Source organism: Pituophis catenifer, unplaced genomic scaffold (genome assembly GCF_029215685.1).
Source record: "Pituophis catenifer annectens isolate HBS135680 unplaced genomic scaffold, rPitCat1.0.hap2 SCAF_10, whole genome shotgun sequence".
In the NCBI taxonomy this organism is placed as follows: domain Eukaryota; kingdom Metazoa; phylum Chordata; class Lepidosauria; order Squamata; family Colubridae; genus Pituophis; species Pituophis catenifer.
The window spans coordinates 23,267,498-23,411,676 of NW_027256890.1; the positions used below are offsets into that span (position 1 = coordinate 23,267,498).

The 144,179-nt window shown below is 45.9% G+C and overlaps 1 protein-coding gene across 1 annotated transcript; it reads left to right on the top strand.

Annotated features, from left to right (window-relative positions):
* The first annotated feature begins 857 nt into the window (after positions 1-857).
* On the top strand, positions 858-61,877 carry RASGRP2 (RAS guanyl releasing protein 2). The gene is made up of 17 exons (XM_070951553.1): positions 858-941; positions 22,219-22,361; positions 25,141-25,243; positions 26,004-26,066; positions 27,953-28,084; positions 29,308-29,458; positions 30,455-30,628; positions 36,434-36,550; positions 38,235-38,516; positions 40,782-40,859; positions 41,730-41,852; positions 42,954-43,069; positions 50,120-50,261; positions 51,782-51,818; positions 53,263-53,421; positions 58,433-58,533; positions 61,629-61,877. Exons 2-16 carry the CDS (start codon positions 22,289-22,291, stop codon positions 58,489-58,491), a joined length of 1,809 nt encoding a protein of 602 aa, XP_070807654.1. The 5' UTR covers positions 858-941; positions 22,219-22,288; the 3' UTR covers positions 58,492-58,533; positions 61,629-61,877.
* The last annotated feature ends 82,302 nt before the right edge of the window (positions 61,878-144,179 follow it).

Consider the following 144,179-nt stretch of genomic DNA (forward strand, 5'->3'; position numbering starts at 1 on the left):
ACCTACCTTTTCTTAACCGGGATTCAAGGGTGAGGGGTTGGGCTAGATGACCTCCAAGGTCCCTTCCATTTCTGTTCATCTGTTAAAGCAACTGTTGCACGACTCGGAACACACCGCCAGCTTCCCAAACTGCTGCTGGCTGTGGGATTCCTTCCACGCGTAGGAGGGGGGGGATCCCTGGTGGGGGCGCGGAGCGGTCCCCTCCCTCCCTCCTTCCCCTCCCTTGTTCTATCGCGGCGGCTCCCTTCCGCGGAGAAGAGGGAGCGCTCTGCGTACGCCCAGAGGCACTCTCGTTCCGGAGGGAGAAAGGAGGCGTGAGGCTCAGGAGCGGGGAAGTGGATGGGTGGGGGGGTGTCTGACGGTGCTGCTCTCCCACCCACCCACCGCAGCGCCCCCTCCTCTCCCCTCCACCTCTCTCCCTCTTTCCTTCCCGTCCCTTATTCTATCGCGGCGGCTGCAGCCTGCTCCCTTGCGCGGAGAAGAGGGAGCGCTCTGCGTACGCCCAGAGGCACTCTCGTTCCGGAGGCAGAAAGGAGGCGTGAGGCTCAGGAGCGGGGAAATGGATGGGTGGGGGGGTGTCTGACGGTGTTGCTCTCCCACCCACCCAGCCCCGCGCCCCCTCCTCTCCCCTCTCCCTCCCTCCCTCCGCTAAAGGGGTCCCGCCTCCCTTCCTTGCGCACTGCGCTCCTCTCCGCTCGGTTTCTCCAAACCCGACTGGGCGACGGGCGGCGACTCAAGGCCAAGCCGGGGGCGGGCGAGGGAGGCGAGGCGAGGCGGGGACGCGCTTGGGATCGCCCCCTCCTCTCCTTCTCCGCCCCCCCACCCCACCTTCCTCCTGCCTCCGCGGGCGAGCCGAGGCTGCTGCGCGTCCCGGGCTCCGCTGCAACCCGGGGCGGAAAGGACAGCCAGCCGGGCGCGCAAGGCGAGCCGCCCCGTCCCCGGTGAGTGAGCGGAGAAAGAGGGAAAGGGGCGCTGGGGAGGGGAGGGCGAGGGTGCTTCTGAGCGTGAACAGAGTGCCCGGAGGGCGAGGCGGACGGGATGGGGAGGGGATCGGACCCCCCTCGCCGCTTGGAAGGCGCAGGAGAGGATAGCTGCAAGCGAGAGGGAGTCTCACCGGGGAAGCGAGCCTCTGGGCATGCACAGAGTGCGCTCCCGGGGTGAGGGGATGCATGCCTCCTCGCTAAAGCGCAGCCCGCCGGGGCTTTGCGGGGAAGGGCTCGAGTCCCTCCGCTTCTCCGGTCCTTCCCCGGATCGGAGGAAGAAAAAACTTAAGTTCGGCTTTTCAGGCTGACGCCGCGGGTTCCTCGCTTTGCCCCGCGCAACGTTTCGGGAAGGATTTCGGGATCGCGACCTGCCGCTTGTCCTCCTTTGCAAGCGACCCAGCCCGATGGAGAAGATGCTTCCTCCGGTTGTTGGCCCTGGCCTGAACCCGAGTTGACCCGTCTTCGCCTTCCCACGACCTCCGCGAAAGCGGGTTGAGCTTTTGAACGGAGCTTTTTCCAGGATCGGGGACTCAGCCCCGCTGCTTGCTTGGCCTCTTGGCTGACCTGGGTTGGGTCGTTGTGCGAAAGCGCGCACCGGCCGCCGGGGTCTTTGCGGGCATCCTCCGCTTTGGAGCTCAAATGCAAGAGGCCACCACGCAAAAAATAATAATAAAATAAAATAAAATCCAAGCCCCAAATACAAGCCCAGGCTGGATTGAGCGTGTCCTGACGTGCAAAATGGGTTAAAAAAAATAAATAATTCTCTTTCACCCCCTTTTTCCTCTCTTTCAAACCCCCCCCCCCAAAATCTCAGCAGCCGCACATTTTTCTAGCCATGTGGGTGGGTGTGAAAGGAAGCAGGGTATTTTCCAAAGGGCTTTTGTTAAAAGAGAAAAAGTGTGGGGGGGAGAGATTTCTTAACCATCCAACCTGTCAGGTTGCTCCTGATGGCTGTCTGTCAAAAGACCCAGATGTGCTTCTCTACAAAAACTGGAAAAAAAAACTAAAAACCCAAAAACCCTGATTTGGGCGTTGGGGATTCTCCAATCCTCCTCCTTTCCCGGATTGTGAATGTTAAAAATGTGTGTGGCTTTTGGGGAACGATGTGCCAGGGAGAAGCTGGGGTGCGCACACAACTGGGGGGGGATCCTTTGGCGGTGTGTGTGTGTGTGTGTGTGTGTGTGTGTGTGTATGGCCAGAGACTTTGTGTGCAATGCAGCGTGGAGCCCGGTGTATAAAATGACTGCATCTGTGTGCCATGCGCCTGGAGGAAGAATGCGTCTCGAGGGAGCCCTGGTGGCCCAGTGGGAAGTAGCTTGGAAGCAGACAAACTGAGATTGCTGGTTTCTTTTTTTTAAAAAAAATTAAAAACTGGGCAACGAAGAGCGTCTCTGCTCCCCACCCTGTTCGGTGTGTCCATGCGTCCTCTTGGGGTTTTTTTTAATTTTATTTATTTTGGGGCAGGGAGCAGCTGCCTGCGTTGATAAATGTTGATGCCACACAATCTGTCGACAACTGGGTGTGTGCGCGCCCGCAAGCACACGCACAGAGGTCTGTGTGGGGAAGTCCTGCTTTGCAATGTGGCAGCTGAAAAAGGCCGCTCTTTTGCAACCGAGGGGGTCTTGGGTGGGAAGGAAAAAGGTTGGGCGTTTAATTTGAGGTGCATCCGTTGCAAGGTGGGTCTGCGCGGGTGAGTTTGTGTACACATGCGTGCAAAGGGAAGGTGATTTTGCAGGACCTGGTGTCGTATGGAGCAGGAGTCCTGGGTGTTATCGGCTTCTCTGCTAGCAGTTGTGAGCCCCCGAAGCGACACACAACACACAGGCAGGCCTAAAAATAACTCTCTTGCTAACCCACTATTTCCGAGCACAAAGGCCTGCTTTAAAAGATTAATAATAATCTTTCTCCGCCATACAATTCTTGCGTGGGGCTGGAGTGGGACGGGAGCAGATCAGAGTTGGAACAAACCCACATTTGGCCTGGATCTCTTTCCTGCCCTTGTGGGAGGGGTGGGTTTATCATGACACCAGAAACCTTCTGAGCCTTTGGCCAAAGCGAGTTGTGTGTAGGGGTCCTGTAGGACAGGGGTCTCCAACCTTGGCAACTTTAAGCCTGGAGGACTTCAACTCCCAGAATTCCCCAGCCAGCTTTGCTTCTGGGAGTTGAAGTCCGCCAGGCTTAAAGCTTGGCTGGCTGGGGAATTCTGGGAGTTGAAGTCCGCCAGGCTTAAAGCTTCGCTGGCTGGGGAATTCTGGGAGTTGAAGTCCGCCAGGCTTAAAGCTTGGCTGGCTGGGGAATTCTGGGAGTTGAAGTCCGCCAGGCTTAAAGCTTGGCTGGCTGGGGAATTCTGGGAGTTGAAGTCCGCCAGGCTTAAAGTTGCCAAGGTTGGAGACCCCTGCTGTAGCAGGCAGTTCCAAAGACTCATTTGCTGTTGGGACTGGTAAATGAATGGTTCGTGCGACTCCAAAATGTCCTCTACTTACAACTAACTGGAATAACGAGATTACTTTACGACTAACTGGATTCACTAAATGATGCTTCTCTCGACTTGCTTGGTCCTCACAACAACCCTGTAGAGTAGGCTAAGCAGCATAGCTCCCTGGCTAAAGGGGAGTAGGAGTTTCTCAGTCCTTTCTCCAGGCTGGTGGAGATGCATGTTCGGACAGCGATTCTCACATGTTCCTGCATGTGTAGTCCTCGGGTTATGGCCACAGCCTGAGACCACAATTTCGGCTGCTAAGCAAGACAAGTTGTTCAGTGAGTTTTGTCCCCATTTTTACGACCTTTCTTACCACAGATATTAAATGAGTCGCTGCAGTTTTAACGTTAGTTACGCGGTTGTTAAGTTGAATCTGGCTCGGCAGAAGGTTTACAAAACATGACCTGGGGACCCTGCGACTGTCGTAAATATGAATCTGCAGCCGAGTGTCTGAAATTTTGATCACCTGACCGAGGGGCAGGCTGCAACAGTTGTAAAGTGTGAAAAATGGTCATCACGGTTGCTTTTTTTTAAGTGCCGTTGTAACTGAACGGTCACTAAACGAATGGTTGTAAGTCAAGACGATCTGTATTTAGAGGATAGAGCCCAAGCGAAGTTGCAAAGGAAATGGCAACGTTTCTTGGGAATCAGGCTGTTGCTGTACTCAGTGCCAGACATAAGGTGCCCACTCAACCCTTCTGAGCATTTGATTTCCATAAATTGATCTCTATCAGGTTCCCCACTTTTGGGGGGCATTTTCTTCTTTTTCCCTTTGCTTTCATCCCTCCCTCCCTCCCACCTTTCTCCTTCCTTCCCTCCTTCTTTCTTTTCCCTTTTCCCCATCCTTCCTTCCTTCTCTCCCTCCCTACCTCCTTCTTTCCTTCTCTTTTCCCCCATCCTTCCTTCCTTCCTTCCCTCTCTCCCACCCTTCCCTCTCCTTCCTCCCTCCCACCTTTCTCCTTCCTTCCCTTCTTCTTTCTTCCCCTTTTCCCCCATCTTCCTTCCTTCTCTCCCTATCTACCTCCTTCTTTCCTTCTCTTTTCCCCCATCCTTCTTTCCTTCCTTCCTTCCCTCTCTCCCTCCTTCCCTCTCCTTCCTTCCTCCCACCTTTCTCCTTCCTTCCCTCCTTCTTTCCTTCCCCCTTTCCCCATCCTTCCTTCCTTCTCTCCCTCCCTACCTCCTTCTTTCCTTCTCTTTTCCCCATCCTTCTTTTCCCCCTTCCTTCCCTCTCTCCCTCCTTCCCTCTCCTTCTTCCCTCCCACCTTTCTCCTTCCTTCCCTCCTTCTTTCCTTCCCCTTTTCCCCATCCTTCCTTCCTTCTCTCCCTCCCTACCTCCTTCTTTCCTTCTCTTTTCCCCATCCTTCTTTCCTTCCTTCCACTCTCCCTCCTTCCCCCTCCTCCCTCCCTCCCACCTTTCTCCTTCCTTCCTTCCCTCCTTCTTTCCTTCCCCTTTTCCCCAACCTCCCTTCCTTGCTTCCCTCCCTCTCTCCTTTCCTCCTTCCTCCTTTAAGACTACCCGTGTTTCCTCCAAAATAAGACCCTGTCTTATATTTTTTTGAACCTCAAAATAAGCGCTTGGCCTTATTTTCGGGGAGGTCTTATTATTTTGGGGGAGCATGGAGCAAGATGGGGCTCCTCTTGCCGTCTTACCTGATTTCCAGCTCTGCGTTTAAATATTTTCGGGGAGGGCTTATTTTTGGGGGAGGGCTTATTTCAGCGCATGCACTCAAAAGCCCGATTGGGCTTATTATCAGGGGAGGTCTTATTTTCGGGGAAATGGGGTTATTTCTATCTGTTAACTCAGCAAAGCTGCGTTCTAATTTATCGCCTTTCCCCGGACACCTTTGGTTTCCATCTCTGTTGTTGGGTGAAACTTGGTGATGATGGCTTGACTGCTTAGCTGGGGCAACTAAGAGAATTAACTACAGTTTTACACCTGAAACTTAATTTTGATCTTGGTTTGTCATTTTGTTTGTTCTGGCTCTGAATGCAAAGTAAAATGCAGTGAGTTTGATTCGTTTAGGATTCGGGAGAACGCCGACATTCAGTAGGCAGTGAGTTCCCCTGGATCTCGTCATTTGACTTTCCCAACTCGTACATCGGGGGGACTCAATGGAGACCCAGATATCTGGACTGCAACTTCCATAACGGAAGCCCTGCAGGGGATGCTTGGAGATGTAGTCCAATGCATTTGGTGTGGGATTCAGCGGGCAGACAGAGACCAGAGACGAGCAAAAATCTGGGTGCAAAACATTTTGTAAAAGTTTTGGTGGGATTTCTTAGGATTTCCCCAATGTATTTTTCTCTTTTCAACATGTGGCATGTGACCTTACAGATACTCTTCCATTTACCGACAGTCCATTTAGCGACTCTTTGTAGTTACAATGGTAGTGAAAAAAGTGGCTCGTGACCGTTTTTCGCACATCTGCTGTAGCATCCCCATGGTCACGTGATAAAAATTCGGATGCTCAGGATTGGGTTCATAGTTATGCAATGTCCTGGGGTCATGTTTTTGCGACCTTCTGGCCAGCAAAGGTCAACGGCAAGCCAGAATTCATCTAACAATCGTGTGACTCACTTAACGACTGCGGTCGTAAGAAAAGTCATAAAATGGGGCAAAACCCCCCACTTAGCAGCTGTCTTGCTTAGCAATGAAAATGTTGGGTTCAAGAACTACCTGTATTTGGAAGCTTGGAAGCTGTGCAGAGTGGCCTTAAATTCATCCCTTGAGTGGGAGCCGCAAACAAAATTCACTCTCCCCACTGAATTGATCCAGGAGCTGATTTGATCTCTGATTTGATGTTCTTAACTTTTACTCCTTGGTTTCGCTTTAAAACTGTGACCGTTGGATGTTGCATTTCCAAAGTCTGATGGGTGTGAAGTGGCAAAGAAGCTGACAAGTTTATGAGTGGCCCAGGCCAATGGTGAAATCCAAATTTTTTTAAACTACTGGATCTGTGGGCGGTGGTGTGGCTTGGTGGGTGTGGCTTGGTGGGCGTTGCAGGGGAAGGATAATGCAAAATCTCCATTCCCACCCCACTCTTGGGGGAAGGATACTGCAAAAATCTCCATTCCAGGAGATTTTGCACTATCCTTGCCCTGGAGTGGGGAGGGAATGGGGATTTTTTCAGTATCCTTCCCCCTGGAGTGGGGTGGGAATGGGGATTTTGCAGTATCCTTCCCCCTGGAGTGGGGTGGGAATGGGGATTTTGCAGTATCCCTTCCCCCAGAGTGGGGTGGGAATGGGGATTTTGCAGTATCCTCCCCCTTGAGTGGGGTGGAAATGGGGATTTTGCAGTATCCTTCCTCTGGAATGGGGTGGGAATGGGGATTTTGCAGTATCCTTCCCCCTGGAGTGGGGTGGGAATGGGGATTTTGCAGTATCCTCTCCCTTGAGTGGGGTGGAAATGGGGATTTTGCAGTATCCTTCCTCTGGAATGGGGTGGGAATGGGGATTTTGCAGTATCCTTCCCCCTGGAGTGGGGTGGGAATGGGGATTTTATTTATTTATTTATTTATTTATTTATTTATTTACTTACTTACTTACTTACTTACTTACTTATTTATTTATTTATTTATTTATTTATTTATTTATTTATTTATTTATTTATTTATTTATTATATTTCTATACCGCCTTTCTCCCGTAGGACTCAAGGCGGTGTACAGTCAAGAAAAATATAGACACACAAACATCATAAAATTGCTAATTAAAATTATTACTTAGTTTGGTCAATTAAATAAAACCCAGAATTAGATAACATTTAAAAAATTCATTCACATGTTCATATGTTTAGCCCCGCTTGTTGGAACATGAGGGTCTTGAGGGCACGGCGGAAAGCACGAAGGTTGGGGTATTTTGCAGTATCCTTCCCCTGCCACGCCCACCAAGCCACACCACACCACACCCACCAAGCCACGCCCCACAGAACCGGTAGTAAAAAAAATGTGAATTTCACCACTGTCCTACATCTTGTGTGAAGGCAGCTCCCGTGTTCCCAGTTTGAGATAAATGCTCTGATTCCCTTTAATTTCAACCACGGGGTATATGCGCATCCCCTGTGTGCTGCAGTTTCTTCCTAGGAGCTGAACTCCTTTTGCCAAATGAAGGAAGAAGGAGAGGGTTTGGGCCTGGGAGCTCTGGCCAGGCAGCTTTATGTTAGCCCACCCCCACCCCCGAGGCGGGCTGCTGGACATGTCCCATCGGTCAATCCTGCGTCATGTGCTGGCAAAGCCCCCGGATTTTAGTGCGTCTTTCAGCATTCCACAACTGCTTCGGGATGGAGGTGGGGTGGGGGGCGCATGGGTGCGCAGGGAAAAAAGGGAGAAAGCTTCTCCGGTGTGCACACACGCGTGTGTGACTTTGCACCAGGGTTCTCCAAGGACACTGGAGCAGCCTTACATGTAGGAGGACGCGTGAGCCGGCTGGCACAAGGCCAGGGGAGGAAAAAAAACACAAAACCCCGCTTTGCTGCTTGTAGCCCTTTGTTCCCAAAGGCTGGAAATTTCATCCTGCATCTTGCAGGGAATGCAAAAGCTGTTGTGCGTGGAGATGCTCCATTCACGCTGTGGGGGGTTTGAAAAGGTGCAGGGGGGCTCAAGACAGCACAGTTGCCGCCTTTTAAGAAAGGGGGTCAGATAGTGGTGGGGGGGAAGTACATTTATCTGGGGACGCATGTTCAGAGATGTTTCTCTAATCCCAGTTGTCTTGGGCAAGGCGGCAGCTTTCCAAGGCAAATACCCTGCTGAAGAAATCGGCCGCCACGTTTGATTTTTATTCTTTTATTTCTCCTTCTCAAATAAAGAGGACGCCCGTTTTAGGAAGGCGGGCTATATTGTGATTGCTAATCATGTTTATTATAACACCAAAGAAGGAGAGGAATCCGGGGCCATCCTAACGCTCGTCGGCAGCCCAGTTGCCAACCGGAGAGGATGCTGAGGCAGCCAGCTGCCTGACCCAAAAACACATTTTTCTGAGGCTTAAAAAGGCAGGAATAATTACATTGTCTACTGCATTATTAATGCCGGAGTCTGGTCCTTCGGCGTTTCGGCTTGGAGCGGGAAGAAAATGCAGCAATATTTGCTGCGTTAGGCCAGGCAAGTTAACAAAGCAAGACGGTGACTTCCGTCCGGCTTAACTACAAAGCCCATGGTCCCAAACTACAGGTATGCTCCACTTAACAATAGTTTAGGAAGCGTTCAAAGTTACAACAGCACTGAGAAAAGGGATTTACGACCGTTTTTTCACAGTTGCGGCCTTTGTAGCATCCCCATGGCCACGGGATCAAAATTCAAGATTTTTGGCAACTGACTCATACTTACAACCGTTGCCATCACATGATTCCCTTTTGCGACCTTCTTGACAAGCAAAGTCAATAGGGGAGATCCAGATCCACTTTACAACCGGGTGACTGATTTATCAACTGCAAGCGATTCATTTAACAACGGTGGCAAAGAAAGAATCGGGAAAACGGGGCTAAAACGGGGCAAATGTCTCGGTGAGCGACAGAAATTCGGTGCTTCTATTGTGGCCATAAGCCGAGGACTTACCTGTGTACAGGTAATTCTGAGCAGAGGTGAGGAATTTTTGGAGAGCCATCGCTTTCCCCACTCCTTACCACTTTTAAACAATTTCTGGAAGCACCAGCATGCTTGCTTCCATACTCCTCAAGCCACCAGCAGGGCATGATGGGCATTGTAGTCCCACTCTACCTTCAGGAGGGCACCAGAGCTGGAAAAAACAGATCTTTAACAGGAAGGGCCAAGTTTGAGCCCAGTCCAAAACTTCCAGAGGTGCCTACTCTCTCTGCTGCATCTTAATGAGGAAAAAAAAAAACCGCTCTCTGCACATGCTCAGAGACCGCTCGCTGGTTCCTGAACTTTAGCCAGGGGATGTTTCCAGAATGAAGGCCTCATTCCCAAAGCTTGCAAAATTGCAGATGACATAGTAGGCCAATATCCTGTTACAAACAACCCCGTTTCTTACATCCGGTCATTAAAAAAATGTTGTGCATTTGTCCCCCGTGACTTAGGAGAGCTGTTCTTGTTTTTTGAGATTTGCAGCTGCACAGATGCAAAAAGGAAACTTGCTGGGGACTGTCCGGCCTCCGCTTCCCAGAGTGACCAGGGATTTGGGGAAGCTTGCAAAGCGGGACCTGAAACTTCAGTCATTTTGGTCAAAAATAAATAAATAAATAAATTTCAGGATCAAGTTTTTGCAAGATCACTAGAAAGTTTGCAAAAAAATAAAAAAGGGTTTGCAATTGTTTAGTTTATTGTCATTGCACATGTACAACGAAATTAAATGCTGTCTTCAGTGTACATTATAATGGTGGGTTTCACATTTTTTTACTACCGGTTCTGTGGGTGTGGCTTGGTGGGCGTGGCTTAGTGGGCATGGCAGGGGAAGGATACTGCAAAATCCCCATTCCTTCTCCAATCAGCTGGGACTCGGGAGGCAGAGAATAGATGGGGGCGGGGCCAGTCAGAATTTTTACTACCGGTTCTCCAAACTACTCAAAATTTCTGCTACCGGTTCTCCAGAACTGGTCAGAACTTGCTGAAACCCACCTCTGCATTATAACTATAAAAATAAAAACACAAACATACATCCTTTACAGGGGTGGGTTCTAAAATTTTAAAATTCTAAAAGTACATGCCAGTTTCCAAGCACCCAAATCTGGATCACCTGACTACGGGGATGCTGTAGCCGTCCGTAAGTGCGAGGACCAGTCATAAGTGGCCTTTTTCAGTGCCGTTGTAACTTCAAATGGTCACTAAATGAATGGTTGTAAGTCGAGGACTACCTGTACAGACATCTCTTTAAGATTGGTTGGCTGGTCGGTTTTACACCTGGTACCAAACTTTAAACACGGTTTAGCAAAACAGCAAAGCTGTCCGAATTCACAACAGCCGGTGAATTGTGTGAACGTTAATGTTGGTGAAAAGGAAACACACAAATTGTTTGAAAGGCACAGAAAACGACAACTTGAACACAGAAGAGCAAAACAAGTCCTCGACATACGACCACAATTGAGCCCAGGAGTTCCTTTGCTCATCAAGACAGTTGTTAAGTGAGTTTTACCCCATTTTACGGCCTTTCTTGACACCGTGGTTAAGTGAATCACTCCAGTTGTTCAGTAGGTCACAGGGTTGTTAAGTGAATCTGGCTTCCCACGTGAACTTTGCTTGACAGATGTTCGCAATGACCGCGGGACACTACAACCGTCATAAATAGGAGTCAAGCATTTAAATTAGGATCACATGACCATGAGATTGCTGTAATGGTCATTAAGTGTGAAAAATGGTCATGTCACTTTTTTAAAGTGCCGTCGTAACTTTGAACAAATGTTTGCAAGTCTAGAGCTACCATTTTTCAGGATACGTCCCAAATCACTGTGAATCCACTTGGTTTTGAGGCTGCAATATTTTCCTTCTTTCTTTTTCATGTTTTAGAAATTATGTCGATGTCAGCAAGGAAAGAATTGAAATCTGCTAACGCTGCATGCCTTTGCTTATGGAGGCTGTCCCTAATTTTTCTTTTTTCTTTTTTGCTTTCAAATGAAACCAAAAAATGGTGTATCATTTATTCCTGATTTATGCAATTCTGCTCCAGGCTTTGTCCAGTAATCAGTTTTTTTCATGCGATCTTTCTATAAGCAACCTGGAATATGCGTTTCTTTCCTAAATATCCAGGTGGATTGGGACTGGAATTCAGAGATAGCACAAAATAGGTTTTCCTCTAAAAGAAATCTTTTCTTAACTCCCAAAGAGAAATACGCATCTAAATCCATTTTTTTTTCCCAAACAATGCCCGTTTCATTTGCAAATGTATTTTTGGTGGGTTTTGTCTGAGTTGACTTCTGCGTAAGCATTTTTGGGGAAGTGCAAAATCTGCACCTTTGAGCAATCAGGAAAAAATAAATAAAATTGAATAGGCAGGTCAGAGCTTACAAAAACTATTTTCTAAAAGGTATTTTTAGCTTTGGAGGAAGTAATAATTTCATAAACCCGAGGGCAGAGTTTTAACTGAACAGTTGACAGGTTCAGCCACCCAAATGTTCCTTGCCTTCCTAAATACAGGTAAAATAGAATAGAATACCCTGTTTCCCCCAAAATAAGACCTCCCCTGATAATAAGCCCAATTGGGCTTTAGAGCGCATGGCAATAAGGCCAAGCGCTTATTTCAGGGTTCAAAAAAAATATAAGACAGGGTCTTATTTTCAGGGAAACACGGTAACAGAGTTGGAAGGGATCTTAGAGGTCTTGTAGTTTAACCCCAATTTTGAAACCAAAATTTCTCTTGCTAAGCAAGACAGTTGTCAAGTGAATTTTGCCTCATTTTACGACCTGTCTTGCCACTGTGGTTAAGTGAATCGCTGCAGTTATTAAGTGAGTCACCCAGTTGTTAAGTGAATCTGGCTCCCCCTTCTTCCCCCATTGACTTTGCTTGTCAGAAGGCCGCAAAAGCGGATCGTGTAATTCCGGGACACTGCAAGGGTCATAAATACATGCCAGTTGCCAAGTGTCCAAATTTTAATCACATAACCATGGGAATCCTGCATTAGCCGTAAAGTGTGAAAAACGGTCATAAGTCACTTTTTTTCAGTGCCGTTGTAACTTGGAACGGTCACCAACTATTGTACGTCAAGGACAAGCTGCATTAAATCACAAAGTTTCCCATGAGCTAAGCTGGACCCTTGGCAACAGATACAGGTAGTCCTTGACTTATGACCCCTTCGACTGTTCAAAGTTACAACAGACACCCCCGCCCCCAAAAAAATCTACTTAGGACCCTATTTTGAAGTTATGACATCTGGTCTCATTTTGGGGGCTTGGGCAGGCAGCTCCCCTGTACAGCCATTTGCAATGTGCCATAGTCACATGACCATGTTTTTTTTAACCTTTTTTGTTGTTTACTTACCATTTCCAGCAAAAAACACCCAATGGATAAAATTGGTTCGTTTAATGACCATCATTCACTTACTGATCACTGCAAAAAAAAAAAAATCATAAAATTGGATCAAATCCAGTGATGGGTTTCCCTTACCTTTACTACCGGTTCGATCGCGCGAAGCAAAAGAAGCTTCTGCGCATGTACAGCAGTGGTGGGTTCCTCCCGGTTCGGCCCAGTTCGGCCGAGCCGGTAGCAGTGACACCACCGAACCAGTTCTCTTTGTCTCTGCAAGCCTGGTAGACCAGTACCTCTGCTAAATCCTAAAGAATTGTCACATGATCATCAAGCCACACCCACAAAATAAGCCACGCCCACGTAACAAGTAGTAAAAAATTTTAGAACCCACCCCTGACGCGCAGGGCGTATTTGATGACTTCTGGGTGGATAGGCAGAGCCTCCCGCCTCCACTACTACCGGTTCTCCCAAACCGGTGCGAACCGGGACCAACCCACCACTGATCAGATCATGTGTTGATCAGCTTGTGATGGTAACTCCTGGCCTAATTATGGTTGTAAGTCGAGGATTATCTGTATTGCCTTTTTCAGGGACATTTTTTGTTTTTTTTTCATTTCCCAAGTAGCTTTCCATTCCCCGGGATTTCTTAGTGGTCTCCCATCCAAGGGCTAAACAGCTGCAAATCTGCTTAGCTAATTCCTGGCAGAAGGAATGCTGGGAATGATTGGACCAGTTGGTTGGGAAAGGAGCACGCTGGGGAAGACCGCCTTCGATCAGAACAGGGAACGAATGAACGCCCCAACTGTTGTTGTTGTTTAACTTTGTGCAAGGGAAGTGTGTCCTGTCGCAGCGAGTTTCTGCACACAGGAAACGTTTCCTAAGCAAGGGCTGCAAGATTTGTAGGTGCGGCTCTGAACAATTGCAATTTGTTTTTGCACGACACTTTTCTGACACTCTTGAGGGGCCTCACCCTGAAGCAACGCAGGTGCAAACAGGAGAGCAGAGATGGGTTTCAGCAGGTTCTGACCAGTTCTGGAGAACCGGTAGCGGAAATTTTGAGTAGTTCGGAGAACCGGTAGGAAAAATTCTGACTGGCCCCGTCCCCATCTATTCTCTGCCTCCCGAGAGCCAGCTGATTGGGAGGGAATGGGGATTTTGCAACATCCTTCTCCCAGGAGTAGGGTGGGAATGGGGATTTTGCAGTATCCTTCCCCCCAGGAGTGGAGTGGGAATGGGGATTTTGCAGTATCCTTCCCCTGGAGTGGGGTGGGAATGGAGATTTTGCAGTATCCTTCCCCTGGAGTGGGGAGGGAATGAGGATTTTACAGTATCCTTCCCCTGGAGTCAGGTGGGAATGGAGATTTTACAGTATCTTTTCCCTGGAGTTGGTGGGAATGGAGATTTTACAGTATGCTTCCCCTGGAGTTGGGTGGGAATGGAGATTTTACAGTATTCTTCCCCTGAATTGGGGAGGGAATAGAGATTTTACAGTATCCTTTCCCTGGAGTCGGGTGGGAATGGAGATTTTACAGTATCTTTCCCCTGGATTGGGGAGGGAATGGAGATTTTACAGTATCCTTCCCCTGGAGTCAGGTGGGAATGGAGATTTTACAGTATCCTTCCCCTGGATTGGGGAGGGAATGGAGATTTTACAGTATCCTCCCCTGCCACACCCACCAAGCCATGCCACGCCCACCACGCCACATCCACAGAACCGGTAGTAAACATTTTTGAAACCCACCACTGCAGGAGAGGTTTCCTTCCAGAAATGACACCTTGAGCTCGTCCCAAGAACACGTCCTCCCCAAAAGGATTCCAACACACAACCCAAATTTACACCTCTCTCCTAAGTTTTCTGTGTGTTTATCCTCTGGCGTTTGCTAAAGGATCACCCATTAATGGATGGCTAATCAGGCTTTCCATAATTAATTCAGCTTCAAAGGTCCTTTCACAGTCGGCGGGCGGCGAGAAGTCGGGGTTTATGGAGAAAATTGACGCTGGGGGTGGAGGCTTGGCTACTTTGCCACCAAGAGGGCATTTTTAATCCAGTTTTGTCTTCTTTTCTCGGCCCAAGGTCTAAAGCACCCTCTCTGGCATAGAGGGTGGGAGCTCGCTTTCCCCCAGCCGGTGATGGACTTCATCTCCCATCATCCCCAGTGCATCGTCTTAAAGAAGACAGTTCTAAGAGGGAGCAGCAGGGTGTTTGCAATGTGGAGTGCCTGGCATCAGTGGGGGCGGGGGGCACTCACAAAATGGCTGTGCCCTTTACAAAACAGAATCATAATTAAAATTAATTCTGAAAATGTTGTGGGAAGATTATGCACCGCTGGCGCTAAACCCTGCTTGGATTAGTGTAGATAAATCATAATTGTTCTTCCAGATCTCAGGGAGAGTGTATGCCGGTGCAATAATTTTATTTTATAGCACTTTATAGGTGATTGCATATTCATCCAGAATGTTCAGGCAAGGTTTGGCATTTTTGTCCGTCTATCAAATCCTTGCTCAGGATCTGGGATAGCCAGAGGTTGTTTGATGGTTGCTACAGTATTGATTGATTGATTGATTGATTGATTGATTGATTCGATTTATATGCCGCCCTTTCTCCGGAGAACTCAGGGCAGCTTACAATGCTTTTTAAGCAATAGCCTTCATACTTTTGTATATACCTGCTTAGTAGGGCTTTCGGCCCCCCCTAAGCGGTGTTATTTTTTATACAAAGTCAGCTTATTGCCCCCACAATCCGGGTCCTCATTTTACCTACCTCGAAAGGATGGAAGGCTGAGTCAACCTTGAGCCTGGTGAGATTTGAACTTGCAGTAATTGCAGGCAGCTGGTGTTACTTAACAGTGCTTTAGTGTGCTGCGCCACCAAGGCTCTCAAGTACAGCTTAGAATCATAGAGTGATAGAATCGTAGGGCTGGAAGGGACATTGGAGGTCTTCTATTCCAACCCCCTGCCCAAGGCGGGAGACCCTATACCCGTGATGGTGAACCTATGGCACGTGTGCCACAGGTGGCACGCGTAGACATAATGGTGGGCATGCAAGCATTGCCCTGGTTCGGCTGATTTTCGGGCCTTCCGGGCCCACCAAAAGTTGGCAAACCGGCCATTTCCAGCCTCCGGAGGGCTTCCGGGGGAGAGGGGAAGGCCATTCTCACCCTCCCCGGCTCCAAAAAAGCCTCTGGAGCCTGGGGAGGATGAAAAACGAGCCTACCGGGCCCACCGGGCCAACACATGCCAAAAGCGGGGGTCGTGTGGGGGGGGTCATGCATGCATGCACACGCCGGTCAGCTGATTTTTGGGCCTTCTGGGCTCACTGGAAGTCGGGAAACAGGCTGTTTCTGGCCTCCAGGGGGAGGGGGGAGGCCATTTTTGCCCTCCCCAGGCTCCTAGAAAGCTTCTGGAGCCTGGGGAGAGCGAAAAAACAGGCCTTCTGGGCCCACGGTGCCGTCGCGTGCCAAAAGTGGGGGGAGTGTGGGGGGCGGGGCACATAGAATTATGGGTGTGGGCACGTTTGCATGTGACACCCCTGCTCCCCCAGCTTTTGGCCCAGGTTAGGCATCACTGCAATATATATAAAGCAGAAAGCCAAAGTGATTTTGCCATTACATTTCTATTTGCAGATCTTTGCATTTTGCAAGATTTTCTCCGGTTCTTTCTCTTCTATTCTTGCTGTCTCCAGGAACTGCCACACCCACTATCCAGACTGGGGTTTTTTGTTGTTGTGTGTCTTTCTTATCAACAGTTCTTAAGTTATGCTTCTCCGTTGCAATCAGCCAGATGTTTAGACTGGATTTGGCATGTTCATCCACTGATCAAGGACCTGTTGTTATTATTACATTTGTTACGGCCGCCCACTCCAAAGACTTAAAACCGTTCTGGTGTAAAAATTTTCACTGAAGTAAATATCATTTACCAAACAAAGATTTGAACATTTCTCCTCATTTCTGTTGTCTAGGAATAACTATAAATCTGTCTGGGTCTCCGGAAGACACTCTGGGGAATAAAAATGAAGCCGAGCTGAGCTTTTCCTGTAAGCTGATTTCTAAAATAAAATCATACAGGGAGTTGCAACTTACGACCACGATTGGGCCCCAAAATTCTGTTCTTAAGCGAGACGTTTGTTAAGTGAATTTTGCCCCGTTTTGCAACCTTTGTTGCCTCACTTGTTAAGTGAAGCATTGCAGTTGATAACCAAGTAACCCAGTTGTTAAGTGAATCTGGCTTCCCCGTTGACCTGAATTTTGATCACGTGACAAATGGGGATGCTGAAATGGTCGTAACTCTGAAAAAAACGGTCCTGACCTGAATCCCCTTTTTTCAGTGCCGTTGTAACTTTGAATGGTCACTAAACGAACTGTTGTAAGTCAAGGACTACCCATATTTTTAAAAATTCAAAGTCAGGGGCGGCCAGGAAGCTGTGTTGTGGTTCGCCAGCAGCCTGCAGAGCTGGCAGCGGAGTTGGACAGTGAGGAGGCTGAGGAAGAACATGGGCCAGTCCTAGAGGCTGGGGAAGGCCCAGATGAGGGCTCTGCGTTGGAGGCAGAGATGGGGCCAGGGCCATCGGGGAGTGATACGCGGACTCTGGAGCCTCCAGAGGCAGACAGCAGAGAGGCAGAGAAACAGGAGGAGCCTATTCCTACTGTATGTATGAGAAGAGCTGCCAGAAGGCAAGAGCAGCTAAAGCAAAAAGGACGACTCGGGAGTAAGGCTGGAAGATGATTGGCCCCTCCCATAAGGCTTAAAAGACCAGCAACGGCTCTTGGGCTCTTTGTGGGAAAGCAACATTGATAGGTTGGTTTCTTGTCTTGCTGCATTCATTACTTGTCGGCGTCTTCTGCTTCTGAACCTTTGCCAAGAAAAGCCTTTGGCAGGTTGCCTAATTAGACCAAGGTTGGTGATAAGGCTGAAGGATTGTGTTATGAAGAATTTGTTTGGAATTGGTTCGGACTACGCTGAGAATGAGTTAATTCTCAGCTGTTCTTAATATAGTCTGTTTGTTTCGAACCGTTTGCGTCTGATAATACCTACTCGGGCCTGGGTCACAACAAGCTGAGGACTCCCCATGTCGTTTGAATGGCAATATCCTTCAGAGAAAATGTCAAGGAACCGTAGCCAGCTAGTGTTACCCCTCTCATGCTGATTGCGTTGGCACAAAGTGTTGACGATGTGTGAAGCAGCTGCTTTCCTCTTAAACAGCATCTCCGCGCAATATAGCAAGTGAAGTCACAGTGACTTTGAAGTCTCCTTTTAAGTCCTGCACTCAAGGATGAATCCTAGGGGCTCTGGAGCAGAAAAAGAAACTTATTGGGAATCTTTCCTCTTTTAAGTTTATTACTCAGGGGTTCAATTCCTCCATGTCATCTATGTCAATTTTTGCAACAGGTTAAACCTGGGTTCACAAACCCGATGCTCAAATAAGCATCTTCTTCTGCTTTAAAGGGCATGGGATGGTTCACCAAACGGATTAGAAAAAGAGCCAAGCCAAAGTCGTGACATCACATTTCAATCCTATTCTAACTTGCTGGGTCAATCCAGCCACAAGAAGTCGGAATAACAGAGTTGGAAGGGATTCTGGAGGTCTTCTAGTTCAAACTAGGGGAGTGAAATTCAGCAGGTTCTGTCAGGTTCTGGAGAACCGGTAGCAGAAATTTTGAGCAGTTCGGAGAACTGGTAGCAGAAAGTTTGAGTAGTTTGGAGAACCGATAGTGAAAAGTTTGAGTAGTTCGGAGGACTGTTAGTGGAAATTTTGAGCAGTTCGGAGAACCGGTAGCAGAAATTTTGAGTAGTTCAGAGAACCAGTAGCGGAAATTTTGAGCAGTTTGGAGAACCGGTAGTGGAAATTTTGAGTAGTTTGGAGAATCAGTAGCGGACATTTTGAGCAGTTCGGAGAACCGATAGTGGAAAGTTTGAGTAGTTCGGAGAACTGTTAGTGGAAATTTTGAGTAGTTCGGAGAACTGGTAGCAGAAATTTTGAGTAGTTCAGAGAACCAGTAGCAGAAATTTTGAGTAGTTCTGAGAACCGGTAGTGGAAATTTTGAGTAGTTTGGAGAACCGGCAAATACCACCTCTTGACTGGCTCCAGAGTGGAGTGGGAATGGAGATTTTACAATACCCTTCCCCCAGGAGTGGGGAGGGAATGCGGAATTTGCAGTATCCTTCCCCTGCCACGCCCACCAAGCCACGCCCATCAAACCACACCACGCCCACCAAGCCACGCCCACAGAACCAGTAGTAAAAAAAAAATTGAATTTCACCACTGGTTCAAACCCCTACCTAAGCAGGAGACCCTATACCATTCCAGATAAGTGGCTGTCCAGGCTTTTCTTAAAAGCCTCCCGTGATGGATCCACCCACAATTTCTTGGGGGAAGTTGTTCCATTTTTAATTGTTCTCACTGTCGGGAAATTTCTCCTTAGTTCTAGGTTGCTTCTCTTCTAGTTTAGTTTCCGTCCATTGTTTCTTGTCCTGCTTTCTGGTGCTTTGGAGAATAGCTTGACTCCCTCTTCTTGGTGGCAACCCCTCAAATACTGGAAGATGCTATCACGTCACCCCTGGTCCTTCTCTTCATTAAACTAGACATATGCAGTTCCTGCAACCGTTCTTTGTATGTTTTAGCCTTCAACCCCCTCCCCCCCCCCCACAAATCATCTTTGTTGCTCTTCTCTGCACTCTTTCCAGAGTCTTGATTCTATCCCTTCGTTAATGCAGCCTAATAGGATTGCATTGGCTTTTTTGACTGCTGCTGAACATTGTTGGCTCATATTTAAATGATTGTCCATTGGATTGCAAGATCCTTCTCACAGTTCCTGGCATTAAGCCAGTGGTGAAATTCAAATTTTTTTACTACCGGTTCGGTGGGCGTGGCTTGGTGGGCATGGTGTGGCTTGGTGGGCGTGGCAGGGGAAGGATACTGCAAAATCCCCATTCCCTCCCCACTCCTGGGGGAAGGATATTGCAAAATCTCCATTCCCACCCAACTCTGGGACCAGCCAGAGGTGATATCTGCTGGTTCTCTGAACAATTCAAAATTTCCACTACCGGTTCTCCAGAACTTGTCAGAACTTGCTGGATTTCACTCCTGCATTCAGTCAAGTTTCATGTAGCCTATATCTATAACGTTGGTTTTTCTTCCCAATGTGTAAAACTTTACTTTTCTCTACACTGAATTTCATTTTCTTAGATAGGACCTCGTGGAACTGGAGAACTTGACGGCAGACAGAAATTGCCCAGAAATGGTCAAAAATTGCAAAGAATATAGCTTAGTAGATGCTTTTCCAAAAAATCTCTTGTTGGCTTGCCTAATAGCCAAATGATCATCCGGCATTTAAATGCAAATAAAAATAGATCAAAGTCCTGCAGAAAAAAATAAAATAAAATAAAACGCAGCTGCAGCTTAAAATAAAAGCCCCAAAACTTGATAGAAAAGAGTGGGAATGATACACATTTTTTGCAGACCTTTAAAATAGTAAGTCTGAATGGTTTCCAGTGGCACACAGGCCCATGTTTACTCATGGTCTTGATGGTAGTCCCGAGAGTTGAGTTTACAGGGCGGCATTTAAAAATTAGCAGGTGGATGTTGCAGTTATACATCTGCAGTTTTTTGCACTAAGGGTGATCGACAAACTGTCAGCTAAGATTTACTCCTCCCGCCTGTCTCAATCAATGGCAGAAAGGGAAAAAGCTGTTTCCGTGGTCGGTTCTTGCTTGTTTCACTCTAATTCGTGAAAAGACAATTTGATGAAATCAGAGGTAGTGTCAGGTATGCCTCCTTTCAGTACTCAAGAAAGAGAAACCCCGACTCCATTTTCATGGAGGAAGGTACTTTTACTGAGTATGAACTGAATGCAACCAAAGAAAAGCAAAGTCTGAGGCAATAGGCGCGAAAATCACATATGGAAAGCATCCTTAAAACTCTCCCCCTAAGGGTCCAGTCAGGATTATCCAATCCATATCCCCCCAAGGGATCATGTGGGGTGCAACTTCCGATGGCTCCATCCTTCTGGTATGCCAGGATCAGGGATGGGTTCTAACCGGCTTTACTACCGGTTCTCTTTGTGCGCGCGCTTCGCGCGTGATCGCACACTTTGCAAGCGCATTGCAAATCTGCCCAGCTGAGGTGCGACAATCCGCTCTGCCGCACCTCTCAGCTGGGCGAAAAAAGAAGAAATATAAGGTCGGAATAATGTAAGGGCGGGCGGGAGGGCCCAGCTCCCGAAGAAAGAGAACCGGTTCGGTGACGTAATAGCATCACCGCTACCAGCTCGGCCGAACCGGGCCGAACCAGGAGCAACCCACCACTGGCCAGGATGGTTCATCTTGACTGGTTATCAGCGCGCCTCCCAGCTGCAAAGAAACGCTGAGGAAAACTTCCTCCAATTCACTCCACCAGCTCACTTCCCCCCTCCCAAATATCCAGAAAGCTCCCCCCTCCCCCCGTTACAATGGCAGCCAAGCAAGCAAGTAATATAAAGGCGGACGCTGACAGGTAGCTTTGTTGCTGGACGTATTTTTCATTGGGCAACAAGTTTTCTTAGTGGCCTACAACTTCTATGATATTCAGTCCCAGGATAATTGCCTGTTTTTCAGAGTTACGACCGTTGCAGCATCCCTACGGCCACGGGATCAAAATTCAGGTGCTTGGCAACTGCTTCGTAATGACCGTTTGTGACCGTTTCTGTGTCCTGCCTTCTGACAAGTAAAGTCAATGGGGGAGCCAGATTCACTTTAACTATTAGTGCCACTTTAAAATTAGTGCTACTAATTTATCCACTGCATCGATTCACTTAACAACTGGGGCAAGAAAGGTCGTTAAATGGGGGCAAAGCTGACTTCACAAATGTCTCACTTAACGACGTAAATTTTGGGCTCGGCTGTGGTTGGAAGTCAAGGACTACCTGTATTAGAAATGCATGCAAAAATCCACAACAAAAATCATTCTAAACTGAAACCCCATACATAATTTGAAGAGAATAAAATTATGAAAAAAAAAGAAAAGAATGCCACCATTTACTAAGCTCACTGCAGCAGAATAAACTTAGCACAAAATTGCAAAAGACATACTGTGCCTCTGATATCAGAGCGCGAGACTAAAATTGGAGAACATGCTGCGGTGTCAAAACTGATGAGATATATATCTCGATAATGGAAGTTTAACTCGATTCAAGCAGGAATGGCTCCCTCACATGCAATATATATATCACGGGGAAAAGGGAGATTTAGACATCTGGAATATCGTTTTGAGGGCTCAGCTAGAAAGTAGCATCTCTTACTAATGCACGATGCAAAGTTCAAATATCTAAACAGTGCCCAGCCATTCCGGGTGACAGATGGAAGAGAAATAGAGATTCTATCATGTAAGCTTCTTGGATGAGAAGCGAAACGTCTTCAAAGAAAAACCAGAAAGTCCAGTTGCCTCTTGAAAAAAAAAACATCTTTGGGACTATCTGTAGTGGTGATACTTTTATTCCTTTTATTCCTTTTTTTTTTTTTTGATTTGATTTATATGCCGCCCTTCTCCGGAGACTCAGGGCGGTTTACAATGCGTTAAGCAATAGCCTTCATTCTTTTGTATATTTATACAAAGTCAGTTTATTGCCCCCACAATCTGGGTCTTCATTTTGCCTACCTTAGAAAGGATGGAAGGCTGAGTCAACCTTGAGCCTGGTGAAATTTGAACTTGCAGTAATTACAGGCAGCTGGTGTTAATAATAGTGCTTTAGTCTGCTGCGCTACCAGGACTCTTGAATCAGATTTCACTTTTAAATGTTCCATCTCCTCTCCCTGCTCTTTCTGATCCCCCGAAACTAACACGAACGTTTGGATTTGTTTTTAAAATCATTTTTAGGTGCCGCGCAATTTGCCAACAGAGGTTGCAGCCTGGGGTTGACTTTGAGTGGCAAGATCCAACAGTCAAAATGTCTGCAACGCTCGACTTGGAAAAAGGATGCACGGTGGATGAGCTGCTTCATGGATGCATTGAAGCCTTCGGTAAGGATTTAATTTAATTTAATTTAATTTAATTTCGAATTTATATACCGCCCTTCTCCCTGAGGACTCAGGGCGGTGTACAGCCAAGATAAAAAACATAGAATACAAATATTAAAACATTTAAAAATATATATAAAATTTGGCCCAAAAAATTAAAAATCACAGACTAATTAAAAGAATTTAAAAATTTTAAAAATTTCTTCTTAAGCCAACCCGGCTTGCTGAAAAAGATAGGTTTTCAGGGAACGACGGAAGGCATTGAGGTCCTGGATTCTTCTTATCTCCGGGGGCAACTGATTCCAGAGGGTGGGAGCCCCCACAGAGAAAGCCCTCCCCCTGGGGGCCACCAGCCTACATTGTTTGGCTGATGGCACCCTGAGGAGGCCCTCTCTGTGGGAGCGCACGGGTCGATGGGAGGTCATCGGTAGCAGCAGGCGGTCTCGGAGATAGCTAGGCCCTATGCCATGGAGCGCTTTAAAGGTGATAACCAACACCTTGAAGCGCACCCGGAAGACCACCGGGAGCCAGTGCAGCTCGCGCAGGAGTGGTGTTACATGGGAGCGCCATGTTGCTCCCATCACTACCCGCGCTGCTGCATTCTGGACCAGCTGGAGCCTCCGGGTGCTCTTCAAGGGGAGCCCCATGTAGAGAGCGTTACAGTAGTCAAGGCGAGAGGTGACGAGGGCGTGAGTGACTGTGCACAGGGAATCCCGATCAAGAAAGGGCCGCAACTGGCGAATCAGGCGAACCTGATAAAAGGTCCCCCTGGTAACAGCCGTCAGATGTTCCTCCAAAGACAGCTGCCTATCCAGGAGGACTCCCAGATTGCGAGCCCTTTCAGTGGGGGCCAAAGACTCGCCCCCAATAGTCAGTGATGGAGTCAACTGACTATATCGGGATGCCGGGAGCCACAGCCACTCAGTCTTGGAAGGGTTGAGCCTGAGCCTGTTCCTCCCCATCCAGATCCGCACAGCCTCCAGGCACTGGGACATCACTTCAAGGGCATCGTTGGGGTGGCCTGGGGTGGAGATGTACAGCTGGGTGTCATCAGCGTACTGGTGGTATCTCACCCCAAAGCCACGGATGATCTCGCCCAGTGGCTTCACATAAATGTTGAACAGAAGGGGCGAGAGGACCGATCCCTGCGGCACTCCACAAATGAGAGGCCTCGAGGTCGACCTCTGCCCCCCTGCCAACACAAACTGCGACCGGTCGGAGAGAAAGGAGGAGAACCACCGTAACACGGTGCCTCCCACCCCCAACTCTTCCAGCCGGTGCAGCATGATACCATGGTCGATGGTATCAAAAGCCGCTGAGAGATCTAATAGGACCAGAACAGAGGAATAACCCCTGTCCCGAGCCCTCCAGAGATCATCAACCAACGCGACCAATGCCGTTTCCGTGCTGTGCCCAGACCTGAAACCCGACTGGAACGGATCCAGATAGGATGTTTCCTCCAGGAATTGTGGAAACTGTTGCGCGACCACACTCTCAACAACCTTCGCAATGAAGCGAAGGTTGGAGACAGGACGATAGTTAGCCAATATTGCTGGATCCAGGGACGGCTTCTTGAGGAGAGGCCTCACCACCGCCTCTTTCAGGGCAGCGGGGAAGTGACCCTCACTCAAGGAAGCATTAATGACGCCCTGGAGCCAGCCTCGTGTAACCTCCCGGGAAGCCAGTACCAACCAGGAGGGACACGGGTCCAGTAAACATGTGGCCGCACTAAGTCTCCCCAAAATCCTGTCCACATCATCGGGAGGCAGCTGTCTTAAGGACGTCATTGCAGGCATGATGCAATGTCGTTTTATATTATTGTATTTATTATTCTATTCTATTCTATTCTATTCTATTCTATTCTATTATTCTATTCGTATTTTATTTTATTTTATTTTATTTTATTTTATTTTATTCTATTATTCTATTCTATTCTATTCTAATTCTATTCTATTATTCTATTCTTATTCTATTCTTATTCTATTCTATTATTCTATTCTATTCTATATTATTCTATTCTTATTCTATTCTATTCTATTAATATTCTATTCTATTCTTATTCTATTTTATTATTCTTTTCTTATTCTATTTTATTATTCTATTCTATTCTATTCTATTTTATTTTATTCTATTCTATTATTCTATTCTATTCTATTCTATTCTATTCTATTCTATTCTATTCTATTCTATTCTATTCTATTCTACTGTACTCTACTCTACTCTACTCTACTCTACTCTACTCTACAGGTAGTCCTCAATTTACGACAACAATCGAGCCCAACATTTCCATTGCTAAGCAAGTCAGCTGTTAAGTGAATTTTGCCACTATTTTACAACCTTTCTTGCCAGAGTTGTTTAGTGAACCACTGCAGTTGTTAAGTGAATGGGACTTCCCCATTGAGTTTTGCTGGTCAAAAGGTTGCAAAAAGGGATCACGTGACCCCAGGACAATGAAGCCGTCATAAATCTGAGCCAGTTGCCAAGGGTCTGAATTTCAATCCCGCGACGATGGGGTACTGCAACGGTTGTAAGTGAAGAGAAATGATCATAAGTTCACTTTTTTCCCCCAGTGCCGTTGTATCTTCCGACGGTCAGTAAACAAATGATTGTAAGGCGATGACTATCTGTAACTTTGAAGCCTCCTCAGAAGAAGGAGCACTTAAAAGAAATGGGTGGAAGAGAGTGCAAGAGAGGCAGACTATGAGAAATTGTGTTTTAAATCTGATGGGCCTGCATTCATCTGAGCTTATGTTGCTCCCCATTTTTATTTTTATTTTTGCAGACAATGAGGGCAAGGTCCGGGACCCCCAGCTGGTCCGCATGTTTCTCATGATGCATCCGTGGTACATCCCGTCTTCCGAGCTGGCTGCGAAACTGCTTCAAATATATCCTTTGGACTGGCACCCAGTTCTGTTCCTCCAGTTTCTACTGTGTTTCTTAAATGAACCTAGCCAGGGGTGGGCTTCAAAAATTTTAGCAAGGGGTTCTCTGCCTGGTTGCTGGGTTGGTGTGGCCATGGTGGGTGTGGCCTAGTTGGCCTCCTGCACCATGGCGGGGGTGTGTGTGCGTTTTTGCCCTCCCCAGGCTCCAGAGGCTTTTCTTGAGCCTCCAGGAGGGCGAAAACAGCCTCTGGAGGCTGGAAATGGGCTTGTTTCTGGCCTTCCCGAACTTCTGGTAGGCTCGTTTTTCATCCTTCCCGAGCCTCCCTTCGCACCCTGCACTTACCTGCATCCAAAATGGGCCACGTGGGGACTCCTGGAAGGGGTGGGGTGGAGTGGGCGTGGCCAGCCAGGAGTGGGATTTGAGGGTTCTCCAAACTGCACAGAATCTTAGCTAGAGGTTCTCCCGAACCCCTGCGAACCCCCAGCAGCCCACCCCTGAATTTAGCTTAGTTTCTCAACCTTGATCTTTCTAAGATGTGTGCATTTCAGTTACTAGAAGTCTCCTAACCAGCATGGTTGGCTGAGGAATTCTGGGAGTTGAAGTCCACATATCTTAGCGGGAAAAGTTGGACAACACTGTTAACTTCAAACGCTTACTAAATAAACTGCTGTAAGTCGAGGACTATCTGTACACGTTAAGTGATGCAGAGCAATATATATTTCCTGTTATCCCTTTTATTTGCTCCTTAATTCTGTCCTGAACTTATCAAGAGTCTCGCGGATCAGAAAACAGCTCCTTGCCAGTTAAGACGTGCCATCTAATCCGGTGAGTGGCTGGGAATGGTTGAACCTGGTTCTCGTGAGAAGCAGGATGGATAGCTAGCTGTACAACTTTGACGGGAGTGCTGTTTTTTTGGCTACTGATCCATGTTGCTCCCAACATGGCCAATTTAACTTCTTGAGCGAAGTTGCTCTAGAACAGGGGTGTCAAACTCGATTTCATTGGAGGTCACATCAGGGTTGTGTTTGACTTTGGGGGCTGGGTGGGTGTGGCCAGTTTGGCCCAAGCGGTGGGCTGGTCTTTTGCTGTTTTTAGGGTGGCCTTGTGGGTCAGATCTAAGCACCCTGCAGGCCGGATCCGGCCCCCAAACCTTGAGTTTGACACCCCTGTTCTAGAGCAAGGGCCTCCAAACTTGGCAACTTTAAGACTTGCCGACTTCAACTCCTAGCATGGCTCGCTAGGGAATTCTGGGAGTTAAAGTCCACAAGTCTTAAACTTGCTAACTTTGGGGACTCCTATTCGAGAGTGTTGGCCCCATAATGGAAAAAAGACCCCTTTTTAGTCCTCAGCTCCCCATTTTCTTATGGAATTGAAGTACCGTCAACTGTTGTTCCAAGAAAGATTGACTTGATGGGGTTAAAATAGGAAGGGGGTCAACAATTGAAAAAAGATGTTGAGATTTTAGAAAGAGTGCAGAGAAGAGCAACGAAGATGATTAGGGGATTGAAGGCTAAAACATACGAAGAACAGTTGCAGGAACTGGGTATGTCTAATTTAATGAAAAGGAGGACTAGGAGTGACATGATATGCAGTCTTCCAATATCTCAGGGGCTGCCACAAAGAAGAGGGAGTCAAGCTATTCTCCAAAGCACCTGAGGGCAGGACAAGAAGCAACGGAGGGAAACTAATCAAGGAGAGAAACAACATAGAACTAAGGAGAAATTTCTGAGGACAGTTAACCAGTGGAACAACTTGCCTCCAGAAGTTGTGAATGCTCCATCACGGGAGGTTTTTAAGAAGAGACTGGACAGCCACTTGTCTGGAATGGCATAGGGCCTCCTGCTCAAGCAGGGGGTTGGACTAGAAGACCTCCAAGGTCCCTTCCAATTTTATTATTCTGTGTCCTAATCCTGGAGAACACTGAATGCCATATTGGGCTTTGTACATCAACAAATGTAGGTTTGGAAACTCCCAGCAAGGTAGAACTTGGCCAGTGGCTGCAGATGTTTGAGAGAAGACCCAATCCAACTCATCTGAAAGTCCAGGATGTATTTTTTTGGGTGGGGAGAGAAATCATTTTCCTAGAACACCCTCACTTTGGGGCAGGGGTGAAATTTAAAAAATTCCCCTACCGGTTCTGTGGGCGTGGCTTGTTGGGGGGGGAGGTCATGTGACTGGGTGGGCGTGGCCAACTCAACATCACTCACATCAAGGGGGTCCTCACCAGCCCCTCCCCTCCCAGCCACTCCTTGTCGCGAATGGCAGGAAAATGGGGAGGGGATTATTCCTGCCTACCATCCTTCCCTCTGTCTGTGCTGAGATTGAGGAATGGATGACAGGCAGGAAAATCCCCTTCCCCATTTTCCTGCCTTTCACAAAAATGGCTCCATTCCAGCTGCTCCCCCCCCACCCAGTCCCCCTCCCTCCTGGGACTACCTTAAAGGGACAAGCTGCAGCAGCTCCGTTCTGAATGGAGGGAGAAAAGTTAGCATTCTCTCTGCTGCATTTAACATTGAATAATGTGGAATATCGAGCAGCGGGAAGAGGTGAACAGTGACCGGCCAGGCATGGGTGGGGCCAAGGAGAGGTAATTACTACCAGTTCGGCGAACTGATGCTCATAATCCCAAGCGGTTCACCCGAACCGGTCCAAACCAGTAGGATTTCACCCCCACTTTGGGGATATTAAGTCTTCCCCATTCATCCTGACAGGTACTGGGTCTCAGCCTTCCCTGCAGAGTTTGACCTCAACCCAGAACTGGCCGAGCAGATCAAGGAGTTGAAGGAACTTCTTGGACGGGAAGGGAGTCGTCGACACAGCAACTTGATTGATATCGAGAGCGTGTAGGTAAACGGCAGGACCGGGCTTCTTGTGCGTCCATAACTCTGCTTCCGATCCTCCCGCAACACTTCCAGTTTGTTTAGGACAACTTCTGGTTTGGGTGAATTCTTGATCCAGCAGCAAAACACCCAATGTGATTCGTTGTGGGAGGAATTGGACGGATTGTTGGCGTTTTGAGTGGCTCTATATTTATTTATTTGTTAAATTTCTTTGCCACCTATCACGGGTGGGGGGGGCTTCTCTAGGTGGCTTACAACAATAAAAAGGAAAGTGAACAGAACAGAAGTAAGATAATAAAAGAATACAATAAAGGTGTCCAAACTTGGCCATTTTAAGACTTGTGGACGTGAACTCCCAGAATTCCTCAGTCAGCATGAATTCTGGGAGTTGAAGTCCACAAGTGGCCAAGTTTGGAGACCCCTGTGATAAACAATGAAAAAGAACATAGCCATAGCAATAGCACTTAGACTTATATACTGCTTCACAGTGCTTTCCAGCCTTCTCTAAGCAGTTTACAGAGTCAGCCTCTTGCCTTCCAACTATCTGGGTCCTCATTTTACCCACTTCAGAAGAATGGAAGGCTGAGTTGACCTTGAGACGGTCAGGATTGAACTGCTGGCAGTGGCAGAATTAGTCTGCAATGCTGCATTCTAACCACAGGGAGGGAGGGAGGGAGGGAGAGAAGGAGGGAAGAAAGGAAGGAAGGAAGGAAGGAAGGAAGGAAGGAAGGAAGGAAGGGCAATAATACTAGGATGGAAGGATGGAAGGCTGAGTCAACCTTGAGCCTGGTGAGAATTGAACTGCTGCCTGCGGTACTGCACTCCAACCACTGCACCCCCTCAGTTCATAATGAGAATACATCAATTACCAAAAAAAAAAGAAAGAAAAATGGACGGGTAGAGAGAGCAGAGAAGAAGGGGGGAGGTGGATAGTTTGTGGGGGGGGGGTGAGAACCCATTCCAGTCGGAGAGTTGACGATTCAGGACATTGTACAAACTCAGGAAGTAGGAGGTTAATTCAGTAACTAAGTTAAGCAAGGTTGGGCAGAAACCTAGTCAGTTGGCTTGGACTCTACAGATATTAAGGTAAGGGGTGCTTCAGGTAAGCTAAAATGGCCGATGTTCTTGATTATTATTCTGGGTTGTTGGGTTTTTTTTTACACCCCCTCCCTTTTTGAGTTGTTGAATTCAGGGTGTTTTTGTCTTTTGGGGGTTCCTCCATCCAGCCCGACTTACAAGTGGAAGAGACAGGTAACTCAACGTCATCCCGTTGCACAGAAGAAGCGCAAGATGTCACTGCTTTTTGACCACCTGGAGTCGGGAGAGCTAGCGGAGCATCTCACCCACCTCGAATACCGTTCCTTCAGCAAAATCCTGGTGAGTGCATGGGTGGGCGGGAGAAGAGGACTTCAGCGCCCATCATCCCTAGCCAGAAAGACTTTGATTGTGTTCTGTCCCAGCTACAGACCCCAAAGAACGCAGCACACAAAGCCTGTACAAACCTTAGTTTACTAAATTAAATCAGTCTTTTTTCAAACAAAGGCTGTTAATTAATGTTCTTAACAGCCTACAAGAATCCAAAGAATAAATAATTGTAATCTTACTAGGGTTGGCAGAAAGCCCAGAAGCAATTTGCGGAGAACTAAGATCCAGACGCGAAGGAGAGTGAACGAAGTTGTTCCCTGCAAATTGCCTCAGTCATCATCCTTCCTTAAATAGGCTAAGGGAGTGGCCAATTAGCCTCAAGCCTTACTCTCGAGGAGACCTCCTCCTGAGGAACCACTCCTGCCTTTTGGCCACTCTGCGCGTCCATGCATCGAGAAGAGGCTCCTCCTCTTCTTCCTCTTCACTTAAAGGAGCTTCTGGAGGTTCCTAAGGCCCTGTCTGAATCCCCGCCTCTGGCACCACATCTTCTCCAGCCTCCTCATTGTCCGACTTGAGTGCCAGCTGCACAGGCTCCTGGCGCAGCACCACACCAGCCTCCTCACTGTCAGAATCAGTTTTTGCCCTCCCCAGGCTCCAGAGGCTTTTCTTGAGCCTCCAGGAGGGCGAAAACGGCCTCCCCAGGCTCCAGAGGCCCATTTCCGGCCTTCCCAAACTTCCAGTAGGTCCATTTTTCACCTTCCCCGTGCATCCTGCACTTACCTGCATACAAAACGGGCCACATGGGGACTCCTGGGGTGGGTGGGCCCAGCCAGGAGTGGGATTTGAGGGTTCTCCAAACTGCACAGAATCTTAGCTAGAGATTCTCCCGAACCCCCAGCAGCCCACCTCTGAGCACAAGCCTTGGAGACATCTCCAGAACTTCTTCCTCCAATGGTGACCCCTCCTCCCTCTTCCTGAGCCCTGAAAGCCCTCTCCTCATTTTTCCAGTTCCAGGATTATCACAGTTTTGTGATGCACGGATGCACAGTGGACAACCCGGTCCTGGAGAGGTTCATCACTCTCTTCAACAGCGTCTCCCAGTGGATTCAGCTGATGGTGCTTAGCAAGCCCACCGCTCAGCAGCGAGCCCAAGTCATCACCCGCTTCGTCATGGTGGCCCAGGTGAGATTCCCAGGCTTGTTGCACCACCATCTCTGCCGCCATCTTTTTTTTTTCTCCTTGGGTTGCATTTGCCAGGGAGTCCTTGACTCAAAACTACAGCTGAGCCCAACATTTCTGTTGCTTCACGAGGCGGTTGTTAAGTGAGTCACGGCCGCTTTTACGATGCCTTTCTTGTCATGGCGGTTAAGTGGATCGTTGCAGTTGTTAAGCGTGTGACACAGTCGGTAAGCGAATCTGGCTTCCCCCAATGACTTTGCTTGTTGGAAAGCGGTGGGGAAGGTTGCAAATGGTGATGACAGGATCCTTAGACACTGCCGTGTAAACACATCCCAGTGTTGTGACCCAGGCCCTAGTAGGTAGTAATCGACGCAAACAGTTCCAAAACAAACAGACTTTATTAGGACAGCTGAGAATTAACTCATTGTCAGCGTCATCCAAACTCAATCAAAACAAAGTCTTCATAACACAAATTCTTCAGTCTAATCACCAACCTTAGTATAATTAGCCAAACTGCCAAAGGCTTCTCTTGGCAAAAGTTCAGAAGCAGAAGACTCCGACAAAAGATAAGTGCAGCAAGACTATCAACGTTGTTTTCCGACAAAGAGCCCAAGAGCTGTTGCTGGTCTTTTAAGCCTTATGGGAGGGGCCAATCATCTCTTGGCCTTACTCCTGAGTCGTCCTCTTTGCTGTACCTACTCTTGCCTTCTGGCAGCTCTGCGCATGCGTGCACTAGGAACAGGCTCCTCCTGTTCCTCTGCCTCTCTACTGTCAGCCTCTGGAAGCTCCGGAGTCCGCACATCACTCCCCGATGGCCCCGGCTCCATCTCTGCCTCCGATGCAGAGCCCTCATCCGGGCCTTCCCCAGCCTCCAGGACTGGCCCATGGTCCTCCCCAGCCTCATCACTGTCTGACTCCGCTGCCAGCTCCACAGGCTGCTGGCGAACCACAACACCCAGGTTGCCAAGCACCCAAATTTTGATCATGTGATCGTGGGGATGCTGCAAACCATCCTAAGGGCAAAGACCGATCCTAAGTCACTTTTTTTCAATGAGGAATTCTGGGAGTTGAAGTCCACACACCCCTCTTAAAGTTGCTGAGAAACGCTGTTCTCTGCTGTTAGATTTTTATTCCAGCACCCCCAGACTTCTATTCATTCAATCAATCCGAATAGAGCTGGAAGAGACTTTAGAGGTCTTCTAGTCCAACCCACGGCTCAAGCAGACTCTATACCAGTGGTGAAATTCAAATTTTTTTACTACTGGTTCCGTGGGCATGGCTTGGTGGGTGTGGTGTTGCTTGGTGGGTGTGGCCTGGTGGGCGTGGCAGGGGAAGGATATTGCAAAATCTCCATTCCTTCTCCACCCCTGGGGGAAGGATAATGCAAAATCCCCATTTCCACCCCAGTCTGGGGCCAGCTAGAGGTGGTATTTGCCGGTTCTCCGAATTACTCAAAATTTCCACTACCGGCTCTCCAGAACCTGTCAGAACCTCCTGGATTTCACTCCTGCCCTATACCTGTGATGGCGAACCTATGGCACCCGTGTCACAGCTGGCAGACAGAGCCTTCTCTGCGGGCACATGAGCCATTGCCCAGCTCAGCTCTCCCGCGCATCCGCGCATCCGCGCATGTGCCTCCCGACGGCTGGTTGATTTTTGGGATGCATGGGGAGCGGGGTGCATGTGGGAGATGTATGCGGATGCACAGGGGGGCACACATGCACAGTGGTGCGGGGGTCACACACGCATGCTCGGAGGCGGAGCGGAGCACAGGGTGTGTGGCATGCCCCCCCTCACAGCCCGTCTTTGGGCCCAGGAGGCTGCAGGGAGGCCTGCTAGGCCCAAAACAGGAGACGGGGCGGGGGTCGTGTGCACATGCACAGAGGGGGCACACTTTGCATTATTGGTGCCGGCACTCGCACTGTCGCACACACACACGTGCACTTTCGGCACACAACAAGAAAAAGATTAGCCATCACTGCCGTATACCATTTCAGACAAATGGCTGTCCAGTCTCTTCTTAAAAACCTCCAGGGATGGAGCACCCACGACTTCTGGTGGCAAGCTGTTCCACTGGTTCAGGATGTCTCTTGGATTGCAAAGCCCAGAATTCCTCTTTCGGACTGGGTTGGCTGGGAATGATGGGGCTGGCAGGAATTAATTACAAACATTAAGAAACAAAATCTTTTTGAACCATGTTTCCTGTCTTGCCTGTGGGTCCTTTTGAACAGAAGGTCCTGAGCTGAGCCACAAACCAGTTGGGTCCACATAAGATGCTTGATCAGTTTGGGCCCGTAGCATGATCCTCTTCCATGACCTTAGCATGTTGTATGAAGCAGGGTCCCAAAGGAGCTGCAACCTTTGTCCTTCGAGTTCTTGATAAAAACAGGATTAGTTTTTTGGCAAGGGTAAGAAATTTTCCTGTCATTTGAGATGGCACCAGTTGGAATATAAATAGTATAAACCTAATAAATACCAAATCACGAAATGAAGTGGACCAGGAACAAGTGCCCAGATTTCATATTTTAAGGCTGTGCTCCTCTCGCTCTTTTAAAGCAGAAAAGAGGGGTGGGGAGAGAGAAAACGGACATTTATTTTTAGCTGGGGACTTTGTGTTATTGTTGTCGTTGTTGTTGTTATTTTTTACTATTAGGTTCTCAAGACCTGCAGTGAGGACCTGGGCTCAGTTGCCAACCCCATTTCAAGGCGACTGAAAGGAATAGTTTTAATAATTCTAAGGGGATTATTCGTTCTAAAGGAATAATTAGTTAACTGGACCGAAGCTTAACACACTTCATCTTTTTACACATACAAACAGACTCACACAAACTCCAATTTGTTAAGTTAAAAGATCTCCTGCTGCAGTCTCTTCATGTTTTGCTATCAACATTTGGCAGGATGGTTTGCTGCAAAAATACGCTGGGGGACCAACCATACATGGTTTGCATTATGGTGTGTTGATGATTATGGGTTGCTCACCCTGCTTCTGAACCCAGCAGGATCTGTTGTTGCAAGCTCGCAAGCCCTTCTTTCGTTTTTTTTTTTTCCTGGCAAACATAAATGAAAGTAATTTGCTTTCCAAGTTTGTTATAATTTTAGCCGTGACGTCTCCTTCTCTGCTTCTCTCTTTCCTAATCCCCAATCTCATTCTTTCTGGCCAAGTGTTTTTCAACCTTTAACCACTTTTAAAGACCGGTATGCTGGCTGGGGAATTCTGGGAATTAAACACCACGTATTTGAGGGTTGCTAAGCTTGAGAAAAACTTGCATTAAGTTGCCTGTTCTTTTAAGATCAGGAAAAAGGGTGGTATACAACAAGGGACTGTGTGAATGTGTATGGATGGATGGATGGATGGATGAATGGATGGATGGAAAGATAGGCAGCAAATCAGGGGTGAAATGCTCCTGGTTCGGACCGGATCACCTGATCCAGTAGCAATGGAGGCAGGTGGTTCAGAGAACCGGTAGCAAAAATCCCTGCCCCCCCCCACCATACCCAGCTGAGCCGCAAAATCATCACAGGCTTTTTTTTTTTACTTTTAAAAGCATTTTTTCTACAACCTCTTCTTTTTAAAAAGCCTCTGCTGATCAGGCAACTCAGCTGGGATCGTCAGAGCCTTTTGAAAGCATTTTTTTACAACCTCTTCGCTGAAGAGGTTGTAGAAAAAATGGTTTTAAAAGTTAAAAAAAAAGGCCGCGCCCGCCCAGTCACATTACCCTCCCCCACCAAGCCATGCCCACAGAACTGGTAGTAACAAATTTTAGATTTCAATACTGCAGCAAATAGATAGAGATGATAGAGAGATGATAGATAATAATAATAATAATAACCTTTATTGTCACTGCACAACATATGTACAGTGAAATTGGTGGAGCTCCTTCAGTGCATAGATAAATGATAGCTATATCATATGATTTCTGTAATAGAGTTGTTGAAATCTGGAATGCCCTACCTACCTAATTCAGTTGTCTGAATCAGCTACAAATGTTCAGTTTCAGACAGAAATTGACTTCCGTGGATCTTACTTCATACTTAAGTGGTCAGGAGAGCGGGGCGTGCATGAGTTCACTAACGTGTCTATCGTCGCCGTCATTGTATTTTTATTCTCTTATTCTTGTTCTTGTTTTTGTTTGACAAATTCCAATAATTAATTAATTAATTGGATACATAGATAGATAGACAGACAGATAGATAGATAGATAGATACCGTGTTTCCCCGAAAATAAGACTCTGTCTTATATTTTTTTGAACCCCGAAATAAGTGCTTGGCCTTATTTTCGGGGAGATCTTATTATTTTGGGGCGTGTGGAGCAAGACGGGGCTTCTCTTGCTGTCTTACCTGATTTCCAGCTCTGTCTCCCTAACCCAAACCAGAGGAAATGGCGGGGACCGGCTGCACATGTGTTTAAATATTTTCGGGAGAGGGTTTATTTTGGGGGGGAGGTCTTATTATCTGGGGAGGTCTTATTTTTGGGGAAACACGGTAGATAGATAGATAGATAGATAGATAGATAGATAGATAGATAGATAGATAAAGGATGGATAGATGGATGGACGGATGGATGATAGAAAAATAGACAGACAGATAGATAGATGATGGATACATAGATGATAGGTAACAGATGGATGGATGATAGACAGACAGACAGATGATAGATAAATGATGGATGGATGGATGGATGGATGGATGGATGGATGATAGACAGACAGACAGATGATAGATACATAGATGATAGATAAATGATGGATAGATGGATGACAGACAGACAGACAGACAGAGACAGATAGATGATAGATACATAGGTGATAGATAAATGATGGATAGATGGATGACAGACAGAGACAGATAGATGATAGATACATAGATGATAGATAAATGATGGATAGATGGATGACAGACAGACAGAGACAGATAGATGATAGACACATAGATGATAGATAAATGATGGATAGATGGAAGACAGACAGACAGACAGACACATAGATGATAGATAAATGATGGATAGATGGATGACAGACAGACAGACAGACAGACAGACAGACAGACAGACAGAGACAGATAGATGATAGATACATAGGTGATAGATAAATGATGGATAGATGGATGACAGACAGACAGAGACAGATAGATGATAGATACATAGATGATAGATAAATGATGGATAGATGGATGACAGACAGACACAGACAGAGACAGACAGATGATAGATACATAGATGATAGATAAATGATGGATAGATGGATGACAGACAGACACAGACAGAGACAGACAGATGATAGATACATAGATGATAGATAAATGATGGATAGATGGATGACAGACAGACACAGACAGAGACAGACAGATGATAGATACATAGATGATAGATAAATGATGGATAGATGGATGACAGACAGACAGACAGAGACAGATAGATGTTAGATACATAGATGATAGATAAATGATGGATGGATGGATGATAGATAGATCATCCACTGCAGTGATTCACCTAACAACAGAAGCAAGAAAGGTCATAAAATGGGTCAAAACTCACTTAACAACGGTCTCACTCAGCAATATAAATTTTGGGCTCAGTCGTGGTTGTAAGTCAGGGACCATCTGTATTTCCTCCCAAAGCTCAGTTCAGGGGCAGCTGTTAGCTGACCACAAACTGATCAAAGCAAACCCAAAGCAGGAGCCGAGTGGAAGGGAGACCACAGTGAAGGCTGAAGGAGGGGAGTGGGGTGTGATGGTGGTGCCACACTTAATTGCATCTCTTCCCCTTGTCTCCCCTCCTACCTCTGGCCCCTTCTTCCCTTCCTTTGCAGAGGCTTCTCCATCTGCAAAATTTCAACACCCTGATGGCCGTGATCGGTGGGCTGGGCCACAGTTCCATCTCTCGCCTAAAGGAGACGCACAGCTTTGTGAGTCCAGAGACGACAAAGGTAAAGGAACACAGGTGTGTATAGGGGGAGGGAGCATACTAAAAAGCAGAGACATCACCCTGCCAACAAAAGTGCGTCTAGTCAAGGCTTATGGTTTTCCCAGTTGCAACGGATGGCTGTGAAAGTTGGACCGTAAGGAAGGCTGAGAAGGCCAAAGAATGGAGGCCTTTGAACTCTGGTGCTGGAGAAGACTCCTGCTGTGAGTCCCTTGGACTGCAAGGCCATCCAACCGGTCAGTCCTAGAGGAGATCAACCCTGGCTGCTCTCTAGAAGGCCAGATCCTGAAGAGGAAACTCAAATCCTTTGGCCACCTAAGGAGAAGGAAGGACTCCCTGGAGAAGAGCCCAATGCTGGGAACGATGGAAGGCAAAAGAAGAAGGGAACGGCAGAGAAGGAGGTGGCCAGATGGAGTCACTGAAGCAGTCGGCGTGAGCTTAAATGGACTCCGGAGGATGGTAGAGGACAGGAAGGCCTGGAAGAATGTCTTCCATGGGGTCGCGATGGGTCGGACACCACTTCGCAACTAACAACAACAATAGGGGGAGAACCAGATGCTGAGACCAACAAGGAGGACCAAGACCGGAAGGCTGAGGGTTGGCTCGGGGTGTCAGAAGGGGTGACTGGGTGTGACCAGGAGAAACCTGGGGCCACTCCTGTTTTCGGAAAATATTCCCTCACAACCAAAATAACGGTGCCTATGACTTAAGAAGAGCCCAGAGGCAGTAGTGAAATCCAATTTTTTTTACTACCGGTTCTGTGGGCATGGCTTGGTGGGCATGGCAGCGGGAGGATACTGCAAAATCCCCATTCCCACCCCACTCTGGGGGAAGAATACTGCAAGATCCCCATTCCCACCCCACTCCAGGGGAAGGATATTGCAAAATCCCCATTCCCACCCCACTCCAGGGGAAGGATACTGCAAAATCCCCATTCCTACCCCACTCTGGGGCCAGCCAGAGGTGGCATTTGCCGGTTCTCCGAACTACTCAAAATTTCCGCTACCGGTTCTCCAGAACCTGACAGAACTTGCTGGATTTCACCCCTGCTTCCTACCCTTTTGGTAGGAAGTGCGTGGGTTATCTGCCGGACTGTCTGAGGGCTGGACTAGATGACCTCAGAGTCACTTTTTCAACTCAGCTCTGATTCAGCAATGAATGCCGGCGGCCAAGAGGAATAATTGGATCATTTGGGTGGGGAAGGTCCTTAAAGAACGATGACTCTGGGCAGGCTCCCAACTGTTGAAATAAACAGCAATCCGGTTTAAAAAAAGCAATTTTAAAAACCGATATACAAAGATAAGAGAACTATCCAGAAGATAGGAAGATAGTAAGAAAAGAAACATCCCTTCGTGAAGATGATGGCTACTTGTTTTATCTTCTCTCTGTTTGCGAGAATAATTCATTCATGAGCTTTAAAGTGGGTGTTGCCCTTGAGATCTAATCACTTGATTCTGTTCGTGGGATTTAATTAAATATAACAAGGATGGGATGAAAATAAAAATAAAATAAAATAAAGGATATTGCTGTGGTGTTTTATGCCTTGTTTCTTCATCAGAGTTTCTTCCCCCCAGCCATTCTGAGTTTTCTCTCCACAAACAGAATCAAGTGACTAGTCCTCATGGGGGCAATGCCCTCCTCAAAGCTTTCTTAGTGAAGACCAACTTCCCCCCTTTGCTCCGTTGCAGGTCTGGGAGTCGCTGCTGGAGTTGCTGTCCTCGGCAGGGAATTACAGCCGCTACCGGCGGTGTTTTGCCGAGTGTGTTGGGTTCAAATTCCCCATTTTAGGAGTCCACCTCAAGGACCTGGTGGCCGTCCACGTGGCCCTTCCCGATTGGCTGGACCGGACGCACTCCCGCCTGAACGGCAATAAGATGCAACAGCTGTTTAGCATCCTCAGCGACCTGGCCATGGTTCAAAGCATCCGCCCACCATTCGAGGCAAACCCCGACCTTCTCAACTTGCTCATGGTAAGATCCTCCTGGAGCTCCTCAGTCGATAACTCTTTTTGTACAGGTAGTGCCTCGACTTACCCTGGTTCATTTTTTTTTAATACACTTTATTAAACTTTTATTACATTAAAAACATAAAAAAATATATCACTCAACAACAGCTATTTGTGGTGTTTTTCCAGTGGTGAAATCCAAACTTTTTTACTACCGGTTCTGTGGGCGTGGCTTGGTGGGCACGGCTTGGTGTGGTGGGCGTGGCTTGGTGGGCATGGCAAGCGAAGGATACTGCAAAATCTCCACTCCCACCCCACTCCCGGGGAAGGATACTGCAAAATCCCCATTCCCTCCCCACTCCAGGGGGAAGGATATTGCAAAATCTCCATTCCCACCCCACTCTGGGACCAGCCAGAGGTGGTATTTGCTAAGTTTTCTGAACTACTCAAAACTTCCGCTACTGGTTCTCCAGAACCTGTTAGAACCTGCTGGATTTCACCCCTGTGTTTTTCGTGTGACAGTAATTCGTGTGTTATTTACAAAAATTAAATTGTGCGTATTTACATTCTTATTTTATCTATTACTTATACTTAATAACTATCTTTAATCTATCTCCATTCTATCCAGTTATACCACTGTTCCCACACCTTGTAAAATATCGGTGCCTCTTTGTCTTTTAAACTCAGCGTTAATTTGTCCATTTCTGCGTAATTCGTGACCTTTTGTATGACCAGTTTCTCTGCGGGTGTGCATGGCTGTTTCCAACATTGAGCAAAGGCCATCCTGGCAGCGGTTAATATGTGTAATACTAGGTATTTTGTGCTCTTCACATATTTTTTTTTTGAAGATTCCCAATAGGAAGAGTTCTGGTTCTAAATCTAATAGTTCGTTAGTAATTTCCTGTAGCTAATTTTTAATTTTAAGACAATATTTTCAATCCCCAGGGCAGGACCACCACATGTGGTAGTATGTTCCGACTTACCACGGTTCATTTAGTGACTGTTCAAAGTTACAACGGTGCTAAAAATTTGACGTTAGAATGGCACTGAAAAAAGGACTTGAGGACCGTTTTTTATGCTTAACGACTGTTGCAAGCATTCCTGTGGTTGCCCCTGATCAAAATTCAGTTGCTTGGCAACGGACTCGCATGTAGGACGGTGGCAGTGTCCTCCTGGGGTCACGTCACGTGTCCCCCTTTTGCAACCTTCTCACAAGCGAAGTCAGCCGGGGAAGCCACTTAACGACCGAGTTACTGACTTAATAACTTAGAGTGATTCACTGAGCAACCGTGGCAAGAAAAGTTGGGAAAAGGGGGCAAAACTCACTTAACGACTATCTCGCTCAGCAACAGAAATTTGGGGCTCCATTGTAGTCGTAAGTCGAGGACTACCTGTATTTATGATGGTTGCAATAACCTGAAGTCACATGATCTGTGTTTTTTCCCAGCTGGCTCCCATCGAGCCAAGTCAATGGAGAAGCTGGATTCTGTTAATGACTGTCTGATTCACTTAAGAGTCACGGCAAAAAAAAGGCTCGAATCTCTTTAACATCCGCTTCGCCTAGCAATGGAAATTCTGGTTCCAATTGTGGTCATAAGTCAAGGACTATCTGTACAGGGAAGGAAACAAGAAAAAAAACTCCTTTAGGATCCTGTACAGGGAAGGCCTCGACTTACGACCGTTTGTTTAGTGACTGTTTGGAGTTACAATGGCACTGAAAAAAGTGACTTATGAGAATTTCTCGCACTTACGATCGTTGCAGCATCCCCAGAGTCACCTGATCAAAATGCGAATGCTTCACAACTGGCTCATATTTATGACGGTTGCAGTGTCCCCCCGGGAGGGTGGGGGTGGGGTCATGTGATCCCCTTTTGTGACCTCCTGGCAAGCAAAGTCAACGGGGATGTCAGATTCATTTAACAACCGTGTTGCTAACTTGCAGGGATTTACTTAACACCTGTGACAAAGAGAAATACAGCTTCATTTTATGAATTTAACAACCGCAGGGATTCCCTTAACAACCTGTCAAGAAACTTGTCGTAAAACGGGGCAAAATTCACTTAACAAATGTCTTGCTTAGCCACGGAAATTATTGGGCAGAATGGTGGTCGTAAGTTGAGGACTACTTTTAAAAAAAGAATTTGAAAAATACTCACTTTTGGAGAGGAGGAGGGAGTAGGAAGGGATCCATCGATAGCTCCTTATTCTGACTTCGTGTGTTTCTGTGCATTATGGTTTGTGACCATAATGAAGTTTTAATTGATTGATCGATTGATTATCTTTCCTGTAGGTCTCCCTGGATCAATACCAAACAGAAGAGGAGATTTATCAACTCTCTTTGCAACGCGAACCCCGAAACAAGTCTACGGTATGTGCAGGTGTCTTGGAACATACAAACATACGAAGAAGGGTTGCAGGAACTGGGTATGTCTAGTTTAATGAAGAGAAGGACTAGGGGAGACAGGATAGCAGTCTTCCAATATCTCAGGGGCTGCCCCAAAGAAGAGGGAGTCAAGCTGTTCTCCAAAGCCCCTGAGGGCAGGACAAGAAGCAATGGGTGGAAATTAACCAAGGAGAGAAGCAACTTAGAACAAAGGAGAAATTTCCTGACAGTTAGAACAATTCATCAGTGGAACAACTTGCCTGCAGAAGTTGTGAATGCTCCTACACTGGAAATTTTTAAGATGTTGGATAACCATTTGTCTGAAGTGGTGTATTGTTTCTTGCCTGAGCAGGGGGTTGGACTAGAAGACCTCCAAGGTTCCTTCCAACTCTGTTATTCTATTCTATTCTATTCAAGTTGTTGAAAAAACAACTTTTCAGTGCCATTGTAACTTCGAACGGTCATTAAACGAACTGTTGTAAGTCAAGGACTACCTATCTCAAGTCCCATAATGTAGATACAGGTAGTCCTCGACTTACAACCATAATTGAGCCCCAAATTTTGGGTGCTAAGGGAGAAATTTGTTATGTGAGTTTTGCCCCATTTTAAGACTTTCCTCGCCACATTTGTTAAGTGAATTGTTAAGTGAGTTGCCAAGCATCCGAATTTTCATCACATGACCATGGAGATGCTGCAATGGTCATAACTCAAGTCACTTTTTCCAGTGCAGTTGCAACTTCGAATGGTCACCAAACGAATGGTTGTAGGTTGCTTTGAGTCACTCCATGATGTTCTCTTTTCAATTTTGAAAAAATTGATTTCGTTCTTCCATCTTCTTCCCCTTCTCTGCTCCAGCCTTCCAGCCCCACGTTCTCTAACCCACCGCCCCAGCCTGTTATGATCGAGGAGTGGGCCTCGGTGCCCAAACCGAAGCCAGACCAAGCAGTTGTGCGCAAACACATCGAGAAGATGGTGGAGGTAGGAAACCAACAAGGATACCTGGAATAGGGAAGGAGTGGGTGTGGGGTGGGGTGGTATCTGCAGAGATGTATTTCATGCGTAATTCACTCAAGATCTTCCCGGCCCATTAGCACATCGGTAAGATTCTTGGAAAATATGAGTCAGTTCTGCAGAATAATTGTCGGTTGGATAATTCTATTTTAAATAGTTCTGCACTGCTCAGCCTTCCCCCAGCTGGATACCTTCCATATATGAAGATGCTGAGTCCCAAAATTCCACATATAGGACCACTCCAATTTTGAGTATTCAGCCATAGGGAAGGAGAGGAAATTGAAAGAAGACATGATCCCTAAATTTTTGTCCAAGAGCCACTACAGTGGGTTCTATGATAGTTCATGTCTTAACGAATAACAGAATAATAGACTTGGAAGGGACCTTGGAGGTCTTCTAGTCCAACCCCCTGCTCTGGCAGGAGATCCTATACCATTTCAGGCAAATAGCAAATAGTTCTTTTCTTAAAAACTTCCAGTGTTGAAGCACCCACAACTTCTGGAGGCAACTTCCGTTCCACTAATTAATTATTCTCACTGTCAGGAAGTTTCTCCTTAGTTCTAGGTTGCTTCTCTCCTTGATAATTTTCAACCACAATAGAGCTGGAAGGGGGCTTGGAGGTCATCCAGTCCAACCCCTTGCTCAGACAGGAGACCCTATATCGTTTTAGTCAAATGGTTGTCCAAACTCTTCTTAAAAACCTCTAGTGTTGAAGCACCCACAACTTCTGGAGGGAAGTCATTCTACTAATTAATTGTTCTCACTGTCAGGAAGTTTTTCCTTAATTCCAAGTTGCTTCTCTCCTTGATTAGTTTCCATCCATTGTTTCTTGTCTAGCCTTCTGATGCTTTGGAAAATAAATTGAACCCCCTCTTCTTTGTTGCAGCCCCTCAAATACTGGAATACTGCTATCATCTCACCCCTAGTCCTTCTTTTCTCTAGATTAGCCATACCTAGTTCTTGCAACCGTTCATTATACGGGTTAATCCACAAGTCTTAAAATTGCCAAGTTTGGAGACCCTGAGCTATAGATTTCCGGCTTCATCCCAAAACATTCTTTTCTTTTAGTCTGTTTTCCGGAACTTTGATGTCGACGGAGACGGGAATATTTCCCAAGAAGAATTCCAGATCATCCGGAATAATTTTCCGTATCTCTGCAAATTTGGAGACCTGGATGAGAATCAGTAAGTGCTAAAACTCCCACCGTCTCTCCACATTTAATCCCTTTCCTTCAGGGGTGAAATCCAGCAGGTTCTGACAGGTTCTGGAGAACCGGTAGCAGAAATTTTGAGCAGTTCGGAGAACCGGCAAATACCACCTCTAGCTGGCCCCAGAGTGGGGTGAGAATGGAGATTTTGCAGTATCCTTCCTCTGCCATGCCCACCAAGCCACGCCCACAGAACTGGTAGTAAAAAAATTTGGATTTCACCACTGCTTTCCTTATACATTTATATTATTTCTGTGTGATTTAATTCTAGCAACTCCTAGTGCTTTTAGGGACTTAAAGAGACAAGTCTTGAAGCTGCCAATTTGGAGATCCCTGTTCTAGAACAGAGAATATTAAGTGACTTTGCTCCATTTCTTCCTTTCTAGCCACAGTTGTTAAGTGAATCTGTTAAGTTAATAACAGTTATTAAATGAATCTGGTATTGTTTGCTATGTTTTGTTTTCTTTTTATGTATTTGTGGGGGTTTTTTAGGTTGTTTTTAAAGACAAAACTGTTTAATAAAAATTATTTTTTTAAAAAAATGAATTTGGCTTCCCCATTGATTTTGCTTGTTAGAAGATTGCAAAAAGTTATCACATGATCCCGGGACATTGCAACTGTCAGAAATATGAGTCAGTTGCCGAGCGTCTGAAATTTAATCAAGTGACCCTGGAGATGCTGCATTCACTAATGGGAAAAAGGGTCATAAGTCACCTTTTTCACTGCCGTTGTAACTTCAAACAGTCTGTTATGGCCCGTCAGTGGCCTGTGCAGCTAGTAGCTGATTCCAACAGTGAGGAGGCTGGTGTGGTGCTGCGCCAGCAGCCTGTGCATCTGGCACTCGAGTCAGACAATGAGGAGGCTGGAGAAGATGTGGTGCCAGAGGCGGGGATTCAGCCAGGGCCTTCAGAAGCTCCCATAAGTGAAGAGGAAGAAGAGGAGGAGCCTCTTCTCGATGCACAGGCACGCAGAGCTGCCAAAAGGCAGGAGTGACTCCTCAGGAGTAGATCTCCTCAAGAGTAAGGCTTGGGGCTAATTGGCCACTCCCTTAGCCTATTTAACGAGGATGCTGACTGAAGCAATTTGCAGGGAACAACTTCGTTCACTCTTCTTTGTGTCTTGTCTTGCTTATCTTATCGGCTTCCTGCAAATTGCTTCTGGGCATTCTGCCAACCACAGTAAGCTTTCAGTTATTATTCTTTGAATTCTTGGTGGCTGTTAATACAGGTAATTACCAGCTGTTGTTGTAAAAGACTGATTGATTTAGTAAACCAAGGTTTGAACGGGCTTTGTGTGCTGCGTTCTTTGGGGTCCATAGCTGGGGCAAAACACAGTCACTAAACACAAAACTGTTGTAAATCAAGGGATACCTGCATTTACAATGTTTATAGCCTGGGGTCATGTGACCAGCATTTGCATCCTTCCCAGCTGGCTTCCGACGAGCAAAATCAATAGGGAAGGCCAGATTCGCTTAACGACCACCTGATTCACTTTACAACTGTATTGGTTCACTTCACCACCATGGCACTTCACCACTTCACCACCATGGCAAAAAAATATTGTAAAATTGGGTGCAACTCACTTAACAATGGAAGCTATGGTCCCAATTCTGGTCATAAGTCAAGGAGTACCTGTAAGTAGTACATTATATTATTTGGGTGAAGTGGTATTTATACAGTGTTCTTTAGATATGACTAAGACATTGATTATTTAGATAACATAATCTTTCTTTAAAGATAAAGAAGAATATTTATATTAATATTAATGATAACTCTGGTCTGTGGCCATAATAAAATTTCCTATTCTATTCTATTCTATTCTATTCTATTCTATTCTATTCTATTCTATTCTATTCTATTCTATTCTATTCTATTCTATTCTATTCCATTCCATTCCATTCCATAATTTCTATTCTATTGTATTCCATTCCATTCCATTCCATCCCATCCCATCCCATCCCATCCCATCCCATCCCATCCCATCCCTATTCCTATTCTATTCTCTGATTTCTAAAGTATCAGTGTTGATAAGAATAAGGTGATTTAAATTTTACATTCAAAGCTAAAGGTGGCATTAATAAGCAACTGCAAATTATATTATTTATGGTACAATACTGTAAAGGTTTCTGTCTTAAGCTTAATACTTAATATCAAGATCTCCATTGTATTATCAATTATTGTTTGTCCATGTTAAAGAAAAAAATAGAATAAAGGTAAAGGTTCCCCTCGCATATACATGCTAGTCGTTCCCGACTCTAGGGGGCGGTGCTCATCTCCGTTTCAAAGCCGAAGAGCCAGCGCTGCCCGAAGACGTCTCCGTGGTCATGTGGCCGGCATGACTCAACGCCAAAGGCGTTGTTCCCTTCCCACCAAAGGTGGTCCCTATTTTCCTACTTGCATTTTTTAACATGCTTTCGAACTGCTAGGTTGGCAGAAAGTGGGACAAGTCACAGGAGCTCACCCCGTTATGGGGCACTGGGGATTCGAACCGCTGAACTGCCGACCTTCCGATCGACAAGCTCAGCGTCTTATCCCCTGAGCCACCACGTTTATTATTGTGTATTATTTATGATTATTGTTTGTCCATGTTAAAGAAAAAATAGTGTGAACAACAACAAAAAGAAAAAAAAGTTGTTTTTTTTAAAAAAGTTGGTTTTTAACTCCTTCCTTTTTTTGTTCCTCAACCAGTTTGCACTATTTAAGTATAAGTATAAACGCTTAGTCCCCCTTCAAAGCATTTATTTTGGCCATGCTGTATAATATGTTGCAGATATGGGCAACATTCGCGCTTGAATAAGGACACAATTTTTAATAGTAATTATAGTATTTAACCTATATTTAATCCTGCCAGCCCATCTTTATTTTATCAGATGCACCAAGAGGACAACTGAGATTTATCACTGATTGCAATTGATAAAGGGCACAAAACACTGCCATTATATTAGCTGTGGTGATGATTAGATGTGGGGATGGGGGAGGCAGAAATAGAGGTTTTAAAATGCTCCAAGTTTGATTCCAAAGAAAGGTGCATTTAAGATGCAGGTAGTCCTCAATTTACGACCACAATTGAACCCAAAATGTACGTTGTTCAGTGAGACTTTGTCAAGTGAGTTTTGCCCCTTTTTTACGATGTTTCTTGCCACAGTCGTTAAGCGAATCACTGCAGTTGATAAGTCAGTAACCCGGTTGTTAGGCGAATCTGGCTTCCCCATTGACTTTGATCGTCAGAAGGTTGTAAAAAGGGGATTGCATGATCCCAAGATACTGCAACAGTCACAAATATGAATCATTTGCCAAGCATGTTAATTTTGATCCCATGATGGGGGGATGCTGCAAAGGTTATGGACTTTGAAAAACATAAGTTTTTTTTTTCAGCGCCGTTGTAACTTTGAATGGTCACTAAATGAACTGTGGTAAGTTGAGCGTTACCTGTAGTTTGACTCAAAAGAAAAAGTAAATTTAAGAGTTTAAAACGCTCCCAAGTTTGTTTCCAAAAAAGGGGACCTTTACTAGGGGATTCGAACCGCCGAACTGCCGACTTTTCTGATCGTCTTAAACCTAGTTTAACTCAAGTTAAACCTTGCTAAGGTTGTAGAGCGAAGAGCGATGGATTAAAAACATTCAAGGAGGCGATGACCCATGGGCCTAGAGGTAGAGCTCTTGCCTCACAATCAGGAGGTTGTGAGTTCGATCCTAGGTAGAGGCAGATGTAGGGTCTCCTGCTTGGGCAGGGGGTTGGACTAGATGACCTGCAAGGTCCCTTCCAAATTTGTTAATCTGTTTACCAATTTGGCCCAAATATTAGGGGGGGCAAAAACCCAAGAACTTCTTAAAGGGGAGAAAAACCTCAAAGAATGAACATCCTTGCAGCAAAAATGACATTTTAAGATGCTCTTAGTTTGATTCCCAAAAAGGTGAATTTAAGAGGTTTTTTAAATGCTCCTAATTTGATTCGTTGCATTAGCAGCTTTGGCATCAAACTAGGGGCATTTTAAAGTTCTTTTTATCGGCATCTGTTTCTCCTTCTGCGTCGGGCGAATGACATGTCCCAGAGATTTGCTGCGTCTCTGAGGAAAGGAGGGAAAAAGAGGGCAGGGATGAAGGTTGTGTCCCATTTAAAGGCTTGAATGCCGGAGCCAAAATATGTCCTGGCAATGCTCTCCATCTCTTGGGAGTGAACCCAGGCGCTCAGCCGCCTCTGCCTTTGAATTCGGATCTCAACTGGGGAGACGGAAACAAGCAAGGCGAGTTTTGCTTCTCAGACAGATGCATCGCTCCTTATTTGGTGCTCTTCAGCTCCGGCTGGGCTACCGCACCCTGCCATTCTCTCGGTTGGTCTTTGTGGGTTTCCGGGAGGAGCGTTTCCCCCCACACCCCAGGTCAGAAGGGTGTGGGGAAAAGTGGGGGAAAATAGGTGGGGCTTTTTGACAACATCTGTTCACTACCTGTATGGTTACTGAGGTTTGGGACCTTCCTTTTACTCAATTGGTACCTTGTAAAAAGGGAAAATATCATACTCTGATATTTCTTATAGGATATTCCTAAGGGACGTGGTGGTTCAGTGGCTAAGATGCTGAGCTTGTCGATCGAAAGGTCGGCAGTTCAGCGGTTCAAATCCCTGGTGCCGCATAACGGGGTAAGCTCCTGTGACTTGTCCCAGCTTCTGCCAACCTAGCAGTTCGAAAGCACGTAAAAAAAAAATGCAAGTAGAAAAACAGGGACCACCTTTGGTGGGAAGGTAACAGCGTTCCGTGCGCCTTTGGCGTTGAGTCATGCCGGCCACATGACCACGGAGACGTCTTCGGACAGCGCTGGCTCTTCGGCTTTGAAACGGAGATGAGCACTGCCCCCCAGAGTCGGGAACGACTAGCACATATGTGCGAGGGGAACCTTTACAGTATATCCTAAGATATACTGCTGCTGAACATGGAGACTCTGTTATCCAAAGCAGGGGTGAAATCCAGCAGGTTCTGACAGGTTCTGGAGAACCGGTAGTGGAAATTTTGAGCAGTTTGGAGAACTGGCAAATACCACCTCTGGCTGGCCCCAGAATGGGGAGGGAATGGGGATTTTGCAGTATCCTTCCCCAGGAATGGGGAGGGAATGGAGATTTTGCAGCATCCTTCCACTGCCATGCCCACCAAGCCACGACAGTTTTCTGGTCTCCAGTGCAGATTTTAGTCCGGAGATGGAGTCATTTCTAAAAGGGGCCTGCAGCCCATTGGATTTTGCATGGGGAAAAAAAAGAGAATTTTTTCCCCATACATTTGCTTTAAACAATACCCGCTCTTACCCCATCATAATTTCTCCCAAGCTTAAAATTAGCTTAAAGCAAATGTATGTGGGGGAAAGTGTGTATATATATATATATATATATATACATACATTAATGCAAAATCCAGTGGTCTGCAGGACTTCTTTCAGAAAAGCCTCCATCTCAGGACTAAAATGTGCCCTGATTTTCCAAAAAGTTGAGCAGACTTTAGAGCTCTCTAGGATTCTTCAAGTCGAAAAGGGAAGGGAAGAGCCCAAAGGGTGTTTTTTCTTCTTCTTTTTTTATTTCCTCTGCCTGACCTTGCTTTCATCGACTAAAAATATTTGTCGGCAGGCATGCCCTGCGGTTTCTGCAAGAAACAAAAATGCTTTTTAGAAAAAAAAAGAAGAAAAAAAGTACTGCCTGCAAGCTACCCAAAAAGATAAAAACAGGAAAAGAGCAAAAACAAAACCTCACACAGGATCCTGAGGAAGGATAGTGGGAGAAGGGTGCAGGGGGAAATTTGTCGTGTCTGTTTTATGTTAACAGGATGTTCCAAGGATAGGAGGCATGTGGCAGGAAAGAGGCAATGGCTGGCCGGAGATACAATGATCCAGAGGTTGTACATCTGCATTGTAGCTAGCATATGACATAGAATAAGAGTAACCTTGCGGGTCACCAACTGGTCCAGGGGTCCGTGATCACCAGCGGTCATCAACTGGTGGTCCGTGAGAAATTTTTGGTGGTCCCGAGAAAAATTATTTGCATTTTTTATATTGCACTAAATCAGGGGTCCTCAAACTACGGCCCCTGGGACTGAGATTTTGCAATATCCTTCCCTTGCCATGCCCACCAAGCCACACCACATCACGCCCACCAAGCCACGCCCACAGAACCGGTAGTAAAAAAAATTGAAACCCACCACTGGACTGGCTGTATATGACAAACAGCCTTACAATATCAGCATGATGGTAAAAGCTGCCTTGGTATTTATTATATGGGATATTCCTAAAATACACTACTGTTGAATATGAAGATTCTATTGTCCAAAGAACAGTTTTCTCTTTTCCTCTTTCCTCCATCTTCCCTTTGCATGTGTGAACTCCTGGAGGCAGGAGTTCTTACGTTGCTCAGATCTGGGGGTCTTTTCAGTTAAAAATGAGTTTTAAAAATGAATTCTTTTAACGGCGTAACGACTCAACGAAGCCTTGGGATTTGAATGGCTGTCCTTCAAAGATGGTCATATCCAGTGGTGGGATTCAAATAATTTAACAACCGGTTCTCTGCCCTAATGACCAGCTGGATAGGCATAGCTTGGTGGTCATATGACCGTGTGGACGTGGCCAACTCAACATTACTCACGTCAATGGGCACTTCGCCTTAGCTGTTACAATGTAATAAGGGTTAACCAGAGAGGCAGTTTCTGTAAGCAGGGCAATAAAGATTAGGCTAGAAACACCACCAGAATGTTTCCTTCCTGCCTTCCCTACAGGATTAGCCCTGTAAAGTGGTGGTGGTGGTGGTGAAAATATTTCTTCCAACAACCAGTTCTCCGAACTGCTTAAAAAGTTAACAACCGGTTCTCCCGAATAGGTGCGAACTGGCTGAATCCCACCACTGCTCATATCCTGGGACAACAGGGTTTCCTCCAGAGACCTTGGCCTACAGCACCCATGTTTGAGAATGTTGGGAGTTGTAGTCCAACACAGCTAAAGGCTCCTGTTTGGGACCCAAATGACCCACCCGCCTGTTAATGGCCTTTCCTGCCCAACAGAGACGGTTGCATCAGTCGAGAAGAGATGGTGTCCTACTTCATGAAGTCCAGCTTGGAGCTGAATGGGAAGATGGGCTTCGTCCACAACTTCAACGAGACTACCTTCCTGCGCCCGGTCGCTTGCCGTCACTGCAAGGGCTTGGTGAGTTGATTTCCTACCCTTGTGTGATTGCAACAGTGCCTGGCACCAGCTAGATTGGAACAAGGAAGCCCATCAGGCTTTCTCTAACTTGGCTACTGTAAAGATCTGTGGACTTCAACTCCCCGAATGCTCCGGCCAGCGTCTTATTGCTTTAAAGCAGCAGTTCCTAACTTGACAGCTCTAAGATGGATGGACATCAACTCCCAGAATTCACCCAGCACTGAGGGGCGGAGCTGATGTCGCGACAGGACGATGGACAATCCTGTAGCTCCAGGATCACCGTCAATATCTTTGCCGCTGGATGGTCCTGTGTGGACTTCACCGTCCCATAGAGACGGTGATAGTGGAGGGCACATACCATTTGTTTGTTTGTTTGTTTGTTTGTTTGTTTGTTTGTTTGTTTATTGGTTCGATTTATATGCTGCCCTTTTCCGGAGACTCAGGGCGGCTTACAATGCGTTAAGCAATAACCTTCATACTTTTGTATATATCTGCTTAGTAGGGCTTTCGGGGCCCCCCAAGTGGTGTTCTTTTTTATACAAAGTCAGCTTATTGCCCCCACAAACCGGGTCCTGGGATGTCGATCCCAGGGACATCGCAAAGTCCCTGGTTGATCCAGGAGAAGCCCGTTTTTCCGGTGGTTGAAGAGGCAGCCATTAGGCTGCTGAAGTTGGGACAGCTCCGGAACGGAAGAGACTGAGAGAAAGTGTGTCAGCTTGGTCAGAGAACTTTTTAATAGACTATTTGAGAGGACACCCTGAGATTAAACGAGTTAAAGTCCTCTTAAAACTCGCTGGCAAGGGAATTCTGGGAGATAAACTCTACATATCTTGAAGCATGCTGGCTGGGGAATTCTGGGAGTTAAAAGTTCACACATATTCGAGCCTGCTAGCGAGGGAATTTTGAGAGTTGAAATCCATCCTTGTTAAAGTGGCCAAGTTTGAAAAACATTTTCAACTCCATGATTTTGTGATGGCCACCAAGAAAATTATACTGTACAGACATGTCCATTAGCTACTGGGAGTTAGTTCATCTCATAGTTGATTTTACCTTTATCATTAACCTCCTTGATTTAATTCTTTAACATATAAGATTAAGAGTTATGTTTCAAACTGGTCTGCTACCCCTTCTAATCAGTCCACGTTTATTTATGGTTTTTAAGACCAATAACAACAAAAAGATGAACAATATAATAAAATAATTTTTAAAACTGCAAGAAAATCCTGAAGCAATTATTAGCTCTCTAAATCCCAAATCCTCTGGTTAAATTCAAATCAAGATTTTAACAAGGCCCAATTTGTTAAAGAAATACCAAATCCTCATTAATTCAGGGTTGTTTTTTTAAAGTTGCCACAGTTGAGAAATTCTGCATTAAGGGAATGAATAAGGGACTTTGACTCAGTATGCAAATATTTAGGAAAACTGATTTTTCTACATTTGAAGCCAAGCTCTTGAACCATTAAAAAAAAAAGTCCACAATTTGTTGCATCCACAATTAATCTCTCTCCTTCTCTTTCCAGATCATTGGCCTCTACAAGCAAGGACTAAAATGTCGAGGTAATTTGGAGACATTTTCACTAGTCTCCGTATCATTTTAGCAGCAACTCTCAGGATGATCTCTTTCAACTGTGCAAATTTCAGCTCTCAGAATTCCTACCTAACTAACATGGACTTTGCTACCCTGTTTCCCCCCAAAAAATATAAGACAGGGTCTTATTTTTGGGGAAACATGGTAAGAATTCTGGGAGTTGAAATGTATTCATTTTTTAGGTATTAAATTCACACGCCAACAATCTTGCTGCTGAAGCGATTCTGCAATTTTGTGCTATACAGGTAGTCCTAGACTTATAACAGTGACTTGTTTAGTGACTGTTCAAAGTTACAACGGTTACAGGAACTGGGTATGGCTGGTCTAGTGAAGAGAAGGATCAGGGGAGACATGATAGCAATGTTTCAATATTTGAGGGGCTGCCCCAGAGAGGAGGAAGGGGGTCAAACTATTTTCCAAGGCACCTGAAGGCCAGACAAGGAAGAATGGATGGAAAGTGAACAAGGAGAGATTCAACCTGGAAATAAGGAGAAATTTCCTGAGAGTGAGAACAATCAACCCATGGAACAGAAGTTGCCTTCGGAAGTTGTGGGAGCTTCATCACTGGAAACTTTCAAGAAGAGACTGGACTGCCATCTGTCAAAAATGATGTAGGGTCTCCTGCATAGGTGGGGGGTTGGACTAGATGACCTACAAGGTCCCTTCCAACTCTGTTAATCTTTAAAATACAACAGCACTGAAAAAAGTGACTTATGGCTGTTTTTCCACACTTATGATGGTTGCAGCATCCCCCATGGCCATGTGATCAAAATTAAAACATAGTGTCCTAGAATCATGTGATTACCCGTTGCGACCTTCTGACAAGCAAAAACAATGGAGAAGCCAGATTTATTTATTTATTTATTACATGTATTTATATGCCGCCATTGTCCCGAAGGATTCAGGGTGGCGAACACAAGTTAAGAAACAAGTACAATAAAATCATAATTTAATCCAAATAATTAATTAGTAGTAAATAATAAAGCCCGGAATCAGTCTCAGCCTATTTGTTTGAAAAGCCAAGTCTTCAAGTCCCGACGGAAGGAGCGGAGATCAGGAGCCGTCCGGAGCTCAGTTGGTAATTCATTCCAATTCATTTTAACAACCGCATTACTAATTTAACAACTGCAGTAATCCACTTAAGAACGGTGCCAAGAAAGATCATAAAACGGGGCCAACAGTTAACAAGCAACAACCATCTCATTTTAACAGCAGAAAGTTCGGGCACAGTTGTGGTCGTAAGTCGAGGACGACTTGAACATGCATTGGCCTCAGTTCCCAGAATTCCCCAGGCACTAAGAATTCTGGGAGTTGAGATCTATCCATCGGGAAGTTCTCCAGGGTTGAAACTGCTGGGCTGTAAGTTTGATGCTGGTTTTTTCCAAACTCTTTTTTTTTTCTCCTTCCTCCCAGCCTGCGGGGTGAACTGCCACAAACAGTGCCGGGATTTGCTTTCGGTTGAGTGCCGCAAACGCGCCAAGAGCGTCAGCCTTGATGGATCAGTATCCCTACCAGCCCGGTCCTTTAGTTTCTCGCTGCCTCGTCCTGGCCGGACTTCCCTGCGACATACAGGTATGATCAGCCAATAGAAGAGAATATTTGTAGCTCAGGCAGGGGTGAAATGTAAAATTTGTTACTACCGGTTCTGTGGGCGTGGCTTGGTGGGGGGGGGTAATGTAACTGGGTGGGCATGGCCAACTTTTTTTTTTTAACTTTCCAAAGCATTTTTTCTAATGCTTTGAAAAGCCTCTGCCGATCAGGCAACTCAGCTGGGATCGTCAGAGACATTTCAAAGCATTTTTTTACCACCTCTTCGGCCAAGAGGTTGCAGAAAAAAATGCTTTGAAAAGCCTCTGACGATCCCAGCTGAGCCACACGATCATCAGAGGCTTTTTTTTTAACTTTTAAAACCATTTTTTCTACAACCTCTTTGGCTGAAGAGGTTGCAGAAAAAAATGTTTTGAAAAGCCTCTGACGATCCCAGCTGAGCCTGTGCGATCATCAGAGGCTTTTTTTTTTTACTTTTAAAAGCATTTTTTCGTTGGAAGAGGTTGTAGAAAAAATGCTTTTAAAAGTAAAAAAAAAAAAGCCTCTGATGATCGTGCGGCTCAGCTGGGCATGGGCGGGGGGCACAGGGATTTTTGCTACCGGTTCTCGGAACCACTCGCTGCCATCGCTACTGGATCAAGCGATCCGGTCCGAACCGGGAGCGTTTCACCCCTGAGCTCAGGGTACCTTGATGCTCTCTGAGCTTGGCTGTTTTTTTGCACTGGACTCACCTGCATCCAAAACGGACCGCGTAGGGACTCCGGGGAGGGGAAAGGTAGGCAGGGCCAGCCAGGAGTGGGATTTGGGGGTTCTCCAAACTGCACAGAATCTTAGCTAGAGGTTAACTCCCTCTGTTCAACAACCTCAACCAAACCAAACCAGCCCACAAAGCAATAAAACAATCAGGTTTCAAGGCACCAAGCATCTCGCAGTGTGAAAATAACACCTCTCCAGTCTTCCTTTTCACCCACTTCTGCAACTTATGCAGGATTCTCAAATCTTTTTCTTGAGACCGAGAGTTGTATGACCCGGCAGTCAAGGAGGGAGAGAGAGACGGCATCAGAAAGTAAAGAATTGAGAATTTCACACACGTGGCGTTTATTGTTTGTCGTACTTGAGCCGAACGGATAAAAATTCCACCCGGGGCGAAGAGGCCGGCGACCTTAATAAGGAACAAACCAAATTGAATTGGGGCACAAGAGAGAAAACTGCTGCTCTTTCCTCTTTGCAAAATCACTCTCTTTTCTCGGGCTGAATAAAATTGCTGCCTGCCCGCCTGCCTCTAATTTACAGCTTTCCTGGATTATTTTATATTTTCCGCCACTGATGACCGTCTCCTTCTTTGCAATTTTGGATTTGCCTGTTTGCTTTTGGCACGCAAGGCTGCCTTTTCCGGTATCTATCCTGCGGCAGACCACTTTTTATTTTTGAACACTTGTCCCTTTGGACAAAGGGGAGACCACAAGCGGTTTTCGACATCACTGTGTTGTCGTGGCCTCACCCTGTGAGTCAAATTGACTTCCTTCCTTGATAACGTACCAGCAGGTTTCCTGACAGCTGTTTCCTTCAGACCAGGGTTTCTCAACCTCATTAACTTTAAGAGGATTGGACGTCAACTCCCAGAATTCCCCAGCCAGCTGTAACAAATTTTAGATTTCACCCCTGGGGTGGAGCCAGTCAGAAATTTTACTACTGGTTCTCTGAACTACTCAAAATTTCCTCTACCGGTTCTCCAAAACTCACTTCTGCACCCGTTGTGTGTATGAGTTTTAGAAAGTTGTGAAAACTCATCTAGGCCTGGTTAATGAGTGTTTCGGCATCTTGAGCAAACATAGACAAATGATTTCGTTCAGGATTCCAGATAATGGTAATTGAATCAACTCAAATCCAACGATTTATTTTGAGCAATACAACATTCCGATCAGCTTAACAATTTGATTAGAACAAAAAGGGCCAAAGAGCAGAATAAAAGAACATACTCATTTACGCGAATGTCATAACTCTTAAGGCTAAAAGACTACGCTTGTTAGTACCGATGCGATCACCCTGTAATTTCCATTTACATCTATTTTTCTGGCTGCAAATTGGTGTTTGGAGAAAAGCCTCTACAAACCCAGAAAAAAAAAAACCACCACACTTTCATCTGAAATGTCTCTGTTTGTGAAGCTGAAGTTGCTTAGGTCTGTTGTGATTGCTATTGCTTGACAAGTGGGCAGCCATTAAAAAAATCAAACCAATGCATAACCAAACAGGGTGGGCCTCCTCCTGCAAGGCACCAAGCCATTATGTCACTAACCCAGATAACTGTGAGAGGGATCTTGGAGTCCTAGTGGACAACCGTTTAAATAGGAGCCAGCCGGGTGCTGCAGCTGCCAAAAAAGCCAACACAGTTCTGGGCTGCATCAACAGAGGGATAGAATCAAGATCACGTAAAGTGTTAATACCACTTTATAAGACCTTGGTAAGGCCACACTTGGAATCCTGCATGCAGTTTTGGTCTCCACGATGTAAAAAAGATGTGGAGACTCTAGAAAGAGTGCAGAGAAGAGCAACCAAGAGGATTAGGGGACTGGAGGCTAAAACATAGGAAGAACGGTTGCAGGAACTGGGTATGTCTAGTTTAATGGAAAGAAGGACTAGGGGAGACATGATAGCAGAGTTCCAATATTTCAGGGGCTGCCCCAAAGAAGAGGGAGTCAAGCTATTCTCCAAAGCACTTGAGGGCAGGACAAGAAGCAACGGATGGAAACTAATCAAGAAGCAATTTAGAACTAAGGAGAAATTTCCTGATAGTTAGGACAATTAATAAGTGGAACAACTTGCCGGCAGAAATTGTGAATGCTGCAACACTGGAAATTTTTAAGAAGATGTTGGATAACCATTTGTCTGAAGTGGTGTAGGGTTTCCTGCCCGGGCAGGGGGTTGGACTAGAAGACCTCTAAGGTCCCTTCCAACTCTGTTATGCTATTCTATTCTATTCTATTCTATTCTATTCTATTCTATTCTATTCTATTCTATTCCATTCCATTCCATTCCATTCCATTCCATTCCATTCCGAAACCTATTCTATATGCTATGCTAGGCTATGCTATGCTATAAAACTAGCCATGATTAGTTGTGCCAGCCCAGGTAGTCAAGAAGCAGGATTTCCAGGTGACTGGCGATAAGTGTTCGATGCTTGAATTGTAGTAAAACACCGCCCTCTGCTGTCCAAAGAAAGACAGGGAGAGAAAATATCCAGCTTTCCTTTGTGTATTTCCCTACACAAGAGTTTGTGTACTTAAACTTTCAGCTGTGTGGACTTCAACTCCCAGAATTCCCCAGCAAGCATACACATAGTCCTCGACTTACAACAGTTCCTTTAGTGACCATGCAGAGTTACAACGGCACTGGGAAAAGTGACATATGATCATTTTTCACACTGACGACCGTTGCAGCATCCCCCAAGGAATTTTGCGAGATCAAAACTCAGACGTTTCGCAACTGATTTGTATTTACGATGGTTGCACTTTGCACGTGTCCCAGAGTGATGTGACAATCCCGTTTTGCGACCTTCCCGCAGGCCAAGGGGGAAGCCAGGTTCTCTTTATAGCCGTGTTACTAACTTATCAGGACAGTAACAATACACAGGTAGTCCTCGACGTACAATTCACTTAGTGACCGTTTAAAGTTACAACGGCACTGGAAAAAAATGACTTATGACCATTTTTCACACTTGCGACCACCGCAGCCTCTTCAAGGTCACGTGATTAAAGTTCAACTAACTCAAATTTATGACGGTCGCATTGTCCTGGGGTCACGTCATCCCCTTTTGCGACCTTCTGACAAGCAAAATCAATGGGGAAGCCAGATTCACTTAACAGCCATGTTAATAACTTGACACCTGCAATGATTCACTTAACAACGGTGGCAAGAAAGGTCGTAAAATGGGGCAAAGCTCACTTAACAGCCATCTCACTTAGTAACATAAGTGTTGGGTGCAATTGTGGTCATAAATTGAGGACTACCTGTACTTTTAAGATGTCATTAACAGATTAACAGAGTTGGAAGGGACCTTGTAGGTCATCTAGTCCAACCCCCTGCTCAAGCAGACCTTATATCATTTCTGACAGATGGCAGTCCAGCCTCTTCCTGAAAGTCTCAAGTGATGAAGCTCCCACAATTCCCCAGCCCACATACTTTAAGTTGCATGGACTTCATCTCCCATGCCCTCTGGGGAATTCTGGGAGTTGTAGTCCACCCATCTTACCAAGGTTTGAGAAACCCTGCCCTCCATCTTCTGATTCAGTCCAGGGAAGTTGCTTTTCTTTGCACATAAGGTAAAGGTAAAGGTTCCCCTCGCACATATGTGCTAGTCGTTCCCGACTCTAGGGGGCGGTGCTCATATCCGTTTCAAAGCCGAAGAGCCAGCGCTGCCCGAAGACGTCTCCGTGTTCATGTTGCCAGTATGACTCAACCCCAAAGGCGCACGGAACGCTGTTCCCTTCCCACCAAAGATGGTCCCTATTCTTCTACTTGCATTTTTTACCTGCTTTCGAACTGCTAGGTTGGCAGAAGCTGGGACAAGTCACGGGAACTCACCTTGTTACACGGCAGCACTAGGGATTCGAACCGACCTTTTGATCAACAAGCTTAGCATCTTAAGCCACTGAGCCACCGCGTCCCTCTATTCTCTTCGCACATAAGAGAAGATAATTGTGGGGAATTCTCACAGGTGGATTGTGGTGCCAATCACCATTCCAGACTGTGCTCACCTCATCTAGGGATCAAGCCAGAATGTTGTCTCAACATAGTCAACCAAGTAAAAGTTATCGGATGGATATGCATGGCAGGCCAACCTGGCTAGCGGTTAACCTTGGTTTATTGTTTTACAGCTTGGCCAGTTTTCTGGCTTCATTTGAGGCCAGCAAATGGGTTATAACTGGAAATCAGGTTAAAGGTGCCATATGAATGGTATGTTGGAGGCCGGAAGGAACAGGAACAAAAATCTCTTTCCGTTTGCATTCGACTTACCCCAGATCTGTTTTTATTTCAGAAATCCAGGAGGAAGATGTACAGGCTGTGGAAGATGGGGTTTTTGATGAGAAGCTATGAGACAGGATCTGCTCAGCAGACGGCCTGGAATTCAAGCATGAGGTTAGAGTTGCAAACAATTTTTGACTCACACTCTGTCAAGGACCTAGGGGTACTCATTTCAAAAGATCTAAACCAGGGGGGGAAATGCTCCCGGATCGGACCGGATCACCCAATCCGATAGCTATTTTTCCCTGTGGTTCGGCGATCCGATAGCAATCGCTGCCCGGGTGTCATTACTTCCTGGTTTTAACGCGGTGCGTGCACTTCTGAACCGGTAAGGATGGTAAGTAGATTTCACCCCTGATCTAAGCCCCAGAGCTCACTATAACATCATTGCAAAAAAAGGCATTAAGAATTGTCAACCTTATTTTACAAAGTTTTCTCTCTGGTAACGCTATACTTCAAAATAGGGCAAGGGGTCTGCAACTTTAAACACTCAAAGAGCCATTTGGACCCTTTTCCCACAGAAAAGAAAACACCGGGAGCCACAAAAACCCTTCCCGTGCCTGACTATTTCTTGAGCGGCCACAAAATTAGCATATATAGTTGAATTAAACGTTCTGTTTTCTTCTGAAACTTTTCTTTTCTTGGATTTATCCACGGTTGAAAAGCTCAATAAATGGCGGGCCGGCGGGTGTCACACATTGGCGGTTGTGACTTATATTTTGAGTGACAGGGAGCCGCAGCAGAGAGGTGAAAGAGCCACATGCGGCTCCAGAGCTGCAGGTTGCTGACCCCTGAACTAGGGCATACAAAACCTTTGCCAGACCTATCCTTGAATACTGCTCACCTGCCAGGAACCCTCACTGTATTTCAGACATCAATACCTTAGAGAGGGGTCCAGAAATATTTTACTAGAAGAGGACTCAAATCCTTGGCTCGAAATAAAATTCCCTATCCCACCAGGATTGAAATTTTAGGCCTGGATAGCCTCAGTCTACGCCATCTATGTTCCGACCTAAGCTTAGTTCATAAGATTATTTACCAAAACGTCCTATCTGTAAATGAGTAATTTCAACCATAATAACACAAGGGCTATCAATAGATTCAAACTCAATGTAATTTGCTCTAATCTTGATTGTAGGAAATATGACTTCTGCAATAGAGTATTAAATGTCTGGAACATTCTACCTGATCCTGTCGTTAGTCTCTCTAACCCCCATACCAGGAGTGAAATGCTCCTGGTTCAGACCGGATCACCCGATCCGGTAGCGATGGAGGCGGGTGGTTCGGAGAAACGGTAGCAAAAATCCCTGCCCCCCACCATGCCCAGCTGAGCCGCGCAATCATCTGAGGCTTTTTTTTTTAAAAAAAATATTTTTTCTACAACCTCTTTGGCTGAAAAAAATGCTTTTAAAAGTTAAAAAAAAAAAAAGCCTCTGATGACCTTTTACCTTAAACTGTCTACTGTGGACCTTTCACATTTCTTAGGAGGTCCCTAAGGGGGGTGTGCATAAGGCGCACCAGCGTGCCTAGTGCCTACCGTCCCTGTCCTACTGCCCCCATTTATATGTACTCATTTTATGTGTTTATGGCTATGTTTTGCTTATTTATTTCCTTTTATTTGTGCCAAAAAATTTTCATGGGTCCATGTCTATGTCTATACTGTTACTTGTTTCCTTGTACTTGTTGACAAATAAATAGATAGATAGATAGATAGATAGATAGATAGATAGATAGATAGATAGATAGATAGATCCATCCATCCATCCATCCATTCATTCATTCCTGGGTTCTCTCGCCTCTCCTGCCTGAGATATTTTCTCAAGTTACAGGTCACAATTGAGCCCAGTTGTGTTTTCCGTTTGCTAAGCGAGACAGCTGTGAGTTTCCTCCCGTTTCACCATCTTCCTTGCCGCAGTTGCTAAGGGAATCCCTGCCGTTGTGAAGTTAGTAATCTGGTTGTAAAGGGAATCTGGCCTCCTCCATGGACGTTGCTTCTCAGAAGGTCGCAAAAGGGGATCTTGGACACTGTGACGGTCATAAATACAAGTCAGTTGCCAAGCACCTGTATTTTGATCACGTGACCGTGCGTGGGGATGGTCGTAAATGAGAACAATAATCATAAGTTTGCTTTTTTCAGTACCCCTTGTAACTTTGAATGGTCATTAAATGAATGGTTATAAATTGAGGACTACCTGTATTTCGTTGGCCTGGCTCAAGCCCCTTCTCTGACCATTGCAGCTTTCCTTCCTGTCCTTCAAGGCCATTCCCTCAACCCGCTACCTCCTATTATATCTATTATTACTGCTACTACTACAGGTGATCCTCAACTTACGACCATGACTGAGCCTGGAATGTTGATCACTAAGCGATGTGGTTAAGTGACTTTACAGCCTTTTTGCTGCCATTGTCGAGCATATCGCTAGGTTGTTAAGAGAAGTATGTGGTCGTTAAGCAAGCCTGGCCTCCTCATGGTCAAATTTTGGGTGATTTGGCAACTGGTATGTATTTACAATGTGTTTGTAGGATCCCAGGGTCATATGATTGCCTTTTGCAAAATTAACAGATTAACAGAGTTGGAAGGGACCTTATAGGTCATCTAGTCCAACCCCCCACTCAAGCAGGAGACCTGCCTACACCATTTCTGACAAATTGCAGTCCAGTCTCTTCTTGAAAGCCTCCAGGGATGAAGCTCCTACAACTTCCGAAGGCAACTTCTCTTCCATGGGTTGATTGTTCTCATTGTCAGAAAGTTCCTCCTCATTTCTAGGTTGAATCTCTGCAAGATCCATTATTCCTTGTCTGGCCTTCAGGTGCCTTGGAAAATAGCTTGGCCCCCTTCCTCCTCTCTGGGGCAGCCCCTCAAATATTGGAAGATGCTCTCCTGTCTCCCCTGGTCCTTCTCTTCACTAGACTAGCCAGGCCCAGTTCCTGCAACCGTTCATTGTATGTTTTAGCCTTGAGTCCCCTCATCATCCTGGTTGCTCTCCTCTGCACTTTTTCTAGAGTCTCCAAATCTTTTTTTTATAGTGCGGTGACCAAAATTCACAACTGGCAAAAAGGTTGTATAATTGGGCATGACTTATTTAAAGGCTGAATCGCTTAGCGACTAACGTTGCTGTCCCAATTGTGGTCGTAAATCAAGGATACCTGTAATTGGAGATCCTAAATCCCACACTTTCAACTTAACGTCTTGTGGTTTGTCTTCACAGAAACACCTCGTCCTTCTGAGTGACCACAGCCGGTCTGCCAGTGAATCCTCGTCACTTCTACGTCGTCGTCCCCCTGAATTAAGTGGGGCGTGCCCTTCGGGGGAAGGGGCCTCTCCATTTTGAAAGCACTTTGGCTAGGGAAATCTGGAGAGGTTTCTGCCCCACCCCCAAGGCCTTTTAGCAACGTGTGTATATTTGTACCAAGAACTGGATTCAAAGATGTAATAATAATAAGAATAAATTTGACACCTGCTCCATACTTCCGTTCCTTCTTAAATTTGGTTTTTTTTTTCCTGCTTTGTGTTTCCCCCCAATTTAGCAGGTTTTTGGCAAAAGGAAGTTTTCGCTCCTGAAAATAAAATAAAAATGTGTTCGGCATCATAGATTCACACTGTAGGAAAGGTCAACAGAGATCATCTGTTCCAACCCCCTCTCAGTGCAGAAACCACTACAAGTAATATATTTTGCAAAAGAAGGCTTGAGGTGCACCAGAGGTGGGTTTCAGCAGGTTCTGACCAGTTCTGGAGAAACGGTAGTGGAAATTTTGAGTAGTTTGGAGAACCGGTAGTAAAAATCCTGACTGGCAACACCCCCATCTATTCTCTGCCTCCCAAGTCCCAGCTGATCGGGAGGAAATGGGGATTTTGCAGTAACCTTCCCCTGGAGTGGGGTGGGAATGGGGATTTTACAATATCCTTCCCTTGGATTGGGGAGGGAATGGAGATTTTGCAGTATCCTTCCCCTGCCATGCCCACCATGCCATGGCCACCAAGCCACACCCACAGAACCGGTAGTAAAAAATTTTGAAATCCAGCACTGGGTTGCGCCCCCATCTAGTCATGAGGCTGGAGGTCTTTGACCTTTGAAGACTGAAAAATAAGTCTGAAAATTCTATTTTTGTTCCACGGTGTTTTAAAAATGCCCATCGTTCTCGAGGTCAGAGAATTTCATTATGCTGACAAATCTTTACTAGTGATTCTGCCAGCACAGTGTCACCATTTAACCTCCCATTCCCCATCCTGTAATGAATATGGAAAATTAATTTAGGAATTACCTGACTGCCACTATAAACACAGCCAGTCACTACCCGAGTTCAGTCTCCAGAGCACACAAACCCTGTAACTGGGTCAAGGAATTTGGGAATCACTAAAGGCTCCCTTCATTAGTTAGTTCCTGGAGCAAGATGACACGGCTTAGCATTAGCATTTCTCAACCTTAGCCATTTTTAAGATGGATGGACTTCAAGTCCCAGAATTCCGCAGCCAGCATTGCTAGGGTGGAGATTTCTGGGAGTGTTTTTTTTTTAATTTGATTTATATGCCGCCCTTCTCCGGAGACTCAGGGCGGCTTACAATGTGCTCAGCAATAGCCTTCATCCTTTTGTATATTTATACAAAGTCAGCTTATTGCCCCCACAATCTGGGTCCTCAATTTATCTACCTTAGAAAGGATGGAAGGCTGAGCCTTGGCGAGATTCGAACCTGCAGTAATTGCAGGCAGCTGGTCTTAATAACCAGCTTAATAACAGGGTGCCTTAGACCACTGTACTACCAAGGCTCTTGAAGTCCATACATCTGGAATTGCTCCATGGAAATGCTGGAATTGGAATCACTCAAAACACCCTCCTTGATTTAGACCAGTGTTTCAAAACTTGGCAACTTTTAAGAGGGATGGACTTTAATGCCCAGAATTCCGGGAGTTGAAGTCCATCCATCTTAAAGTTGGTAAGTTTGAGAAAAGCTGCTTTAGTATGCCACTCAAATCCCAAAGCAGGGGTGAAACCCAGCAGGTTCTGACAGGTTCTGGAGAACCGGTAGGGGAAATTTTGAGTAGTTTGGAGAACCGGCAAATACCACCTGTGGCTGGCCCCAGAGTGGGGAGGGAATGGGCATTTTGCAGTATCCTTCCCCTGGAGTGGGGAGAGAACGGGGATTTTGCAGTATCCTTCCCCTGGAGTGGGGTGGGAATGGAGATTTTGTAATACCCTTCCCCTGGAATGGGGAGGGAATGGGGATTTTGCAGTATCCTTCCCCTGGAGTGGGGTAGAAATGGAGATTTTACATTATCCTTCCCCTGCCACGCCCACCAAGCCATGCCCACAGAACCGGTAGTAAAAAAAATTGAATTTCACCAATGTCCCATAGTCACCTTCACACAAGACTTTCAACCCAGTTCCTGAACTAACGTGTGTATTCGTGAACTGCCCATACAGTAACCGTCTAAAAGCTGTTTTTTACATGTCATGCTATGCCTGGGAGAAAAATAACCCAGGTTAACTCCAACCAAGCTTAACTTATTAATGTAATCATAAGGGCCTTATCCTGATTGGGCCCATTGTGGGAACACAGTTACTAATGGGGCCCTCAGTCCATCAGCTAAGTTTCAGAAGGTGCAAAGAAAGCAACACAGGTAGTCCTCGACTTACGACCACAATTGAACCCAAAATTTCTGTTGCTAAGCAAGGCAGGGTTAACTGAGTTTTGCCTGGTTTTTACAACTTTTCTTGCCACCGTTGTTAAGCGAATCACCACAGATGTTAAGTTACTAACGTCATTAAGTGAATCTGGCTACCCCGTTGAGTTTGTTCATCAGAAGGTTACAAAAACTCTTCACGTAACTCTGGGACACGGCAACCATCATAAATATGAGTCAGTCGCCAAGGGCCTGAATTTTAATCATGTGACGGTCATAAGTTACTTTTTTCAGTGTCGTCGTAAATTTGAGCGGTCAGTAAACAAAGGGTTGTAAATCGAGAACGTCCTGTAGACGGGTGGGCTTCAAAAATTTTAGCAAGGGGTTCTCTGCCCGGTTATTGGGTGGGCGTGGCCATGGTGGGCGTGGCCTAGTCAGCCTCCTGCACCACAGCAGGGGGGGGCTTTTTTGCCTCCCCAGGCTCCAGAGGCTTTCCTGGAGCCTCCAGGAGAGCGAAAACAGCCTCCACAGAGTCTGGAGGCCCCCTGGAGGCTGGAAACTGGCCCATTTCCGGTCTTCCCAAACTTCCAGTAGGCCTATTTTTCGCCCTTCCTGACTGCACTTAACTGCATCCAAAATGGGCTGCGTGGAGACTCCTAGGAGGGGTGGGGTGGGCGGGGCCAGCTAGGAGTGGGATTTGGGGGTTCTCCGAACTGCACAGAATCTTAGCTAGAGGTTCTCCCGAACCCCTGCGAACCCCCAGCAGCCCACCTCTGCCTGTAGATTCTCCCTTCACTCCGTAATTTTGCTCAGGTTTAGCTGAGGTTTGGCCGAAACGGGAGGATGGAATAGAAAACGAAGCTGGTATTGATTTTCCTTCTGCAAATTGACAGATATGCTTCCTAATCGCTATTCCTCATGTCAATGTTGGTGTCACTCCGTCCTCTGCTCCTGGCAACGCTCTTCAGACCAAATTTCTCCCCTTTCACTCCTTCTTCAATCTTGCTGCAGCCAAGAGAGCAGAAAGTTCTCTGTTCAGAACTCAGAAGACACAAACACACACCCAGTGCCCTCAGTGTTCCTCGTTTGCTTTGACAAGAGAAGGATGCCCTTTTGATTCTTTTCAGAAAGGAAGAATTGTGCGGGTGGAGAAGAAAGGCTGTAAGAGTCAATGAAGAGTGATGGAACGTCCACAGCGAGGAGCAGTCTACCACCGAAGACTGAGGATCTCGGAGTAAAGAATCCTGGAGGCTTTTGACTCCAGATGTAGTTTTGCTGAATGTACAGCTGTTTGGGGGAGAGTAATGTTCATAGGTCACATCTGGATTTGCACTACAGGTAGTCTTCGACTTACCACCGTTCATTTAGTGACCATTCAAAGTTACGATGGCACTGAAAAAAGGGATTTATGACCGTTTTTTTCACACTTACGACCACCGCAGCCTCCCTAGTCATATGATCAAAATTCAGTGGCTCATATTTATGACAATTGCAATGTCCCCTTTTGTGACCAGCGAAGTCACTTTAACACTTCATGTTAATAATGTGACAACCTGCAATGATTCACTTAACAACTGTGGCCAGAAAGGTCATAAAATGGGGAAAACTCACTAAACCAATGTCTTACTTAGCAACATAAATTTTGGGCTCAATTGTGGTCGTACGTTGAGGACTACTATATATCCAAAATTTGTTCCCTCTCCCCGCACCGTGACTTAGATGCTACATTTCAATTTTAGAGGTTATCTCAACGAGAATAAACTTTCAGTAATACACACTGAATTCACTCCCTTTTATAATAACTTGCGGCTTGTATTGACTGCGGGTCTTGTGATTAATATTCTCCGTAGAGCTTAAAACCAATTTTTAGCCTTTTTTAAAGATAATAATATTCCGTTCATCATAATTAACTAAGGTTACGCTGGACAGTTCTAATCCCTGCGACCTTTTCAAATCCCTTGTCTTTTTTTATTTTGGATTCTTGTTTCTCCTTTAATAGTTATCTACCTTCTTTAAAAAAAAAAACGGTTTAATGAAAATATGAAAGGAGACAAGAAGGCAAAAGCTCTATTAAAAAATAAAAAAGCTCGGGAAAGAGAATTATAGAAAAATATTGATTAGGGTCTGGATGGTTCCGGTGATAAGAGGAAGGCAGCTGTCAGCATCTGGAGCTCTGCTGTTGCCGTCTTTACAAGTTAAGTGGATGAAGGAATGATGTTTTTTTTTTCTAAGGGTGTCATTGATGCTTGGGAGGCAGAAGTCTCCGGGCAAATCCACCTCCCCCAAGATGATCTCTTTGACCCAACCTTCTGGCCTTGGAATAATAATTTGGAAGAAATTATGATGGGGTAAGAGTGGATGCAGTGAAAGGGACACGGTAGCTCAGTGGCTAAGATGCTGAGCTTGGCGATCGAAAGGTTGGCAGTTCAGCGGTTCAAATCCCTAGTGCCGCATAATGGGTTGTGCTCCCGTGACTTTTCCCAGCTTCTGGGAAAATATGGGCGAGGGGAACCTTTACCTTTTTTAAGTGATATAAGTCAAGGACTACCTGTTGCAAAAGCCGGTTTAGTTTGGTGGGTTCCTCTGCTGTCTCCAATCTATGGATTTATGGGACTACAAATCCCAGCACTCCCAGCCACGAGCAAAAAAGAAAATGCAACGTGCAGTTTATCTGGGCTCTCTTTGACCAACAGTTCTTCCTTCCACTAAGAGTTAAACGTAAATCAGGGCAGTAACAATACACAGGTAGTCCTCGACTTACCACAATTCATTTAGTGACCGTTTGAAGTTACAACAGCACTGAAAAAAATGACTTGTGAGTCATGACCATTTTTCACACTTGTGACCACTGCAGCATCCTCAAGGTCATGGGATCAAAATTCGACTAACTCACATTTATGACGGTCGCATTGTCCTGGGGTCACGTCATCCCCTTTTGCGACTTTCTGACAAGCAAAATCAATGGGGAAGCTAGATTCACTTAACAGTCATTAATGGGACAACCTGCAATGATTCACTTAACAACGGTGGCAAGAAAGGTCCTAAAGCGGGACAAAACTCACTTAACAAATGTCTTACTTAGCCACAGAAATTCTGGGCTCGCATATGGTTGTAAATTGAGGACTACCTATAATCAATAAAAAGTAATAAATAAATCCCTCACTGGGTGATCCAAAACCACAGTAGCCATCAATCATCTTGACAGCTCTCCTGAAAGTCATAATTTAACCAATCGTGGTTTATTAGGTTATTTTAATTGCCTGGATTGCACAGTTGACTAAACCCAAAATCTAATTAAATGTGGCTGTGCTCAGAAAACAAACAAGCCACAAATTAGTCAATTTCTGGTTTAATGTGTGAGTCTGGTTCATGCAGGGGTCAGTTTTAGGGCTACTTTAGCCTGTCATGTGAACTGAGCCACCGAGACATAAACTGGGTTTCTATCCCATGATAAACGAGCAATTTGCTAGTTCCATTTTCTGTATCCTGCACAAATATTTTCAGCCTAAGGGAGGCTTCAAGACCCTTTTTCCCTTCCTTGCAGCTTCAGATTTTATGGCACAAATGCAGAAGGGGGAAAAAAAAAATCAGGAATCGGAGAGAAAAAAGCCCTAGTCATATAGAATAATTTATTTGTGGGCAAATAATTACTCATTGATAACTAATGCATAAAACTCAACTCATGCATTTTATAAGTTTGAATAATCTCAGGGTAATTTCAGCTTGGTTGCATTTTTAATCAAAGGGCATAAAACACCCATTAAACTATCCACCACCTCTTTCCTTTCTCCCAACAGCCTTTTATTATGTTGAGAACAATAATTGCAACCATTAAAGGCTAAATATTTAAATGCACTTTGAATGCCTTTTTATAAAAGGGATATGTCGTTGTTGGTTTTTTTTTAAAAAAAGACGCTTTGCATGCCCTGTAATTTCATATCCTTTAGGTGGCCATTTGCACCTTGTGAGCCTAGTTATGCCTACCTTAGGGTAAAACAGAACACCGGCAATTGCCACCATATCTGCCATGAGGTCCCCACGTACACCCCCCCACCCCTCCCTACTTTGGCATGCAATGGCAAAAAGGTTAGCCATCACTGGTTTATTCAGTATAGAACAAAGGCCTCTTCCCCATAAAATCCCTTTTATGACCCCATAATCCCTTAATTCGGGGTGGCGACTGAATGGAGCTGAGCATTTACTGTCTGGATGCCCTTCCTGATGCCTACATGGAGTTCACAGCAGATATTTTTTTTTCTTTGCACCCTGATAGTGAAACTTCTGCCAATATCTAGGATTGAACTCTCAACCTCCTAGATATTGGCAGATGAATTGGCAGGAGGGAGGCAAGCATCTTCACCACTAGGCCAACATAGTGATCGGAAACTACCTGTATATACTCACCTAAGGTGTAAGGTCCATGTATTCAATTCCAGGTAAAGCCAGTGAAAACAATTAATCAATAGAACAGTTTGCTTCCAGAAGTTGTGGGTGCTCCATCGCTGGAGGCTTTTAAGAAGGGAATTGGCAACCAATGGTATAGGATCTCCTGCCTGAGCAAGGGGTTCGACTAGAAGACCTCCAAGGTCCCTTTTTCCAACTCTGTTATTCTGTTTTTCTCTGATCCAGAGTCAGCACCTGGCCAGGTCTATGATCCTATAATTGAACTTCTCCACCTCCTTTGAACAATCATAGACTCCATTTAATTTCTAGGTACTCCCATCTGGCGACGTCTTTGTATACTGGTGTCCTTTCAGTTGTTTGAAGACAGTGTCTGCTATGAATAAATTATCGGGGTGGCGGAAAGAAGTCATCCCACTGCTTCATTTCAGTTTCTTAATCCATACGATCCAATTACACTTCCCTCCTTCGTATTTTCAGCTTTGGCATTTCGGCCTCAAATCACAAGCGCCATGTCTTGCTTGCACGTTCTGTCGATTTCGGATTTTTAAGTTCATCGTAAAACTCATTGACTGCCTCTTCCCTTGCTTCAGTGGTTGAAGCATAAACTTGGACGATTGTCGTATTAAAGAGGGGTCCATGAAGTTTAATTGATATGATTTGGCCATTGATCGCACTTTAGCCAAGTGCCAAGTGCTGTATCCTTTGTAATGTCAGCAAAATAATTTGGGGTTCCAACTCGAGCCGGGGTTGCAGAAGAATAAATAAAAATGAGACTCAGTCATCTATGAGGAAAGAAGAAATATTTATTCCTAAAAGCAAAACAGTTTGTCTTGAACAGGGATCAGCAACCTTAAACACTCAAAGAGCCACAAAGGTCCTTAATCGGAAGCCCCCCCATTCAATTCAAGTCCGGTTTCCCCATCATAGAATCTCCTCGTAGCACGGCATACTTTTTCCTCTACCTGTCCTAACCGAAAGCCCTATCAATTGTGCAGCCGACAATTGTGCATGCGCAGAGGGTAAAAAACAGGTTACTTCCTGGTTAAAACCAGGAAGTAACGACAGACAGATGGGTGGGCGGAGCTTCGCGCTGCCGTTGCTACCAATTTTCCGAACCACCTGCTACCAGTTCGGACCCACTGAACCGGTCTGAACCGGTAGCATTTCACCCCTGGATTTTCCCGTTTTTTTACTTGATTGATTTAGTTTCAGCTTGACCGTCAATTACCTAGTAGAGCTACTGATTCTCAGACCATTGTGGATTCCGTTAATATTTTAAGGGAAGATGGAAACAGTATAAAGAATAAACTATATTTTGATGTAAAAATTCTCACAGTAGCTGCTGTATAAAAATCACCCTGTTCGCTCTTCGTTTTTGATCTCCTAAATCAGGGGTCTCCAAACTTGGCAACTTTAAGACTTGTGGACTTCAACTCCCAGAATTCCCCAGCCAGCCATGCTTTAAGATGCGCAATCTACCTGTAGAGGAGCAGTTTACTATGATCTTCACAGCATGAGACAGCCTTGCCGTTGTTGCTCGATTTGTCATTTGCTTCCTTTTGTGGCCCTCAGGATTACATTTCATGACCCTCCCTAATTGGATCCCACCACTGATCATCAGTCACTTGTTTCTGTGGTGTTGTAACTTTGAACTGTCACTAAACGAAAGGTTATAACTAGAGGACTACTTTATAGAAAGGCCTTTGATTGGGTCAATCACCTCCAGCTCTGGAGCGTGCTCAGAAAAATGAGAATCTCTGAACATAGCTATAGAAATTGAATGAACGAATGAATGAACGAACAAACAAACAAACAAACAAATGAATGAAGTCTTATTGTCTTCATGAGAAACTTATAAATAGGCAGGAAAACCAGAGTCTGGAAAGAACATGGTGAAGCAGAGAGGCTCCAAGTTGGCAAGGGAGTGTGACAGGGCTGTATTTTCTCCCCTTATTTATTCAACCTTTATGCTGAATAGATATTAAAAGAAGCAGGATGGGAAGGAGATAAGCAGGGTTTTAGGAATGGAGGAAGGGACATCAATAACCTGCAAGATGCTGATAACACTACCCTGATAGCCAAAAAATGCAAAGGACCTCCAAGCTTTAGTAATAAAGGGAGCCCAGTCGGAAAAAAAAAAAGGACTAAAATTAAATTTAAAGAAGAGCAAACTAAGGGCAAAAGATAGAAACTCCAGAATTGGCAGTGAAGATCTCTACATGGTGAGTAGCTTTGCCTTTTAGGATCAATCCTCAGCAGTGAAGGAACAAGGAGTCAAGGAATACAGCACAGATTAGAATTTAGCAGTGGAAAAGATATTCTATGGCAAAATGTGTCTAAATACCGTATTTTTCGGAGTATAAGACGCAACTTTTTCCCCCAAAAAAGAGGGTGAAAATCTGGGTGCGTCTTATACTCCGAATGTAGCCTTGCCCAGCTTCTCAAATGGAGGTTTCAGAGGCTGAAAAAAGCATCAGAAACAAAGCTTCAGAAAAGAAGCCCATAACAGAGCTTCAGAAAAGAAGCCTCCAAACAGAGCTTCGGAGGCTTTTTTTCTGAAGCTGTTTCGGAGGCTTTCAGAGGCCGAAAAAACATTTTTTTCTGAAACGAAGTTTCAGAAGCAGAAAAAAAAGCAAGGCACAGAGCTCACAACCAAGGAACCTGTTGCTAAAATTCACCTCTGGAAAACAGCTGATCGGGGGTATTCCGGGAGGCCGATCCACCTGCCAATCAGCTTTTTTCTTATTTTGTTCTCCAAAAACTAAGGTGCGTCTTATACTCCAGTGCGTCTCATACTCCGAAAAATACGGTAGGTAGTTCTCGACTTACAACCATTCATTTAATGTGTGTTTGATGTTACAACAGCACTGAAAATGTGACTTACCATTGGTCCTCGCACTTATGACCATCATAGCATTTCCCCACAGTCATGTGATCAAAATTCAGCGGCATTTATTTAGGACAGTTGCATTGTCCCAGGATCATTTGATCACCATTTATGACCTTCCCAGCTGTGTTGTGACAAGCAACAGATTGCATTAGTATGAAAGCTAAAAGAAAATATGTATGTTAGATAAGAAACTGTACATTTAAGATATGTTTATGAGAAAAAAAAACTATTTCAAAAAAAAAAAAAGACAAGCGAAGTCAATAAGGAAGGGACGCTGGATGGGCTTAACAAATGCATGATTCACTTTAACAACTACAGTGACTCACTTAACAACCACGACAAAAACCGGTTATCAATTCAAGATCACGTGAAGTGTTAATACCACTTTATAATGCCTTGGTAAGGCCACACTTGGAATATTGCATCCAGTTTTGGTTGCCACGATGTAAAAAAAAAGATGTGGAGACTCTATAAAGAGTGCAGAGAAGAACAACCAAGAGGATGAGGGGACTGGAGGCTAAAACATACAAAGAACGGTTCCCAGAACTGGGTATGTTTAGTTTAATGAAAAGGAGGACTAGGGGACACATGATAGCAGTCTTCCAATATCTCAGGGGTTGCCCTAAAGAAGAGGGAGTCAACCTATTCTCCAAAGCACCAGAAGGCAGGACAAGAAGCAACGGATGGAAACTAATCAAGGAGAGAAGCAACTTAGAACTAAGAAGAAATTTCCTAACAGTGAGAATAATTAACCAATGGAACAACTTGCCACCAGAAGTTGTGAATGCTCCATCACTGGAAGTTTTTAAGAAGATGTTGGATAACCATTTGTCTGAAGTGGTGTAGGATTTCCTGCCTAAGGAGGGAGTTGGACTAGAAGACCTCCAAGGTCCCTTCCAACTCTGTTATTCTATTCTATTCAATTCAAGTGGGACAACTGCCTTGTTTAGCAATGGAAATTCTTCTCCCAATTGTCATTGTAACATGCTACCTGTATCTGTAAAGATCAGAACTGTGCAAAGAATTTAGATGGCTGGGGAATTCTGGGAGTTGAAGTCCATCTATCTTAAAGCATGTTGACTGGGGAATTCTGGAAGTGGAAGTCCACCCATCTTAAAGCTACCAATTTTGAGAAATACCATCTTCATGAATATTTGATACATTACCGTACCTGGATTTCTTATTGCAGGGGTGGGCAGGGGTGAGTTCTACTTACCTTTACTACCGGTTCGCATCGCGCCCCGCCTGTGCTCTTCTGCACATGTGCAGAAGCTTCTGCGCATGCACAGTTCACCTATGATGACGTCCAGGTTAGTGGGTGAAGCCTCTCGCCAGTTTTACTACCAGTTCTTGTGAACCGATCTGAACCAGGGGCAACCCACCACTGAGATGGAGGTGGCCAGTACAATTGGGAAGGGGGCACACTCTCAGCCTGGAACATCAGAGCGGAGGCCCAATTCCCCTATTTTCCTCCCGTAACTTTAGTCCAATGAATATTGATGGCTTGCTTATCGCCGTGCCTCGTTCCCCACCTCAAATAAGCTTTCTATTTGTTAGAGTCATGGGATCAAACCAGCTTTATGCAAACAACTCTTGAAAGAAGAGAGAACCAGGAGCTGCATAATGTTTGCTTAGTCACTATCCTTGTTAGGTTAAGAAGAAAGAGGGGAGAAAATCAGAACGGTCCACAAGAAAGATCTTACGGGTTGTGTTTGGTTTGATCAAAACACACACACGTCAATAAACACAGAAAAAGATTGATTTTTTTTTATAACACTGAAGTTTTCCTAGCTGGCCAGGTTTCCCAGGATATCATTCCTGGGAGGATTTTCTCTCCGGCATCGTCTCCCTTTGGGATTGAATGGAAATAGATGTAGGTAGAAGAAACAAAGAAAGAGGGCATCTACATATCACACACACACATACAAAGAGTTGTGCAAATATTTTTCCGTCTGATAAATTTGCAAGATTTGTTTCTCTTGCCATGTACATGTATACATCTGAACTAAACTGTTGTTCCTCCATGTCATATAATATATGTGGGTATATAGGAGTGGTGCGGTGGCCTAGAGGTGGCGATCTTGCCTCACAATCAGGAGACTGTGAGTTCGATCCTAGGTAGAGGCAGATATTTCTCTCTCTGGGCACCATGAGAATTTATCTGCAGAACAAAACTCCGCACTGGCAATAGGAAGGGCATCCGGCCAGTAAACACTCAGTTCCATTCAGTTGCTCAGACTCCACCCGGCAAGGGATTATGGGGCCGTTAAAAGATGATGATGCATAATTTTGTATAGATTTATTTATTTTGTCATGTTTATGTAGTGTATATTGGAAGTAGCAACCCTTTGAGAGCTGTATGCAATGAAATTTCATTTTAATGTATGCCAATTAGTGTACATTCAATAATAAATAAATAGTAAAGTTAGTCTAAGTCTTTTCTGTGGTTTTTGTAGCCTCCCTGGCCATTTAAAAGGAAGTACTAGTAGTATTTATTCTATTCTAGTATCTATTCTATTTATTTATTTATAGCCATTTATTCAGTGACCGTTTATAGTTACAATGGCCCGAATTAAAGTGACTTATGATGGTTTTTCACACTTACGACCATGGCAGCATCCCAGCGGTCACATGATCAAAATTTGGATGCTTGGCAACTGGCATGTACTTATTTATTGGATTTATACTTATGATGGTTGCATTGTCCCAGTGTGTGTGTGCGTGTGTATCATTGCCAGATTCATTTAACAACTATATCATTAATGTAGTGATTCATATAATAACCATAAGCAAGGTCCTAAAATGAGGCAAAACTCACCTAACCATTGTCTCGCTTAGCCAAGGAAATTGTGGCTCAATTGTGGCTTGTAAGTCGAGAACGGTCAGGGAATTGAACAGCCAAATGTCCAAATGGAGTCAAAGAGGCTGAAATGAACTGGTAGTTTTATATAAATAAATATATTTTACATCAAAACTAGATAGTCAGGCCCAACAGGAGTATTTGTGAGGTAAATCCACACAGCAGGAACATCCTGAGGTAAATTACAGAGCACACAGGGCGCAAACTGGGGAAAAAAGGCGGGAGAAAAGGAACCTCCCCCTTTACACTCACATCAACCAATCACAGTTCAGACTGCCTGATGGACAGCTGTCCTCCACCAATTAGTTACAATGGTGGGTTCTTACTCATTGCCCAACCCTTCGCTGCTCCAGGTGTTAAATTAAACACAGGTGGGCCTTGACGTATGATCACAATTAGAATAGAATAGAATAGAATAGAATAGAATAGAATAGAATAGAATAGAATAGAATAGAATTCAGAATAGGATAGAATAGAATTCAGAATAGAACAGAATAGAATAGAATTCAGAATAGAATAGAATTCAGAATAGGATAGAATAGAAAGAATTCAGAATAGAATAGAATAGAATAGAATAGAATAGAATAGAATAGAATAGAATAGAATAGAATAGAATTCAGAATAGGATAGAATAGAATTCAGAATAGAACAGAATAGAATAGAATTCAGAATAGAATAGAATTCAGAATAGGATAGAATAGAAAGAATTCAGAATAGAATAGAATAGAATTCAGAATAGAATAGAATTCAGAATAGAATAGAATAGAATAGAATTCAGAATAGAACAGAATAGAATAGAATTCAGAATAGAACAGAATAGAATAGAATTCAGAATAGAACAGAATAGAATAGAATTCAGAATAGAATAGAATTCAGAATAGGATAGAATAGAAAGAATTCAGAATAGAATAGAATAGAATTCAGAATAGAACAGAATAGAATTCAGAATAGAATAGAATTCAGAATAGGATAGAATAGAAAGAATTCAGAATAGAATAGAATAGAATTCAGAATAGAAAATAATTCAGAATAGAATAGAATAGAATTCAGAATAGAATAGAATAGAATAGAATAGAATAGAATAGAATAGAATAGAATAGAATAGAATTCAGAATAGAATAGAATAGAATAGAATAGAATAGAATAGAATAGAATAGAACAGAACAGAATAGAATAGAATAACAGAGTTGGAAGGGATCTTGGAGGTCTTCTAGTCCAACCCCAGTTTAGGCAGGAAACCCTACACCACTTCAATTGAGCCCAACATTTCTGTTGCTAAGCGAGACATTGGTTAATGGAGTTAGTGCAGTTAGTCCTCAACTTACAACTACAGTTCAGAATGGTTGTACGTCGAGGACTACCTTTATAAGAGCTAATTTTTTAACATTTATTTTGTTTGTTTTGCCTCCCACCCCCCAATCTCAACACGAGGTGACTCTAGGCAGCTTGCAATGTTAAATGTGTAGTTTTAAAATCACAGTGTTAAAAAAGGATCAAACAATAGAAAAAAAACATGCAGATACTCCTCAATATACGACCGCAACGGAGCCCAAAATTTCTGCTGCTGAGTGAGACAGTTGTTGTGAGTCTTTTGCCCCATTTTATGACCTTTCTTGCCACAGTCATTAAGTGAATCACTGCAGCTGTTAAGATAGTCACACAGGGGTTAAGTGAATCGGGCTTCCCCATTGACTTTGCTTGTCAGGAGGTCGCAAAAGGGGATGACATGACCACCACCACCCCGGGACACTGCGACCATCATAAATGTGAGTCAGTTGCCAAGCGTCTGAATTTTGATCATATGACCGTGGGGAAGCTGCAGTGCGGTTGTATGCATGAAAAAACAGCCACAATTCATTTTTTTCCAGTGCCATTGTAACTTTAAACGGTCACTAAATGAATGGTTGTAAGTTGAGGACTAGCTTGTAGGGGGTTGGACTAGAAATCCTCCAAGGTCCCTTCCTACTCTGTTGTTCTATTTCAAAGCTGCTCTTTTTGGTCATAAGTGTGAAAAATGGTCCTAAGTCACTTTTTTTTTAGTGCTGTTGTAACTTTGAATGGTCACTAAATGCACGGTTGCACGTTGAGGTCCATCTGTACCTTAATGAGGACTATCTCTCATTTCTTTGCTGGGATTTCACGGCAGGAAGCCAAGGAGGCTGGAAAACACCAGGGAGAAGGTGATGCAATGAAAGGATGCCAGCCCTGTAAGGTAGGCCAGCTCAGGAAACAAACCCAGGTTCACTACTGGAATTCTCAGTGTTATAGGGGTCTGAATTGGGATCCTGGGTGCTGTATACACCCTAGACCAGTGGTGATATTTTTTTACTACCAGTTCTGTGGGCGTGGCTTGGTGGGCATGGCTTGGTGGGCGTGGAAGGGGAAGGATACTGCAAAATCTCCATTCCCACCCCACTCCAGGGGAAGGATACTGCAAAATCCACATTCCCTCCTCACTCCAGGGGAAGGATACTGCAAAATCTCCATTCCCACCCACTCCAGGGGAACCCCATTCTCTCCCCACTCCAGGGGGAAGGATACTGCAAAATCCCCATTTCCACCTCACTCCAGGGGAACGATATTGCAAAATCTCCATTCCCTCCCCACTCCAGGGGAACGATATTGCAAAATCCCCATTCTCTCCCCACTCTGGGGCCAGACAGAGGTGGTATTTGCTGGTTCTCCGAACTACTCAAAATTTCCGCTACCGGTTCTCCAGAACCTGCTGGATTTCACCCCTGCCCCAGACCACATTTAAATTAGAAAAAAAAAAAAGGTGTTTTCTTTTTGTCTTTACTTCTGATTGTCCTTGCAGGGCCTTTTCGGGGCAAAGCAATTCATGACTTTTAAAATGATAAATGATTCTGGCTTGCTCAAAGCTCCAGCTGGTTGGGAGCTGATCCATCACTTGACACTTGCTTGCTTGGGTCTCCTGTTTCCTTTGTCGCAAGTCGAGGAAGTTGGCTTAGGAAATTTGCAGGGCCTCTCCAAGCCATCTGCAGCTATTGCACCATTCCCTCTGGGGTTGTACTGCCGAATTCTCTAGCACTGTGATGGCGAACCTATGGCATGTGTGCCAGAGGTAGCACGCAGAGCCCTCTCTGTGGGCAGGCGTGCCGTGGGCACGTGTGCTCTTCTGGTTTCCGGTGTGCACATGCACGCCAGCCAGCTGGTCTTTGTGGGTGACAGAGTGCCTGAAAAATGGCCTGAAACAGCCTGAAAAACAGTCCCCAAAACAGCCTGAAACGGCCCAAAAAATGGCCTGGAAATGGCCCAAAAAACAGCCTGAAGAACAGCCCCAAAAATAGCCCCAAAAAACTGTTACTAATCTTAAGGATCGGACCCAATAACAGACATAGACTCATTAATATTTAATCAGGTAGCCATTTATTAACATTGGTCTACTCATTACAGGTATCATCAGCAAGAACATCTGGAGCAGCCTGGGGCAACCTTAAGTACCTGGGAGGCGGAGTCTGAGGTAAGGAGTGGTCTAAGGGGAAGGTGGATGTATGGATTGTGTGAGTTAACCCTTGCAGTCCAGAGACCTGTGTACCTGCTTGTGTGGGTGAGGCATTTACTCGTGACAAAAACAGCCTGAAAAGAGCCCCAAAAATGGCCTGAAAACAGCCTGAAAAACGGCCTAAAAAACAGCCCCAAAAGCCCCAAAAACAGTCTGAAAAGAACCCAAAATACCTGAAAAATGACCTAAAAAAACAGCCTGAAAACGGCCAAAAAAACTGGCTAAAACCAGCCAAAAAACAGGCATGTGCATGCCAGCCAGCTGGTCTTCGGATTTCTGGCGTTCCCATGCCCACACATGTGTGCACATGCATGCATGTTCCGGTTTGGGCGCTCGGTGCCGAAAAGGTTCGCCATCACTGCTCTAGCAGGTAAGAAAGGAAGAAGAAGAAACTGGAAAATTTATTGCCTGTGATAAGAAGAAAGAAAAGATGTTAAAGTTGTTTCATGTTTATTACCACGTTCAATAATTTCTTCTCCTTGCTAATTTATTTATTTATTATTTATTCATTAGTCCAATTTATATGCTGCCCTTCTCCGTAGATTCAGGGTGGCTTATAATGCGTTATAGCAATAGCCTGCATACTTTTTTGTATATACCTGCTTATTAGGGCTTTCGGGCCCCCCTAAGCAGTGTTGTTCTATACAAAGCTGGCTTATTGCCCCCACAATCCGGGTCCTCAATTTACCTACCTCGAAAGGATGGAAGGCTGAGTCAACCTTGAGCCTGGTGAGATTCGAACTTGCAGTAATTGCAGGCAGCTGGCAGCTAAGTGCTAGCACTTAACAGCACTTTAGTCTGCTGCACCACCAAGGCTCTTGGCTAATTGTCCTTGCTTCCTCTCATCTCTGCAGAGTGCAGAAAAGAGCAACCAAGAAGATTAGGGGCAGTAGCGGGTTACAAATCCCGTTGCTACTGGTTCATTTGTGGACATGTGCACACTCATGCACGCACAACGCTTCTGCGCATGTGCAGAGATGTCTAGGCGGGTGGCCGCCGCTGCAACAAAGATTATTAGGGGCCTGGAGGCTAAAACGTATGAGGAACAATTGCAGGAATTGGGTATGGCTAGTCTAGTGAAAAGAAGAACTAGGGGAGACATGATAGCAGTGTTCCAATATTTGGGGGGCTGCCACAAAGAAAAGGGAGTCAACTTATTCTCCAAAGCACCTCAAGGCAGGTGCTTTGCAAGCAGCGGATGGAAATTCATCAAGGAGAGAACCAACCTAGAAATAAGGAGAAATTTCCTGAGAACAATTAATCAGTGGAACAGCTTGCCACCAGAGATTGTGGGTGCTCCATCAATGGAGGCTTTTAAGAAGAGACTGGACAACCGTTTGTTCAGAATGCTATGGGGTCTCTTGCTTGAGCAGGGGTTGGACTAGAAGACCTCCAAGATCCCTTCCAACTCCCTACAGTGCCTTTAAAAGCAGTCCTCAACTTACAACCATTCTATTCTATTCTATTCTATTCTATTCTATTCTATTCTATTCCATTCCATTCCATTCCATTCCATTCCATTCCATTCTGATTTCTTTTCTTTTCTTTTTTTTTCCTTTCTTTTCTTTTCTTTTCTTTTCTTTTCTTTTCTTTTCTTTTCTATTCTATTCTATTCTATTCTATTCTATTCTATTCTATTCTATTCTATTCCATTCCATTCCATTCCATTCCATTCCATTCCATTCTGATTTCTTTTCTTTTCTTTTCTTTTCTTTTCTTTTCTTTTCTTTTCTTTTCTATTCTATTCTATTCTATTCTATTCTATTCTATTCTATTCTATTCTATTCAATGGGAATAGAATAGAATAGTCAATGGGAGAAGCTGGATTTGCTTAACAACCATGTGATTCACTTAACAGCTGCAGAGATTCGCTCGATCCTGATCAAAAAGGTCATAAAATCGGGTGCAACTCGCTTAATAACCGCCTCGCTTAGCAGCAGAAATCCTGGTCCCAGTTGCGGTCGTAAGTCAAGAGCTACCTGTAGTTCTTTCACTGTTTGCTAAATTATCTGCTTGTTGCTATTCCCCACCTTGCCATTTTAATGTGGGGGCGCTGTTTAACTTGCATCTGGCATGAAAGACAAGCAGTGGCAGCAGCTTCCCTTGCCCAAAACAGACATTATCTCCCTGGATTCAAACCATCCGAGAGACATTTGTGGGCAAGAATTGGCATTACTCAAAAATTTGGTTTTCTTCCCTGGAAGTAGAGTAGACTGTGCCTGGCGTGATTTAGAAGAAAACTGTGGAAAAAGAATAAGAAAAGAAGGACTAGGGCAGTGATGGCTAACCTTTTTGCCGTTGCATGCTAAAAGTGGGGGGACCGCTGGGGGATCGTGTGTGTGTGTGTGCCCACACCCATAATTAAATGCCTCCTGTGCCCCGCCCCACACACATGCGCGTGTGACCCCCGCCCGCATTCTCCCCACTTTTGGCACACAATGGCACGGTAGGCCTGATAGGCCCGTTTTTTCGCCCTCCCCAGGCTCCAGAGGCTTTCTTGGAGTCTGGGGAGGGTGAAAACAGCCTTCCCCATCCCTCCAAGGTCCTCTGGAGGCCGGAAACAGCTCATTTCCGGACTTCTGGTGGGCCCAGAAGGCCCGAAAATAAGCTGGCCGGCGCACATGAACTGAGCTAGGACAACGCTCCCGTGCCCACAGATATGGCTCCACATGCCACCTATGGCGTGCCATAGGTTTGCCATCATGGGACTAGGGTGACATGATAGCAGTCTTCCAATATTTGAGGGGCTGCCACAAAGAAGAGGGGGTTCACTTATTTACCAAAGCACCAGAAGGCAGGACAAGAAATAATGGTTGGAAACTAATCAAGGAGAGAAACAACCTGGAAAAAAGGGGAAAAAATTCCTGACAGTGAGAACAATTAATCAGTGGAACAGCTTCCCTAAACCTCTCCAGATGTGGACCTATCTGCCAGAAGACATTCGCCCAGAAAAATGGCATCTGTTTTTCTGCCATATTCTGAAGATGCTTGAGAATTTTTTTTCCTGAATTTCTCACCTTGGTGTTTTTAACCTGAGATGATTAAAAACCCAGGATTGGTTTTTTTTTTTTTTTAATGTCATATCTGTCTATCAAACTTCGCCGGCTACGAACGCTTTCCATGCTGGAGCCAAAGTCCTTTGGGAAATATTTCTTCCTCATTAATTGGAAGTGTGGGAAGCCAGAAACGGTGCAGAATATCGGAGACGAGATTTTTTTACTTGCATACTCCCTTGCTCTGGCTGCTGTGCCACTGAATAAATGCAAGACCCCCATATTTTTGCTCTGGAAACCCCCCTCCCCAATAGTTTTATAATCTTGGCAAGATGTTTTAAAATAAATATTATTTATTAATAAAATAAAATACATTTTTGGCACAATACTAACTTGTTTAGAAAATCATAGTTGACTAAATACTGGTAATGCCTTCACAAGGGTAAAATCTGCCCGCCCACCCACTCAACCATCCATTTGTGGCTGGCCTGAATCAGACACTCCCCACCCTGATATTCAGTTCTTTGCTCCCCCTTCCTCGCTTTCTTCCAACATCCACCCCCCCACTCAGTGCACCGCTGCTGTGCATCGCTGACTTAACAGGCACTGAGGCTCCTCCTTTTGACCCTCCAAAGTTGTATTTGATCCTAATTGCTTTTGCCAGTCAAGGGCACAAAATGTCATTTGTGATTCCAGTGGATCTGGCGACCCCCAGCTCAGGATCCTGGGGGCTGATAAGCAGCACTGACTGAGCTTCAACCCACTCAAATGAGACATCCAGGCGTAGCTGTGCCCCATGGTTATTCCAAGGCAGTCAGGAGTTGGGAGAAACTCAGAATAACAGAGTTTTTTTTTTAAAAAAATATTAATCATATTTCTATGCCGCCCACTCTCCGAGGACTCTGGGCGGCTTATAACAATCGACAGTATACTAAATAGCATATTGCCCCCAACTATCTGGGTCCTCATTTTACCCACCTTGGAAGGATGGAAGGCTGAGTCAACCTTGAGCCTGGTGAGATTTGATCCGCTGATCTGCTGAACTAGCAGTCAGCTGAAGTAGCTGCAGTACAAGCACTCTAACCACTGCGCCACCTCGGCTCCAAAGTTGGAGTTGGAAGGGACCTAGGAGGTCTTCTACTCCAACCCCTTGCTCAAGCAGGAGAAGCAGGAAACCCTGTAGCATTCTGGAGAAATTTGTTATGTGCTGTTTTGTCCCATTTTATGACTTTTCTTGCCATCTTATTTGTTAAGATGAATCAATGCAGCTGGCAAGGATTGTTTATGCACAAAATTGGAAAGCAGAGGATATACCTGTGATGGTGAACCTATGGCACGCGTGCCACAGGTGGCACACAGAGCCATATGGGTGGGCACGCGAGCTCAGTTTGCCGACTTCTGGAAATCAGGAAATGGGCTGTTTCTGGCCTCCGGAAGGCCTCCCGGAGGTGGGGGAGGCTGTTTTCGCCCTCCCCAGGCTCCTAGAAAGCCTCTGGAGCTTGGAGAAGGCGAAAAACAGGTCCACCGTGCCAAAAGCAGGGGGAGTATGGGGGGGACACGCGTGCATGCGCAGGGGGCCGGGGCACATAGAATTATGGGTGTGGGCATACACACAACCCCCCCATGTTCCCCACGCTTTTGGCACACAATGGCAAAAAGGTTAGCCATCCCTGGAATATACCATCAGAGGGAGAAGTAGTTAAAACATTTTTAGATTGTGCAGAAATGAACAGATTAATTATGATGATAAAAGGAAGAGAAGATTTAGAATACTTTAAGATATGGAATCAAATTTACTATTGGTTAGAAAAGAGATATAAGTAAGGTTTAAAAGAGATTGGGGAAAAAAAACATCGTAACTAGAATATTATATTAGTGGAAAATTTGTGTAATGGACTTGATGAGAATGAAGATAGAAGAGATAAGAGAAGTTTTTGGAGATAACACCGAAATGTCACATGGAAGAAATGATGTATTAAATGTTCGCTTGTCTTAAAAAAAATTTAAAAAAACTTTTTATATATATATAAAAAAAATGCAGTTGTTGAGTTAGTCACAGGGTTGTTAAGTGAATCTGGCTTCCCCATTGACTTGGCTTGTCAGAAGTTTGCAAAAGGTGATTCACACATGACCCTGGGGCACTGCCACTGTTATAAATGTGAGTCAGTTGCCGAGCTGCAGGGGGGATGCTGCAACAGTTGTAAGTGTGAAAAATGGTCATAAGTCACTTTTTCCAGTGCCGTTGTAACTTCGAACTAAGCGAACTGTTGTAAGTCTAAGAGTACCTGTATACTGTATTTTTAATTAGTCTCATACTACCAGAGGTGGGTTTCAGCAGGTTCTGACCAGTTCTGGAAAACCGGTAGCGGAAATTTTGAGTAGTTCGGAGAACCGGTAGTAAAAATTCTGACTGGCCCCACCCCCATCTATTCTCTGCCTCCCGAGTCCCAGCTGATCGGGAGGAAATGGGGATTTTGCAGTAACCTTTCCCTGGATTGGGGAGGGAATGGAGATTTTACAGTATCCTTCCCCTGGAGTGGGGTGGGAATGGAGATTTTGCAGTATCCTTCCCCTGCCATGCCCACCAAGCCAGGCCCACCAAGCCACGCCCACAGAACTGGTAGTAAACAATTTTTGAAATCCACCACTGCATATTACTAATATTATACATTTTTCAAAGAAATCGTATTCCAAAAGTCTACATTTTGCTCTCCTGTATACCATATAGACAGACCTCAACCTACAACAGTTTGTTTACTGACTATCTGAAGTTATGACGACGTTAAAAAAAAAGGGACTTACGACCATTTTTCAAAACTATGACCGTTGCAGCATCCCCATTGTCACATGATTAAAAATTCATACTTATGACGGTTGCAGTGTCCTGAGGTCATGTGATTCCCCCTTTTGTAATCTTCTGATGAATAAAGTCATGGGGAAAGCCAGATTCGCTTAACAACTGTGGCAAGAAAGGTAGTAAAATGAGACAAAATTCAATTTACAACCAATTTTCTTGGTTAGCCATGGAGATTTTGGGCTCAGTTGTGGTCGTAGGTCAAGGACTACCTGGTATTAGAAAGGATCCATTTTTGGTTCAGTTGTGTTAGATTTCTCCTATGGATATTTATTATCAATTTTGCCATGGCTGAACATTCACTAATTTTGGCCTTGCAATGTGATTGCATCGACTGGTTCATTTCTCCAACGTCACGCCAATTTTTTGTTTTGCTACTATCAGCACCTATCGTAGGAAATTGTGATATTTTTGTGTATGTTTTTCTGGGATGATCTTAACAAAAATACTTGTGGTTTCAAGTTCTGATTTTATTTTTAGGGTTTTCCGAATATTTTAAGGTATTTCTTTCTAGTTGCTTTTGAGTTGCTTTTTACACAATCACGGCATATGTTAACATGGGCCTTTTTCCAAGGATTGTCAGATACTTCTGTCATTTTTTCTGAAAGCTATCCTTGCATCAAACTCCGCTCCTGGTGATTTGGTGGATGTGACTGTGTGGTTTTATTTATTTATCCAATTTACATAGCTGCCTGTCTCACCCTTTGTAACTCTAGGCAGCTTCCATTAAAGGACTTTTCCTTGGGAACAATATTTTGCTTATTTATTTAAGTTTGAGAATGCCTGACTCCAAAAAGGCTCTGAGTGGCTTGCAAAAAAACCAACAACAACAACAATATAATAGCAATAACAATAACAATAACAACACGACTTACCTGTATCCAAAAAGTCATGGGAACATAAAATGGAAAAAGTTATAGAAAATGAGAAGGTGAAGATCTTGTAGGACTTTCGAATACAGACAGATCGTCACTTGGAACACAACACGCCAGATATCACAGTTGTCGAAAACCGAAACGTACAATTTATTGACATCGCGATACCAGGAGATGCCAGAGTCGAAGAAAAAGAACTGGAAAAAATCATGAAATATCGCGACCTGGCCATCGAAACTACATGGCTATGAATGAAACATGTCACCGTGATACCCATTGTCATCAGGCCACTTGGTACCATGTCCAAGAATTTTACAAAATACATCAACAAATTGCAGCTTCCTGCAATAACACCAGCAGAACTGCAAAAACTGTGCTACTTGGAACATCTTACATTTTACGAAGGAACTTGGTTGATACCTAGGATGCTGGCAGCAACCTGTATCAACCATTAGCACCAGTCAATGGTATTTGTGATGCATTTTTGAATGTTCAGTTGACTGAGTTTCATGTTTAATGAATAAAGTAAATAATAATAATAATAGGGTTTGAAGTCCAACCAAATTGGGGAACATCTTGTTAGAGGGTGAAAAATACTTGACAGCCTTGTTATCCCTGCTCTTAGGTGATGAGCCACCTTCTACTGTGTTTCCCCGAAAATAAGCTCTCCCTGAAAATATTTAACTGCTGGTTAGAGTTAGGGAGACAGAGCTAGAAATCAGGTAAGAGGGCAAGAGGAGCCCCGTCTTGCTCCATGCGCCCCAAAATAATAAGACCTCCCCAAAAACAAGGTCAAGCGCTTATTTTGGCGTTCAAAAAAAAATATAAGACAGGGTCTTATTTTCGGGGAAACACTGTAGAGAGCAGAGAAAGAATCAGCTGGCTGCAATCAGCAAGAGATAGTCAGGAAAAGAATAACAGAGTTGGAAAGGATTTTGGAGGTCTTCTACTCCAGACCCCCTGCTCAAGCAGGAGACCCGGTACCCATTTTAGACAAGTGGTTGTCCACTCTCTTCTTAAAAGCCTCCAGTGATGGAGCACCCACGACTTCTGAAGGCAAACTGTTCCACTGATTAATTGTTTTCACTGGCTTTACCTGGAATTGAATACACGGACTTACACCTTAGGTGAGTATATACAGGTAGTTTTCCAGCACTACGTTGGCCTGGTGGTGAAGACGCTTGCCTCCCACCTGCCAATACATCTGCCAAACATCTGCCAATATCTAGGAGGTTGAGAGTTCAATCCTAGACATTGGCAGATGTTTCTCTATCAGGGTGCAAAGAAAAAATATCTGCTGTGAACACCATGTAGGCATCAGGAAGGGCATCCAGCCAGTAAATGCTCAGCTCCATTCAGTCACTGCGACTCCACCCCGAATTAAGGGATTATGGGGTCATAAAAGGGATTTTATGGGGAAGAGGCCCAAGGGTGGGTTCTACTTACCTTTACTACTGGTTTGCAACGGGGCCGCGTACATTCATTCCCAGTTGAGTCCCAATTAGTTGCAAAAAGTCCTTTGGTCTTTCAGGATAATCACCAATCTTTATCTCCCTTGACACGCTGCCAAAGACCTACTTGGCAAAGCCTCACGGATTCCAGAATCAAACAGAGATGCCGACTGGGAACAGAATTAATAACGTTGCTTTCCTGCAAAGGGCCCACGTGCCTTTGCTCCTCTTTTAAGCCTTATGGGAGGGGCCAATCATCTCCAGGCCTTACTCCCAAGTAGCTCCTTTAGTTTTCACTGTTCTTGCCTTCTGGCAGCTCTGCACATGCATGCACTAGGAACAGGCTCCTCCTGTTCCTCTGCCTCTCTGATGTCCGACTCTGGAGGCTCCAGACTCCGCGCATCACTCCCAGGTGGCCCTGGCCCCATCTCCGCCTCTGACGCAGAGCCCTCATCCGAGCCTTCCCCAGACTGGCCCATGTTCCTCCCCAACCTCCTCACTGTCCGACTCCGCTGCCAGCTCTGCAGGCTGCTGGCGGACCACAACAGCACACTGCAACCGTCATAAGTACATGCCAGTTGCCAAGCGTCTGAATTTTAATCGCAAAACCATGGAGAGGCTGTTAACAGTCGCTAAGTGTGAAAAACAACCGCAAGTCACTTTTTTCAGTGCTGTTATAACTTCAAACTGTCACTAAATGAATAAGTTGTAAGATAAGGAGTGCCTTGTATTGGCATTTTGCACTGTTTCTTTCGCTCATTTTGTTCCCAAGGTTGATTTATGTGCTTTTTACATGTTGCTTTCGGTTTGTCTGATTCACTTTTTATGTTGCTAAAAAAGGACTTTTTTTTTTCCTTTGCAAAAAATGGGATATAAATTACCCAAGCAAACAGGGTTATCGTCCACTCCTAATTGTACCCAGGAGCTTCTGCCCTCTTGCAGAGAAGCAAAGTTTAACTTGTTGGTTTAGAAAAGAGCAGATTTTAGGGACAGGGGAGATAAAAAAAACCACAGGGTGGGGCGTCCTTAAAAGCTGAAGCAATTTTTCTGGTGGAAGTAAAGAGAGGCACCGCTGCTTGGGATCATAAATCAAAGTGGGTCTCAGAATCATTGTGGGAAAATGCCCTCTGCTTTTACGCTGGGAATCTGGTCCTATGCTAAACGTAAAACATGGTGCCGGTTTAAGTGGGGTCTCTTAAAACATTTGGAATACTGCATCCACTTTTGGTCGGCATATATATATATAAGGTGTTGAGACTTTGGAAAGAGTGCAGACAAGAGCAACAAAGATTATTAGGGGGCTGGAGGCTAAAATATATGAAGAACGGTTGCAGGAATGGGGTATGGCTAGTCTAGTGAAGAGAAGGACGAGGGGTGACATGATAGCAGTCTTCCAATATTTAAGGGGTTGCCACAAAGAAGAGGGGGTCAAATTATTCTCCAAAGCATCAGAGGGCAGGACAAGAAGCAACAGATGGAAACTAATGAAGGAGAGAAGCAACCTAGAATTGAGGAGAAACTTTCTAACAGTGAGGACAATTAACCAGTGGAACAGCTTGCCACCAGAAGTTCTGTGTGCTTCTTCCCTGGAGGATTAGTCATAAGTCATAAGTTTATTTGTCAAGCATATATAAGATAACAGGTAAAAGTATAAACATAATTTGAATACATGAAAAGAGTAAGTATTAGGACAGGGACGGAAGGCACTCTGGTGCTCTTATGCACGTCCCTTACAGACCTCTTAGGAATGGGGTGAGGTCAACAGTAGACAGTTTAAGGTTAAAGTTTTGGGGGTTTGGGGAAGAAACCACAGAGTCAAGTAGTGCATTCCAGGCATTGACCACTCTGTTACTGAAGTTATATTTTCTGCAATCGAGTTTGGAATGGTTTACCTTGAGTTTGTATCTATTATTTGCTCGTGTGTTGTTGTGGTTGAAGCTGAAATAGTCATTGACAGGAAGGACATTGTGGCAGATTTTATGTACTATGCTTAGGTCAGACTGAAGTCGGCTTCAGTTCTAAATTGTCTAAGCCCAAAATTTGGAGTCTGGTGGCATAAGGTATTTTATTGCAGTTAGAGGAATGGAGGACTCTTCTCGTAAAATATCTCTGGACTCCCTTGATTGTATTTATGTCCGATATGCAGTGCGGGTTCCAGACAGATGAGCTGTATTCAAGAATTGGTCTAGCAAATATTTTTAGGGTCTCCCAGTTGGAAGATTCGGGGAATGAGCTCTGATGCTCTTCTCTGTGAATGCTCCTACACTGGAAGTTTTTAAGAAGGTGTTGGATAACCATTTATCTGAAGTGGTGTAGGGTTTCCTGCCTAAGCAGGGGGTTGGACTAGAAGACCTCCAAGGTCCCTTCCAACTCTGTTATTCTATTCTGTCCTGGAAAGAGCGCAGAGAAAAGCAACTGAGAGGATCAGGGGGCTGGACGATAAAACATAGGAAGAACGGTTGCAAGAACTGGGTATGTCTAGTTTAAAGAAAAGAAGGACTAGAGGTGACATGATGTCCTCCTTCCAATATTTGAGGGGCTGCCACAGAGAAGAGGGCATCAACCTATTCTCCAAAGCATCAGAAGGCACGACAAGAAGCAACAGATGGAAGCTACTCAGAGAGAAGCAACCTAGAACTTGAGATATTTCCTGACAGGGAGAACAATTGATTAGTGCAATGGCTTTGCTCCAGACTTTGTAGATGCTCCATCATTGGAGGTTTAAAAAAAGAGATTGGACGACCATTTGCCTGAATGGTACTATAGGGTCTCCTGCTTGAGTAGTGGGGTAGACTAGAGGTCCTTTCCAACTCAATGATGATGGCTAACCAAGATGTTGGAGATCAGGTAGGATTCCATTCTTTAGCAAAAATAAGTCAAGTACTGCAGATGGGGACTGCAGCCAAGAAATTAAAAGACGCTTGCTCCTGGGAGGAAAGCTATGGCAAATCTAGACAGCATACTAAAAAGCAGAGACATCGCCCTGTCAACAAAAGTGCGTCTAGTCAAGGCTATAGTGTTCCCAGTTGCAATGGATGGTTGTGAAAGAAAGGCTGAGAAGGCCAAAGAATGGAGGCCTTTGAACTCTGGTGCTGGAGAAGACTCCTGCGAGTCCCTTGGACTGCAAGGCCATCCAACCGGTCGGTCCTAGAGGAGATCAACCCTGACTGCTCTTGAGAAGGCCAGAATCCTGAAGAGGAAACTCAAATCCTTTGGCCACCTAAGGAGAAGGAAGGAAGGACTCCCTGGAGAAGAGCCGAATGCTGGGAACGATGGAGGGCAAAAGGAGAAGAAGGGGACGGCAGAGAACGAGGTGGCCAGATGGAGTCACTGAAGCAGTCAGCGTGAGCTTAAATGGACTCCAGAGGATGGTAGAGGACAGGAAGGCCTGGAGGAACGTGGTCCATGGGGTCGCGATGGGTTGGACACGACTTCGCAACTAACAACAACAAAGTCCTTGACTTATATTCTATTCGTCCGGCAACCGTTCAAAATTACAGTGGCACTGGAAAAAGTGACTTGCAACCAGTCCTTGTGGAGAGAAAGGCAAGCTCTCTTTCCTGGCAGGGTTGACGCAGGAAGCAAGATCTCCTTCTGGCCAATTGCGTCCTGCTCAGAGTGCCAGGTGGGGCTAGATGACCTCCAGGAGCCCCTTCCGACTCATTGATGCAAGAGTGTTGTGCCCAGAAACAGTTTATCAATGTGGGAAGCACCAGCACTAGCAGAAGAAGTGGGGGGGAGAGAGGCAGGCATTTCCCAACCCGTGACACCCTCCCCATCTGTTCTTCGCCATCTGCCCGACAAAAGACGATCTTGTGAATGGGAGCTTCTTCCTTTCTGGAGGAAAGAGCTGCTATATTTACACGTGGCCTTTGGGGGAGCTGAGACAGAAATGTGGGGGAAGGCTGCCTTCTGCCATCAGGCAGTCTGCAGAAGCCAGGGCCAGGGCCTGTGCGAGAGAAATATTCTGAATTTCGATGAGCAAAATGCACTCGGATAATTGGGATACAGGAACCTGCCGCTTATTTTTCACGGCGCCTGGTTGTTTATGACTTGGCATTTGTGACTGCCGACTCATGTGCTGCTTGCTTTCCTGGTGGAGGAGTGGGTGGGGTGGGAGGAGATGGGACTTGAACCCCCCACCTCGATTTCAAGCAAGGGGACACGGCGGGCTGAGGCGGTGGTGGTGGGGAGGGAAAGATTTGCTCCCAGGATACGGGGGTGGGCTTGGCTTCGATAGGAACCAAGCTGGCATTTCCTTGGTTGCTCTTTTTCCCCCCAAGAAGGCATCAGCAGGAGGGGGGGCGGAAATCTACATTTCCACACTTAAACTCCCCTTTTCAGTCAGCCAGTTTGTCGTCGTCGTTTTTTTTTTTTCCAGAGGAGAAGAAAAATGTTGGTGAGAGCTGGTTGATTTGAGAGGAGTGAGGTTAACAGTGACCGGGGGGGGGGGAGCAGGGGTTGAGGATCTGGGGCAGAAGAGGTAGAATACAGAATAACGCAGTTGGGGGGGACCTTGGAGGTCTTCTAGTCCAACCCCATGCTCAAGCAAGAATACCCTATAGCTGCGATGGCGAATCTATGGCACGCGTGCCACAGGTGGCACGCGGAGCCATCTCTGCGGGCACGCGAGCCGACGCCCAGGTCAGCTCCACCACGCATGCCCGTGCGCCCCCTGCCGGCCAGCTGATTTTTGGGTCTCTGCTGGGAGACGTGCGCGCATCAGTGGTGGGTTGCTCCCGGTTCTGTCCGGTTCTATAGAACCGGTAGTAAAAACGGCGGGAGGCTCCCCCCACCTGCCCGGACGTCATAATTGTCGATCTGCATATGTGCAGAAGCGTCCGCGCTCCTATTCTGAACCGGTAGTAAAGGTAAGTAGAACCCACCCCTGGCGCGCATGCGTGGGGTTGGGGGGGGTGTCGCATGCATATATAGGGGGGGGTGATGCACACGCAAGGGCGGGGTTGGGGGGGTTCCACCCCCCCATTTTTGCTTCCAAGAGGCTTCAGGGAGGCCTGATGCACCAAAATGGGGGTCGCATGCGCATGCACTGGGGGGGCAGGGGGAGCCTGAGGGGGGTCGCATGTGCGGGGGGGACTGCGGGGGGGGGGCATTGCATTATGGGTGTTGGCACTTTCGGCACCCGAGGAAAAAAAGGTTTGCCATCATTGCCTTATACCATTCCGGAGAAATGACTATCCAGTCTCTTCTTGAAAACCTCCAGTGATGGAGCACCCACAATTTCCGGTGGCAAGTTGTTCCGCTGGTTAATTGTTCTCATGGTTAGGAAGTTTATCCTTAGTTCAAGGTTGCTTCTCTCCTTGGTTAGTAGCCCCCACCGTACTTGGGCCAAAATCAGGAATCTGATAGCATTTTTCCGACTAATGTATTTTATTAAAAGACACCCGTTCTATCCGATGTCCGAACTAGCTCAACTAATGTAAGATGTTCGTTTCCTTGCACGCTCGTCTCTCAGAGGGTCTATACTGCAGCTCATTTAACAAATATTTCAGTTAGCAACATAAATTTTGGACTCAGTTGTAGTTGTAAATCAAGGACTACTGTATAATCAAGAATCTTATTGGGGTTTTTAATCTAAGACCCCTTTATATGATCATGTAGCTCAGCGGTTGGGAACTCAAGGACCAGGGGAGAGATGATAGCAGTGTCCCAATATTTGAGGGGCTGCCACAGAGAGGAGGTGGTCAAGCTATTCTCCAAAGCACCTGAAGGCCAGACAAGGAATAATGGATGGAAACTGATCAATCTATCTGAATCTATCTAAAATGATCAAAGGACTTGTGACTAAAACATATGATGAACGGTTGCAGGAACTGGGCCTGGCTGGTCTAGTGAAGAGAAGGACCAGGGGAGACAGGAGAGCATCTTCCAATATTTGAGGGGCTGCCACAGAGAGGAGGAAGGGGGTCAAGCTATTCTCCAAAGCACCCGAAGGCCAGACAAGGAATAATGGATGGAAACTAATCAAGGAGAGATTCAACCTGGAAATAAGGAGAAATTTCCTGACAGTGAGAACAATCAACCCATGGAAGAGAAGTTGCCTTCAGAAGTTGTGGGAGCTTCATCACTGGAAACTTTCAAGAAGAGACTGGACTGCCATCAGTCAGAAATGGTGTAGGGTCTCCTGCTTGGGCGTGGGGTTGGACTAGATGACCTACAAGGTCCCTTCCAACTCTTTTAATCTGTTAAAACTCTGGCCCCTTTACAACCTGTGGACTTCAACTCCCAAAATTCCTGAGCCAGCCCGAATTTCCTCTCAATGCGATGCTCATATTGTTGGGACCACAACACCCAGAATCCACTGCCAACACACCGAACCCCAACCTGTCTGAAAGGGGGCTTGGCATTAAGAAAAGCTGTCTGAAGCTTCTTCACAGGAGCCCATTCCAAGCCTTGGGGCCGTTTTTGCATTTTTCCTGTTGACAAGCGTTTGATCTTTAATCATTTTAGCAGAGACTAGATTACAAATCTCATTTCTGCAAATGGCTAAGATTGGATTACGGGATAAATCACATGTGCGCTTCTCGTTTTATTGAGCTGGGTTATCTTAGGCAGGGAAGGAGCCTGAGCATTGACAGGCACCGAAAAATGGTTGAGAGTCCATTTAGAGCAGCAATTGCTTTTCATTTTAAGTGTTAAAGATGGCCTTAAGGAAATGGTTAAGAATAGATTTTATAGTTGGTGATCAAGGAAGAGAGACTGGATCCTCCCCCTCCCCACTCTTGTCCCCCCCCCTGTGCTGGTGGAATGGCACTGGTGAGGACTTGCCAAGCCTAAAGGTAAAGGTAAAGGTTCCCCTCGCACATATGTGCTATTTGTTCCCGACTCTAGGGGGCGGTGCTCCTCTCCGTTTCAAAGCCGAAGAGCCAGCACTGTCCGAAGACTTCTCTGTGATCATGTGGCCGGCATGACTCAACGCCAAAGGCGCACGGAATGCCCAAGGTGGTCCCTATTTTTCTACTTGCATTTTTTACCTGCTTTCGAACTGCTAGGTTGGCAGAAGCTGGGACGAGTAACGGGAGCTCACCCTGTTGTGCAGCACACTAGGGATGTGAACCGCTGAACTGCCGACCTTTTGATCGACAAGCTCAGAGTCTTAGCCACTGAGCCACCGCGTTGCCAAGCCTAGCCATGTTTAAACGGGTCTCCGTTTTAATCTTTGACTTTCTCTTCTGTGTTAAGTCACAACCAGGATCGGTAATCTCAACCTTGGCCACTTGAAGACATGCGTGGACTTCAACTCCCAGAATTCTCCAGCCAGCGCACTGGCTGAGGGATTCTGGGAGTTGAAGTCCACCCATCTTCAAGGGGACAAGGTTAAGAAACACTTGAGTTAAGCTGCATCAGGCTAGAAACTGGGAGATGGCGAGTTGTAGTTCTAGCTAGGGATCACCAAAACCAGTTGGATGACCTTGGGCCGGTCAGTATCTCTCAGCCCTAGGAAGGAAGCAATGGCAAAGCACTTCTGAAAACACTTGCCAAAAAAACTTTAGAGACGCATCTTGGCAGTCTTCGAGAATCAGACATCAGTGAATGGAAGAATTGAAGTCCACCCATATTAAAGCATGCTGGCTGGGGAATTCTGGGAGTTGAAGTCTACCCAACCCATGCTAAAGCAACCATGCTAGCTGGGAATTCTGGGAATTAAAGTCCACCCATCTTAAAACATGCTGGCTGGGGAATTCTGGGAGTTGAAATCCACCCATCGTAAAGCATGTTGGCTGTGGGATTCTGGGAGTTGAAGTCTAAACATCTTAAAACTGGCACTTCAGCCATAGAAGCTGCTGGGGTACATAGTCCTCAATTTACGACCATCTGTTTAGCAACCATTCAAAGTTACAACGATACTGAAAAAAAAGTGACTTACAGTAGTCCTCACATTTACGACTGTCACAACATCCCTACAATCATGGAGTCAAAATTCAGAAGCTTGGCAATCAGCATATATTTGTAGCATTTTGGGGCTCACGCCATTGCAATTTTTGATCTTCCCAGCTGGCTTTTGACAAGTCAAATGTGAGAAGCTGGATTCATTTAACGCCCATGTAATTTGCCTTACACCAGTGGTGATTCACTTAATGACCACAGCAAAAGAGGTCATAAAATCAGGTGTGACTCACTGCCTTATAGTTTTGGTCCCAACTATGATCGTAAGTTGAGGACTACCTGTATTGGCAGATCTGGAAACTGGCTCCACTTCAGCGAGACGGATCTGCGAGGCTAAAATGAGCCTTGACGTCCCTTTGCTGAATTTCCTTTCATGGTAAAAGGAATTCAGGTTTTCTATTTTTCATCCAGTGTGCTGGAGAGTTCTTTTTTTCGTTTTTTTTTTCTCTCTCTTTCTTTTCTCTCCAGCCTCACAGACTGCCCAAATGTCCTTTTCGGAAACAGCTGTTGAGAAGGAGTTTCTGGATAGAAAGACAGCTTTGAAGAAGTGGGAAGCATGCCAAGGGTAGGAGAGAAGATTGTGCAGGATTTCCCACTTGATTTATTAGATCAAGAATCTCCAAACATGGCTACTTTAAGATGGGCGGACTTCCACTGCCAGAATCCCCCAGCCAGAATCTTTTAAGATAGGTGGACTTCAACTCCCAGAATTCCCCAGCCACAGCATCTTTTAAGATGGGTGGACTTCAACTCCCAGAATTCCCCAGCCAGCGTGCTTTAAGATGGGTGGACTTCAACTCCCAGAATTCCCCAGCCAGCGTGTTTTAAGACATGTGAATTCTGGGAGTTGAAGTCCACAAGTCTTAACAGTGGCTAAGTTTGGAGATCCCTCTATTAGATGTATATCCCGCTGCTCATTCAGGAGATCAAGGCAGCGCACATATTTTTGGCCTACAACAGCCTTGTAAGGTAGGTTGAGCTGGTCCAAAGTCCCCCAGCAGCTTAGAAACTGGGTTTCTTCTTCCCCCATGTCTTCTACGCTACACCTGATTGGCTCTTGGGCTGAGAAGGGAGGGATTGCTCCAAATTCAGCCAATCAGTTATGAGTAAAGGAGAACTAGAACCTGGGTCCTCCTCTCCCTTCCTGCACTTACTCCATTCGCTATCCCAATCTGGTTTTGTCATGTCATCCCTTGGAAATGCATTCCCACAACCGCCCTAACCTAGTTAGAATAACAGTGTTGGAAGGAACCTTGAAGGTCTTCTAGTCCAACCCCCTGTTTAGGCAGGAAACCCTACACCACTTCGGACAAATGGTTATCCAACATCTTCCCAAAAACCTCCAGTGTTGGAGCATTCACAACTTCTGCAGGCAAGTTGTTCCACTTATTAATTGTTCTAACTATCAGAAAATCGCTTGTGATTTCTGAGTTGCTTCTCTCCTTGGTCAGTTTCCATCCGTTGCTTCTTGTCCTGCCTTCAGGTGCTTTGAAGAATAGCTTGACTCCCTCTTCTTTGGGGTAGCCCCTGAGATATTGGAAGACTGCATATCATGTCTCCCCTAGTCCTTCTCTTCTCTTCACTAGTCCAGCCAGGCCCAGTTCCTGCAACCGTTCATCGTATGTTTGAGCCTCCAGTCCCCTAATCCTCTTGGTTGCTCTTCTCTGCACTCTTTCTAGAGTCTCCACATCTTTTTTTTTTTTTTTTTTACATCGTGGCGACCAAAACTGAATGCCATATTCCAAGTGTGGCCTTCCCAAGGCCTTATAAAGTGGTATTAACCCTTCACGTGATCTTGATTCTATCCCTCTGTTGATGCAGCCTAGAACTGTGTTGGCTTTTTTGGCAGCTGCAACACACAGCTGGCTCATATTTAAGTGATTGTCCACTAGGACTCCAAGATCCCTTTCACAGTTACTACTATTGAGCAAGGCACCACATATACTGTACCTGTGCATTTTGTTTTTCTTGCCTAAATGAGCTAACCTCTTTTCACAAACTGGTTCCTTTTAATCTGGGCTACGTTGAAGGAGGAGTTTCATCGTGTATATTACGGGGACTTGGGAAGTAATTTTTCTCGATCTCAGTTAAGCGCCATGTGTGAAGGTAGGTAAGCCAGGAACTGCAAAAAAAAAAAAAAAAGCTGCTCGGTGCAGAATTATGTTTAAATTCTTCTCATCTGTGCAGGAGGAAAAAAAATATGTATGAAGAAAAGACAATCTCCGTTTCTAATAAATTGGAGGATTTGAAGGTAAAGAAGAGAGTTTAATACAGTTCCTTCTTCACTGGCAAGGAATCTTTGCTTTGCGGAGTAATGTTTAAATACAGGTAAGTCCTTGAATTACAACCTTTCATTTAGTGGCTGTTTGAAGTTACAATGTCACTGGAAAAAAAAGTGATTCGCGACCGTTTTTCCACACTTACGATCGTGGTGATCAAAATTCGGATGCTTGGCAATGAGCTCATATTTATTGATGGTTGCAGTGGCCTGAGGTCATGTGATCACATTTTGAGACCTTCTGATCAGTAATGGGGATGCCAGATTCTCTTAATCCTATTACAGGCAGTCCTTGACTTTCAGCCATTCGTTTAGTGACTGTTTGAAGTTAAAACGGCACTGAAAAATGGGATTTATGACCAGTTTTTACACTTATAAACTGTCGCAGCATTCCTATGGTCACAAGATCAAAATTCAGATCCTTTATCAACTGACTCATATTTATGACAGTCAGAGTGTCTCCCGGTGTGTGTGAGAGTGTGTGTGTGTGTGTGTGTGTGTGTGTGTGTGTGTGTTTGTGTGATGTGATCTCCTTTTGTGTCTTTCTGACGAAAAAAGTCACTGGGAAGCCAGATCCACTTAACCACCGTGTTACTAACTTAAACAACTGCAGTGATTCACATAACAATGGTGGCGAAAAAGGTCATAAAGTGGGGCAAAACACATAACTGTCTCGCTTAGCAACAAAAAAAATTGGGCTGAATTGTGGTCGTAAATCAAGGACTACCTGTACTAATTTAACAACTGCAGCGATTCACTCAACAACTGTGGCAAGAAAGGTGGCAAACTGGGGGGCAAAACTCACTTAACGACTGTCTCGTTTAGCGATGGAAATTTTGGGCTCAATCGTGTGTCGTAAATCGAGGACAGCCTGTGCTGAAATTCCGATCCCAAGCTTTGTTATGCCGGTAAGGAAACTTGAGATGATTCAAGCTCATTGCTAATCTGTTATCTTTTGCCAAGGGTGTTTTGATCCGTGGCCAAATTGCCACGGGTTGGGCTGGGCTATGAAAGAAAGCGAAATACCAAAGGGGAAAACCTGTGATTGTGTCAGCTACCCTGGGAAAGACGCAAGCAGCTTGAAATGCCAACCTGGGCATTCACACGACATGCTTAACCAAGTAAGACCATTCTGGATCTTATTGGAGACAATATCTATGATGGCAAATGACAGGGTGGCTTTTAACCTCGGTGAACTTTTTACGCAGTAGCTTAATGGGATCCGTGATCTGAGTGGCTGGCTTAGTTTAGTTTAGCATCTTCTGCCAATCCAGAAAATTACAGATATATCCAGTGGTGGGATTCAAATAAGAATAGAATAGAATAGAATGGAATGGAAGGGAAGGGAAGGGAAGGGAAGGGAAGGGAAGGGAAGGGAAGGGAAGGGAAGGGAAGGGAAGGGAATAGAATAGAATAGAATAGAATAGAATAGAATAGAATAGAATAGAATAGAATAGAATAGAATAGAATAACAGAGTTGGAAGGGACCTTGGAGGTCTTCTAATCCAACCCCTGCCCAGGCAAGAAACAATACACCACTTCAGACAAACGGTTATCCAACATCTTCTTAAAAACTTCCAGTGTTGGAGCATTCACAACTTCTGCAGGCAAATTATTCCACTTATTAATTGTTCTAACTGTCAGGAAATTCCTCCCTAGTTCTAAATTGCTTCTCTCCTTGGTTAATTTCCACCCATTGCTTCTTGTCCTGCCCTCAGGTGCCTTGGAGAATAGCTTGACTCCCTCTTCTTTGGGGCAGCCCCTGAGATATTGGAAGACTGCTATCATGTCTCCCCTAGTCCTTCTCTCCATTAAACTAGACATACCCAGTTCCTGCAACCCTTCTTCATAAATAACAACCTGCACTTACCAGGGAGCCAAAATGGGGCGCATGGGGACTCCTGGAAGGGGCGGAGTGGAGAAGGGAGGAGTGGGGCCAGCCAGCAATTTAACTACCGGTTCTCACGAACTGGCCTGAACTGGCCCGAACAGGCTGAATCTCACCACTGTTAATATAACCACTCCAGTGGTGGGTTTCAAATTTTTTTACTACCGGTTCTGTGGGTGTGGCTTGGTGGGCGTGGCATGGCTTGGTGGGCGTGGCAGGGGAAGGATACTGCAAAATCCCCATTTCCTCCCGATCAGCTGGGACTCGGGAGGCGGCAAATAGATGGGGACGGGGCCAGTCAGAATTTTTACTACCGGTTCTCCGAACGACTCAAAATTTCCGCTACCGGTTCCCCAGAACTGGTCAGAACCTGCTGAAACCCACCTCTGTACCACTCGTTGAGGGATCAAAGTTATACAACTGAGAAAAGTGACTGTGGCAACCGTGGCAAACAAGGATTTAAAATTGGGCAGAACTCGCTTAAGAGCTGCCTTGCTTAGCCACAGAAATTCTGGTCCCAATTTTGGTCGTTAAGTCGAGGTCCTGCAGGGAACTAACTAGGTTTGGAGAAATTCTTCCCGTTTTTCTTGGGAACAGCTGAGTTAAACCCCCATCTGAGATAAAGCAGCATTTTCACAGCTACCTAAAGATCTTGTGTGCGTGGCTTTGTTTGTGGTTCAATGCGATGCGCCATCCCAGTCAGTTGTGGATTATTCATGGATAAGGCCCCTTACGCTCATTATTTTGTCAGTCACATATCTCTGCTTTTCATTGTTTGCGAGCTGCGTATTTCAATGGCTGCTTTGTTTGAAATTATGGGGGAAATTTACAGTCGCCAAGCAATGTGGAAAAATTCTGAGGAGAACAATAAACATGTTTTAAAAAGAGAAGGCGCAAAAGAAGCCACTCGCTCTCTCCTCTCCGTAGCTAAGCTTCCAAACTTCGCAGGGCTTCTCCCATCTTGGCAACTTCAGGATGGACAGACCAATTTATGAAAGACAAAAACAAACAGAGCAGACAAAATTATTTTCTGGTTTTTGTTTTTTTTTTTTAAATCCATGATGGGCAGAGAAACATCCGATGGGCACCTCCTGGTCCAGCTGGCCCCCCAAATGAGAATGTAAAAATGTAAATGTAAAAAATGGTGTAGGGTTTCCTGCTTTGCAGGGTGGTGGTGGTGGTGTTTGGATTAGATGACCTACAAGGTCCCTTCCAACTTTGTTAATCTGAATCTGTCTAAGATGATCGAAGGCCTGGAGGCTAAAACAGACGATGAACGGTTGCAGGAACTGGGCATGGCTAGTCCAGTGAAGAGAAGGACCAGGGGAGACATGAGACCAGTTTTCCAATATTTGAAGGGCTGCCCTAGAGAGGAGGAAGGGGGTCCAGCTATTTTCCAAAGCACCTGAAGGCCAGACAAGGAATGATGGATGGAAAGTGAACAAGGAGAGATTCAGCCTGGAAATGAGGAGACATTTTCTGACAGTGAGAATAATCAACCCATGGAACAGAAGTTGCCTTCAGAAGTTGTTGGAGCTTCATCACTGGAGGCTTTCAAGAAGAGATTGGACTGCCATCTGCCAAAAACGTTGTAGGGGATCTCCTGCGTGAGCAGAGGGTTGGATTAGATGACCTACAAGCAAGGTCCCTTCCAACTCTGTTAATCTGTTAAACCAGAATAACCATGAGAGTTAAATTCTGCTCCGCGTTGCCTCTTCATCTTGTCCCTCTCTCTCTCTCTTCAGCAGCGAGTGGCTTGGCTCACTTCTTTAAGCGAACTGAAAACAAGACTTTCGGCCAAAGATTGGCCTCCTCCAGTCCTGGTCCCTGGCACTGCAAAGCCAAGTTGCTAGTCCCCATTGCCCTTCCCCCTTTCTCCTCCCCTATCCTTGCTGGTTTCTCCCTCTCATTTCATCTCCTGCAACCGTCAGCCTTTGGCTGAGCCACTGCGGATCAATACTACATTAGCGCTCCAGTTGGTGGGAAGAATGGAGCTGGGCTGGTTGTCCAGGCAGGCAGCTGACAATGGGGAGGCTTGGCCTATATGAGGTGGCGGAAGTGTCCTTGGAAGATAATTGGATGGGTTTGAGGAGCTGGAAGGGGGGGGGCAGGTTAGCCACCCCTCTCTCTTGCCAATCCAGTTCTGACTCCCTCTTAAAGCAGCCAGATAGGAGACAGGATAGCAGCCTTCCAATATTTGAGGGGCTGCTCCAGAGAGGAGGGGCTCAAGCTGTTAACCAGTGGAACAGCTTGCCAGCAGAAGTTGTGGGTGGGTGCTCCATCACTGAAGGTTTTTAAGAAGAGGCTGGACAGCCATTTGTCCCAAATTGTATAGGGTCTCCTGCTTGAATGGGGCTGGACTAGAAGACCTCCAAAGTCCCTTCCAGCTCTATTCTGATTGATTGATTGTTTTCCAAAGCACCCAAAGGCCAGACAAGGAACAATGGATTTCAGAATCACAGTTGGAAGGGACCTTGGAGGTCATCTAGTCCAACCACTTGCTCAGGCAGGAGACTCTTTCCAAATTACAGAATCACAGAATTGGAAAGGGACCTTAGAGGTCATTAGTCCAACAGCCTTCTCAGGCATAAATGGCCAAAAACTGGGAAAAAGCATCATGAACGGCAATCATGGGACTGTGGAATGCTGTGGCCCATCCTGTGGTCATGTGACCTTGGGGTGGGGCTGCTTGACTGGCCATGAGCACCTGTTCTGTGGGTCTCAGGACTTCGAGCGGTCATAAAAACCGCCCATCGTTAAGCGAGGACTAGCTGTAATTTCACTGCAAGGCTTCTGCTGGATGGAAACGGACCAAGGAGAGATTCAACCTGGAAATAAGGAGGAATTTTCTGACAGTGAGAACAATCCACCCATGGAACTGAAGTTGCCTTCAGAAGTTGTGGGAGCTTCATCCCTGGAAGCTTTCAAGAAGAGATTGGACTGCCATCTGTCAGAAATGGTGTAGGGTCTCCTGTTTGGGTGGAGGGGGGTTGGACTAGATGACCTACAAGATCCCATCCAACTCTGTTAATCTGTATCTAGGTGAGGAATATGTGAGACCAGAAATGGTGGAAGAGAGCAAGATGAGGACAAGTTATTGGGACATAATTTGCATGTTTATCTGTGGGGGGACCTCCCAGAGGGCCCCGTTTTCTAGGTTGAGCAAAAGCTTTGCAACCTGTCTCTTGATCTGAGGAAAAAGTAGCAACTGCATTGGCCCAGCTTGATAAACCAAGTTAGACTGGGTTTATACCAGTACTCCTCAACTTAGGACCACAATTGAGGCAAAAATTTCTGTTGCTGAGACATCGGGTAAGTGAGTTTTGCCCCATTTTGTGACCTTTTTTGTCACAGTTGTTAAGTGAATCACTGCGGTTAAGTTAGGGACACAGTTGTTAAGTGAATCCGTTGACTTTGCTTGTCGGAAGGACGCCAAAGGGGACGCCCAGGGACACTGCAACCGTCATAAATACGAGCCAGTTGCCAAGGATCTGAATTCTGATCCCACGACCATGGTGGGATGCTGCCAAGATTGTAAGTGTGAAAAATTGGTCATAAGCCACTTTTCTCAGCGCCGTTGTAACTATGAACGGTCACTGTTGTAAGCCGAGGACTACCTGTATCTGATTCTGTGGTTGTGCTCAAATCCCACGCACCAACTTCCCTCCCATGATGGTTTGGTTCTGTTTGATGATGGATCTGGCCCAATAACTCACAAATTCTCTTTCTCAATTGGATTCCTTTATTGCAGGCCTAGATGAATTCTAGGCCCTGTGGAACCAGACGTCACTGACCTTAGACCTTTCTCTTTCAGGTACACATCTGGAACAACTAGAATACCTCGTGGTGAGAGCTATTATACCCAGGAGGAGGGGCCAGAAGGTAAGGAGTGGCTATGGGAGTGATGGGATATGTGGTTAGTTAACCCCTACAGAGCCAGGTGTCCAGGGCGGCAATACAGTTAGACATTTACCATGACAGGTTCATCTCCCACTATGAAAAAAAAAAAAAAAAAAGGAGAAAAACTGTATTCGGGCAATAATCTTGCTTTGAAAGCTCTCTGCACAAGGCTCGGTTTAGTCCAGTCCAGCATTTTGGGTGAAAGCCAAACTCAACCCAATAGCCCATTAACTGTAGTTCAGATAAGTACTACAGCACCCAGCATCCTCCTCCTTTCCTCAACGGGGCAAGGTTGCTGGGAGTTGTAGTTCAAGCATCTGGAGTTTATGGATCTCCTCTCCTTCAGTCATCATACAGAACTAGGGTGGAGGAGGGGAATTTAAAGATCATCTAGTCCCGTGATGGCGAACCTATGGCATGCGTGCCACAGGTGGCACGGGGAGCCATACCTGTGGACACGCGAGCGTTGCCCTAGCTCAGCTCCAGCATGCATGCGTGTGCTGGCCAGCTGATTTTTGGGCCTTTTGGGCCCACCGGAAGTTGGGAAATGGACCATTTCCGGCCTCCGGGGGTGGGGTGGGGGGGGAAGGCTGTTTTTGCCCTCCCCAGGCTTCTAGAAAGCCTCTGGAGCCTGGGAAGGGCAAAAAGCAGACCTACCGGGCCCACCGGGCCATCGTGTGTCAAAAGCAGGGGGAGCGTGGGGTGGTCACACATGCATGCACGGGAAGGGGGGCGCATTGAATTACGGGTGTGGGCACGCACTCACGCGACCCTCCCACGGTCTCCCCCACTTTTGACATGCGACGGCAAAAAGGTTAGCCATCCCTGATCTAGTCCAACCGTTTGCTCCGGGAAGGATCCTGAAGAGCCTCCCTCCAACTCAAAGGCCTCTAAAAACCAAGAACTTATTAGTTCAAGTGGCAGTCTCTTCCACAGGCTGATACGGTAATTTGTACGGTCAAGAGATCTTTCCTGTTGTTCAGCTGGAATCTCAGAATAACAAAATTGGAATGTATTAAGTCAAGGACTGCCTGTATTTTCACTACAGAACGGAATTCTACCTGATCTCCAACATCTTGGTTAGCCATCACCATCAGAGCCGGAAGGGACCTTGGAGGTCCTCTAGTCCAACCCTCTGCTCAAGCAGGAGGCCCTATGCCAGCGATGGCTAACCTTTTTGTCGTCGTGTGCCGGAAGCATGCATGAGTGCCTGCACCCATAATGCAATGCGTGCGCAACCCCGCTCCCCGCGGCCTATCCCCTTGTGCATGTGTGCGCGATCTCCCCTGCGCCGTTTTGGGCCTAACAGGCATCCACAACTTCTGGAGGCAAGCAGTTCCACTGGTTAATTGTTCTCACTGTTAGGAAATTCCTTACTTCTAGGTGGTTTCTCTCTTTGATTAGTTTCCATTGTTTCTTGTCCTGCCTTCAGTTGCTTTGGAAAATAGGTTGTCGTCCTCTTCTTTGGGGCAGCAGCCCCTCCAATACCGGAAGACTGCTATCACGTCACCCCTGGTCCTTCTTTTCTCTAGACGAGCCATGCCCAATTCCAGCAACCGTTCTTTGTATGTTTTAGCCTCCAGTCCCTTAATCATCTTTGTTGCTCTTCTCTACACTCCTTCCAGAGTCTCAACATCCTTTTTTATAATATGGTGACCAAAATTGGATTTGCACCAATATTTGGTGCAGCGGGAAAGGTGTTGGGCTAGAAAACTGAGTTCCAATTCTCCCTTAGGCATGGAAGCCAACTGGATGACTTTGAGCCAGTCTCTCTCTCTCTCTCTCTCCCCAACCCACCTCACAGGGTTATTGTTTTTTAATTTTTTTTTAATTTTTAAACAAAACAAAACATGAAACCACCATTATCCATTACAATTACAGAAAGTGTGTCGATCGGTTATAATTCTTTTGTGCTCAATCCCATATCCAAAATTTACAGCTTATTTAATTTCTCTTTATTTAACCATTTATTACATCCCTTTATATACTATTATTCTCACTTAACAATTATTTAACAATGGCTTGTCTTCTCACAGGGTTCTTGTTGTTGTTATGGGGAAAATAAGAGGATTATGCGTGCCACCTTGAGATATCCAGAATATCAGTAAAATAAAGGTGCCCTCTTCTAGTCTAATGGGGCCTCGCTAGCCCTCAGTGAGGTCTTTATAGCTGAGAGCAGTGTGAGGATCTATCTTCCCAGAAATTACTGCAATGATGCAATCTGCACGTTCTCAGAGGCACCCTCTATTGGCAACGCAATTTCAACAACAAGAAGGGGGAAAAAGCCACAATTGTCTATTCAAGGGGAGAAAAAAAATCTTGGGTGTCCAAGGGTCTGAAAAATCCCAGGTTGGTTTTTAGAGAAGGTGAGGATTCGGGGTGGGGGTGGGGATGGGCTTGTTAAGGGTTCCAGGTTGTAGGAGATGGACCTCAATTCTTTAAAAAATGAGCCGCATCTTGCAGGCACCCAGCGTGTTTGATTAATGTAGGCTTCTGCCTCTCCTTCAGAGCTGGAAAATGGATGAATGCAGTCCCTCCCCAACCTTGGCAAACCAAGATGATGCCAATCCGTGGTTTGTAAACCAATAAATTAGCTTATAATAAACCATGGTTCCAACAAAAAAAAAGAGCCAACAGACAAATGAACTCGGTTTCTTGACTTTCTCGGCCTGGACTACCTCTCAGGTCTGACGTGGGGCGAATGCAGTATGTGTGGGCCTGTGTGGCCCTCGGGGAAACTCTACCACCAGGAGATTTTTTTTTGTCCTGCTCAGAGCTGCTCAGTTTCAAGGGACTGTCCCAGGCTCCGCCTCATGCAATGGCAAGAGCAGGGCTAATCTTGGGGGCTTTGGGGGGCTTTGGCATTCCCCCAAAGAGCATCCCCCATTCAAGAGCAGCGCCTTGGAGGCAGGCTCTGCAAGAACCTGGACATGGAGGCTATTCAGTCCCCAGGTGAAGCCTACAGGTAGTCCTCGACTTCCAACCGTTCATTTAGTGACGTTTAGAATTACAACGGCACTGAAAAAAATGACTTTTGCATGCGCGGGAGCAGGGGTGTGCAGGGGGTGCATGCATGCACAAGGGGCGGGGTGTGTGCTAGTGGTGCATGCATGCACGGGGTGGGGTGAGTGCAGGGGGTGCGCACATGCATGGGGGTGTGTGTGCAGGGGGTGCATGCATGCACGGGGCGGGGTGAGTGCAGGGGGTGCGCGCATGCATGGGGGTGGGGTGAGTGCAGGGGGTGCATGCATGCATGGGGGTGGGGTGAGTGCAGGGGGTGCATGCATGCATGGGGGGTGGGGTGAGTGCAGGGGGTGCATGCATGCACAGGGTAGGGTGAGTGCAGGGGGTGCGCGCTTGCATGGGGGTGGGGTGAGTGCAGGGGTTGCATGCATGCATGGGGGTGGGGTGAGTGCAGGGGGTGCATGCATGTTCAGGGGGTGGGGTATGTGCAGTGGTGCGTGCATGCATGGGTGGGTGAAGTGTGTGCAGGGGGTGCGGACATGTGCGGGGGGGGCGGCGTGTGTGCAGGGTGTGTGTGCATGCATGGGGGTGAGGTGTGTGCAGGGGGTGCACACATGTGTGGGGGTGCAGGGGATGTGCAGGGTTGCGTGCATGCACGGGTGGGTGAGGTGTGTGCAAGGAGTGTGTGCATGCATGGGGGGCGAGGTGTGTGCAGGGGGTACGTGCATGTGCGGGGCTGGGGCACATGGGGGGCACACATGCATGGGGGTGCATGTGCGGGGGCCACACGCCCATTGCATTTTGGGAGTTCAGGGGCCCACGTGTGCATTTGCATGCACGCTCAGTCCGGAAAAGGTTAGCCATCATTGCTATACATGATTCGTTTTTGCGACCTTCGGGGTGGGGGGGGGGGAGGAATCAGATTCATTTAACAACCGTGTTAGTAACTAAACAACCGCACCGATTCACTTTAACAACGAGAAAGGTCGCCAAACGAAACTCCCTTAACCAGTCATGTTCCGCTTCCAGAAATCTTGGGGCTCCATGGAGGCCGCAAGTCGAGGACCACCCGTAGTCGGGGAGGGGGAGTGAGGGGGGCCCCCCAACCCAGCACAGCTGGAAGGTTGAGAAGGCGTGCCTCTCCCACCCAATGCCCCACCCGCCTTAGCCGGAGACCCTCGGGCTGGCACCCCCCACCCCACAACTGCTGCTTGTGGGGAGGGGGGGGACGGCAGGGGGCGCGCGCATCCCTGCGCGCCCCCGGGGCCCTTTGCAAGCGGGCAAGCGAAGGGAGCCGGACTGGGGAAGGGGGGGGGGGAATCCCGCCGCTGCCGCCCGCTGGAGGAGAGCCGGGGCGAGAAGCGAGAGGAGGGGCGAGCCGGGGCGGGGCGGCGCTTTGGCAGCGGCGGCGGCAGCAGAGGCAGAGGAGGAGTTCGCTGCCGCCCCGGTTTGCAGCGGGAGCCGCGATCGCCTCCTCCTCCTCGCTTCCCGAGCAGCCCCGGGCGACCGCTGCCACCAGCAGGAGGAGGAGGAGGAGGAGGAGGAGGAGGGCGAGCACCGAGAGGGGAGACGGCGGCCGCCCCCACACCCTGCCCAAATCCCCCGCGCCGTCTCCGGAGCATCCTCGCCAAGCGAAGCTCCCACCCGCCGCCCGTCTGGCTCCGCGCAGGTACCAGCGGCGGCTGCGCCCTTGCGCGCCGAGCGGTGGCGGGGGTAGGGGTGGGTGGGGTTCCGCTGCCTCCCCGGGCATCTCGAGGAGGACTTGGGGGGTGGGTGGGGGGGGTGGGTGCTTGAGCAGAGCTCCCCACCTTCCCGGGGAAGCCGGTAGAGCCCCCAAGCGGGGTGGGGAGGGGGCGCTGCAGTCCCCTTTCGGGTCGGAAAGGAGGGTGGGGAGGGGGGTCTCGACTCGCGCGCCTCCTTTTTGGCAAAGAGAATTGAGGGGGGGGGCGAAGCGGCGTGGGGGTGCGCTAAGCAAGGGGGGGGGGTGAAAGCGTTGGAGGGTCCGAAGCGGAGGGTATATATTTGGGGAGGGGGGCGGGAGGCGGCTTTCCCCTTTTCCTTCTCCATCCTTCCTCCTCTCCCTCCGCGCCATTTCCACGCGCGTCCCCTTCCCAGAGATCGCCTCACCTTGGCAAGGAAGGTGTGAGCGGCGCGGGCGGCTTCTCCTCCCGCACGTTTCGATCTCGGCATCCTTGCGACGGATCGTGGTTCCCCCCCCCCCAATCTCGGCGATCTAGCCCCCCCTTCCTCACCCACCCACCCCCCGTTTTTCCAAGAACCAGCTTCGCTTCTCCTCGCTGCCTTTAATCGGCCCGGCTCGGCGTTTGCGAGGGTTTTCCAAAAAATAAAATAATAATAATAATAATAGAGAAATAATAAAATGCCAGAAGAATCCCCATTTTCTGCAGCCGCCCCCCCTCCTCCTCCTCTTCCTCCTCCTCCGCCTCCCAAACTCCACATCCAGAGATTCTTGGAGGGTAGCACCGCAAGCCAGTTTTCCCTTATTTACTCCTGGCCAGCTGCGATTCCCCAGCCTTGACAGATCGGGGTTTATGTTAGGAAGTACGAATATCGGTAGGTGGGTGGATGGATGAGTGGGGGGAGGGATTTTGAAGCCTCCCCCTCTCTGCCCCCTTTGGAAGCCAGAATGGTGCGATTCCTGCCTGCGTTTTCCTTTTTTTCTTCTTTTTTTAAAAATAGCTTTTTGCAGGGATTTTCCCCCTTAGGATGCCTGTGTTTACAGGAGAGCAAGCCTTGGGGCTCGGATTTTTTTTAAAATTTTAAATTGGATACTCCGGTATGTGTGTGTGTGCGCGGAAGGGTCTCTCGGCGCCCCCTCCCCTATTTGCCTTTAGGAGAGTTAAGGTCTCTGCTGTCTGGAATTGGCGATTTTTTTTAATTTTGGCTTTTTTTTCCCGCCCCCTTCCCTCCTTTTTTTTTTCTTTCTTTCTTTTTTTCTTTTTTTTTGCTTGGCAACCTATGTCGCCGTGGTTTGGGGGAGATGGGAGGAGGCGAATGGGTGTGTGGGGTTTAATTTGGGAACGGGGTGGGGGGGGGTGTTTTCAAGGAAAAGCTGCCTCCCCCTCTGTAATCCTGAACCTAACGGCAGAGAGGGGTCTGCATCATGCGGCGTGAAGTCATAGTCCGTCTTTAAAAAGAGGGATTTGGAGAGGAGGGGGGGGGCTTTGCAAAAAAAAAAAAAGATATTGGCAAGAATTGGGTAGTGGGTGGAGAACCAGGGTTAAAATCCAGTCTTGTGCTGTGTCCCAGGAAGGAAGGCTGGTTCTCTTGCCTGGTGTGTTTTCAGGCATTTATATTATTAATTTTTTTGGGGGGGGGTGGAATTACTCCAGCCTGACATTTTAGTGTTCCCTTGCTGTCCGTGCTTTCCCCCATTGCACCGACCGCCGTATAATATCAGTATTTAATTTTTTTCTTTCTTAAACGAAAGCCCCCTCCCGCCCTCCAGCAAAAGGACGATTGTTTCTACTCACGTATGATATTTGTAAATAAAAACCAGCCAGCGTTTTTTTTTTTGCCAGCGTGGATCACAAGGACTCTTTTTCCTTTTTCCTATTATTATTTCTTCTTCCTTTTAACTACTTTGTTGCTAATGTAACATATAAAGAGACAGGTCAATAATTCGCAAATGGATTTGGTAGTTCAAAGAGGGCCTGTTTTGCAAGGGGTGGGAACTAATGTTGTAGTAATGTATTAATCAGTATTCAACTGGAGGGGATAAATATGTGTCTATGTGGTGGGTTTTTTTTTTTTGGATGCACCTTTTTTTTTAATGTTTTGATTGTTTTGTGTCTTTTGTCCCCCCCCCCTTTTTTTTTTCCTTTTTCTTTTCCTTTTCCTGCCTTCTTTTGGATTTTTCACTTTAGCTTTGCCTTGAACAAAATAATATATATGTAAAATAAAAATGAGGACTCTCTTCTACAAGAAGAGAGAGAGAGGGAAGCAGCTCAAAAATAAAGACAGGAAATTACAAAAAAAAAATAAAAATCCTCATTTGTTGCTCTCCCTGCTTGCAAATAAAACCTCTGGGTGATTCTCTCTCTCTCTGCGAAAAAAAAAAACCAACCAACAACACAAAAACATGACAACAAACCGCTGCCTCTCCGAAGGGGAAAGCCGTCCGATTCATTTGTGCTAATTAATTTTAGCAAGCCGAAGGGATCCCTGTTGGCCTAGGAAAAGAACTCGGGGTTGCAATAGCCCAAGGAAGCAAGCAGGGAAGGAAAAAAGAAGGGAGTGTGACAAATAATGCTTCGGGAGGAAGGGAAGGGAAGCGGAAAGGAGAGGAGAAAGGAAGGGAAAGGAAGGAAAGGAAATGAAGGGAAAGGAAAGGAAAGAGAATGAAAGGAAAGGAAAGGAAGGGAAGGGAAGGGAAAGGAAGGGAAAGGAAGGGAAAGGAAGGGAAAGGAAAGGAAAGGGAAAGGAAGGAAAGGAAATGAAGGGAAAGGAAAGGAAAGAGAATGAAAGGAAAGGAAAGGAAGGGAAGGGAAGGGAAAGGAAAGGAAAGGAAGGGAAAGGAAGGGAAAGGAAGGAAAGGAAATGAAGGGAAAGGAAAGGAAAGAGAATGAAAGGAAAGGAAAGGAAGGGAAGGGAAAGGAAAGGAAAGGAAGGGAAAGGAAGGGAAAGGAAAGGAAAGGGAAAGGAAGGAAAGGAAATGAAGGGAAAGGAAAGGAAAGAGAATGAAAGGAAAGGAAAGGAAGGGAAGGGAAGGGAAAGGAAAGGAAAGGAAGGGAAAGGAAGGGAAAGGAAGGGAAAGGAAGGGAAAGGAAAGGAAAGGGAAAGGAAGGAAAGGAAATGAAGGGAAAGGAAAGGAAAGAGAATGAAAGGAAAGGAAGGGAAGGGAAGGGAAGGAAAGGAAAGGAAAGGAAAGGAAAGGAAAGGAAGGGAAGGGAAGGGAAGGGAAGGGAAGGGAAGGGAAGGGAAGGGAAGGGAAGGGAAGGGAAAGGAAAGGAAGGGAAGGGAAAGGAAGGGAAAGGAAAGGGAAAGGAAGGAAAGGAAATGAAAGGAAAGGAAAGAGAATGAAAGGAAAGGAAAGGAAGGGAAGGGAAGGGAAGGAAAGGAAGGGAAAGGAAGGGAAGGGAAGGGAAGGGAAAGGAAAGGAAGGGAAAGGAAGGGAAGGGAAGGGAAGGGAAGGAAAGGAAAGGAAAGGAAAGGAAGGGAAAGGAAGGGAAAGGAAGGGAAGGGAAGGGAAGGGAAGGGAAGGGAAAGGAAAGGAAGGGAAAGGAAGGGAAGGAAAGGAAAGGAAAGGAAAGGAAAGGAAAGGAAAGGAAAGGAAAGGAAAGGAAAGGAAATGAAGGGAAAGGAAAGGAAAGAGAATGAAAGGAAAGGAAGGGAAGGGAAGGAAAGGAAAGGAAGGGAAGGGAAGGGAAGGGAAAGGAAAGAAAGGAAAGGAAGGGAAGGGAAAGGAAGGGAAAGGAAAGGAAAGGAAGGGAAAGGAAGGGAAGGGAAGGGAAGGGAAGGAAAGGAAAGGGAAAGGAAGGAAAGGAAATGAAGGGAAAGGAAAGGAAAGAGAATGAAAGGAAAGGAAAGGAAAGGAAAGGAAAGGAAAGTAGAGGCGTGCCAGGCTTTCCTTTCAGCACATCTGCTGCAGCTGTGGTGTTTCGATTCCAGGAAGCTTCCAGTTTCCAGACCGGGCTTTCGGCTGCTGGATTAAGCATCTCAGTGTCCCTATTTCCAGGGATGAGTTTGTGCCCCCCACTCCCTGGGCCTTGCTTTGCATCGTCACAGGGGCTGCTGCCTCTCATTGCAGTGAGGAGTGGGGGGGGGAGGGGTTGAGGCCAGAGGAGGCTTCTCCATGCTCAGGTCATGCTTTTAAAACATTGTTTATGCGTTAAGAGAGTTATATCTCACCTCTCTCCCAGGAGGGAGAGGTGGCAGGCATCGTTCGCTTGCCTCCCATTTGATCCTGCAAACACATCAACCCTGCCGGATAGTTTGGCCTCGGCGAGAAGGGCTGGCCCGGCCCCAGAGTCATCCCAGGGCTGTCTTTCAAGCTATTCTCAACCCTCCAGGACCCTGGCTGAGAGCCTCAACATGTTTTAACCAGCTCAAAGGAAGAATCGAATGGCTCCATTCATACAACAGCCTGAGTCGGGTTGCGTTTAAACCCAGATTTTTTTTTCCCCCCCTGGTGTAACAAGTTGTGTGAACACAGCCTGGTATTGTGCAAACCCAGAAAAATGGCTTAATTCAGTATTCAAGGCAGACAGGTTGTGAGAACACAGACGATCAGTGGGCATGGGCTAGGGCAGGGGTCAGCAACCTGCGGCTCTGGAGCTGCATGTGGCTCCTTCACCCCTCTGCTGCGGCTCCCTGGCACTCTAAATATGCGTCCCAACCGCCAATGTGCGACACCCGCTGGGACGCAATTTATTGAGCTTTTCAATCCCCGGTAGGCCAACCATGGATAAATCCAAGAAAAGAAAAGTTTCAGAAGAAAACAGAACGTTTAATTCAACTACATATGCTAGTTTTGTGGCCGCTCAAGAAATAGTCAAGTACGAGAAGGGTTTTGTGGCTCCCGGTGTTTTCTTTTCTGTGGGAAACGACTCTTTGAGTGTTTAAGGTTGCAGATCCCTGGGAATTTATTGCTAATTCTACCCCTTCCCATTTGCAGGGGGTTTAATTTAGAATCAGGATGGGGTAGTCATCTCTGGTTATTGAGGTAGATCTGAGAAATCCTGGGTTTGAGTTAGGTCAGGGAAGTTTGCTGTGTGGCTTTCAAGTCCAATTTGTTCTGAGAAGGAAAATAGGAATTGGCATGGGGAGAAACTTCTATATGTATTTATATTTCTATATTTCTATATATATTTTTATAAATATAATATATTTATATATATAAATATATATATTTATTTCTATATGTATTTTTTTAACTTCTATATGTATTTGTATTTATTATGGCTGTTCACCGCCCTGAGTCCTTCGGGAGTAGGGCGATATACAAATATGAAAAATAAAATAAAATAAAATAAAATAAAATAAACTCAGTTTGCTACTTAAGAGTGCTTTAGAGCAGTGTTCCTCAATCTTAGCCACTTTAAAATATGTGGATTTCCAAGTCCCAGAATTTCCCAGACACCATGGGTGGTTGGAGAATTCTGGGAGTTGAAGTCCACACATCTTAAGTTGTCACTGTTGAGAAACGTTGGCGGAAGGAAGGAAGGAAGAAAGGAAGGAAGGAAGGAAGAAATTATTTACATAGCCCTGTAAGGATGTTAGGTCAAAGACTTACGAAGGTGGGTGGGGTCTACACTGGTACAGGGGGAGGAACCAGTGGCCTTTTGGGTACAGCTTGACTACAATTCCCATTGCTCCAGACAACCAGGCAAGGAATACTGGGACTTGTAGTTCAGCCATCCTTGGTATAGGGTCACTGATGGACCATTTCTCCCTGCTGGGTTTACAGGTTCCATCACCTGCTGATAAATTTGCTGGAATTCTCTGCCCGAGGAAGAATGAGAGGTTGGGTGCCCATTTCACAGAACAGGAAAACTAAGGCAGAGAGTTGGGAATAGTTTACAGCAGTGTTTCTCAACCTTGGCAAACTTAAGATCTGTGGACTCCCAGAATTCCCCAGGCTGCATGACCATTGCTGAGAACTCTGGATGTGGGAGTCCATGCATTTGGACTAGATGATCTCCAGGAACCCTTCAGAGCTCTACTACCTGCTCTGCGATTCTACATTGTAAGGGCTGGCTTTCCAAGTGACTAGATACGATGTCTAAAAGAGGAAAGCTGCTTGTTCTGCTTAGTAAGCATATGTTTTAGGATTTGTCTCAGAAAAAAAATAAATGCTCCCAAAAAGTCCAATTCCTATCAATTGGGGTTTTTTGATATTGCTTAAAGAAAATGAAATAGGCAGGGTTGGGAAAAATTGGGAAATCATCTAGTAGCTGGCTGGGGAATTCTGGGAGTTGAAGTCCATAGTTATGGGAGCAGCATGGCGCTCCCATGTGGCTCCCCTCCTGCGTGAACTGCACTGGCTCCCTGTGGTCTTCCGGGTGCGCTTCAAGGTCTTAGTTACCACCTTTAGAGCACTCCATGGCTTAGGACCGGGGTACTTACGAGACCGCCTTCTACCACCAATAGCCTCTCACCGCCCAGTACGCTCCCATAGAGAGGGGCTTCTCAGGGTGCCGTCAGCCAAACAGTGTCGACTGGCGGCCCCCAGGGGGAGAGCCTTTTCTGTGGGGGCACCCACCATCTGGAACGAGCTCCCCCCAGAGATACAGAAGATTCCGGATCTGCGGACTTTCCGCCGTGCCCTCAAAACATTCCTGTTTCAGCAGGCTGGCCTGGCCTAACTTTCCCTTTATATTGCTTTTGATTTTATTTTAAACTGGGATGTCTTGAATTATCTAGGACCAGAATGTTTAGTATATTTTAATTGGTTTTTTTTTATTATTAACGTTTGTATTACATGTATTTTTATCATTCGCTGTTCACCGCCCTGAGTCCCTTAGGAATAGGGCGGTATATAAATTTAATAAATAAATAAATAAATAAATAATAAGTCTTAAAAGTTGTCAAGGTTGGGAATCCCTGCTTTAGATACTCATAACTGGTTGGACAAAAGGAGTTGCTGAGTCTTTAATGCAGCCTTTCCAACCTCAGCAATTTTAGAATAAGAGGACTTCAACTCCCAGAATTCCCCAGGCAGCCTGCAAATATTGCAAGATAAATAATATCATAGATAGAGAAATACAGCAGATGCAGATCTGGTCAGTGGGATGATGCAAAACCTGGACATGGTTTGTGATGTTTTTTCCAGCCTCTTTTTTTCCCCTTTTCCTCCTCCAAACTTTCCCACAAAAAGAGAAGATTAATTTATTTAAGTGTGTAAGGCCTTTTTTTGAGGGTGTCCCAAAAGTGTCCATGTTTATCTCCCAAGAAAGCCAGCATCACGGCCTATTTGTTGCTCTGCAGCAGGTAGTCCTCGAATTACAGCTGTTTGTCTAGTTACAAACTGAAAAAAATGACCGTTGGACGTAGGACTGGTTTCAGCATTCCTACAGTTGCGGAATCAAAATTCAGGCAATTGGCAATTGACCGGTATTTAAGGTCACGTGATCGCCTTAGCGACCTTTCCTGATGGCTTCTGACAAGCAAAGTCAATGGGGGAGCAGCAGCAGGAAGAACTGGATTCTCATAACGACTGCTGATTCACTTAACAACGGCTGAGAATCTGCTTAACAACCGTGGCATTGAAGGTTGTAAAATGGAACCCGCTTAAAACCGCTTTTCCTTGGCAGTGGAAATTCTGATCGCAGTTGTGGTTGTAAGTTGTAACTTACAACCTTGTGGTTGTAACTTGTGGTTGTAACTATCTGTACTCGCTGGTGGCGTCATTCTTGGGGGCTCAGCAGCACACCCAAAATCAGAATTGCAGGTTTTGTCGATTGGGGGGGGTGTCTCCAAACTTGTGCCAATCGGGCAAACCCAGAGAACAATTCATCTTCTCTTTAACTATTATCTACAACTTTGACCATAATGTTGTTGTTTGTGCCTTTGTGTCAGTGTCGACTCCTGGTAACGGTTGGACAAGTCCCTGAAGTTTTCTGGGCAAGACTTCAGAAGTGGTTTGCCATTGCCTCCTTCCTCGGGCTGAGAGAGGTTGACTGGCCCAAGGTCACCCAGCTGGCTTTGTGCCTAAGGTGGGACTAGAACTCCCAGGCTCCCATTTCTAGCCTGATGTAGGAGATGAGCAGACTGAGTCCGATGGGGTGGTGGTTTCAAACACACTATCAGTTTGGAGTCATTGCGCTCCCACAAGAAACGTTATAAAGATTTTTGGACTTCAACTCCCAGAATTCCCCAGCCAGCCTCTACAGCAGGCTCTCCAAATTTGGCTATTTTAAGACTTGTGGATTTCAACTCCCAGAATCCCCTGCAGCTGGCTGGGGGAATTCTGGGAGTTGAAGTCCACAAAGACTTAAATTTGGAGGCCCTGCTGTAAAGGATCGTCTCTGATCTTTGGGGTGGGATTACTCACAAGATGCTCGTTCCACTTGTCTGACTGTCCTTTGGAGAGATACACTGCGAGATCGGGAGAGGGAAAAACCTCCTTGGGAGCCTGCAAAAGCCTAGTTAAAAGTGACAAATGTCCAAAATTATTCTTTCACACTTAGTCAGTTACTACAGATTTTAATTTCGCCAGACCCAAACAGCAGCCCTGTCGGGGCCTTCTCATTATGACCTTTAATTGGAGAACAATTTTGTTCAGAACAAAATAACCGTCGGCCTCAGAAGTCCGATAAAGGGAGAAAATGAAGCCGCGGCTAGCCTGGCCTTGCCAATTTGGAGCTTCCCAGGGGTTGCTGGGATTACAGGCCCCATGTTCCCCAGCAAGGACTGCTGAGAACGTTGGAACTTGGGAGTTAAAAGATTTCCAGGAGGGTCCAGGATTGAGCCCGGAGGCAGAAGAGTAAACATTTCTCGGCCTTTGCAACTTTGAAGATGGGTGGACTTCAGCTCCCAGAATTCCCCAGAAGCTGGCTGGGGCTTTCTGGGAGTGGAAGTCCATCCATCTCAAGGCAAGCTGGCTGGGGGATTCTGGGAGTGGAAGTCCACCCATCTCAAAGCAAGCTGGCTGGGGGATTCTGGGAGTGGAAGTCCACCCATCTCAAAGCAAGCTGGCTGGGGGATTCTGGGAGTGGAAGTCCACCCATCTCAAAGCAAGCTGGCTGGGGGATTCTGGGAGTGGAAGTCCACCCATCTCAAAGCAAGCTGGCTGGGGGATTCTGGGAGTGGAAGTCCACCCATCTTAAAACAAGCTGGCTGGGGGATTCTGGGAGTGGAGGTCCACCCATCTTAAAGCAAGCTGGCTGGGGGATTCTGGGAGTTGAAGTCCACCCATCTCAAAGCAAGCTGGCTGGGGGATTCTGGGAGTGGAGGTCCACCCATCTTAAAGCAAGCTGGCTGGGGGATTCTGGGAGTGGAAGTCCACCCATCTCAAAGCAAGCTGGCTGGGGGATTCTGGGAGTGGAAGTCCACCCATCTTAAAGCATTGCTGGCTGGGGGATTCTGGGAGTGGAAGTCCTCCCCTCTTAAAGCATTCTGGCTAGGGAATTCTGGGAGTGGAAGTCCTCCCCTCTTAAAGCATTCTGGCTAGGGAATTCTGGGAGTGGAAGTCCACCCCTCTTAAAGCATGCTGGCTGGGGGATTCTGGGAGTGGAAGTCCACCCATCTTAAAGCATTCTGGCTAGGGAATTCTGGGAGTGGAAGTCCACCCCTCTTAAAGCATGCTGGCTGGGGGATTCTGGGAGTTGACATCTACAACTCTTAAAGTTACGAAGGTTGAGAAACGCTGCAGTAGAGGCTGAGCACTCTCTTGTGCGTTTGACAAGCAGGCCACTGAAAATGGTGCTAAGAGAAAAGGCAGGTAATTAGCGTACTTTAAAAGGGGAGATTAATTAATTAATGATAATTAACATCATCATCCCTTGCAAGAAGGGAGAACATCAGAGGCAAAATTGTGAGTGGATTCTCATGAAATGCACAATGAGGTTGTGAGGGTTTGTGGTTCAGCATGAGACTGCAGTCCTCTCTGCAGGCATTGTGTGAACTAGGCCATCGCGGAACAAGGATATCATTTCTCAAGACTATCATTCTTTACATGATTATTGACTAACCTGGGTTTTCGACTCCTCCACCTTGTAATTTAGGGTTGAGTTTTATTTGGATTGGGGGTCCTTTAAAATTGATAAGGAGCAACTTGGATACAGGTGGTCCTTGACTCACAACATTCATTTAACAACTATTTGAAGTTAGAACGGCACTGAAAAATGGGGATTTATGACCATTTTTCACGCTTAACGACTGTTGCAAGCAACCCCATGGTTGCACCTGATCAAAATTTCAGATGCTTGGCAACGGACTCGCATGTATGACGGTCGCAGTATGGGGTCACGGGATCCCCTTTTGCAACCTTCTCACAAGCGAAGTCAGCCGGGGAAGCCAGATTCACTTAATGACTTAATAACTAGAGTGATTCACTGAGCAACCGTGGCAAGAAAAGTCGTGAAAGGGGGCAAAATTCACTCAACGACTGTCTCGCTCAGCAACAGAAATTTGGGGCTCCATTGTAGTCGTAAGTCGAGTACCTGTATTTATGATGGTTGCAATAACCTGAAGTCACATGATCTCTGTTTTTTCCCAGCTGACTTCCATCAAGCCAAGTCAATGGAGAAGCTGGATTCTGTTAATGACCGTGTGATTCACTTAACATCCACGGGAAAAAAAAAAAAGGCTCGGCCCTCTTTAACAGCCGCTTTGCCTAGCGATGGAAATTCTGGTTCCAATTGTGGTCATAAATCAAGGACTATCTGTACAGGGAAAGAAAAAAAAGAAAGAAACACCGTTAGGATCCTGTACAGGGAAGCCCTCGACTTCCGACCGCTTGTTTAGTGACTGTTTGGAGTTACAACGGCACCTAAAAAAAGTGACTTACGACCATTTTTCACACTTACAACCATTGCAGCATTCCCGTGGTCCCATGATCAAAATTCAGGTCAGTTTGGCAACGGACTCATATTTACGACGGTTGTAGTGTCCCGGGGTCATGTGACCGGGGTGTGTGTGTGTCTCAGGGTCACATGATCACCATTTGTGACTTTCTCAGCTGGCTTCCAATGAGCGAAGTCACTGGGAAAGGTGGGGAAGCCAGGTTCAGTTAATGAATGTGTGATTCACTTAGCAACTGCAGTGTCCAAAAAAAAAAGAAAAAAGATTGTAAAATAGGGCAAAACTAACAATTGCCTCGCTTAGCAGCAGATATTATGGGCTCAATTGCGGTTGTGAATCAAGGACTACCTCTTTAGACCCGTGTTGGCGAACCTATGGCACGCGTGCCAGAAGTGGCACGCAGAGCTATTTTTCTGGGCATGCGAGCCGTCGCCAAGCTCACCTGAAATTGTGCATGTGTGTGCACCCCAACTAGTGTTCAGGCCTCATGGTGTGCATGCGTGCAATTCAGGGGACCCAGCTGGTCTTCGGAGCTCTCCTGCGCATGCGTGTGTGCATGGATGGTGCGGTGGCGCGCGCAGCACATGGGGAGGAGCTGCGCATTACCGCGGATGGCACACGAGCGTGCGCAGCACGCAAAGCGCATTCCTTGATGCCTTGGGTGGCGCAGCGGACTAAACTGCTGTTAAGTAGCACTTAGCTGCCAGCTGCCTGCAATTACTGCGAGTTCAAATCTCACCAGGCTCAAGGTTGACTCAGCCTTCCATCCTTCCGAGGTAGGTAAAATGAGGACCCGGATTGTGGGGGCAATACGCTGACTTTGTGGACCCCCACTTAGGGGGTCCAAAAGCCCTACTAAGCAGGTATATACAAAAGTATGAAGACCATTGCTTAACGCATTGTAAGCCGCCCTGAGTCGGCATATAAGTGCGGCATATAAATTGAATTTAAATCAATCAATCAATCAATCAATCAATCAATCAATCCTGTTTGGCACTCGGTAAGTAAAAGGTTTGCCACCCCTGCTTTAGACTATGGAATTGGGAATATCAGCGATGGGCAACGATGGCCCTTTGATGACTTGTGGACTTCAATTCCCAGAATTCCTGAGCTAACATGGCTGGCTCAGGAATTCTGGGAGTTGAAGTCCACAAGTCATCAAAGGGCCATCGTTGCCGACCCTTGAATTGGGTTATTGTGTCTCCAAGGTCATCTAGCCCAGCCCCTCCTTGGCACACAGTTCCAGAACGAGCCCTTAATTCCACAATGCAGGTAGGCTAAAATAACACCGGGAAAACAGGATCCTTTAAAGGGAGTTTCATTTTCTTCCTTTTTTCTACCACCCCCCCCTTTTTTTTGATGTGTGTATAATAAGTGCACACAGACTTGTAATTTCTACTGTATAATTTACAAAGCATTTCATCTGAACCAGTTTTGCTGGAGGATGTGTTATCATCTTAGGTTTTTATGAAAAGTCCCAAAGCCTCTTAGGGATCCCATTGTGTTTTCTTATCTTTCCCCTTTAAACGTGCAACGCTACGATTTGGCTCTTCACATTCACTCCAGATTGGGGGGGGGGGGTGTGTCTTTGTGTGTCTACATGGTTGATGTGTTTATTTATCTATCTATCTGTTTCTATCTGGATGTTCCTTTTTCCGAAACTCTTCTTTCCACCCCACCCCTCTTTATTCCTATTCTTTTCTTTTTCTTTTTCTTCCCCCCCCCCCTCTGTTAATTTAAAATATTTTTTTTACAAGGCTGGCTGCTCGTGGTAGCTCATTTAGAACATGTAAACAATGCTAAGAAAGGCACACAAAAAAAAACCTTCCTAGGTTCACAACTCTTCGGCCTGACGGCAAAGTATTGGCCCAAATTAAATTTTACATGAATAATTTCTGTCCTTACAAGCAGGGAAAATACCCAAGGTAAACCTTGGGTTGAATATGATTGATTTTTCTCTGCCCCCCCCCCCCTTTCTGGCTTTTTGAAATGTGATAATGTGATTTGCAATAGTATTTTTCTTGCTGTTGTTACTTGATGTTGTGGTGATGGGGGGTGGAGTGCCTTTTTTAAAAATTTTACATGGATCTGATTGCAATCTTGCAAACTGGTTTTAAAAAACCAATCTTACCAGGCAGGAGATATGCCAGTAGGGAGCCAGGCTGCCAGTTCTGCTGCCTGCCTTCCCACCAAGATTAAATGAATATTTCTGGCTCTATCAGGTGGAAAAAAGGCCTCCCAAATCTAAGAATATGGATTTGGCTTCTTAAATCTAAGAATACAGTAGTTTACCTGGGAATTTTAATGCGAAGGATACTTTTGAGCTTCTGTTGATAAAAGTTTGTTCCTAAATCCAACATCATCCCCGTGGGCCATGCCATCAAAATTCAGATGCTTGGCAACCGATTCATACTTACGACGGTCGCCGTGTCCCAGGGTCCTGCGATCGATCCACTTTTGCAACCTTCTGAATGGCAAAGCCAATGCGGAAGTGAGATTCACTTAACAACCGTGTTACTGTTTTAACAACTGAAGCGATTCACTGAGCAACCATGGTGGAGAAAGGTCATAAAATGGGGCGACCCTCATCTTTTGGGGCTCAGTTTTGGCGACAATGCACAACCTGCATTTATGCATAAATGTATTTTTGCATTTATGCAACCTGCATTTATGCAGGTTTTTTCTTATGCAAAACCTGGGAGGGATGCATTTTTCTGAAGAGGGGAAAAAAAACCCCACCATAACCTGCTATCTGCGAGCAATATATTAACCTGTGGGTTCCTTTTGCAACATCCGGGTCGAGGATGTTGTGTGAATCCAGCCCTCGTGGAGCAAGCAAAGGCATTGGAATCTAAGCTTTCCCTCCCGGGGGACACGGGCTGGATTTATATCCAGCGTAACGATCCCTGGAGCTCTTCCAGTTCTGTGAGTGTTTCTGCCTGTTGGGATGAGATGCTTTGCTGCGTCAGGAAATGGAAGCTAAGAATTCAGAAACTTGCTGTCATCCAAGCCAATATCCGACATATTGACCGGCTCGGAGAAAACGGTCAAAATCAGGGCCCGCTGGGAAGTCTGCAAATGCGGCAGGAGAAGGGGGTCAGGGGTCATCCGTGCCGGTGTCCCGCGGAAAGGACATTGCGGTTTGTTTTAGCTTTATGGCTTAATGGTGTTTTGCAACCTTGTCCCCCCCCCTGAAGAGGGGTGGACTTCAACTCCCAGAATTCCCCAGCCAGCAGACCCAGAAAAGTGGCAGACGTGCTGGCTGGGGAATTCTGGGAATTGAAGTCCATGCATCTTTAAGCTGCCAAGGTTGAGTAACGCTGGATGGAGGCCAAGTTTCTGGCTTTGTGCTTCGGTTCTCAGGGGCTCCCTAAGCCCTTGAATGCGTGAATGGCTTTATTTCTTTTCTTTTTTTCCCCTTTCTTTCCCTCCGTTTGTTTTCGGACTCCTGAGATAGTTCTCCATTTCCATTTTCTTGGTTTTTAAGGGCTGTATCAGGGCCCACCGAGGTTTAGGGGAAGGATGGCAGCCTGCCACCGTGAAGGCAGATATTCACACATTGCGTGTAGTAGGATAAGATTATGGATTATTATTATTTTTTTTAAAAAAATCTCATGAGTTCATCTTCAAATTGGTTTTTGCGATAGAAAGGCCCAGGTCAGGCTCCTTAGCGGCTACAATTCCACAGGTAGAGAATCTCTTATGATGCTCTACCTGTGGTCTGGAGCAAGAAAGCTCCTCATAGCTACTGACCGGGGGTGGGCTTCCAAAATTTTAGCAAGGGGTTCTCTGCCTGGTTGCTGGGTGGGTGTGGCCATGGCGGCCTGCACCATGGCGTTTTTGCCCTCCCCGGGCTCTGGAGGCTTTCCTTGAGCCTCTGGGAGGGCGAAAACAGCCTCCCCAGACTCCGGAGGCCCTCTAGAGGCCAGAAACGGCCCCATTTCCGGCCTTCCTGAACTTTCGGTAGGCTCGTTTTTCGCCCTCCCTGAGCCTCCGTGTGCGCCCTGCATTTACCTGCATCCAAAACGAGCCGCATGGGAACTCCTAGGAGGGGCGGGGTAGGGTGGGCGGGGCCAGCCAGGAGTGGGATTTGGAAGTTCTCCAAACTGCACAGAATCTTAGCTAGAGGTTCTCCCGAACCCCTGCGAACCCCCAGCAGCCCAAAAATGGACTGGACTCCCTCCGTCCTCATGAACCTCTAGCAATCCCTAATTTTAAACATTTTCTTTTCTAGACGATTATTATTCTTGAGCCATTTATAGAGGGGAGCCAGCCAAACTCTGGCTGATCTGGCAAAGCTAAATTCTGGTTAATCCTTGGATGGGGGACCACTTGGAAAGCTAAGATTGCAGATAAGAATGGGAAGTTTGGAACATTTGATTGATTTAGATTTAAATCCAATTAAGATTTAAATTCAATGAAATTTGGAAGAGCGTTGAGAGAAATAAGAATTATTCCTGTAAAAGCAAAGAGCAATAGTTACGCCATGTTTATATTCTCTATGTAACCTTAGAACCCATTTGGGAACATTAAGCAAGGAATTGAGTGTAAATGTTAGTAAGAAAAAGGTTAGCAACAGCAAAGTTATAAATCTATTATGACAAGGACGTTATTTGCTAACAACAAAATCTGGGCCAAAAAAGCCAATAGCTAGGAAGCCAGGATAACAGATGTCATGTTCAAATTAATAGTTTATTGTTAGGATATATCAAGGATGTAGAAAGGATTGTGTAAGGCCGTGATGGCGAACCTATGGCACACGTGCCAGTGGTGGGTTTCAAATTTTTTTACTACCGGTTCTGTGGGCATGGCTTGGCGGGCGTGGCAGGGGAAGGTTACTGCAAAATCTCCATTCCCACCCCACTCCTGGGGGAAGTATACTGCAAAATCCCCATTCCCTCCACATACCTGGGGGAAGGATACTGCAAAATCCCCATTCCCACCCCACTCCAGGGGAAGGATACTGCAAAATCCCCATTCCCACCCCACTCCAGGGGAAGGATACTGCAAAATCCCCATTCCCCCTCCCCACTCCAGGGGAAGGATACTGCAAAATCCCCATTCCCACCCCACTCCAGGGGAAGGATACTGCAAAATCCCCATTCCCTCCCCACTCCAGGGGAAGGATACTGCAAAATCCCCATTCCCACCCCACTCCAGGGGAAGGATACTGCAAAATCCCCATTCCCACCCCACTCCAGGGGAAGGATACTGCAAAATCCCCATTCCCACCCCACTCCAGGGGAAGGATACTGCAAAATCCCCATTTCCTCCCGATCAGCTGGGACTCGGGAGGCAGAGGATAGATGGGGGCGGGGCCAGTGAGAGGTGGTATTTACCGGTTCTCCGAACTACTCAAAATTTCTGCTACCAGTTCTCCAGAACTGGTCAGAACCTGCTGAAACCCACCTCTGACGCGTGCCACAGGGGGCACCCAGAGCCCTCTCTGTGGGCACATGCGCCGTCGCCAGCTGCGTTTCTGATTTCCAGTGCACACATGCACGCCAGCCAGCTGGTCTTCGTGGGCGCCGGAACACCGGAAAACGGCCTGAAAACAGGCATGCACACCGGTCTTCGGGTTTCCGGTGCTCCAGCACGTGCCGCACATGGACCCACATTCCGGTTTGGGTGCTCGGTGCCGAAAAGGTTCACCATCACTGGTGTAAGGGGATATAACCACATAAGCAGGGGTGAAATGCTCCCAGTTCGGACAGGATCGGGCGATCCGGTAGCGATTGTGGCAGGTGGTTTGGAGAACCGGTAGCGATGGCGGCGCGAGGCTCCGCCCACCCGCCAGGATGTCGTTACTTCCTGCTTTTCAAAGGTTAAAAAAAAGGCTGTGATGATCGGGCGCCACAGCTGTGATGGTCAGAGCCTTTTTTTTTTTTTTTTAACCTTTTAAAAGCATTTTTTTTAACAACCTATTCGCCCAAATTGGTTTGTAAAAAAATGCTTTAAAAAAGTTTTTTTTAAAAAAAGTTGGCCATGCCCACCCAGTCACATTACCCCCACCACCACCACCAAGCCACGCCCACAGAACCGGTAGTAACAAATTTTACATTTCACCACTGCATATAAGGGAATAACAGGATTGTGAATGTGAACCCCAAAAGGGGCAGTTATGGGGGAACGGTCATGGAAAGCCTCCTGTTGATTCAGCTTGAGGAATTCAAATCTCACAATCTCACGTGTTGTGTAAAGCCCAGCCTCTTCCTCGTATCCACAGACTGCTTGCCAACCCAGGATAAAAAAATGGACAAACATAGAACATAGAATTATGGGGCTGGTCTAGAGGACCTTTGGAGGTCTCCTAGACCAACCCCTGCTCAAGGTAGGAAGCATGACATCATCCCAATCAAATGGTCCTCTTGTTTATTTTTTTTTGAAAACTTTCAGCGATGACGTACCCGGAACCTCTGGGAGGCAAGCTGTTCCATGGATTAATTGTTTAATCAAATTAATTTATTATTTTTCAATTTTAAAAAACCACCCATTTATTTAAAAAAAAAAAAAAACTGCGCATGCCATTGCCCCCCAAAAGTCACCTAATTATCTCCATGAGACAAACAAGAGAGGATTTATTTTATTTTATTTTGTTTTGTTTTGTTTTGTTTTGTTTTGTTTTGTTTTGTTTTGTTTTGTTTTGTTTTATTTTATTTTATTATTTTATTATTTTATTATTTTATTTTATTTTATTATTTTATTATTTTATTATTTTATTTTATTTTATTTCTTTATTTCATTTCATTGTATTTCTTTATTTCATTTCATTTTATTTATTTTATTTTATTTTATTTCTTTCATTTCATTTTATGTTATGTTATTTTATTTCTTTATTTTATTTTATTTTATTTTATTTTGATATTATTTTTTATTTTATTTTAATATTATTTTAATATTACTGGCAGGTATACCTTGCGGCTGAATTGGAGTAGAACTGCACTGGGATACCCAGCTGGGGCACAGCTGGGTATAAACCTGTGGAAAGGCTGCCTAGTGGGCAGAAGGCATTTGGGAAAGCCTGGAGGGTGGTGTCGATTTTGTGCAATTATTCAGCATGATTTTGTGCAGTTGTTGAGCCCGAGTGGCACCAGAGGCACGGCATTTGACTCTCCTGCTTGGCATATCTGCAGTGAGGTTGTGTATTGTGTGTTGTGCGTGACTACCTGTATTTGAATCCCACTGTTATCCAGTGCTGCCAAAGCTGGCTTCCTACAGCCCCCTAAACGTGGGTTAACATGTCCCCAGTCTGTCCTGGCACATAAACATAGAGAATAAATTAGCACAGTGACGGCTAACCTTTTCTGGACCAAGTGCCCAAAGTGCGCTTGTGCGAATGCGCGCATGCATGCCCAAACCCCCAAAATACAATGTGTGCGGCCCCCGTGTATGCACCCCACCCCCTATGCATGTGCGCACGACCCCCCCTGCACGCCCCTCCATGCATGCACGTGTGGCCCCCGCACATGCCCCGCGCACCCATGTATGCATGGCAGAGACCCAAACACCAGCTGGCCAGCAGGAGGCGCACACACATGCACAGCAGAGCTGAACTGGGCCGACGGTTCGTGTGCCATCAGAGAGGGCGCTGCGTGCCACTTCTGGCACGCGTGCCGTAGGTTCTCCATCACGGAGTTAGCATAGTCACACTCCTTTTGTATTCAGTGTCAGGCTTCCCACAACTCGTCGCACCACAAACAGCCTGATCCCGTTGGATTTTGCAGTAACCTTCCCCTGGAGTGGGGAGGGAAACATCACTGCTCTAGAGGAGATCTGCATGGAGGAATGGGCCAACATACCAGCAACAGTGTGTGCCAACCTTGTGAAGACTTACAGAAAACGTTTGACTTCTGTCATTGCCAACAAAGGATATATAACAAAGTATTGAGATGAACTTTTGATATTGACCAAATACTTATTTTCCACCATAATTTGCAAATAAATTCTTTCCATATCAGACAATGTGATTGTCTGGATTTATTTTCTCGTTTTGTCTCTCATAGTTGAGGTCTACCTATGATGACAATTACAGGCCTCTCTCATCTTTATAAGTGGGAGAACTTGCACAATTGGTGACTGACTAAATACTTTTTTGCCCCACTGTATATATATATATATGCAAGTTTTGGTGTATTCGGGCCTTTTCCCGTGTAAGATTGAGAGTATCTTGGCGACGTTTCGACGAGGTCCCACTCGTCATCTTCAGGCTGGTGTCTTCAGCTTCGTGCTTGTGTGAGGAAAGTGTGATCCGATCATGCTTTCCTTGCACAAGCACGAAGCCGAAGACACCAGCCTGAAGATGATGAGTGGGACCTCGTCAAAATGTCGCCAAGATACTCTCAATCTTACACGGAAAAAGACCCGAATACACCAAAACCTGCATACCTCTACCCGTGAAAATCTACGAAAACGAGGTAGAAAAATGGCATGGAAAAATGGTAGAGGGAAGGAAACTCCTGGAGGGTTTTTGATAGAATATAGGTCGTCCCGAACTTATGACCACAGTTGAGCCCCCCAAAAATTTATGTTGCTCGGCGAGACATTTGTTAAGGGAGTTTTTTGCCTCCTTTTACAACTTTTCTTGCCAGAGTTGTTAAGTGAATCGCTGCGGTTGTTAAAGCCATGCGGTTGTTAAGCAAACCTCGGTTTCCCCATGGACTTTGCTTGTCAGAAGGTCGCAAAAGGGGATCATTGATACCCTGGGATCATGCTGCAACCCGTCATAACTATGAGTCAGCTGTCAAGCATCCGGCATATAAATCAGGGGACCGTAGGGAGGCTGAAACGGTCCTAAGTCCCGTTTTTCAGTGCCCTTGCAACTTAGAATGGTCACTAAGCGAGCTGTTATAACTCGAGGACTCTACCTGCATTGTTCGTAAGTCAATTCAATTCAATTCAATTTAGTTTATTGCAGTCATAGAACGAGTCGTTTCCTCCCTTTGGCATTCTGCATTGTGCATCAAGCCTCTCATCCCAGAAATCCAGCATCACTGCCAGGTTTTGGCAGCGTGAAGGGAGGGCCCCCCCCTCCACCCCAAAAATGGTGATCTAGCTAAAGTGTGAGGCGCCTTCCGCTGTTGGCTGTCAGCGGAGCCGAGAGCTCTGAAGCATTTTATTAAAACTGCCTTCTCCCCCCCCCCACCCTTTCCTTATTATCTCTCCCCTTTGTGCTTCTGTTGGCGGGTAATAACTAGCAATATTTTATTTATCCCCGATCCCATCAGGACAGGCTCAGATGTAATCGGAACAGACTCTGGTTTGAATTATTAAGAGACTGTGCAAGGTGTGGGGAGGTGGGGGGGGCGCGTGGAGGAGAGATCGTATCAGTGGCACAGTTGCCTGGGTTGGTGTGAAAAAAAAAGACAAAAATCGGGCTTTGCGGCTGCTGCAAAGGAGGCAGGAGGCAGGGTTGGCTTTGAACATCTGGCTTGAGGGGGGCGCGCTGTTTCTTTAAAAAGTTTGGAGCAGGGAATAGTAGCAATAGCAATAATTAAAATAATTAAAATTTAATATAAATTTAAATTTAAATTTAAATTTAAATTTAAATTTAAATTTAAATTTAAATTTAAATTTAAATAATAATAATAATAATAATAATAATAATAATAATAATAATAATAATAGCAGCACTTAAGATTTATATACTGCTTTACAGTGCTTTACAGCCCTCTCTGAACGGTTTACAGAGTCAGCCTATTTGCCCCCAATGATCTGGGTCCTCATTTTACCAACCTCAGAAGGGACAGAAGGCTGAGTCAACCTTGAGCCGCTTGGGATCAAACTCCTGACTGTGGGCAGAGTTTGCTTGTAATTCTAGCCATGAGGAAAGGAAGGAAGGAAGGAAGGAAGGAAGGGAGGAGGGAGGGAGGGAGGGAGGGAGGGAAGGAAGGAAGGAAGGAAGGAAGGAAGGAAGGAAGGAAGGAAGGAAGGAAGGAAGGAATAGCACTTAGACTTATATACCGCTTCACAGTGTTTTACAGCCCTCTCTAAGCGGTTTACAGAGTCAGCCTCTTGCCCCCAACAGTCTGGGTCCTCATTTTACCCACCTTGGAAGGACGGAAGGCTGAGTCAACCTTGAGCCAGACAGGATCGAATTGCTGGCAGTGGGCAGAGTCATCCTGCAATACAGCATTCCAACCACAGGGAGGGAAGGAAGGAAGGAAGGAAGGAAGGAAGGAAGGAAGGAAGGAAGGAAGGAAGGAAGGAAGGAAACAGGAAAGATGGAAGGAAGGAAGGCAATAGCACTTAGACTTATATACCGCTTCACAGTGTTTTACAGCCCTCTCTAAGCGGTTTACAGAGTCAGCCTCTTGCCCCTCCAACAATCTGGGTCCTCATTTTACCCACCTCGGAAGGACGGAAAGCTGAGTCAGCGTTGAGTCTGGTGAGATTCGAACTGCCAAACTACTGGTGATCGGCAGTCAACAGAAGTTAGTCTGCAGTGCATCTCCTATTTGCTGGGGTTCAAAAGGACGTGGCTGGTTGGAATTTAGGGGTCTCGACGGAGAACAGTTTGAAAAAAACAAAATCCATTTGTGCCTGTGTGATTGACGTCTAGGCAACCTTTACCTGCGAAACCCACCCCCATTGTAAACCACAGCCACAGCCATATCTGAGATGAGCAGTATGGTAATTTAATAAATCAATATAAATAAATTAAAATATGGGTCAAGAAGGGTCTGTGGCCTTGCCCATATGGTTCTCTGTCCCTCATCTGGACTTCAGGAGAAACTTCCTAACAGTGAGGACAATTAACCAGTGGAACAGCTTGCCACCAGAAGTGGTGGACGCTTCATCCCTGGAGGTTTTTAAGAAGAGACTGGACTGTCACTTGTCTGAAATGATTATAGGTTCTCCTGCTTGAGCAGGGGGCTGGACTAGAAGACCTCCAAGGTCCCTTCCCTTCCATTTTTTTAATCACCCAACCCCTCCCAATTTCTGGACAGGTTCTCAATCGTTCAGAGGTGTCCAGCTGCAAAACGGACATCTCCCCCCCATCCCTAATTGCTCACCCCATAACTGGAGGGGTTCTCAGTGCCATGAAATGGAGAGAGAGGTGCTAGAAGGAGAAAAATATTAGTGGCCAGGTTTAAGTAAGGTTAAGGGATGCGGTGGCTCAATGGCTAAGACGCTGAGCTTGTCGATCTAAAGATTGGCAGTTCGGCAGTTCGAATCCCTAGTGCTGCCGCGTAACGGGGTGAGCTCCCGTGACTTGTCCCAGCTTCTGCCAACCTAGCAGTTAGAAAGAAGGTAAAAAATGCAAGTAGGCAAATAGGGACCCCCTTTTATGGGAAGGGGGCCTTTGGCGTTGAGTCATGCCAGCCACATGACCACGGAGACGTCTTCGGACAGCACTGACTCGTCTCTGAAACGGAGATGAGTACCGCCCCCTAGAGTCGAGAACAACTAGCACACAGGTGCGAGGGGAACCTTTACCTTTACCTTTAGAAGAATGCTCAGAGAAGATCCGAGGACTAGAAAGCAAGACCAGAGTCCCTTGGGAGGTGGGGCGGCATAGAAATGTGACAAAATAAATAAATAAATAAGACTTATGAGGAAAGGTGGAGGGCCATTTGCAGTCTTGGAAAAAAAGACAATTAAAGAAGGACGTGCTAGCACCGTTCGAGGATATGGCACAGAAGAAGGTCAAATCCAGTTTCTTCCATTGTTCCAAAAGGCAGGCCATGGAATAACAGGTTTAAAAATGATAAGGAGGTAGATTTCAGTTAAATACTGGTAAAGACTTTCGGAGGAATGGACAGTATTCAACAGTAGAATTCATGAACATGTTTTGTGTGTGTGTGAGTGTGTGTGTTTGTGTAAGGGGGAGGAGTCTCTGGAACACATCTTCCCTGGATGTGTTCCTGCCTTGAGCAGTGGGTTGGACTAGATGACCTTCGAGAACATTTCCCACCTTCCTAAGATGACCAGTGAATGCAAAGAAATGTGCTTGACTACCTCTTCCCTCTATTTTCTTCCTGGCAGCGAGTTGGCTGCTTTCAAATGAGTCGGCTGCTTTCAATGTTGCTTCCTTACCCTAAAATGGCAAATATCTCGTACGTTTCATTTCTCTCTAAGAATACTCAAAGGGAAACTAGCTGGTGCTCTGCTTTTCCAGCGTTCAACGCGTTTCTCTACCTCTTTCTATTTTATGGAATAATAATAATAATAATAATAACCATCCACAAAATGGGGGGGGAGAGAGAGAGCTGGAGGATGGGGGGGGGGGGCATACATGGGGTGTTCGCCCCAGTCGCCATGGGGCAAAGTATGCCCAGCACAGTTTGAAGCTGCCTTCTTGCAAAGCTCGCTGGTCCTTGGTGAGCTGAGTTTGGTGTGTGACTTAGCATTGTGCAGCAACTAAAGCGAAGCTTGTAATAACTGCCGGAGTGGAGGAGGTGGGGGGGGCTCCTCTGTTGTTCTTGCACGGGGGTGATCTGCTTTTGTGTGAATTTTGCTGAGCTCAGCGTTTATCTGTGGAGCTAATGCACGGTTTATTTGAAGAAGGCTCATCCCTCGGGTATCATAGCACCCACCAATCAGCGGCGGCTGGACCACTCGACTAGCAACCTGCATCTCTCTCTCTCTCTCTCTCTCTCTCTCTCTCTCTCTCTCTCTCTCTCTCTCTCTCTCTCTCTCTCTCTCTCTCTCATACGCACAAGCAATCAATGCAGCGGAGGGGGACCGGAGCTTCTGAAAAGGAACAGGGGACGTTTCTCCTGAGCAGAAAAGAGTTACAAGCGAAGGGGTCCTTGGGGGAGGGGGCTCTCTGAGCTGGGTTGCCTTCTTGCAGATGACCCAAACTAGGTAATTGGTAGCACTGATGACGTTACCTAGTGAGGGTCATGAAAGGTCTGCAAGAAAACAGCCCGGCTCAGAGAGCACGGATGGATATCACAGTCCTCCTCCTCCTCCTCCTCCTTCCACCCTTCTCCCTCCCACCCCTCTGTCCTCCTCTCAACTCTATTTCCTTTTAACACTGATGATATTACCTAGTGGGGTCATGAAAGGCCTGTAAGAAAACAGCCCAGTTCAGAGAGCATTAAGGACACCACAGTTCCTCTTCCTCCTATTCTAGAATAGAATAGAATGGAATGGAATAGAAATAGAATACAAAATAGAATAGAATGGAATAGGAATAGAATTAGAATGGAATGGAATGGAATGGAATAGGATTCTGAATAGAGTAGAGTAGAGTACAGTAGAGTAGAATAGAGAAGAGAAGAGAAATAAGGAAAGGAAAAAGAAAAGAGGAAAGGGAAAAGGAAGGAAATGAGGATGGGATGGGATGAAATGGGATGGGATACAAAAGAAGAGGAGAGAAGAGAAGAGAAGAGAAATGAGAGGAAAAAAAAGGAAAGGGAAAAGGAAGGAAAGGATGGGATGGGATGAGATGGGATGGGATACAAAAGAAGAGAGGAGAAGAGAAGAGAAGAGAAGAGAAGAAGAGAAATAAGAGGAAAAAGAAAAGAGGAAAGGGAAAGAGAAGGAAAGGAGGATGGGATGGGATGAAATTGGATGGGATACAAAAGAGGAGAGAAGAGAAGAGAAGAGAAATGAGAGGAAAAAAAAGGAAAGGGAAAAGGAAGGAAAGGATGGGATGGGATGAAATTGGATGGGATACAAAAGAAGAGGAGAGAAGAGAAGAGAAGAGAAATGAGAGGAAAAAAAAGGAAAGGGAAAAGGAAGGAAAGGATGGGATGGGATGAGATGGGATGGGATACAAAAGAAGAGAGGAGAAGAGAAGAGAAGAGAAGAGAAGAGAAGAGAAGAAGAGAAATAAGAGGAAAAAGAAAAGAGGAAAGGGAAAGAGAAGGAAAGGAGGATGGGATGGGATGAAATTGGATGGGATACAAAAGAAGAGGAGAGAAGAGAAGAGAAGAGAAGAGAAATAAGGAGAGGAAAAAAAAGGAAAGGGAAAAGGAAGGAAAGGAGGATGGGATGGGATGAAATGGGATGGGATGGGATACAAAAGAAGAGGAGAGAAGAGAAGAAAAGAGAAATAAGAGGAAAAAGAAAAGAGGAAAGGGAAAGGGAAGGGAAGGAGGATGGGATGGGATGGGATGGGATGAGATGGGATGGGATACAACAGAAGAGAGAAGAGAAGAGAACAGAGAACAGAACAGAACAGAACAGAACAGAACACTTTATTGCCTAAGGGTAATTAGAAACCTAAGGAATTTGTCTCTGGTGCTGAAGCTCTCAGTGTGCATGCAAAACAACAAAGTAGTAACAATCATAGTAATGATACCAACAAGAAAAGGTAGTGGAACCTGGATAAAAGAAATACAGCCATGCTACTCGGGTAAATATACTTTATACATAAGAGTATTTTTTATCTGGCATCGCCTTCTCAATCAGCCAGCCTTCCTGACCCATTGCAGATTCCATAAAACCCATCCCCCGCCACTGCTCCCCTTGCCTGCAACCCCCGGGGGGGGGGGGGGGCTAAAGTCAGCATCCTCCCCACCTCTCCCCCTCCTTTCCAAGTTCCAGCGCCACTGATTTGTACTGCAGAGTGTGACACCAGTGGGAAATGATGATTAATGATGGAGTGACAGCACCCCCCCCCCCACCCCCGGTCTTCACTGAGTGCTGGGGAGTAGGTGGCAGAGTAATTGGTGTGCATGTGTGTGCCAGCATGCACGTAATAAAGTTTAGGATTACAGTTAGTCCTCAATTTACAACCACAATTGAGCTCAAAATTGATGTTGCCAAGCGAGACACTTTGTTAAGTGAGTTTTGCTCTGTTTTACGACCTTTCTAGCCACAGTTGTTAGGAAAATCGCTGCAGTTGTTAAGTTAGTCGCATGGCTGTTAAGGGAATCTGGCTTCCCCATTGATCCAGCTGGCTTTCATGCCTAAGGCGGGACTAGAACTCACCTTCTCCTAGTGATTGGCCCATAGTCAACCAACCAGCTTTCATGCCTAAGGCAGGACTAGAACTCACCATCTCCTGGTGATTGGCCCATAGTCAACCAACCGGCTTTCATGCCTAAGGTGGGACTAGAACTCACCGTCTCCTGGTGATTGGCCCATAGTCAACCAACCGGCTTTCATGCCTAAGGTGGGACTAGAACTCACTGTCTCCTGGTGATTTTATTTATTATTGAATTTCTATACCGCCCTACTCCCGAAGGACTCAGGGCGGTGCACAGCCATGAAATAAAACACATAGATATACAAAATTTAAAATCGAATAAAATGAATTAAATAAATTTGGCTGAATTAATACCCATAATTTAAAATACCCATGTTTTAAAATCCATTAAAATTTAGAATTTACACTTAAAAGGGAGAAGATTTAGGCGAGGCCAGCTTGATGAAATAAAAGCGTCTTCAACTCGCGGCGGAAGGTGCGCAGATCCGGAATCCTCCGTATCTCTGGGGGGAGCTCATTCCAGATCGTCGGTGCCCACACAGAGAAGGCTCTCCCCCTAGGGGCCGACAGCTGACATTGTTTGGCCGACGGCACCTGGAGGAGCCCCTCTCTGTGGGAGCGTACTGGTCGGTGGGAGGCTGTTGATGGTAGTAGGCGGTCCCGTAAGTAACCAGGTCCCAAGCCATGGAGCGCTTTAAAGGTGGTAACCAGAACCTTGAAGCGCACCCGGAAGACCACCGGGAGCCAGTGCAGCTCGCACAGGAGAGGTGTTACATGGGAGCTCCATGTTGCTCCCATAACCACCCGCGCGGCCGCACTCTGCGCCAGTTGGAGCCTCCGGGTGCACCTCAAGGGGAGCCCCATGTAGAGAGCATTACAATAGTCCAGACGAGAGGTGACGAGGGCATGAGTGACTGTGTGTAGGGAGTCCCGATCCAGAAAGGGACGCAACTGGCGAATCAGGCGAACCTGATGAAAAATCCTCCCGGTCACGGCTGTCAAGTGCTCTTCTAAAGACAGCCGTGAGTCCAGGAGGACGCCCAAGTTACGAGCCCTTTCCGTGGGGGCCAATGATTCACCCCCAATAGCCAGCGATGGCGCCAGCTGACTATATCGGGACGTCGGAAACCACAGCCACTCGGTCTTGGATGGGTTGAGCCTGAGCCCGTTTCTCCCCATCCAGATTGGCCCATAGTCAACCAACCGGCTTTCATGCCTAAGGCAGGACTACAACTCACCGTCTCCTGGTGATTGGCCCATAGTCAACCAACCGGCTTTCATGCCTAAGGCAGGACTACAACTCACCGTCTCCTGGTGATTGGCCCATAGTCAACCAACCGGCTTTCATGCCTAAGGCAGGACTACAACTCACCGTCTCCTGGTTTCTAGGCCAGTGCCTTAGTCACTATACTAGGGGTGGGCAACTATGGCCCTTTTATGACTTGTGGACTTCAACTCCCAGAATTCCTGAGCCAGCCATGTTAACTCAGGAATTCTGGGAATTAAAGTCCACAAGTCATAAAAGGGCCATCGTTGCCCACCTCTGCGCTATACCAAACGGGCGCTCATATTTGCACCCAGCAGGGTTCTCTGCAGAGCATTATATAGATGGTCCTCGACTTATGACCGCAATTGGGTCCAGCATTTCTGTGCTAAGCAAGGCAGTTGTTAAGTGAGTCACGCCCAATTTTGTAGCCTTTTTTGCATGATTGTTAAAGGAATCCCACGGTTGTTTCCCCCATTGACTTTGCTTGTCAGAAGCCGGTTGAAAAGATTCCCATTGGTGATTACGTCATCCTGGGACTTTGCAATCTTTGTAAATACAGTTAGTCCTCAACTTATGGCCACAATCGAGCCCAAAATTTATGTCGCTATGTGAGACATTTGTCAAACGGGTTCTGTCCCATTGTACAACTTTTCTTGCCATGTTATGTTAAGTGAATCACTGCAGTTGTTAAATTAGCAACCCCGGTTGTGAAGTGAAACTGGCTTCCCCATTAATATTTGCTTGTCAGAAGGTCGCAAAAAGAGGATCGCAAGACCCAACTTTGAATGGCTACTAAATGAACTGTTGTAAGTCGAGAACTGCCTGTGCTCCGTGCTCAAACGTGACCGTGGGGATGCTACAATGGTGAAAAACGGTCACTTCGTAACGTCAAACGGTCACTAAGCGGATGGTTGTAAGTCGAGGACTCACTGTATCCTAGCGCAGTGTTTCTCAGCCTTGGCAGCGGGAAGACCTGTGGCCTTCCATTCCCAGAATTCCCCAGCCAGCTTTGAATTCTGGGAGTTTATTTATTTATTTATTTATTTATTAGTTCAATTTATATGGCGCCCTTCTCTGGAGACTCAGGGCGGCTTACAATGCGTTAAGCAATAGCCTTCATATTTTTGTATATACCTGCTTAGTAGGGCTTAGTTGAAGTCCACACGTCTTCCAGCTGCCAAGGTTTTTACAGATTACAGATTAACGGAGTTGGAAGGGACCTTGTAGGTCATCTAGTCCAACCTCCTGCCCAAGCAGGAGACCCTACACCATTTCTGAGAGATGGCAGTCCAGTCTCTTCTTGAAAGCTTCCAGGGATGAAGCTCCCACAACTTTCTGAAGGCAGCTTCTGTTCCATGGGTTGATTGTTCTCACTGTCAGAAAATGTCTCCTTATTTCTAGGTTGAATCTCTGCAAGATCCATTCTTCCTTGTCTGGCCTTCAGGTGCCTTGGAAAATAGCTTGGCCCCCTTTCTCCTCTCTGGGGCAGCCCCTCAAATATTGGAAGACTTGCTATCCTGTCTCCCCTGGTCCTTTTCTTCACTAGATCAGCCATGCCCAGTTCCTGCAACCATTCATCATATGTTTTAGTCTCCAGTCCCCTAATCATCCCTTCCAACACCCTTTTCAGTTCAATCATGATGGAAGGGATCTTGGAGGTCATCTAGTCCAACCCCCCGCCCAAGCAGGAGACCCTACACCATTTCTGACAAATGGCAGTCCAGTCTCTTCTTGAAAGCTTCCAGGGATGAAGCTCCCACAACTTCCGAAGGCAACTTCTGTTCCATCGGTGGATTGCTTTCACTGTCAGAAAATTTCTCCTTTTTTCCAAGTTGAATCTCTGCAAGATCCATTCTTCCTTGTCTGGCCTTCGGGTGCTTTGGAAAATAGCTTGACCCGCTTCCTCCTCTCTGGGGCAGCCCCTCAAATATTGGGAGACTGCTATCACATCACCCCTGGTCCTTCTCTTCAGGTTGAGAAACAATATTCTAACTGCATCCCTAATGGGAGGTGTGACCCCTCATTTTCCCACCCTCGGAGCCCCTTCTCCTTCCCTCCCTCCGCTCCCTTCTCTTAACCTTCAGCTCCATACTGTAATGAGTGACCGTAATGAGTATGCTGATCGATTATGTGGCTGCGCTAATCACTCTGCTTATTGCATTAATGAGTTTTGTTTTTTTTTTTTTGGCTACTGGATCTGCATTTTCTATTGTGGTCACGTCTCCATAGAGATGTAGGGCTGGCTCGTCTTTGGGAGATCAAGGCCCCCGGGGTAAAAATAAAAATAAAAACAAAAACCAGAATGCCGGTCATCATACCTAGAGGTATGTATGTGGGCTTTTTTTTTTTTTTGCAGGAGCGAAAATATATTGCATTTTGATGAAATCTGAAGGATTCATCAATGCCCTTTGATTTGCAAGGCCAGCCCTTTTGAAACCTTCCTTTCGGCTTACAGCAATATTGGTGCAAAGCTTAACAAACCTGTCTTGTCTCTCTGGAAAGCCGAAAGTTAGGATAATAGATGCTGTTACGGTGGTTTTTTTTTTTTTAAATGGTACGTTTCGAAGGGATTGTGTATTTTTAAACCTGACTTACGAAAATAGAGTCCTGGAACCACTCAGAGTTGGCATCGATTGCCCTGGTGCACAAGCCCTGTAAATCAGTTGGCCGGTCAATTAATCAATCAAATTCAGGATAAATCATCTTCCAGTTCTGCCTACTCTGATGATTGTCTAGCTTGCAAAGCATTAGCCAAAATAGGAGCCTCCCATTTGATTGCCATTATTTTATTATGGGCCGATATCTTTGTTATTTATGGGTGGCAGGTTCAAGAGGCATCCAGGAAAATTACCTTTCTCCCTCTCGTATCTCTTTTTTTCACTTCATGTCTCTTCTCCTTTTTTTTAAGTCTCTTCTCACTTTTGACTAGGTGGCTCAGCGGTTAAGATGCTGAGCTTGTCGATCAGAAAGGTCGGCAGTTTGGCGGTTCGAATCCCTAGTACGAGTCTCCTGCGCGAGCAGGGGGGTTGGACTAGATGACCTCTAAAGTCCCTTCCAACTCTGTTACTGTTAACAATCATGTTACCAACTCAACAACTGCAATGATTCGCTTAACAACTATGTCAAGGCAGATCGTAAAAGGAGGCAAAACTCACTGAACAATTGTCTTGCTTACCGACAGAAATATTTGGCTCCGTTGTGGTCGTAAACTGAGGACGACCTATATTCTCACTTATCTCTGCGGGGCCAGGCTAATATATAGAGTTAGTTTGTGGTTCATTATATTGTGGAGGACTTTAAATTGCAGGTAGTCCTCGACTTTACAACACACCGTTCATTTAGTGACCGTTGAAAGTTACAATCGCACTTGGGAAAAAAATGATTTACGGCCATTTTTCACACTTATGACCTTTGTAGCATCCCTACAATCATATGATCAAAAAATTCAGATCTTGGCTTGGGAACTGACTCATATTTATGACGGCTGCTGTATTCCAAGATGGCAACCTTTTCACAAGTCAAATCAATGGGGAAGCCAGATGCGCTTAAAAACCGGATTACTAACTTTTATCAACTGCGACGATTCGCTTACCTGTGGCAAGAAAGATCGTAAAATGGGGCAAAACCCATTTAACAAATATCTCACTTAACAACAATTTGGGGGGGGTGTGTGTCCAGTGGTGCGATTCAGCCAGTTCACACCTATTCGGGAGAACTGGTTGTTAACTATCTAAGCAGTTCGGAGAATTGATGGAAGAAATCTTATTTCGTTTTTTTCCACTTTGCAAGGCTAATCCTGTAAGGAAGGCATGAAGGAAACGTTCTGGTGTTGTTTCTAGCCTAATCTTTATTGCCCTGCTTACAGAAACTGCCTCTGGTTAACCCGTATTACATTGTAACAGCTAAGGCGAAGCACCCACCGACCTGAGTTATGTTGAGTTGGCCATGCCTACACAGTCACATGACCACTGAGCCACGCCTACCCATCTGGCCATTAGGGCAGAGAACTGGTTGTTAAATTATTTCAATCCCACCACTGGGGGCGGAGGGGGTCAATTGTGGTCGTAACTCGAGGACTACCTGCAGTATCTTGTAGACCTGATGTTGAAGACATAAAACTCATTGTGCTTGTGGGAGGATGTCATTTTTAATGTGTTGTGTGAACACGTTCCTGTGTCGCAGATCATGCGTGTGTCCTGTTCAGCAGATTCTGTGACTGCCATCATTGGAATTTGTGAGTTAAGTTGTGTTGTGTAAACCTGGCCAGGGAATGATCTAATCGCGGCATCATAGTAAGAGGAAGACGGACTATTCCCTGTGTAATATTATGACCTACATATAAAAAGCCAACTATTTGGTAAGTGCTGCACAGAGATTAAAAAGTAAAAATAAATTTGCTGTCAGACTTGCTGAGTGCTTTTGAAGCCGGCCTGGGATGCAAAAGTAAAAAATAAGGCAATTTCGTTTGTTTTTTTTTAAAAAGAAAGGAATCTGATTCATAAATCATGATGAGAGCAGATATAGAGCAAGATTATTGAAGAATTGGGCCTCTTCAAAAGCAGAATCTTGTGGCATCTTAAAAGATTTAGCAAATTTCCTGACTGGCTCGTGGTTGACTCAGCCTTCCATCCTTCCGAGAACTGTAAAATGAGGACTCAGATTGTGAGGCACAATCCACAAACGATCCCATTTGCGGTTGTAAATCAAGGATTATAGGCAGTCCTCAACTTACAACCGGGGTGAAATCCAGCAGGTCCTGACAGGTTCTGGAGAACCGGTAGCTGAAATTTTGAATAGTTCGGAGAACTGGTAGCAAAAATTTTGAGTAGTTCGGAGAACTGGCAAATGCCACCTCTGGCTGGCCCCAGAGTGGGTTGGGAATGGAGATTTTGCAATATACTTCCCCCAGGAGTGGGGAGGGAATGGGGATTTTGCAATATATTTCCTCCAGGAGAGGGGAGGGAATGGAGATTTTGCAATATACTTCCCCCAGGAATGGAGTGGGAATGGGGATTTTGCAATATACTTTCCCCAGAGTGGGGTGGGAATGGAGATTTTGCAATATATTTCCCCCTGGAGTGGGGTGGGAATGGAGATTTTGCAATATACTTCCCCAGGAGTGGGGAGGGAATGGGGAGTTTGCAATATCCTTCCCCCAGGAATGGAGTGGGAATGGGGATTTTGCAATATACTTCCCCCAGAGTGGGGTGGGAATGGAGATTTTGCAATATATTTCCCCTAGGAGTGGGGTGGGAATGGAGATTTTGCAATATACTTCCCCCAGGAGTGGGGAGGGAATGGGGATTTTGCAATATCCTTCCCCCAGAGTGGGGTGGGAATGGGGATTTTCCAATATCCTTCCCCCAGAATGGGGTGGGAATGGAGATTTTGCAATATATTTCCCCCAGAGTGTGGTGGGAATGGGGATTTTGCAGTATCCTTCCCCTGCCATGCCCACCAAGCCACGCCCACAGAACCGGTAGTAAAAAAATTGGGATTTCACCACTGCTTACAACAGATCATTTACTGACTGTAAAAATAAAGTGACTTATGACCATTTTTCACACTTACGACCATTGCAGCCATCCCTATGATAAAAATTTGGGATGCTTGGCAACTGGCTTACATTTATGACAGTCGCAGTGTCCTGGGGTTACGTGACCTCCTGACAAGCAAAGTCGATGAGGAAGCCAGATTCACTTAACAACCGTGTGACTCACTTAACAGCTGCATTGATTCACTTAACAGCGGTGGCCAGGAAGGTCGTAAAATGGAGCAAAAATGACTTAACAAATTTTCAACAGATTTAGCAACAGAAATTATGGTCATAAATTGAGGACTATCTATATGTAGTCATAAGGTGAGGACTACCTATATGGTGTCTGTGAACCACTTAGGGCTGTAAAACACTATGAAGAGGTAGATAAGTTTAAGTGCTATTACTATTGCTATTGCTAAATTTACTATGCTATTAATTATGTCTGTGGGTCAATGGTATTATAAAATACAACCCTGATTTTTGGGGTGATGGTGGGTGGGTTATAGGTTTAGGTAGTCCTTGACTTACGACCATAACCAAAATATGACAGACAGACAGACATAACCAGTAAGGAGCCTCTGTGATGCAGCGGACTAAAGTGCTGTTAAGTAGCACTTAGCTGCCAGCTGCCTGCAATTAGTGCGAGTTCGAATCTCACTAGGCTCAAGGTTGACTCAACCTTCCATCCTTTCGAGGTAGGTAAATTGAGGACCCGGATTGTGGGGGCAATAAGCCAACTTTGTATAGAACAACACCGCTTAGGGGGCCCCCGAAAGCCCTAATAAGCAGGTATATACATAAAAGTATGCAGGCTCTTGCTATAATGCATTGTAAGCCGCCCTGAGACTATGGAGAAGGGCGGCATATAAATTGGACTAATAAATAAATAATAAATAAATAAATAATTGAACCCAAAATTTCTGTTAACCGAGACATTCGTGAAGTGAGCTTTGCCCCATTTTATGACCTTTCTTGCCTCAGTTGTTAAGTGAATCACTGCAGCGGTACCTCCTGGGCTTAACAACCACAAATGGGGTCAGCAATTCTGTTGCTAAAACAGGACGAATGTTAAGTGAGTCACACCTGACTTTTTTTTTGTTGCCACAGTTGCTAAGCAAATCGCCGCTGTTGTTAAGCGAATCATGTGGCCATTAAGTGAACCCGGCCTCCCGAATTATACTTTGCTTGTCAGAAACTGTCTGGGAAGGTCGTAAGGGGCGATCATGCGATGCCGGGATGCTCCAATTGTTGGAAATACATGCCAGTGGCCAAAGCGCCTGCATTTTGATCATGTGATGCATGATTGCAATGGTCGTAAGTGCGAGGAGCAGTTGTCAGTCACTTATTGTCAGCGCCGTCATAGCTTTGGACAATCCTAAACAAATAGTTGTAAGTCGAGGACTAGCTATAGTTAAAGGAGAGGACAAAGGAAGCTGCAATGCAGGAGGCGAAGGCAGCAATAATTACTTTATTGATAGTGGCCATTAGCTAAGCAGTTGTTACATGCAATCCAGGTTTCTTTGTAGTGAGGGCTGATGAATGAGAAGCCTCAGATTGCGTTTAAACCATGGGAAATTATGCTCTACTCCATCCAGCCTTTCCACAATTAAAAGGTTCTTTTTTTAATTTTTCTGCTTGGGGCTTAATCTGAGGTCAGTGATAGGCTGGATTCACACAACATACACTTTCGTCCCCCTGCTGTGGCTCCCTGTCCGCTGAACCCACCACTGGCTGGCCCCACTCCTCACTCTCCCCTTCCAGTCACTCGTGTCATGTGACTGGGTGGGAGTGAGTGACGTCGAGTTGGCCACACCCACCCAGATTTTGTGGCTCCCGGTGTTTTCTTTTCTGTGGGAAATGGGTCCAAATGGGTCTTTGAGTGTTTAAGGTAGCCCAAGCTGAGATGGGTAGAGTTTGTGGTTCAGTCGGTGGTGTGAACCCAGCCATCTTTCTTAGCGCACTGTGTGAAGTAGCCAATCATTTAAGCCCAAATAGGGTTTATCGTTTGGGCATCACATCCTTTGTGGCATTTGGGAAAGGAGAGTTTGTTAACCTCTCTGTGTGAACGTGGCCTGCATATCTGTCTGTTTTGTGAAGGATGGGAACAAGGGAGCCTGGATTTCCCTCCTTGCCTTTGGGTAGGGAAGGAGATCCTGGTGGCTCCAGATTGGGACTGGGGCCCTTGGCATCTCCAAACAGGAAAAGGCAAAATTTGGGCAATATGTAGAGATGTTAAGGCCTGGGGTGTCCCCAAGATACGGTAGAAAAAATCAAGATGGCAGTTGCGATGGTGTGATCAAACTTCGCTTGTTATGTTCGTCGGGGCTGCCATCTTGTAATGGTATGTGTGAATGACCTTGAGAAATGAGGGAAACAGTGCCTAGATAAATGGTGAGATGGAGCCTTTAGCCGGATAACAGACAGATAAATTGACGGCGGTAGATTTGTACTTTCAAACGTTCACGCTTGTGTTAACGTAGCTCTCCAATAAAGCAGAATTACAGTCATAGCTCAGCACTCAACTGCTTCCAAACTCGTCGAATTCGGTCTTTGATGCGTTTTGAAGCTGTCTTTTTCCCGCTAGTCGACCTGCGAGGAAGAACTGGCTGATGTCGGCTGCCTCGTGACTCGCTATTTCTTCCATCCGAAATAGCGCGTCACGTGGTAAGTCATGTGGTTTTCTCGGTACCAGTGGTGGTTTCAAAATTTTTTACTACCGGTTCTGTAGGTGTGGCTTGGCTTGGTGGGCGTGGCAGGGGAAGGATATTATAAAATTTCCATTCCCACCCCACTCCAGGGGAAGGTTACTGCAAAATCCCCATTTCCTCCCGATCAGCTGGGACTTGGGAGGCAGAGAATAGATGGGGGCGGGGGCAGTCAGAATTTTTACTATCGGTTCTCCGAACTACTCAATTCCGCTACCGGTTTTCTACAACTGGTCAGAACCTGCTGAAACCCACCTCTGCTCGGTACCTGTCGGTTTTAATATTCGGTGCGTCTTTTGGAATGAATTTCCGATAAGGACCAGGGTAGCACTGTGCCTCCTCTTGTTGTATATCCTATCTCAATGTTTTTGCGAACCTTTTTGGCACCGAGTGCCGAAATGGGAGCGCGTGTACGCATGTGCTGGAAACTGGAAGAGCAGCCGCCTGGTGTGCATGCTCGGAAGATCATCCGAGAAGATGATCTTCCGGTTTCCAGCACATGCATGCGCACCGGCTACCTGGTCTTCCGGTTTCTGGCATGCATGCGTGCGCAAAGACTAGCTGGCCAGTGTGCATGCACATGCACACGCCGGATACCGGAAGATCATCTTCCCAGCACACGCATGCACACCGGGCAGTTGCTCCTGCGCATGTGAAGGCAAGCTGGCCGGTGCGATGGAACCTGGAAGAGCAACAGGCGACGGCTCGCATGCCCGGAGAGATGGCTCTGCATGCGACTTCCAGCACGCGTGCCATAGGTTTGCCATCACGGTCCTAATCTGATCTACATTGAAGGTTCACATCATTCGACTACATTGACAGAACCGTGAAAGTCTGAAAATTCAGAGCTGCTGCTCCTTTCTAAATTTTTCTAAATTTCTTTCTCTGCCTGTTATTCAACTGTGGGCTCCTCTCCCTTTTATCTGGTTGTTTCCTCCCTTCCCTTCCTTTCCTTTCCCAAGCACATTCCCCACCCACTATTTTACATCCCGATTCTTTTTGAGCACACCCTGCAGAAATCCCTGCCTGGGGCTATCCAACGTAAAAATCTCTTTCAAGGCCAATTTGACTCTGGAGACCTTCACACAGGCATCCGAGTCGTTTCCTTTGGCACAAAAGCAGAATTGAAGTGCGTGTTCCCCCTTCGCTTCTTTTGGGGATGTCCTCCGACTTGCCAGTCTCGCTCGCGACTTGGTGGTCTCCTGTTTTAAACCGCATAAGGAACCTGGATTGATTTCCCACGATCACCTCCTGGAAACGATCTTTCGCTGGCCGCCTCCTCCCCTCCCTTCCTTGCGTCTCTCTTCACCCCGCTCGCTCTGTTGGGCAGAGCTCCTGTTGCCATGTTTGTGCCACCGTCGCTGGCACCATGGCAGTTGCAGCTTTGCCTGGAGGTGACGGCAGATGTTATTAATAGTTGCAGGCCAGCAGCTGGCAAGTTCGCCGCTGCTCTCTTCCTGCCCAGGTTCAAGGCCCAATCAGCCCCTTGACACCCAGTGCTCACCTGCTCCTGTGTGTGTGTGTGTGTGCTTCATGATTACCACTGCTGCTATGATTAGGATCGAATTGTGGGTTAGGATCAAACGGTTAGTAAAATGTGGAGTCCAGTGCAGTTCCTAGAGACTTTATTTGGGGGGTTGGGGCCTGTGGGGTGGGGGCTTTGCTTGGCAACAGCATGAAAAGAGTTTGCTACGGCTTTCTTCCAAGGTGGCTTTTTAACTTCTCAGTCTGGCTTTTAGCTTTGGGAGTTCCCAGTGGTCTCCCATCCGTGGTCCGTTTTAGCCTCATCCTAAACTTTAGGTCAGGGGTCTCCAGATTTGGCCACTTTAAGACTTGTGGACTTCAGATTCCAGCATTCTCCATCCGTCCATCCATCCATCCGTCCATCATCTATCATCTATCTTTCATCTATCTATCTATCATCTCTCTCTCTCTCTCTCTCTCTCTCTCTCTGTCATTTCTCTATTGCCTCTCTCTCTCTCTAATATCTGTCTGTGTCTATCAACTATCTATCTCTCTATCATTATCTATCTATCTATCTATCTATCTATCTATCTATCTATCTATCTACAGTATCTATCTTCTCTTTCATTATCTATTTAGCTGTATTTTTTTCTTTCCATCTATCTTCTCTTTCATTATCTATCTATCTATCTATCTATCTATCTATCTTCTATCTATCCATCCTTTTATCATTTTTCTTTCTTTCTATCTCTCTTTCTCTATCATTATCTATCTATCTATCCATCCATCATCTATCTATCTTTCTCTATCCTCTTATTCTGTCTCTCTTCTATCTATCTCTATCTATCTATCTATCTATCTAACTATCTATCTATCTATCCTCTTTTATTCTGTCTGTCTTCTATCTATCTATCATCATCTATCTATCCTCTTTTATTCTGTCTATCTATCTATCCTCTTTTATTCTATCTGTCTGTCTGTCTGTCTGTCTATATCTATCTATCTATCT

Excerpts from the sequence above, each read along its gene's own strand:
- RASGRP2 (XM_070951553.1), top strand. The coding sequence starts at position 22,289 with ATGTCTGCAACGCTCGACTTGGAAAAAGGATGCACGGTGGATGAGCTG. Across the intron at positions 22,362-25,140 it reads TGGATGCATTGAAGCCTTCG|ACAATGAGGGCAAGGTCCGG; the intron begins GTAAGGATTTAA and ends TTATTTTTGCAG. Across the intron at positions 36,551-38,234 it reads TGAGTCCAGAGACGACAAAG|GTCTGGGAGTCGCTGCTGGA; the intron begins GTAAAGGAACAC and ends GCTCCGTTGCAG.